Source organism: Amia ocellicauda, chromosome 12, assembly GCF_036373705.1.
Source record: "Amia ocellicauda isolate fAmiCal2 chromosome 12, fAmiCal2.hap1, whole genome shotgun sequence".
NCBI classification, from domain to species: domain Eukaryota; kingdom Metazoa; phylum Chordata; class Actinopteri; order Amiiformes; family Amiidae; genus Amia; species Amia ocellicauda.
In genome coordinates, this window is record NC_089861.1 from 9,970,877 (window position 1) to 10,115,000 (window position 144,124).

The following is a 144,124-nucleotide window of genomic DNA, read 5'->3' on the forward strand; positions in this document are numbered from 1 at the left end:
CCTGCTTTCATCAGCTGAGGTTTTGTCTGCATTTGTGAGGATGGGTTGTGTTCATGGTTTAGTGGTAAAACCACCACTGATTGCCTGAGAGTCTTTTGTTTTCTTAAATATCCAGTGACTCTTTTGTTTCATTATCTTAAAGCCAGTTTCAATTATTATGAATTTGAATGGTGAAACATGAAACTACATGTATTTTCACATATTGGCATGTTCTCATTTTTCTCTGTTAGTTCCTTATTTAAAAGTTGCAATAATAACAATAATATTTCAATTACAGTAATCTAGTCCGAGCGAATACTGTACTGACATTACATAGTGAGATACGGGGATTGACAGAGGACCTTTCCAGACTCCATAGCCAAGAAGTGCATTATTTACCCTGTTCCCAATCCGAAAGACTTTGTAAACATACACAGAAATACACTGTCTCTGTGTGGTGCTGACGTATTAGCATCAATAGTGAGAAGTGCACCAGATTTGAAAATAAGATTTAAAAATAAGAATCCAAGATGTTTAAAATGTGGATTCATCAACCAAAACACCCCCCTGCTCCAGGTGTACAGCATTCCTGGCAGACAGACACATTGGGGTGTTGTTACACTTCACAGACAGCTTGTTTCTACACTACATACATTGTATTTTGAACGAGAATTGGCATAGGTGACAATGCATGGATGAGGTTTGTTGCATTCCCTTTTAAAATGCTGAGCAAGTACTGACTTTTCTGCACTCACCATCAGGAGGGCAGCATGTTTTCACACAAGCCAAGACTGCTAGCACACTAGTGTTACACACAAACAAAGCAGGCCACTAATTTCTGCTCCCGAACTGCTGGGGAAATGTGCCAGAAACCAGACACTCACACAAAACATATACCATTCATAATAATAGTGCTTTGTTTTGTTTTTTGCTGAAAAGCTGAGAATGTGGGCCAAAAACAAGGATTATTCTGCCAAGACTAGAATTGTTGGCATCTTTGCTCCAGCCACCTATATTGGGAACTGTCCATAGGATCAGGGTGCTGAAACCTGCTGGCAAACTTTAAAACCCAACAAGAGTGAATTCATGTGTGTGTGTGTGTGTGTGTGTGTGTGTGTGTGTGTGTGTGTGTGTGTGTGTGTGTGTGTGTGTGTGTGTGTGTGTGTTTGACCTGAGAGGCCTGTTGTACTTGTGCAGTTGTGTAATTATTTGGCTGTGGAATAAGTAGTGTTCTTTGTTTAACGTCCGTATGCTCCTATGTGCTGCAATTTGTTCACTTTGTCACTGGAAGACTTCTTTCCCCTTGTACAGCCTTTCCACACAGGCACCAGCGCCAGAAGCCACCAACAAGAATAAAAGACAAGCAGAATCAGGATAAACCGCTAATCCACACTGTGGAGACTAATACACTAGGATCCTTTAGTGAACAGCTTGGCCAAGAAGCTCTGACAAACTCTTGCATTTTGAAACCTTCCTTATGTTCTTACGTATATATATATATATATATATATATATATATATATATATATATATATATATATATATATATATATATATATATATATACACTCACCTAAAGGATTATTAGGAACACCTGTTCAATTTCTCATTAATGCAATTATCTAACCAACCAATCACATGGCAGTTGCTTCAATGCATTTAGGGGTGTGGTCCTGGTCAAGACAATCTCCTGAACTCCAAACTGAATGTCTGAATGGGAAAGAAAGGTGATTTAAGCAATTTTGAGCGTGGCATGGTTGTTGGTGCCAGACGGGCCGGTCTGAGTATTTCACAATCTGCTCAGTTACTGGGATTTTCACGCACAACCATTTCTAGGGTTTACAAAGAATGGTGTGAAAAGGGAAAAACATCCAGTATGCGGCAGTCCTGTGGGCGAAAATGCCTTGTTGATGCTAGAGGTCAGAGGAGAATGGGCCGACTGATTCAAGCTGATAGAAGAGCAACTTTGACTGAAATAACCACTCGTTACAACCGAGGTATGCAGCAAAGCATTTGTGAAGCCACAACGCGTACAACCTTGAGGCGGATGGGCTACAACAGCAGAAGACCCCACCGGGTACCACTCATCTCCACTACAAATAGGAAAAAGAGGCTACAATTTGCACAAGCTCACCAAAATTGGACAGTTGAAGAGTGGAAAAATGTTGCCTGGTCTGATGAGTCTCGATTTCTGTTGAGACAGAGTCAGAATTTGGCGTAAACAGAATGAGAACATGGATCCATCATGCCTTGTTACCACTGTGCAGGCTGGTGGTGGTGGTGTAATGGTGTGGGGGATGTTTTCTTGGCACACTTTAGGCCCCTTAGTGCCAATTGGGCATCGTTTAAATGCCACGGCCTACCTGAGCATTGTTTCTGACTATGTCCATCCCTTTATGACCACCATGTACCCATCCTCTGATGGCTACTTCCAGCAGGATAATTCACCATGTCACAAAGGTCCAATCATTTCAAATTGGTTTCTTGAACATGACAATGAGTTCACTGTACTAAACTGGCCCCCACAGTCACCAGATCTCAACCCAATAGAGCATCTTTGGGATGTGGTGGAACGGGAGCTTCGTGCCCTGGATGTGCATCCCACAAATCTCCATCAACTGCAAGATGCTATCCTATCAATATGGGCCAACATTTCTAAAGAATGCTTTCAGCACCTTGTTGAATCAATGCCACGTAGAATTAAGGCAGTTCTGAAGGCGAAAGGGGGTCAAACACAGTATTAGTATGGTGTTCCTAATAATCCTTTAGGTGAGTGTATATATATATATATAATCTTGTGTTAAATGCATAATATATCTATTCTTCTGGCCTCTCTGCTCGTGTGCGGTGACAGTAGTCAGGCAACACTAAGCCATTGGGTCACCAGGCAAAGAAAGGGAAGACACTGCCAGATAGATAACCAGATCCAGCAGTGCTCCCTGACAGAACTTGGACTAGTTTTCCTGAAAAGGGCAGACCTTGAGCTGTACTGCACAATGTGACGGCTCTCTCTGATAGTGCCTCCATTTAGTGCTGTGATTATGTGTAAAAAAAGAAATATCAGATGCAAATATGATCCCCGAGCCTTTTTGCACAAACTGTATCTTCATCCTGAGGCCCGTACATAGAAGGTGTCGTGTTTCTTTGAGTGGCCTTCATTGCATATTTGAGGAAATCTCCTCTCAGGGAAGTTGGAAGGCTCCATTCTTCTGTTAGCTCGTTCTTTCCAGTAAAGGTTATATGTATTCATTCACTGGGAAAAGGCTAAGCAAAAAACCTTCCAGGCATACACACATTTTCTTTTGCTGTGCCTTGTTTTACAAATGTTTTTTGTTTTTTTACGGAGGCTCTGCAACTTCCATACAAACTGTAATAATCTCAAGTCATTCACTTTATTTACTGGAAAGCAGTTTAAAGCAGATGCTGTGAGGGCGGGGCACACAGTGCTTCGTTATATCTCTAGGCAGATGCTCCATCCAAACTGTAAATTATCTTGAATTATGTTAGAAGTGAGCTAGACTGGGTCAAAAACTGTGGGTGCAGTCGACTAATCAATGCCCTTTAATCCCTCTGTGGGCACGATCGCTGTCTCCGGGCAGCGGCTGTACATTCAGCTCCAACTTTCCATCAATGGATCAATACAGCAGAAGCCTTCAGTGAGTTTAATGAAACATTAGGATACAGTCTAGTAGTCAGAGCGTCAATATTGCAAGCGCATAAGACTTCTACGATCCAGTTTTATTTATTTACTCATTTATCGATTGGTATTTCTTCTGAAGTGAATGTAAGCTTTCGACAGGGAACATTCTGCCACTTCTGCAATAAGATTAGAAAAAAAATCTGTGTCTGGTGTATTTTTAAATACAATGACCCACCTCTGCTTTTATAAAAGGCAGTGTATTGTATTGATTGAGCTGCAGCTGGTCATTCACACCATTCAGCCTGTTCAGCCATCAGAACTGTGTCTTCGAAGACATTGCCCCAGCACAGTGCCACTCTCTTACCAATTCGACTAGCTCATCCCTGGCAATAGCTGCCAGCCCTGGTGTGTAACCATGTTCTCACTGCGAGGCAGTTCAATGTCCTGCAGGTGTCTCTCCAAAGCTAAGTGTGCAGTGAGCCTCTCTCTCACTCTCTCTCTCTCTCTCTCTCTCTCTCTCTCTCGCTTTCCGCAGCATTGCCTACTAAAGGTGTAAACAAGGCTGTCACTGTCAGCGCTCATCCCCATTAGCGCACTCACACAGACGGAGCACCATGAAAGGTCAATAGACTTCACATCCAGGACCTGACCAGCTTGTTTTACATCAATGTCTCAAGGTGCCTTGGCAGCTGGGGGTGGGGTTGGGTGGGGGCAGTTATTATTTCAAGTGGAATAAGAAAGGAAAAGCTCCCAGCACCCCCATCCATCCCCCATCCATTTCTCTTCCTCACAGCAGTAGCTGTCTGAGCTGCCTGGCACTACCACCGTGGTGCTCTGCTGGCAGCCGAACATGATGCCCTCACTCCCACAGACAGAGGGTGGATCCCGCACAGTGTACAATGCAGCTGGCTGTTCCCAACTGGACTGGACACTGTGTCTCTAAACAGGATGAAGCACAGCATATCTGATCTGTATCTTTTTACCTGGTATGCAGATGGGGATTGAAGTGGCTGTTTTTGTTCCCTGAACACACAACCAGCTGCTTTTGACTATAGAGAGACTAACAGTAAAGCTGTCTTTAGGCATCGCCTGTGATGTGCCATCCGTTTTCAAGGTGGCAGACTAGTTGTAATAGCAGTCTGGCCCAGGGCAAGACAATGAGATCCCACACACAAGCCTGCACTAATGAACTTGAACAAACCCGCCTGGGTTCGCTTTTGAAACATGGACTGGACATCCCAGCAGCACACACTGAATTAATCAAATGCACAAAGCAGTTATCTTGCATAGCTTGAGTCTGTAAGTTATACTGACCTCTTCGTCAGCATGATGGATGGATGGCCTTACAAAAAATTGCACTGTCTATAATTTCTTCATAAAGGGCTGAAGTACCTCACATAAGTTGTTTAAATTGTCTCATTATAGTGAATCGACAACACTCAGTCTTTCTCGATCATAAGATAGTTAATCTCTGGGTTTTGACTTTTCCCACATACTGTCTGGAAATTATGGATTATTTTTGGATGGTCGTGTGGACGATTGTTGGAGAGCTCTGATGCTCCCAGTGTGACAACAGGTTCAAATGCCTGCTCTCGTCACAACTATACAAATGCACTAGGCTGTTCTTACTTTGTTTACTGTGTTATCTATTGATTGATTTATTTAAATGTGTATTTATCTATCTGAGGCCTCAGTGTAGTCTGTTTCCCAGCTAATTGTACAACACATGTTGTGTGCCGTTTTACAGCTCAGCAGTATCTGGATTCAAAGTAATTTCTCTCGCCCTCGATGGATAATGCAGTGAGCGCCACCTACAGGTCACATCCATCAGCGCCCCCAGTCTTCACACCCGTGAGAGCAGAGACCGCCCTACGATTTCGGCGGGTTCTCGTTATTCTGCGACAAATGCAATACATAGCTTTATCGCCAGATCTAGAGGTATGTTAATTTAAATACAGCAATTTACATATTACAATTTACGTTTTTTCTAAAATAAATAGTCACATTTCTTTCAAAACTTTGTTTTACGTATTTTTAAAGATTCAAGTGAATAAAAAATAAATAAACAATTAATGTGTAATAAGCAGGAGGTGCATATGTTGTGTGAGTATTGTACCCATATAAACTATTAGGAGCGCATTAATAATCATGATTGGCGCGTTTTCATTGAAAAAAGGGGTTCAAACGGCTATGTATAATTTCAACATATTTAGGAGTTTATGTTATACAATATAATGTGGTATCTATTTTCATGTACGTGAAATGAAGAGTTATAGCCATCTGTTATTTACGTATTGATCTCTGATATAGCAATATATAACGAATTGAAGTAGAGACTAATGCTAGACCCCCAGAGGTATGTGAAACATTCAGGAATAAAATAAATACATATTATGAACAAATACAATTAATTTTAATGTATGTATGTATTTATTGTATAGATTTAAATGAAAATCGAAATCAAACTAAAGATTAGATTTGGAGCTTTTTTGCAAAACATTTGATTTGAGACTGAGGGGCTGAAGATGACAGAGACCTGGAGGCCAAACGACACCCAATTCTGGCAAAAACAGAGCCAACAACGACGGCATGAGGTCTCGTCCAAGAAGAGACATTTTGAAAAGGTCAAAACTGAGAGAGATCCTGAATTAATGTCTAAATATGATTACACGCGCATGTATATTTAGTCTAATGTATAGGATCGTTTATCCTCCCCCTCAGGTAAATGCATTTAAACGACCTTTCAAGATTTTAATGAGCATCACCTCCTTCATATACACGAGAATCGTCATTGCATTTGTCTGAAACTATCTCATCTGAGAAAAAATGAAAGAATGATAGCAAACAATGAACCGATCTGCGCTATCAAAACTACAGGATTGTTAGAAGAATATAAACAAATATTTAAGAAAAGATTACATAGATTTTAAACTAAATTCGTTTACCACATAAACACTGATCTCACACATTAAAAAGAATAAAAATAATTGTTTGTTTACCCTGAATGACCTCAGAAATCTGCGCTCTGAAATGAAGCCCTGACAAACTGCACACACTGCCCTTGTTACTCACATGAGAAAATACACTGAACATAACTGTGTTGTTTTTAACCCGTTTATTTTCAGTGTACTCTATAGAGTGATGTTATTATTGTTGTTGTTTGTAATATTATTATTGTAACATATTACATACATACGTACATCGAGTATCAATTATCAATACATTTTTATCCAAATGTGTATAAAGTGAAATCATTATGTGTGTATGTATGCATGCATGTGTATATATGCATGCATGCATTTATTTAATTGTATCCTTTATATTATTAACTTATATAGAGATTAATACCAGAAAACAAATGAGAAAGAGAACAGGCAATCAAAACTAAAATACATTGCTATTAGATACAATTAAATGACAATTTCAATTTTATTTGTATCCAATGTGTTCCTTTTATCATCTCTCACATCCTAGACTGCTGACTATAACACTATGTGGATTTAAGACACGAGAATCCGTTGTGATTTCTACAAAATCAGGCATATTTACTCCATAAACAGGTTTTTACGGTTACACTAAATATCATTACAATAGGCTATATTAAAACAAAATAAAGACTCAGCTTCTAATAGATACCTACAAATATCTACTTAGTTGCTGTATGTATTATGTATTTACTTTAATCAGATGCTTCCATATTCAACCCTTCATTAATATATTTGATATAAAGTAGCCTACATTTGATTGGTTGCTATTTACGGGGAGCCGAGGGTTGTGATTAAATTCGGCACCATATTATAATGCTATTCTATTATTATTATTAGTAGTAGTAGTAGTAGTCGAAGTAGTGGTAATAAACAACTAATTGGTTTTAAATAAAATACAATGATAAAGTTGTCGACGAGTATAGTAGAAAAGATACAGATGTCTATATTATGCATAAAACATACATGGCTTTAATTAATAATTAATGTGAATATTACTACTAAATAATAATAACAAGAAGAAAAAACGTTTGAATGTTACGATCAATATAAACAATACATTTTAAACAAAACACTTTAATTGTGTTTGTGAGTTTTTCCATTGAAACGATCAGATCCTTTAATGAGGGGATTTTATATATATAATATCAATATGTTGATTAAACCACAGCTGTGTCAAACTATCCACAAGTGAAAAAAGCAACAGAAAAACCTACATCATTTTACTTCTGATTTCCTGATTTTTTTACATTTTTAACTAGGCCTATACATAATTTGAGCAAGTGCATCAAATTATTATTATTATTATTATTATTATTATTATTATTATTATTATTATACTATTATGGATATTTTTCTTAGACCAATTATAAATTAATGCTACAATGGTTGCGGCCCACAACCTCCCAGTTTCAATTTATTTTTAATTATTATTATTAATAATAATAATAATAATAATAATAATAATAATAATAATAATAATAATAATAATAATAATAATAATAATTGAAAGGTAATTGTCATATTCACCTACAAATAAACATCAGGTCTAAAGCTATTGTGGTTTGTTGAAATAAAGTTCAATCAGTAGGCCTACGCTTTACCAAATGAAAAATGTGATCCACCCGCCATTATCACATATAGTAGTGTTGTAGTGGATTTCCATAGAAGGATGAATCCTACATAAATAAATAATAAGTATACTACCACTATAATAATTATAATAATAAAACAGAAAAACTGTATTCCGAGTTCGAGGATATAAGAAAAGAAATGCTTAGAGACACAACAACGTTCATTACTAATTGCTCATTTAAAGAGCTGATCTGATAAACCTTAAGCATTGTATTTACTTCAGTACTAAAAACATTTTAGTAAATTACTACAAGTAAATAACAACAACTTTTAAAATGTAGAACCAATACATATCATTTAACATAAATACCAACATTTTCCTTACTATTCGTTGAGTTGTTTTGTTTTTACTTTGTATATTAACGAAAGTTATACAAGTATTAAATATAGGTAATGTATGCTTATGCATTGTATATCACTACATCTCTGTGAAAGACACATGATCTGTGTAATTTTTTTTTTAATTAAAATTAAAAAGTAGACCGGAAAGAGACGCACGATATGTATTTGTTTGGTTTTACAACAAAAGAGGCGATTACAGATATAATAATAATAATACTAATAACAACAATAATCATAATTATTAACATAATTATAATCATAATAGTCATAATAATAATGACAACATTTAACAAAACACATGGAACAGGGATAGTGTTTTCAAATGACTTCAACGAATTGAAACCAGAATTTGTTCTTACACGCATTTGCGTTTGTTATTTTGTTGTTGTTGTGTTGGAAAATATTTTGGACTTCGATATTGTCTTTGATTCTCCCATAATAAATAAATAAAACACTTGCCACCAAACAAATCGTGCAAATGGAAACTAACAGGACTTTTACAGGCGGTTCCAAGACTTGGACTGACTACAAAGTCTACATTGCGATTGTATTTACAGTGAAAGATAAAACTGATATTGATCTGGAATGATTTCCAAACTATGACCTAGACCAAATGAAAACTTCGACTTACCCTAAATTTGAGACCTACATATAAGACTATTGCTTGAGAATAAACTATTATTCAGCCAATCAGACGTTGCAGAATATATTATTATACACTGTTACAAAGTGACGTTATCATTGTTTCTCTGTGAATTAAGACAGTTCCCGACTTCATAGTCTGAACAACATGGCTTGCCATACGAGATTTAATAGGAAGGCTATGAATTTAGTATGAATCTTCACATTTAAACCCTTTCACAAGCATTTCCCTCAACATCAGTCCAGGGTTTAAAGAGTTAACCCAAAGCCACACAAACCCTTCTGTCATAATACCTGGGGAGCTGTTTATTTACCTCGGCCACGTTGTCCTCTCTGAGTAGATGACTCTACTGCTAATAGCGATATGATTTCTGACAGAGACCAGCTCAATTCCCAGGGACTCTCTCGCTCACTGTGCGAAATACAAAGGGATGGTTACCCAGTAATGTGTTCATTGTGACCTGTTTAACACATGCAATACAATTATCAGATCACATTGTTGTACCTATATATATATATATATATATATATATATATATATATATATATATATATATATATAATTTGTGTGTGCACTGATGCTTACACTAAATAATAATACAGTGATAATGTAGAAGAGGGGGAAAAGAACAAAGGATGTGATGTCAGGGAATATTAACCTTGTCTGTCATTACAGAAGGTGGATGTGGAAGTCAGGTCTATAGTCTCATGATGTTTTTCCCAGCTTTCCACCAGCTTTTCCACTCTCCAGTCTCTGGGGGGATTACAGTGGCATAAGAAAAATCAGACATAACCAATCAACAGGATCGATAAAACCCTGTCATGTGACATTAGAGGTTCAAAATCAAGTTGAGAGTCAGTGTTGCCCTCAGCGACCATCAGTCCACATCATGAAATAACCAGAAAGCAGATCCGAAGCAGAGCATGGGTGTTCAAGGTGTCTTAGCTGAGTGGGCAGCCACCACAGAAAACGATCCGACCTCTTCTTCATTTCTTCTTCCTCTCCCGCCTCTGATCTTTCCATTTCTATTTCCCTGGACTCTGCCACCCTCTCCCCTTCTTCATCTGCCCAAAACATGCAGAGCTTCAGTACACTATCCCTCAAGATGTTGTGTGTGGTTGGTCAAGTGTATTTCCACAAATTTCTCCATCTCACAACTCTTTCAGCGTTGAGGGGAGTGGATTGCGTTTCTATGCATCATGGTCCACCATATCCCACAGATGCTTGTTTGGACTGAAACCTGCGGGTTGTGTTTGCCAGGGAAGATGTTGAAATACTGTGTCACATTCTTTGAACCACACACACACTTATTCAGCCTCCTGGACAGTAACAATGCCATCACTTTGGGAGTAACAGTGACGCATTGTTGGTGCTTTCGTCCTGATATCCAGCTCAGGTGTTCATGGACTCGTACCTCAAGCAGTATTACAGGGCCCAGGTCATACCCAGAGGAGCTTTCCTCATTACTGTGACAAGGCCGTGGCTCCATGCCTTTGGTGTGACTGGAGCACCGGTCCTCAGGATGTCCACAGTCACACTACAGTTATTCCACAAGAATAACAAGAATGGGCTGCAGGTGCCCGTATTTCTCAGTAGCTCATTACGTTATGAAACACTATAAACTCAATAAGAACAAAAGAACAGAAGAAATTATGCTCTTTTGGTGTGCATTAATAACAAAGTGATCCAAGGATCCTATCCAGTCTGTTTTTAAATATTCCCAAATTGTCTCTTCAACCACATCGCTGGGGAGTTTGTTCAGATTGTGACGACTCTCTGTGTGAAGAAGTGTCTCCTGTTTTCTGTCTTGAATGCCTTGAAGCCCAATTTCCATTTGTGTCCCGGGTCCATGTGTCCCTGCTGATCTGAAAAAGCTCCTCTGGTTTGATGTGGTCGATGCCTTTCATGATTTTGAAGACCTGAATCAAATCCCCAAATAGTCTCCTCTGTTCCAGGGTGAAAAGGTTCAGACTCTCTGAGTATGACATTCCCTTCAAACCTGGGATAAGTCTATGTAACTACGTAACTAGGCTACATAATGATTCAATCCCAATGTAATACACAGTCAGTAAGGTCAGCGTTTCTGCTTTTGGAAGAGACAAGTAGTTTCTAGAGTTGGGTAGGACATTGTGAATGGAGCTCCGTGTACAGTGTTTGCATGCCTTACTCCCAGCCTGGACGTGAGGCTGCTGATGATTCACTCATCACGTTTGCTTGATCTGTCGTTTGCTAACCAAGCTCATCAACCAGTGGCATCTCCTGGATTTGATTTTCTCTTTATCAAACTGTGTGTTCGGCACTTGCAAACCTACATTGTGTGTTGCTCAATTTACACTATCAAATATTTATTGTCCTTTTCGGAAAAGGAGGAAATGACACAAATATTGACAAAACGAGACATTCAATTTGTGAACTTCAAAGTGAACTAATATTTTCACTGATACTCAGCTTTTTAACAGATCAGTCAAGGTACTTCACTCTGACGAGCACTGGAAGGATTGAAAGAAAATCCACCTTGCACACATTTCCCACAGTAAAATGCAATCACGAATGTTTATTAACCCATTCTCTGCTTCAGTCTCAGAAATATTAAAAACATACGTCAGCCACAACAAATAGAAGCTCACTCTAAATACCAATACACCCACAGTCCGTTACATCACATACCCAAGCCCAAGCATGGTCACACACACCAAGTCCTCTGAACAACTCATAAACGAAAGGACCATGCACAAACAGACGCACAGGCATTAAAAGTCCACAAGCTCCCACACACTTTCCTACACACAATCCCCAGACCCCAGGTGTACACAGCTGCGGCCGGCCGCTCAGACACACAGTGGGGTGGAGGGGAGAGGCCGTGGTGCCTCCACCCTGCCTCCCCTTCCTCCGACTCTCTAATAGGATTAGGAAGCCGGGACAAGAGCGCCACAGCTGTAAGGAGTGAAACTGGGCTGCTCAGCAGCGGGGATACCAAGCAGGTCAACTGTGCAAGAGCCCCCATTTACAGATTGGACGCAAGGCGTGAAAGATTGTGTGTGTGGAGGAGTGGGAGGGAAGGAGAGAGAAGCGAGGAGAAGGGGGAGGTTATGACACAGGGAGGGAGAGCGAAGAGAAAGAGGAGAGGGAGGTGGAGAAATGCAAGTGTTACAACAGAGAAGAGATTGAAACAATTAAAAATAGGAAGTTGGGGAAGAAAGGATTGTGGCAGGACAAATAATACAACCACAAGGCTTCACTTTTGTTGTCCATAAGTATCCTTTTAACTAAAGATCAATAATGTACTATTTTGTAATACCTTAACACAATGAAAAAATAATATATATATTATTATTATATATATATAATATATATATTTAATAAAAGCACAAAGAGCAAACATCCCTTAAAATAAAGCACAACAGCATTCAATTCTGCTGCCAGGGAAATTCCCTAACTGAGGCCCAGGGTAATTGGAATAGCAGCAGCTGATTAGTGTAGCTGTGCGTTCGCTGCTGTCAGACACAAATCCACTCTCGTTAGTGTATCACCATATTGCAGCAATGCTTACTTACATGTTTTCCTCGGTACAGTTTACCCTGTGGTGCGGTCACCAAGTTGTGACTCCTAAGTGAGACAGAGACAGCATTGCTGCCTTTTCACCAACAACAGGTATCTAGTGATGGGTTAGAGAGGGCGTTGCCACACCCAATATGCAAAAAATAGTACCAGATAGGATGGACGATCACAGTCTAATAACTAATTTCCACTGGCCACATTTAGGTGTGAGAGAGAGAGAGAGTACAAGTTGGGTGAGTGCTGAAAAAAGCAGATATGTGATCAAGTTTAATGGTGCCATATAGACCACTATAGTACATAAGAACATAAGAACATAAGAAAGTTTACAAACGAGAGGAGGCCATTCACCTCATCATGCTCGTTTGGTGTCCATTAATAACTAAGTGATCCAAGGATCCTATCCAGTCTATTTTTAAATGTTCCCAAATTGTCTCTTCAACCACATTGCTGGGGAGTTTGTTCAGATTGTGACGCCTCTCTGTGTGAAGAAGTGTCTCCTGTTTTCAGTCTTGAATGTCTTGAAGCCCAATTTCCATTTGTGTCCCGGGTGCGTGTGTCCCTGCTGATCTGGAAAAGCTCCTCTGGTTTGATGTGGTCGATGCCTTTCATGATTTTGAAGACTTGGATCAAGTCCCCACGTAGTCTCCTCTGTTCCAGGGTGAAAAGGTTCAGTTCCTCAGTCTCTCAGTAGGACATTCCCTTCAGACCTGGAATAAGTCTGGTTGCTCCTCTGAACTGCCTCTAGAGCAGCGATATCTTTCTTGAACAACGCTTCATAGTTTGTGCCCAGTTGGTCTCTGCCATGTGTTTAGTGTGAATCTGCCAAGCTGGGACACTTCTCTATTTGGACTGTTACATCTGGATGAAGCACTTTTCCCAGGTAGCCTCTAGGTGGGGCTACATCCCTCCTCACCAACCTGTTGCAAAGGAGCTGAGCGTTCTGAAGAAGACTGTGTACTGGGACAGATATTCCAACTGTTTGAAGGTATTGACATTTACAAATTAAATATCAAGCACAGCTGTATTTCATATTTTTATTTATGTCCCACATCTGATTGAGAGGCAAAAAAATATGTTCAACTTCTGTTTATTATTAACATTCACGATAGACTAATTTTGATGTGTCCCAAGTCTGCCGAGAATGAAGTTTGCCTGCACAGTTTGACATGATAACAAAAATATTATGATTATTATTTACACCTTGACAAAGCCTTAAAATGATTTCTACCCTATCCTACTGTGCTTTTTTCTTCTGTGCTTAGTTTATATTTTGGTCCCTAACACTCCTCCTGTTTGTACACTTTCCTCTCCCTATAGCTTTTTTCTGGAAATCATGTCTTGCATTACCTGTTTTACAGTTAGTGTGATTGTGTGCCTGTGTGGGAGATCTCAGCTCAGGAAGCTGCTGCTGCAAGTAGTCTGTCAGCTCTCAAGTGGGTCCACACTTCACCCAAATTCCTAATGTCTATTGTCTCTGCCCTCATTCTCCACTAACCTCCCGGTCTCTCCTTTAAACCCAGGTGTAAGATTCAGAAGCTGTGTAGAGCTCAGAAGCCTGATAACTAATACCACACACCACTGTTGGCTTACCTTGATGTTGTCCAGGATGGCAAGTGACCCATTGAGAGTACACATGGTCCTGAGGGCAGTAGAGGAGAGAGAGGCATCTTAAAAACATTTCTGACACATCATAAACAACTGAAGCTAATTTCTAGAGGGATATTAGGGAGGTGTGCCAGCCCAAGGCAAGAATCAGCAATGAGACAACCACAGCTGGAAATTAGAAACATCTGGATGACTAGAATACAAAGAGCATATAAATTGCTGCAAAGGCAATGTTTGGGATGGAGAAGGGATGCCAAGCAACGAATGCTGGGAAAGTGCATTTGTCGCTGAATGCTAATGCTTGGGAAGGTGGAAATCAGGGTTGAGACTGGGATACAATTTAGAAAACTAAAGCTTGGGTGGACAGAATGGACTGTCATTCTCCAGCTGATAGCCTTTCTTATATCACTGGCAATATGATAGCAGATCTACAGATTTTACTGTAGGCGGTGACCCCTACAACTCCGTCTCAGCCTCAGTCAGGGATGGAGTTGGACTCCACATTAAAGTTTCAGCACATTTTATCCTCTCTCTGGAAACACTCCCAATCCCTCAAAATGCCTCGCTTGATTCCCCTGTGAAAATAAGCACCTTTCGCTGCTTTGTTTCCAGAGTTGCAGTTTACATGTCAAGTGTTTCTGAAAAGTGTGCAACATTAGTCGAACCTGGGGTCTCTGCTCTTGCTTTGCGCTTGAAAGCCCCTTTGAGTCGGCATTTAGTATTTACAGTAATGTTTCTTTTACCATACGGAAAGTCTTAGACCATTTAAAATAATACATATTTATAGTGGACGGCAGATAATTGCATATGTACAGAGAAGTGGCATCCTGAGCATCAGCTGAAACAGTCTCCCCAGGTGTAATTGAAGGTAAAGTGCTTCCCTGGGGATTCATTAATGTGTGCAATCTAAGTCAATCAGTACTTGTTCAATATGGCAGGAACAGCATCTCAGTCAATTTGCTGTGAAGACCTGGGCATTTAGGCAGGTGGAGATTGCTCATCAAGGATAGGTTTGCATATGATGTGCCTTAACCTAGTTTCTGTTAATGGATTCTCGGCTCCGTGCTTTGGGGAGAGCTCTGATTGCAGGAGCTGTGGAGTTTCCAGGCTGGGCCATCCACCAAATCACATTAATGGAAAACGACTAGTTGCATGTGGCAGACAAACCCGCGCTGGGCAAACAATTCTCCACACCTGGGCACAAACAACCAAACTGAAAGACACGAGTTCCCAGTGCCGTTCTGGTCAAGATCAAACCGGACAGTTCTGCTCTATTGCCTTTTTTCTCTGCAGCTCGAATAGGGCTGTCTCTTAAACCCCTCTCATGGTTACAGGGCAGTGGAGTTGTGCCAAGATGGTTTATTGGTCAGGTACAAGGAAGGATGGGCTAATGTATGCGTGTTCATGTGCTAGCATGTGCGCATCTGCGTCTGTGGCTATGTGTGAATGTGGGGTTTGGCCAAGGGGTCAGTAGTGGACTGGCCATCTGGAGCAGTGGTTCCCAATCCCAGTCCTGGGAACTCAGTTTCCTGCTGGTTTTTGATCCACCCTCAATGAACAAAAAAATCAATTGAACTAATAATTTGCTATAATTTGACTTTTGGAATTTTAATTAGTAAAAGTTGCACAATTAGGGTAACTAATATACTTTTATATTCACCCTGACGTCTCCAGTGGTTTAAAGGATTTGAAATACCAAAAAACAGCAGGACAAGCAAATAAAAATATATATACATATATATTATCTCCAGACACATGACGTTCAACAATATCCCACTGGATATTATAATGAGCCCATTACCAAGTCGGAATAGTACATTTTTATATCTCCTCATCCGGGGCTTTCCAATGACATACAACACGAACACGTCAGACTCCCTGAGCGAAGCAGCCCTTAGCCTCACCCCTCCCGTTACACAGAGACGTTGATTTAATTTAGTAAACAATGGTGGAAAAACAACAACACGAGAAAAAACGCACAAGTGGGGCTGAAAAGCTAAGGGAGAGAAAAAAGGAAAGTCCCTTGAGTCAGATAAAATATATGAAGCAAATGGACATATTCGGTAGTAGTGCTGCTCTGCCAGCAACAGCCAGCCGAGGAGCCGCAAAGCCCCGCAGCCGAAGCGGTAGGCAACGGGCAGCCAGAGCAGGGAGGGCCACACGACACATTTTCATATTTCTTGTCGTATGCAGCATGTTATTGTGTATGGCCATCTCATGATAAATAATTATTTTTAGACATGTCTATTTCGGAGGAAATCTGAATTTTTACATTACATTTAACTAATGACTATTTTGATAATCGATTATTCTGTGGATTATTCTGACGATTCATCGAGTTATTCGTATACAACATTTGCATAAACAGCCTTTTTAAATGCTTTATTGAAACATTCATCTTCTTTTTCAATATATAAGCAAAGTGTCAATGTGTGTGTGTCAATGTGCACACATTTTTGTGGTTTACTTTTTTTTTAACAATATCAAAGATGTTTGTTGTCAGTGTTAATCAAGAAAAAAGCTTCAACAAACAGTTTTTTTGTGTTAAAAAAATAAATAACCCATCATTCTTAGCAGATAAGAAAAATGGTGACGCGCTAAAAGTGCTCACTATACGAGAGCGTTTTTAATGGAGTCAAATGAGGGATGATTTGGACGTTTTACTGCTTCTGAGGCCGATACAACTTAATTAAGCATTTTGTTTTTGTATTAATTGGGCACATTGTTCAGTATTGTAGACAGTTGTGACAGCGATTTGGGGGTGGGGGATGGGGCAGAAGTTTATCACCACAATGTCGATGCGATGGGCCCAGCCCTGCTAACATAGCGTTGCGGTTGTGGCAACGTTGTGTGTTAGCTTGTGATTAAGATGTTTCTAGTTTATTTGAGCTGGTCAATCTGAATGTCAGAATATCCCTTTCAACCCAAAGTACAAAACTGACACACACACACAAATCGCTAAGATTAAGAAATACACAGAAGTAATAGTCCGAGATGTATTCAACACAACAAACCCGACCGGCTGATTTCCCAGCAAAGATGAAAGCACACATCTGCACCGAGACACATGCATTTACAATCAATGTGCAGTAAGCAATGTACCTCGAGGCAGTCAATTGTAATCGAGGATTTTGTGTGATCGAATTACTCAAGTTACTCAATGAATTGTGACAGCCCTACATTCAACAGGTTAATGTTAGTCTGATGCCCTGCTATTTACATGAGTCAGTCCTTGACATAGCCCAGCCTTGTATTAATTAAATTCATGATGATTCAGCCTGACTATAAGCTATTGTTTCCACTGTGTTGCTATATTTATAATCTGTAGCTGAAACTAAGGATTACAACTGAATTCTACTGCTACGCTACTTGTTCAGTCATGACAATTGCAGTGTGTGTTTTGTAGCACTCTGACAATAGTGCTGCATTCGTGTCCATCAATAGCTGTGATGCAGCTCGGTGGTGGTATTAGGGGCTGGTGGTTGTGGTGGGCCATTCTGGGTCAAAGTCCAGAGCCCTTTTTTAGTCCCAGTCCTTCCCTGTAAGGAGGTCATGGAAGAGGCAGGGGCAGAAATAAAAGATACTTATTTTTTACCCACCACCTCACTTCTCTCTAAACTAATTATAAACAGATAATAAATAAAGATAACTAGTCTGACGCAACTGTGAAGTTTCACAGAGGAAGGCAGGAAGTGAGTCACTGATCCCCCTGGTGGTTTTCCATATTGAAGTGTAGAGTTGACCCTCACTTTTCTCTGCTCGTCTGTCAATGCCGCTTTGCTTCACCCTTAGAGAAACGTGAAGCACACCTCTGCCCACTCCCATTCACAACTTCCTCATTTCATTGTCAGCTGCAGTGTGGGTTTTCATATCGCAGCGCAGGGTTTAGCCTTAGATTTCACCCGACATCTGTCACGGCTTTTCTGTTTTCTTTCCCCAGCCCAGTCTCACTCACTTCTCAAAGATGAGCTGCACCTCTTCCCTGCTGGTCAGTAGGAGCCATCGTGACACAACTAACCTAGACACAACAATCCCCGAAAAACACCATTTAGAGAATCTACGTTGTACATGTGGACTATTATATAAATAAACAGGAAAGGGGCAGGTTAACCCCTGGTGTGTTATAACACTTATTGTGGGGCGCACCATGAGTTTCGCCAACCTCTTGCCCTCACATGAAATGCAGCCGCCCCCTCTTGATCCCCCAGCAACAAACCCCTGGTCATTAGTTCAGGAAATCAAACAAAAGTGTCCCCGGTGACACTTTAAATACAGTCCTTGTCCTCTTACAGTGACAGAAAGTCAGGGCTGTGGCTGCATTTCTGCATTACTGCACTCCAAGTGACCTTTTGATCCATTATAAAATAAAAACCTACATCCAAAAAGGTGCATTATACTACAGAAATGTAACAGGATTAATGGATCAGTGCTAAATGGAGTTACAAGATCAAAATCTGTTCAATTCACTCCTTTCAGCTGGAAACAGAACAAAACTCACCAGTTCCTTCAGAGTCCTATCTCAGGAGGACTCTTTCAACCCCTTGGCCTTTTGCCTTCTTCTCGTGCTGCTGTCCTGTCTTTCCTCTGGTTCCCTTCTTTCTGTACCCATCCTCAGCCAGCTGTGTGAGCTTCACAACCCCCTCCTCTCCGTGCCCCTCGTAAGGGCCACAGCCTGAACCTGACCTCCATTAGTTCTGACATGCAGAAGCACCAATTCTGTAAAGGTCGCAACCCCCTCAGCAGGCCTTGGCAGGGCTGGGCCTAGAGCTGACACATCTGCGTGCCCCAAACTGGTGCTACCCGCTGTGCTGGAACAGCCCCCCCCGCACCCTCATTCAACTCACTGCACACACCCCCACTCGCCAACTGAGCAGCTACGAGGAACCCACAGAATTAAAGGGAGAGACTTTAAAGTGTAGCTGCTTTAATTGGGCTTGAGTTAGAAAGGACTCTTTTTTTCTTTCAAAATGTAAAAGGGAGTCGGCAGAGGGGAGTGGGGGGTGGGGGGAGATGTAAGAGACGGCAGCTTAAGGTTTGGAAACCGTGCTCGCTGTCCCTCCTGACGGCCAGCTCCCCCTGTGAACATCGTCACCCCGAGTTCTCGTCGACAAGCGCTTGCTTTGTTTGTTTGTCCTGCTTGGGAGCCACACACACACAAAGGGCGCATCAAGTGGCGCAGTGCGTGGCAGGCCTCCGCGCAAGCCAGAACGGACATGCTGTCCCTCTGCTTCTATCCCGGGGTGGGGGGGAGGGGAGCCGAAGAACAGAGCACTGCTGTTTGACTCTCACCCCGTCCCCCCGTCCCCCATCCCTTCAGCCACCTGCGCTCACTCGCTGCCAGATTCCCCCCGAATGTCACACTAGGGTCCCATGATCCTCCCGAAAAGAGAATGACCAATCGTGTGGACTGAGGCGAGGCGAGCAGGATGTTCGGTTGGGGGAAGTGGGTGTAGGATCGCTCATTGGCAGCGTCCAAAAACGCAAGATTGCGCTGCACGTCAGCGTGGCACGGAACTGGGTGAAACGCTGACGTCACCATCCAGATTCGGCCATTCAGTTGTTTTCCAGCAGGTAGTAATTAAAGCGCCTCAGTGTCTCGTCCTTGAGGGAGGGAGAGTTGGGAGGGGGTGGATTTTGATTACACACTTTAATTCAGAGTATTTAACTTTGAACTGTTTCCTTGTCTGCCTGACCTAGTAATTAGTGCCATTGCTGCCGTCTGTGTCATATCACACACAGCGGTCAGGGTCACATTTTCTTAAAAATGGCGGCAAATTCCGGCTCAATTAATATGGGACAACGGAAGTGTCAGTGGAACTGAATCGGTGTGTCTTAGTTATGTGCTCCGTGTGTATGCAAATATTTTGTTTCTAATTGAAATACAACTAGACTAATTACCATTCTGTTTAATAACTCCGTAGACAGAAATCAAGTATGTTGAAATGGGGAACCCCAGTTGTAAGTAAGCCGTCTACTGCTCAGGCAAGGAGCGATCACTGCGCTTCCCCTCCCCCTCCCACAATCCCTCTCCCTCCCCGAGCTCTGGCTGTAACCGCCTGGCTGCACTGCCTCCCTTAGTGTTGTACGGAGAAGCTAGTGCCCTCTCACAGGCTATGTTACAGTTTTGCCACATGAAGCAGACACTCTGGGGCAGCGGGGCTTTATGTGCTGTGACACTTCCGATTACTTCCACAGCCTTATCTGATCAGCACATCCAATTCAATTAGTCCCAATTAGTCCTGCTCTCGCTGCCACCACCGAGGCCCTTTCACAGCACAGTACACTCCACTGCCCATTCGCCACTCAGGGCTTTGTCCGCTCCCATCACCCTCACCCCGCGCGGCACACCTGGCCCTTTTCATTAGCGCCTCCAGATGCAGCAACAGCCAGGGAGGGCAGTCTTTCACATTCCGATGGGACAAAAAGTTAATGATGCCTCGAGAGGGGCAGGGGGGGAAAGGTTACAAAAAATGTGCATGCTGTAGCAATATGTGATTAACCTTTTGTCTAATTCATCTATGGACAGGGTGAAGCTGCAGTGATGCCCTACATTGTGTTCCTCCATATTGCAATTGTAATGCTTTTTCGCTAAATAAATGTTCAATGTTAGCTACCTTTCACAGATGTTTTATTACATTTGTTTCTATCACTTCTAGACAGTAGAAGTTTTGGAGGCGGAGCTTGTTATATTTCTATCTATATGATCGGGGCACAAAGTAAATCAAGATCAGCACGATCAGGTGTGGGGGAGCAATCGCCTTAATCTCTATCTCACACATTAGAAGAGCATGGCCCGTCAAAGGAACTTACATATTTTTTCACATTACTACACGAGAGAGAGCCCCGGAGGCCCCGCGTCAGAGCGAGGAAGACTAAAGGAGACAGAAAAGGACTGAAAGGGAAATGGATGGCAAACAAACCGGTTTACTGGGGGGTCTGAGGGGCAGGAAGTCAGCTTGTACCAAAGACAGCAGGTGCCTTTAAGGAAGTGCAGGAGAAAGAGTTTACAAAGCCCAGCTTGTCCTGGAGTTGAGTGACAATGATTAGAAAGACACCCCTACCCACACACACTCAGACAAACACACACACACACTCAAACACACAACCACCCCCCACCTTTCTCTCCTGCGCAAATGAAAGCCCCTCGCTCTCCCGCCTTCCCAGCAGTGCCATAATCATAACTGACAGCTTCCCTTTTAATTGCTCGTAACACCCAGATGGAAGGTCCTTAATTTGCTGCTACTAATAATCGCAGGCAGCTGACTGAGGGGAAGGAAAGAAGGGGGGGATAAGCCTCGATTTGTTGGTTATAGATACAGAAGCTGTAAACACCCCGGGCTTCGGACCAACAGTTCGAAGAGGCTTTTGTTCACACGTTCTCTCAAAACAATTCAGAGAAAGAGACGCCCTCCCCCGCTCTCCCTGCACAGCCAAGCCCCCCACCCAACCCCACCCCAGCGCCGCCTGCTCTCCACTCTGAATAAAGGATACAGTGGTCAGAGGTGTGGGGTGGGGGGAGGCGGAAGTGGGAATTAGCCTGTAATTAGGTTTTTCTTTTTCTTTTATAAAGGAAGGGGACGAGGAGTGCTTGGGTGGTTTCAGACCTGGTCAAACTATTCAAAGTGTGGTCCTGACCTCAGGAGATAGGAGACAGAGAGGTGAGCGCTCTCCTCCTCTTAATTGGGACAGTTCACTCGGACCCTGACGGGCCTCTGGGTTCTGTATTTGTATGTGTTTTGGAATTACTCCCGTGGCCTCCAAGGGCAGCAAAACCACAAACACTGATCTGGTAATGGCATATTTGCTCCAACGAGCTTTTGAACCTCTCCTTTAATCTTGGGAAGTGGAATTCACATTTGGAGCTGCTCCTGTCAGCGTGACCTCGCTTCTAAATACCGTTTTGGTCACCACACAACGAATCGAAGAACGTTGCTGCTCCGAAAAGCATCCACAGTAGAGCAAATCCAAACTGCACCGGTCTGAAAAGGCAGGTCGTTTTCGAAATCAATCGCACTCAATGGAAGGAAACTCTTACCTGCGATTCGTCCAAGGCAATTCAAATCCCGAACCGAGAGAAGCATCCCAAAAGTGCTCCTTCCCACGCAACGCACTGCAGCCAGGGCCAGAGGACACAGGCGGGGCGATGAAATGTGAGGACCTTCAAACTGGTGTGATCTCTATGCATAGAGGACTGTTTGTGTTTGGGACACACTGCCCAGCAATATTTTGAAAGGCCATTCACAGGTCACCTTCGAGAAACAGCTTGATGAGGTGTTTGGAACAATGTGACACTAGCAAACTGAATGATAGAGGTGGGCTGAATGGCTTCCACTGGTCTGTGACCTGTATTGTGTGCTGAAGTGCGCTCGCCATTGCGCAGAAATATAAGGAGGACAGAAGACGCCGTGTCGCTCAATTCCCCCAGCCTGCCCCGAGTCTTTCAATTCCAGGTGGCCTGCGAGGCCGAGCGTAGGCGTCCGTGTGTGAGTGTGGGTTCCCAGTGAGACATGTCATAGCTGACGGTGCTTTTGTGCGAAATAAATTCCTAATTTCTTTGAAGCAGACTTGCCGGGGCAGTGAAGAAATTTCACCCGCTCAGACCTCAGACGTCACGCAGGTTTTGCTAGAGAGGAAGATGTTGAACTTGTCTCCATTTTATTCATGTAGGAGAGGCCCCTGGTTAGAACATGAAAACGTTTTTGAGGAAATCTTATTATAGAAACAATTGGTTGAAAAAAATATAATTTAAGGAGAATTCTGTTTTCCGCCACCCTGATCTGTATTGAAGCACGTTCCCTGTATAATCTATAATTTACAAAGTCAGTGTGGCCCTGAGCAGACGTCTCTAATGAGGGTCACAGGGGTGCGGGTGCCAGGAGTAGCCTTGGGAGGTCAGTAACAGGACACTGAGTGTTAATAAAGGAGGCTGGGCATTCAATATGGTCCATGCAGAGGTTACTAATGGGGGATGGGGGGGGGGTGGTAGGGGGACAACTGTGACCTTTAAAGTGGCTGTTTTCTTTAAAAATCAATCAATATATAAAGCAGGCAGCACTGTAATGTTCATATTACACATTGCCGGTTAATATTTGTATTATTATTAACAACAGGTGCCTGCTTCAGGGCAATGGTGTGGCAACATCTCCATTCTTTCTTGATGTCCTCAGCGGCTCTGTAGCTTGCAGGGCTCTGGAGTTTCAGCCATGGGTTTGTTTGTTTTATTGTCAATCCTCCACGGCCTTGACAGAAGTTAATTGGCACCAGTTTGCCTTTCAAGACAAATCGGATATTGCTGCTCTGTTGTCACCTGTGCGGCTCTATTAGCAAACTAAATAGCTAATTATTTTTCCGCCTGTGCTCCGCTACATATCGCGGTCTCTGTGAATGACAGCAGAACTGTCACTCTCTGGATAATTGAATCTGGGTATTTAATCCATGCAGGATTGTACGGTTCAATAAAATACCTTCTAATTCAGGGGAATTGGGTCTGTGACCTACCGCTTGTTAATCAGTTCTGCTCCTAAATGTGAACAAGCCTATTATTAAACTTAGACAGGGTTCCTCTGAAACCTCAGACGAGTGTAGGATTAAAGATTTTCTGTCTTTAGACATTTTTATAAATTACTGGGGACTGATTAAACTCACTGCCAATATCACCAGAGGCTACAGACGTTAAACAGTTTGGGAAACACAATCAAATAAAAGAATACGCTGTGTGCGTAGGATTAACACCGCATTGTAAGCCAATTTATTTCCCGAGCAAAACACAGTCAAGCTGGCATGGAAATAAAACATAAATGCTAACTAATTTAATGAATCGGTGCTCCCCAAATAGGAAGAACACCACATTGTTCTGCCATCAAGTAAACCAGTGGACAAAAACTGTCTTAAAAAAATTACAAAAGGTGTCCTTCTAAAGAATCCCCTGAAAAATGTGCCCATTAAGGGCGCTGTGAACAAAACAAGACGGGCTGGCCTTGAACACAGGATGGCAATAGACAGGGACGCACACAGCAGGCTGGTAAATGGAGGCACTGTTGCTGTACGTGAAAGGAGGTTAAAAAAATTGCATCAGCCACACTATGCAAGCTACAGTTAATCCAGTGTATTGTGGGTAAGCAGTCAAGGGCACTCATCAAAAAAGGGGAGCAGAAAATATTCATGTCACATTGTGCTGGGCTTGCATGATTGGAAAAAGCTTTTGGATGATATTTCATACACACAGAAGACAGAGGTTATAATAGTGGGGGTTAATTGAGACAGCAGAGAGACGGCAGTAAGTGACAGATTCATTCGCAGGGAAATGGGTGCCCTTTCAGACCTCTGACCTGGTTACAATTCAAAGAGTATCCTTGGCTTCCAGAACGCAAACTATAATACAGAGAGAGTGGGACATGGAAGGGGGAGGACCACACATACCAAAGAAAGCTTCAGCTTGTATTCTTTTGCAAGAAATTTAATGTGGACCTTTAAAAGCTGCATGAAAGCTTGAAATGTAGGCATCCATACTCTAGGAATCGGGCTGTCTAGTGATCAGATGTGCTAAGATAATAATTTACCAATGCAATGCCAGTAGCGAAGTCTAAGCTTCCAGACCTTTGTCAAAATCAGCCTAATAGTGAATGGATTTGACTGGAGTCTGGGATTTATGGGATTTTTTGCAGAGAGCTGCCCCTGAACCCTGCAGTACTATAATTAATATGTGAGGAGAATGGAGACTGTCTGTCATTGGAACTAAAATATAATTTCCACAGCTGCCACAGTGTGTGTGTATGTATAAACACACACACATATGGAAATCAGTTGAGACTAAAGGAGATCTTGAGCACTATCTGTGGAAGAGCTGTAGCCTATTGGAGTCCAAGAAGCATGAATTGGTGGCTCCGATTCCCTCCTGTTAAATATTATCACATGTTCTGCCCATCGGTTATTTTTCTAGCAAATTCTTTCCGTTCTGTGTGCTGGAAAGGACAAGGCTACTACCTGAGCTTTGCCGACATGTCAGTATTATGACATCTGAGAGTGATTGCAGAGCACTACTATTATCTAAATCCAGGTGTTTACAGAGTGAGGTCTGCCATTAATCACAGCTCCCATTGGACAGACTGACAAGCACTGAGCCCAGGGACTGAGGACATGTCCTTCCACAGCCAACACACCTTCAGTAGATTAAAGAACTGCTGCACAGTCAGTCCTGTTTCTGAGAAGCAGTGGTTTTATAACATAAACATCTCAAATAAGCTTTAAACAGACCACACAGAGTTAGACAAACACTCTAGTCATAAGGTGTTCTTGTGAAGAAATGTTTCTCACCTCGAATTTCACTTAATTTACCCCAGTGTGGTGTTTGAAAACGATTACTGCTTTACATGAATGCTCGCCATAATTTTCTCCCCCATGCTTAAGCAATGCACAGAGGAGTGGAATAAAGTATTGCAGTAAGAACCGGCTATAATTAGAACATAAGAACAGTGATCCAAGGATCCTATCCAGTCTGATGTTCCCAAATTGTCTCTACAGCCACATCGCTGGGGAGTTTGTTCAGATTGTGACGCCTCTCTGTGTGAAGAAGTGTCTCCTGTTTTCTGTCTTGAATGAGCAATACCAGGGGTGAAATATATAAATTAATTCTCTGCTTAGGAAATACGCATCGGCCAACAGAGATTTTCAAGGCAAGACCAAGAACTAGACACATCTACACACATATCCCTATTCATACACAATATATATGCACATAGGCTACACTAAAGAGACTGAATGAACTGAAGAATCTTGATCACACATAATAAGTACACACCATAAAGTTAAAAGATAATGCTTATAAATCATAACATAAAAGTTTATTTTTATAATGAAGTTTTATTATATTTTCAGTTATTTTTGTATACATTTCGGAAACACAAAACATTGTATACTATGGCTTTAATGCCCAGTCTGAAATCGGATAATGTCATGCACGTTATGATGATGCCAAGTTAGGAAAAGCTTCTCTGGCAAATCCAGTTAATTAGCGATTCGTTGTTGTTATATTGATTATTATTATTATTAACATTATAAAACTACCAAAGTATTTAATTGCTAATTTTAACGTACAAAAACATAATAATGAGGTTTACAAAACACTTACCGAAGCTTATTTGCGAAAAAAACATAAATAAAAACAGATAATATCGAGTTATTTCGCAACAATGCACATGTATTGTCTCTGTTTTGGGTGGGACGGGGTCATAGCCTACTTGGTGCAGCGATATGGACTTTGAAATAAACACAATGAGATTTTTAGTTTTTGATAAATGGTTAAATATGCTTCAAACATAATTTGTATAATTATATTTGTAATCCTGACTGTACATGCCTACAATCTACTTACCACAAAAATACTAAGAAAACCTAAATATTATCTCGTATTAACGCAAACAGTATTGCGATATAATGCAACAATATCTCGTATTAACGCAATACTTTTTTCCCCCTCTGTGGCGCTAATAAGCTCCCATAAATACTAGCTGTCGTGTGACGAATACAGGTATAGAGCTTCTGTTTGTGGTCGGGACAGGACTGAGAGAGCAGGGCTAATAATGCAGTTTCAAACTCAAATCATGAACATAAATATGTCAGGAAGATGAAATTAGCTCAAAGCTGCTATTAGGACATTTTAGAACAAAGTATTTAGCTTTTTATATTTATATTTATATTGCTCGTTACTTTGTTGGCTTTTTCCTGCAAATCTGACAAATGCATGTAACAAACCAATGCCTATTTAAAAATATATAGATAAGCAGATGGCAAGTTAACTAAGTAACTTTTAATATAAAAGTTATTTACAATGCACGTATTGTTTCAATTCCTTTGCATAGTCATTTGTGTGTTTGTTTAATATAAATAAATACATGTTGTTTTTAGGAAAGCTAATTTGATATCATGCGGTGTTTCCTAATACATTGGCTATTGAATGTGATAAGAATTCATGTAGCGGCAGTTCACATGTTAAAATGGGAGAATGCATGTTTAAAGTTTAGAAACGTTGGCCAGTACTATACAATATTGAGGCATACAGTGATTGCGCTTAAGCAGCAACACCATCACAGAGACAGAGGCATACATGCCTAATTATTTTTCATATATATACTGAGAAAAAGACCCGTAGACCCTTTATAAAGCTCACGCTGCCACTCGGCCGAGTCAGTCGCTTGTTTTCTCTTGATAGGAGGCGCTTGTTAGTATCACTGTTATTGTTAGTGTTGCGAGTATGTTAATCACTTTGCAATTAATTCAACTGCAATTACTATTGACTTTAAATTGCTGTACAAAACAAGCTATTGTATAGGCGGGGGGAAATCGACAAAATACTATTTCGTTACATGGTCAACCTTCCATCCGATTCCTATACATGAAAAAGTTGTTTTGCAATATCAATCCCTTTTTTGTTTATTTTGAATGTCAGTTAATTTAAATGAACAGCTAAAGAAGGAAACCCCATCATGTCTCAGTGCGACATTATCAAGGAGAGCCAGCAGAGCAGTATCTGTTTCGTTTATCTTTCTCTGTCTCCCCAGAATTTATCGAATTGATAATTGAATTGTTTGAAGACAGCTCTGATACTTGATTTTTGCGTTTGTAAAAAAGGACCAATATCAGAAGTGGCCCTGTATTTCCCGAATCAATTCAATTTGCAGGAGTATTACAAGGTGAAGATTAATGTGGCTTCCATCAGATAGAAAAGAAATTCTAATATTTTACGAGGCCGGGTAATTCGTAGGTTTAAATGAAAAACGCAAGAGAAAGATTTAGTTTATAAGACTGGCATCTGTAATAGATCATTTGTGTGCACCTAAGCAATTCAAGTTGGAGGACATATCCTGCTGTATGGACTGCATTTGTAAGACACAATCTCTCAAATTATTTTTCCAGTGACAAAAGTGCTACACTTTTTTGTGCCAAAAAACAAACAAACAAATAACTCTGTAATTTATCTAAGTATTTTAGATATAATTATAATGTGGACATTTAATGCAAATCGTTGCATAGGCTATATAACGCATATTGTAGTATAAAGAGTACATAGTTATTCAATGATTAAAAAAAGACATATTTTATAGTTGAAATCCGTAATAAAAATATATTTTTTAAAGTTGACTACTTGGCTATAAAATACGATTTTTTTTTAATTATTATTATTATTATTATTATTATTATTATTATTATTATTATTATTATTATTATTATTAGGCCTATATGTGAATAAAACATATAGACAAGTTAACGGCTCACTAATGAAATATGATCCTACAGTATACCCGTTGAAAAAGTGTTTTTAGTATTATTTTGCTTGAATTACAATGAGGGAGTTTATAACGATAGAAAACAGATGTAGAACAGTAATTAAATGAAACTAAAATTAAATGTTACAGTCATCCAATGCCGAAGCACGATATCTTACTCGTGCATGTACCAATTTATATTCATATGCAATTTATAAAGCAGAATATGTTCACAAAATGTGCATTTGAATTATTAAATGAATTAATTAATATAGTGCTTGTGTTATATTGCCCAAATAAGACTCAAGATTGGCGTGAAAGTTTGTGTGGAAGCCAAGGGTTGAACAACCGGAGAGAGGAAACCCATTTGTACGCAGCTTCGGTATTTTGTTGTTCTGTATTTTTTAGTTTGGTTTCGTTTTGGTATTTGATTGTTTAAAAAGTATTAGTAATCCAAACAGTGATATAGAATACCAATTCAATTCATTTTAAAATGGTGAGGGGATTGTTATGAAGAGCTTCTTCTTCTTCTATTAGTGTTTTCACATTAACATAGACAGCCAAGCCTTGTGACACAACACCAACCACCAAAAGGAGCAGACACAAACACAGCAGTGTCTGTTTAGTGCTGAAACTCATCATTAAACATCAGATATTGTAATTTTGTGAGAAAATGCAACAATTCCACTCTGATTTTGGTGTTGTTTCTTTTCTTTGTTGTTTGTTTTGGTGTGTGTTGATTTGTTCCTTTATATTTCTGTTGGTGTAGGAGTGTTGAGATGATGGTCATTGTACACTGAGGTGTCCCTGACTTTGTGTTACTTTTCTTTACTGTGATTAAAACCATATTGAGCCCAGATAATATAATGTATATGTAGAGACTCGTAGGGCAGCACTGTGAAATTGTGAGAGTTTGATTCGACACAGTCAATCCCAGCATCAGTTAAGGAGAGTTATAACTGAGTCTCTTCAGATCAAAATGGAACAAGCTTTAATGTAATCCTTTTCGGTTCATTTTGAATGTTTTGGGTTCATTTTCATTAAGTAACACAAGCACAATTACCCTTGGCTAGGTTTTAGTTCACAAACAGCATTTGCCTGAATTATGCAGCCTGGTGCCCTGGGACAGATGTTTGTGGACTGTGTGTAACTGGAGCTGGAGGAGAAATCTCACTGGAAAGACTGGTACAGTCCAGCCAAGGAACAAACAGAGAGAAGAAAATCCCAGCATCTGAAGTAAACCTTAATTGCTTCTTGGTGGCAACACCATCTCCAGAAGAACAAAATTAAAGAATATGGAGACAAATGGATAAGTTTGTGCTCAGACATTAAATAACAATTAATGAGATTAGCATTTCACTAAAAAGCAGATAATCCCTATAATCACACTGGCCTTCTCTCTTTTGAAGCCTTTCTCACATTTTTGCAAAATGAACCGTGCACACTCAAGTGTTAATGCAAGTCAACTGTCCCCCGCACATGTATTTTTAAAAATTTGTTCAGAACACAGTCTTTAAGTTAGTCTCCCTAATGAGGTTCGTCAAACCCAGGCAGAAGAGGAACTGAAACAAGAGCGAGGAGTGCAGTCAGAGGAGCGCCCAGATCCCACTCCTAATTGCTGACATGGGCCTGGTCTTTGGAATGTGAAAAAAGGACTGGGGGGGAGTTTGGGAAGTCAGCCCATTGTGTGAAGTATGTCAAAACAACTGCCGCCTCGTCAGGAAATCGACTGAGTAGGAAGGTGAAGGCTTCTTAGGGTTGGGGGTCAGCGGTCAGTCTGCAATTAACCCCCGATTGACACCCCGACCCGGCCTGCCAGTCCCCTTTTCCCAAACTCTCCCCGGGCTCAGCAGTGCAGATCTGCCCTCCACCTCTCCTTTCTCGACCCCTGACCTGGTAGTGCACTCTCCCCATCACATGACCATGCAGGTGTGGCGAGGACCCCAGCCAAGCCGCCCCTAATTAGCTCCCCCGCAGAGCCATTGAGCAGCGCTGAGGAGGCGGGTGTGATAGCGGGCAGTGGGCTGGGGGGGGGGGCTCCGATGCTGACGCACAGCAGGGCGGCTGAGCCAGAGACACGTGTATCACAGAGACCCTCCCCCCAGAGGCCCCGAGACCAGCCAATGGGAGTCTGTCACGCCCTCTGCACTGCTCTGCACTCATTCCTGCAAAGTCCCTATCTGTTTCCTCTACAGTGAAGACTGCTGTATTTATTCACTGGTAAACTCAAAACATACATGCAGGTAAATCGATAGATAGATAGATAGATAGACAGAGAAAGAGAGACAGAGAGAGGTTTATTTAACACATCCTAGAAAGAATAATGTACTTAACTGCTCACTCTTAAAATGCCTTAACACTTAAACATACTTGGTGTAAGAACCCTCTGCAGCAGTTACAGCTGTGAGTTTGTTGGGTCTCTCCCAACTTTGCACTCCTAGATATGGCAATATTTGGCCATTCTTCTTTACAAAATGGTTCAAGCTCTGTAAGCTTCCTTGGGGAGTCATGCCACAAATGTTCTGATGGATTTAGGTTGGGGTTCTGACTGGGCCACTCAAGGACATTTACCCTTTTGTTAGTCACTCCAGTGTAGTTTTGGCTGTGTGCTTCAGGTCATTGTCCTGCTGAAAGGTGGTCTTCTATCTCAGTTTCAGTTTTCTTGCTGAGGGCAGCAGGTTTTCCTATACTTTCTAAGGACTTCTCTATACTCTGCTCTAGTCATATTCCCTTCTATCCTGACAAGTGTCCCAGTACCTGATGATGAGAAACATCCCCATAACATGATGCTGCCACCACCATGCTTCACAGCAGGTCTGAAATTCTTTGGGTTATTTGCTCTGTTGGGTTTGCGCTAAATATAAAACTTTGCTTTTAGGCCAAAATTTCATATTTTGTGTTGTCAGACCACAAGCTTTGGTCACATGCCTGCAGAAAAATCTTCTGATTTTTCAAGGTGGTCTTTCTTGAGTACCATACAGGCCAGATTAGCGGAGTGCTTGGGATATTGTTGTCACATTTACACTTTAACCAGTCTTGGCCATAAAAGCCTGCAGGTCTTTCAAAGTTGCCATTTGCCTCTTGGTAGCCTCTCTGATCAGTCTCCTTCTTGCTCAGTCATCAAGTTTGGAGGGACGGCCTGATCTAGGCAGGGCCTTGGTGGTGCTATATACCTTCCAGTATATTATTATTATTTATTTATTTATTTATTTATTTATTTATTAGCAGACGCCCTTGTGCAGGGCCACTTACTAAATATAAGCACAATACAAAATGCAATAATATAGAGCAATTCAAGGCATAATACATTTTACATTTTCACAATGTACACAAGTGTATATGAGATATACAGTAAGCAATATATAAGGTCTTACATCCTAGAGTGAAAAGCTGATCAGTGCAGACAAGATGTTATGTGAAAGTTAAGAGCTAAGGGAAAGGGAGCCTAGGGGAAATCAAAATAAACAATACAAGTGCTAGTAATGCAAAGGCAAGAGTATGACAAAACGTTGTATAAGTGCAATCTTACAGGAGAGTAAATGACTAAATTACAAGTAGAGTCTGAAAAGATGTGTCTTGAGTAATCGCTGGAAGGAGGTCAGGGACTCTGCTGTTTTGACTTCAGTGGGAAGGTCATGCCACCACTTCCAGTCATCCAGTTTTGTGCTTTTTAATCTGATTGCTTACACCTGGGCTAATTTAGGTTTGCTATTACTAGGGGGGTGAACACTTGTCCAACTAAACTATTTCATTTTTTACTTCTAATTAATTTTCTATACATTTCTAGAATATTGATTTCACTTGTGTTAAGATAAATGGGGGAACAAATTCTATATGAATGCATTTTAATTCCAGACTATAAGGTGTATATTTTGAAAGGGGCTGTAGACTTTCTATAAGCACTGTATATGTGTTATTTTCATAACCAGATATAAATGTATTTATATTTAAAGGCAATTAAGGTTTATAAGTACGCATTGTTTGTATTCACACAATACAATCTATAAATCAATCTGCATTAAAGATTGAATTCAGCAACAGTTCAGTGTTTGTGCTGGACAGGGCTTGACACAAGAGATCCCTTCTCTTGAGTGAAAGTTGTATAGATACTACACAATGACTAACTGGTTTACTGTCTTCCACAAACCTTTCCCAGTACAGCCTGCAGGTAGACTGCTGTTATAATACATCTAATGCTGCAGAACATATTGCATTGTAATAGTTTTAGAGAGACATTTGAATGTTTCCATTTAGGTTTTGTTAGCTTCAGGGGGGTCAGTTGTGTCCAGGGCGAGATAATCAGACCCCTGCTGCTGCTCCACAGCATTTTAAAGTTAAGCAGATGTGACAGGATGAGGGAGGGCCCCCTTTCTTTTCTCTATTTCAATCACCCCTTTCTCTCACTCTCTGCCCTGTTTGTTTCAGAAAAATGTGAAAGCCCTTTCTCCCAACACCTTATAATCACTCGTCTTCACTCGTTTCACAAAAGGCCACACAGTCAGTTTCTTCCCGCTGGGCATTGTCACCTGTCCTTTCTCGCACACCACCCAACTGAAACACTCAGTCGTCCTAATTGGTAGCCAAGCCCTTCCTCCCTCTGTCCCACAGCCAGGTGCTGCTCTCTCCCCACGTTCCCTTTCACCTGAGTGTCGGTCCGGGCAGATGGTTTGTTGTTCTGTCAGCCTGTGACTCCCTGACTGATACACATGGAATACTTACTAATGCAACAGACAGGGCACCTGCTGGGTTTATGGCACAATTTGACAGCTTTGAGTAATCTGAGGAAAACGCCTTTGGGTTCATGTCTCCTCTGAGTTCAAGCACAGACCTCTACAGAGCAAAGGAATGAATCTGCAACAGTCCTGCATGGTAGAAGATCTAAGGGCCCCATCTGGCATAGTGTAGCCCCCCTGGTATATTGAGCCAAACCAGTGGTTTGCATTTCAGGGAAAGGAGGATCATGTGTTATATGCATTCTAAAGTTAATGGAAAGTGACTGAAACCTCTGTCCATAATGATAATGTTTCAGATTTCAGCATGAATGCAATCGTAATTTAAAACAAAATGACTAAATTCATCTATATGAAACTGACTCCAGTTGTCTGTGACCCAGTGCTAAATTGTTTTGTACAGGAAATGACTATTGTCTTGTATTAGCCTCCATCAATGTGCAGATCACACGTGTGTATTCTTCTGCACCTGCCGAATCAGTGACAGTAATACTGTCAGGGCTGATGATGTGTTTGGGTTTCCAGGAGCGGACAGGCAGCAGAGAGGCAACACATCTGCAACTGTAATCCCCCCAGACCTCCCTACCCCCTGTTCAGAGACAGACCTGTCAATCCTACAACTTCACTGCTCATGGAGCTCAAAACGGCCCTCTTCACTGGGATAATTGACTCTCTCATGCCAAAGAAAAGAACAGACATTTCAGAGTGAATTAAAGTACACAATAGATATACAGTTTTATCTTGCTGGCAATATGCACTTCATCAGGGTTCTAGCGTGGAACTCTCAGCAAAGCACACAAACTAGGTTTCTACTTATGACCCATGTAAGATTCTCCAGCATCATTATTCTAGCCATCACTGTGCTGACAAAGTCTATTTAAAGAAAGGACCTGAAGCTCCGATCATTTCAGTATTCATCTTGAAACTGTAAAACATCACGTTCTAGACGCTGTGTCTTTTTATTGTGCTCCTGCAATGTTTATCTTCTGATAAATAATGGATCTGTGGTTGGATTGTGCTGTATAAGCAGAGGGCAGTGTGCTTACGGGACATTTCCTGGTATTTCCTGGTATTTGGGTTCAGAGTTAAAACGTAATAACACAGGCTGCTCTTTGGAGGATGGATGCACTTTTTCTGACCGAGGAAAGAGCTGAGAACATCTTTGTCTTTGACCCGTTCTTTACTCACCTGTTGCTGCTCTCTCAGGTTTACTCAAGGACCAGGAACTGCCAATGATAACAGCAAATATCCAAGTTTACCCTTAAACGGACTGTCATTTATGTATGCATGTATGTGTATGTTATATATAAAATATATAATAAATAGTAAATAGTAAATTAAATATATTTGAGCAAAAAATAAAACAGCAGACGATAATGCATATACATAGACATATAGATTTATATGCATATGAATAAAAATACATACATATTATATACAATATCTTGGTTTCCATGGCCCGAGTATGAAAACAGCTCTCTTTAGCCAGAACACAAAGAAACCCTCTTTCAACTGAATGTACAGAACATCATACAGCAAAAAAATAAGTGCAAATTGTTAATGGGACAAGGTATTGTAAAGCATATAGAAAGACTTTTCTTTTGATTTTTTTTTTTTTAAATCACATCATACAGACATTGAGGTACTGTGCAAAGACCGAGATATTTACAAAGCTGTAGTTTGTGAGTAGCTGGTGCCAATCAATGAATAAAGATCACTAGGTTAATGTCAATGGAATATGGCTCAACACACAGAACTTCCACTGTGTGCAAGAACACTGATGTAATTAAACCCAGAACAACACAATCTCATTGGGCTCAATCCATATTGAAAAAAAAAAGACAGTAGCACCTTATTGTAACAGAAATGGAAAAGGAATAAAGACTTTTAGAAATATGAAAGCCTCTTTATGATTTAAATGGTTTGCAATACTAGTGGAGGGAATGCCAATCGAAATTGTCTGAAAGTTTCACTTCAACCTGAGTCCAGCACAGAAAACATCAGCCGATGCTACTCTGGATGTGTCAGAGTGAGATATGACCATCTGTATAAATGTACATCTGTCCCCCATCTTATTCCACCTCAGCTGGTCCATGTAATTTGTAACAGGACAGAAAAGCAAATTCCAAGCCAAATGCGATCCCCAAAACTATTCACGGCAGCAATAAAGGAGCACAAAAGAGGGAATCACAGTTAAAATAGCTCATACATAAACACTGCTCTTGTGATGAAAACAAGAGCAGTGATTTAAGTAGATTCTGTTGGGTTTGTTTGTTTTTAAAACAGGGTTTCTACCTGTCAATATTTTATGGCTGAGCTCTGTTGAATTATGGATGATGTTTAAGGATAATGACTCGGAGTTCAGCACCAGAGTAGCGTGGCGATGGTGTTGGAAAATGAGAACATAGGACTCTTCGGTCACAGCGAGAGCAGGGTGGGGGGGTACGCTGAAACACAGCGCATCAATCAGGTCACAGCAGAGGGACGTGATTGTCAGGAACGAGGATGTCACAGTTCACTGGTCAGTCGGAGGATTTCTCTGGCATTGGGAACAACAGAGAAAGGGAGAGAAGTGTACAGAGAAATAGCGAGACAGAAAAGAAGAAAGAAACATCTCTGTCATCTAAAAGCTGCAGGAATGAACCTCAGTGAATAATTATGCCAAGAGAAAACTGCTTTAGTCAATGATTGTGTTTGACTGTAGTTGTGTCCCTCTGCTCTCCACCTCCAATTCTGCAGCGCAAACGAACTCTGTCCCTGTCCCTGTCCCAGCTGTCCCTCCCCGACTCTCATCAGGATTGCTTTGTTCACAATTGCTTAGACTGGTTCCCTAAAGAAATTGAATCCAGTATGACTATATATTTGGTATCTGCATCAATGGAGTCAATGGATTCAATCTTACTGGTGTTGGAGCAGTCGTTGGTAAAACCACCCAAACTTTCAAACCACTAGCAACAAATCTTAACAAAATGATATCAAATAAAGTGCATAAAAATACGTCAGTTGGGATGCAAGTCAGAGGGAGAGGGGAAGGCTTTTCTCTGGCTTTTGTTTAGAATGTATAGCGCACGCACACGCACACGCACACGCACTGCAGTGTCACTGCAGCCCTCACAGTCCACAGTGGATAGCTGCTCAGTCGCTTCCAGGGCAAAGGGAGTATTGTGTGTTGTTTGAATACCCAATTAAAGTTTTTCTATGTCCCCTGCTTGCTTATTTTTTATCCAGCACATCTGGCTGAGTGGACCTCCAAACCTTCAATGTCAAAGTCTTCTGTTTCTTGTTCCAGATTGAGTTCTCAGTCACTTAGGCCCAGATTAAATCAGACCTTCAACCCAACCACCAATGGATAAATTAAGAATTAATGATTACTTAATGCCCTAAAAGATTCACATTAAAAAATGAATCACATATAGTTATAGGCCCTATATATTTTATTTTGAGTTTGGGAGAGCTGGTCTTCAAATGTATTGGTGCTGTGGCTGTGGTACTTTAGGGACTGTGACAGTTCTGCAAAGCCATGTCCGCATTTAGTCCACCTGAACAGTGAAAGGGGGACTGCTTGCATCGCACATGAATACTGAGTTGTAATGAAGTTCCTGTGAAATACTGACACGCACACACACACACACACACAAACACTCACAATCGCGAATCTCTGGGCTGGACCTGTGCTGTTGTCGGGCATCAGTGAGAGTGATGATAAACAGAAGAAGAGTGGCAGCCAAAGAAAGGAGCTGAGAGAGAAGAGTGGGGTGGGGTGGGGGGGGGCTGATAAAAACACACCAAACCGTCTTCCATTAAACAGACACAGACACTTCAAAACACTTGGAGCAGTTTGTCATTTTCATCCCATCACCTCATCGCCACCCCCATCCCTGCCCCCCCCAACCTCCTGGTCTGTGAGAGTAACATTGAGCAGCACTGAGAGGAGGACAAGACAGAGGCAGGAGGAGGAAGAAGCGGAGAAGAGATGGACACAACCGAGGGGGTGGGGCACACAGGAGCAAAACGAAATTCTGCCTTCCTGTTCTCTCCTGTGGCTCAACAGTCCCACCCCAATACACCCTTGCCTCTTCCTCAGCGGCAGTGCTGGTTTCATGAACTGTTTTTCTTCCCACCTGGTTCGGCCTCTTTCCTCTCTATCCGCGTGTAGGGCTCGAAGGCCGAGGAGCCGCAGCTGTAGCCACTTGGCAGTTCATGGGGGCTGCCCAGCACCGGGAGGGAGAAGCAGAGCGGGGGAGCCCCTAGCCGGGGGGACGGCGGCGGTCCCAGCGAGGGCATGGGCAGCCCGTAGGTGCCCCCTGAGCTAGGTGGGGTGCTGCTGACCCCAGGGGAAGAGCTGCCCGAGCTGCCCAGCACGGAGCCGTTGCCCGTGGAGGGTGCCAGGGTGGGCGGGCTGAGGAGCGGGTTGGGGGGGATGGGGACGGACAGCAGGCGGCCCTGCTCCAGCAGACGCAGGATGTTGCAGGTGGCCAGAGACTCCGAGGAGGAGGCCGAGCGTTTGTCCGTGTCCTTGGTCTGGTCCTTCTTCTGCTTGGTGCGTCTATTCTGGAACCACACCTTCACCTGAGGGACAGCAAGAAGTGCAGCGTAAGCGTCTGCAAAGTGTCGTGTGTGTGGGGTACGCGGCCAGAAGCAATAGCCACAGACACATGTCCAGACACTCAACCTGCAGTCCTGTAATCTGAAACAACCTCATTAGTGAGCGCAATCTAAGTCTGTGAAAGTGATGACACCCTAGCATGTCATGCACACAAGCAGCCCTGCAGAATCTGTTTTAGGGAAGCTATGTACTTTGTTTTGCCCCTCAGTGATTGACTTTAATTTTCAGAATATTATAATTGTACCAATTCAACCTGTTTCTCAGTAAAGGTTTGTCAAGCGAGAGATATTTACTCCTACTGATAGCCAACAAATAAAAATGATACAGTGTGTTGGCTTTTCCAATTTTGTACTTAATCCTTCATACAGAATATTTAAAACAGTGGTGTCTCCCATATGAATAATACAAACAGAAATAGAAATTGCAAATTAAAAAAAATGGACACAAAAATACATTCAAATACATGTATATACAGCTCTGGAAAAAAGACCACTCCAAGTTCAGAAATCAATGTTAAGTGGTCTTTTCCAGAGCTGTATATTCCACCAAACTGACATTACATATATGAGTACAACTTGTTCCTATAATATATACATTAATATATTTAAAAATCCATCAATATGTGTCGATTTTTCCATCAAGTTTTGAATACTGCACTGCATTTAGGGCTGCCTGCTTTTGACAGTTGTGTTACTGTGGTGCGCCTTTAACGCTATCATTAGCATTGCTAACCCACGTATGTTTCTCAGATAAATTACAAAGATCTGTTGGCAAATCACATATTTAAAAATAACTGCCTTAATAATTGCATTAAAAGGACGCTCTTTAAATTGCAATCAGGTGATAGTAAGCAATTCCCCTGTGAGCCATTAACTAGTCAGTGTGCTGTCAGTTAATAAGACTTGCTTTCAACACAATTTCAACAATTATTTTCACTCTAAGAATGACATAAAAGGGAGACAGTCTGCCTTGGGCATCACTTACCCTTGTGCCAGCCCTGCAAACACCTACTGTTAGATATGTTAGACAGGCCTCTAGCCTCCTCCAGCTCAAGTGACTGTCCTATAGATTTACTGAGCCATTTTAAAATCAGATCTAGGTAAAGGGCATATAAAGCACAAAATGGAGCGCTCACAAACACACATTTTAGGTAGCTAGGCCTTGGGAATCATACAGTGAAAGTGGCCCAATAGCTCCCCACCAGTCACACGCAAAAAGAGGGGAAAACCAAGAGACGTCTCTACCCCATTCTGGTGTCTGCCAGCATGCTGAAGCAATGCGTTTGTGAACCGCTGCCCATGGCCAGCGTCACCGAGCGCTGGGACACGTGAGGAGAGCGAGAGGCGCTGAACCCTGCCACTGACCCCTCTCTTACCCCACTTGACATCTACATTAAATGCGTAAGCTCTGCTATAGAGCTGGTGGGGGAATCAAGCCCCGCCTGCCACGGAAAGATTTAATGCAAATGGTAAACGCAGTCGCTGCTGACCGACTTTCCACTTTCCCTCGAGGGGGGTTGTGTGTGGCTGTTCGCCTGACGAAACACGCATGGATAGCGGCCACATCTGTGCTGAACTCTCTGTGACATTTGTACAAGACGAAAAAACAGGCTAGTTTGGAGTGGGTCTTTATTGAGCAATTTTCTGCTATAAACTACACAACTGTTCCCTTACCTTAGGTTACATTTATATTATTGTACACTGCATTTTTAGTGTTTTTCCTTGCTGTTGCCCTTATTCTACCGTCATTTGTATTTACCCTATCCTCATTTTTTTCTTATTTTTTAAAATCTAATCAGCCATTTTATTTTGTAAACTGCACTTTTACTGATCTCATTTATTTACCTGCTCATGCACAAACACACAATCTGCTTCGTTTTAATCTCTCCACCAGATTAAGGGGGATCTCCGATACAAAAGCCGTAACATAAATTGCATATACATGTGAGTGTAATTATGCAAACATTTATTCTTCTTGCAATTGTTATTATATATAGTAAGTGTACTTTAATTAACAGTATGTATTACACAGAAGTGTGTGAATACATTGGAATAAAACTATACAAGGGCACACACACAGTAAACAAATATTTGTAATCTATAAGCCAAACAAAGTCCATAGCCTGCTCTGCTGGCAGTTGTGTTAGTCATGTGGGCACAGTGGATGGAAATTGGCAGTGCGGGGTCAGGGGATGTTCAGGAATGAGATCATGGTTTCAGCCGCAGAGTACAGAGATAATGAGATCTGGGCGACTTAGAGAGCATTGAAGTACACGTAGGCATCTTTTTAATAATGGAGTGGACTGTCCTATTTCGTACCCTCACAGACTCCTCCTGTTCCCCTCCCGCCACTAGCCACCCTGCCGTGATTGGCTCCTCTCTCTCCAGCCAATCCCAGCCTATCCCTGCCTCCTGTTCCTCTGGGTGCATGTTCAACAGCCATGTGTTCTCTCAGCACATCTGTGTGAGCCCGAGCTGATCTGATGAGAGTTGCCAGAGCCCTGCAATGGAGCTAACTGGATTGAAAGCAGACTGATAGCAACATGTTTCCCTTTCTTTTCTGCACTGTATGATACACATACACTTAATGTAAAAACAGTGGTTTCCCCAGAATAATTACAATAATCATAATCATAACAATAGTAAGTAATGTTTCTTCCTGCTTAATATACATGTCATAGTATTTCCTGTGGTTCTGGCCTGTATAGTGCCATGGGGTTCATAAAAAGCAGTAGACTCATTGCAGGGCCTCAGATCAGCCCTCTGTCCCCTTGCAATCCACAGACCAGGGTCGATCTGAGCACATTTATTTTTCATTCCCCAGCAGAGCGTGCATCCGGAGCAGTCTAGCACGTCACCGTGAAGACCTGCACCTTGCACAGCCAATCAGAACACACTAGCAAGATCTGATTCACTGAGGGTGGATGGGATTTCCAGGAAGAGAAGACTGGGAAGCTCAGCATAATCCAGGAAAGAGAAGCATGTGATCATGTGCCATCATTTGTTTTCCAGACGTGCTAGATGGGGTTTGGGGAGGGGGGCCTGCATGGCAAAGCATTTTGTGAAACTCAAAGCCAACCCATGAGGAGACTACAGTCATGACATTTCCATGCAAAAAGCACCAAGTTTAAATTATGTCTAACTGATCAAATAACAGCCATCATTATACAACCAAGAACTCAGAACGAAAAAAGCTACTTTATTAACATCATCATTGTGTGAGAGAAAGAAAAGCTGTTTCTGTGCATTCCATTGTCTGTCGTTCCTCCCATCCACAGACTACGGTCTGAAAGTCAATAGTCATTTTGTACTGGTGAACAAAAGCACAATAAACTAACAGACAGGGGGAAATGGGAGAGAGGCAATGGGCATAAATGTGTATGAATCTGCTTGGAATGCACGCTGGTCTTCCCAGTTTCAGCAACTAAAGTCCTTCATTACTCGCTAGCTTCAGAGATCCCCAGAGGCCCATGCCTTTCACAAAGCACTTATTCAGAAAGAGGAAAAAAAAAATACTGCAGCCCTACAAAGAAAAAAATCCTCCCGAACATCTATATTATTGGAAATAAATCTTCTTTAATGGGATCTTGGGTTCATATCTAGGGCAGATTAAAGGGAAATCTGTTTTTTTTTTCTCCCTTTGTCCAAGGATAACTTGACTTGCTTCCTTTCATGGAGTGTGTGGACCGCTATTTAGCTCACAAACACAGTAAAATTAGATGGACGAAGACGCAGCGCCTCATTAGAGAGAGACAAGGCAGGGTGGTCTTGCTTCACTCCACAGTTTACAGGGTTGCAAACCCCAAAGACGCACCTTCTCGCAGGCGTAGCACGTAGTCCGTGACAGTATGGAACATGTACAGTGATGGATAAACTCGATCCAGTAAAATCGATTAACGTGTGGTGTGATGTGGGCTGGCATTTTACACAATCGCTTGGCAGCACTGTCAGTCTTCACTCAAATCTTCATCAAGTTTCATCTTTATTCCCCCTGACTCATGTCTTTAAGGCAACAAAAACAATAAAGAGACAGATGCAAGGGAATGGCAGCACACTGTCTATTGCCAGCATGTCTTAGGTTCAATAAGGCTTTATTTCATCACTTTTATTTTTATTTTTCACCAAACCTACACCCCCGTCTCATATGTTCAGCTCACTCTGTGCCCTGATCCTTGCCTAGGTCTTTATATTATTGGAGCACAAGTCTACGAGAGTTCAGCCAACAGTCAACCCCGTCTTATCGAATCGCTGGTAATCCGCCTTAGTGGAAAGCATTTCGACTATTATTAGTTTCTGCTCTGTATCCTGTGATGTGGAGGTTTAGATTAGGCAATTAGGCTTATAGTGTCCACGGTGACTGATAAAGATTCCTCTATAGTGAAACTAGACCCCTGAGCAGCAGCGCCCCCTTCCATGGGTGAGAAGACACGAGCACACAATAAAACAGACGCATTACCCAAGCACACCACACAAGGGGAAGACTAGCTTACCACAGTACAGACACAACACACACAGACCAGTACAGAAGCATGCATAATAATAGCCAGGCTCTCTCTATATGCACATTCAGAAACATTTACCTGAGAAACTCAGAACTAAGGCAAGCCCGTGTACACAAAATGGCAAGGACTGGTCCTATTAACAATGTGGTCGTTAGAGGACTTACCCATTTAAATGTGTCACTTAATCCACATTTGGCACGACTACTGTCTGCAACAAAGAGTTCTTATCTGTTTCAACCACAAATGCAGCTGGTGCCTTCTGCAATACCAACGAAGTATCTACTACACAAGAATTAGGTAACACTTTTTAGTTTTGAGTGTCATGAACAAGTGTTTGATTTGATTGAATTTAATTGGTATTGTATGAAGCATGTAACATAGATAATGAATAGTACTTCTATGCTATGGAGATCAAATGGAAGAAAACAATTAAACTGGGCATGTATGTTATTTACAATTATTAGGGAAAATAGCTAAGCACCATTACAGCATGTCAACTGGCTTTTAATTTTGACGTTAGCTAATTATAAACGTATTCATATTCATTCACATATACAGTCAAAAAGTGTTTCTGTATTATGAGCTCGTGTTCACTGCATTCACATGGGCACAGTTTCAGTAATGTGTGTGCAGAAAGAGTGAAGTGAGAAGCACCTCCAGATCAAAATACTGATGCTGAGGTGAACAATGGGAAGAAAAAGACATCCATCCTGAAAGTCTTTGAGAAGAGCTGTGCATGCCTCAAGAAAACCTGCACCACAATAACCCTAGCCAACAGTCAGTGAAAAGGCAAAGAATCAAATACCCTTATTAAGATTTACTACAGTTTACCATGGTAAAACCAAAGTAAAATGCAGGAATGCATTGTGAAGTCATGGAGAGGTGTAGTAAACCATGATGCAAATCATGGAAAACCAAGGCAAAGCACAGTAAACACAAGAGAACATCATTGCAAAGCAGTGAAAAGAAAGAATAATACAATATGCTACCCAGCTGTAATGGCAACAGTTATTTCAGCTGTAATTTATTCAGGCAAAATGGATTCTACAACATCTCCTAAAATGTCCATAGCCCATGCATTTAAAATGCACCTTGGATTATGAAAATAATTAATAGTCAAAAGCCTTGGTTTCAGCCTGTAATTTGCAAGATGGGGGCCATAAAGGTGCTTTTTAAGGGTCTGTAAGTGTGCTTGCGTTAGTGCCTTTATATTTGAAATGGCAGCAGACTAAGTGAGTAAAAATATGTCAGAGACAAGTGGAAGGCAGGGGTATGATTCGTTACTTTAATAATCACCGTTGCAGGTTTTTCTTCAGGCACCTGGTTTTCTGCTTTCTCTGTGAGCCGCATCAAAAGGTGTGAGAGAGATAGAAACACGGACATAAAAATAATCATGAACCTCCACTGATGTAGCTGGGAGTTTCCTCCCTTTAAAAACAATGTTGGGGGAAAATTCTCTAATTAAGGACTCATGTATATTTATTTTACTTTGCTTGAAAATACCAAAGACCTTCTTTCAATCTGCTAATCCACTGATCCTGAATTGATTCTGTTCCACCCGTTTTGGGAAGGGGAAGCCTTGTTACTGCTGGGTGGCCATTGTGAAAAGAGGAGACACACAGCCAACACAGGGTAACCACCCAACTGAAAGGCTCTGCTGTCACTTGACCTGGGATAGCTTAGGCCAGAGCTTGCCATTTAAAAACAGCATCAGTGCAAACTAGCTGATACATAAGCCAGCACCAGGGGGCCAGGATAACTCATCCTTATTTCATAGCTTTGAATACATTTGCACAGATACATGGAATTACAGATATTTAAAAAGACAGATATTTAAACATTTCAACATAATCTGAAGCCATCTGTACAAGACCCTCCAGCTCCTGTTCCTGAACTCAGAGACACAGCACCAGTTTGTCAGGTGGGCTGGTCTATTTGGATCCAGGGCCCATTTGAGTGACCATAAGGTATGAATGAGAACAATTAAATGACAGAGTCTAGGGCAATCAGAGACATGAATAGTGATGCTTGTCTTGTTTAGGCAGAGAGCACAGGACAAACGGTGACACCCTGAAATCATAGGGAACCAAATATGTTCCCTATAAAGAGACTGTAAAACTGTAACCCAACATTCAGACTCACTGCGCTCAGTCCAAAGGATACATCCTAATAAAGACCATCGACCCCTTTTTCCTTACACTGTAAATGAAAAAGAAAACAGAAATGCCCATACCAGACAAACTGCCTGGGACCCATTGCCTCTACTTCCAAACAAACAGAGCCTTTAGTACTCCATGTAACTCTCCAATGTCTTAAGATCTTATGGTGTTAGCGCTGGGATTCAGGGTGTCGAAATGTGCTAAACAGAGCTCTGTGTTCTTTGAACTGAAGCTCAACGGCCAATTGTTCACCATTGTTGCGACTGTCCGCTTTTCTGAATGAATTCCCTAAATGAGGCTTGAGCTGCTAGGTTTGCATATGGCTGGTCCACTGCTCTCGATCCCCTGGCACAGCTAACACCCGGACGCACATCAAAAGGATACATGTGAGCAAGGCAATCGAGTTAATGATGGAGTGGATAGCTGGCCGGTGTGTAATGCAATTATCTCATTGGATTAGTGATTATGGACACCTGTATTAGGTCAGAGACATTCACAGAAATGTCTAAATCATTCTCTGCTGTTTAGATCTCTCCATTTGGAAACCAACACAAAGGGAGAATGGGTTTACGGTCTTTAAAGCAGCGCCTTTACACATCCAGCTGTACAGTACAGTTTCCAGGCACTTCTGTACCATTTGCACTGATCTGCATTCATTCTTTTCTAGTTTCTTTGTTTGTTTGTTTGTCTGTCTGTCTGTCGTAGCCAATTTTTTAGAACTCTCAGGTTAGTCATGTCTCTTAAGGATTTTATTCTCCCTTACATATGCAGAAATCCCTGCCTCTATAATAACAAAATGAAGGATGCTACTGCTAGTCACATGCCTATATCAATTTTCCCATAAGGCTTTATGGTCACAGAGGTCGTAAAAGGAGCAATCATTGAGCTGGTCTGCCACAATTCAATAACATGCAATCTGTGATAATTGTGCTGGAGTGTCTGGGCAGCTATCTATTTTATTGTAGTTGCTTATAAAGCCCTCTAACTTTAAAACCTGGATGCACCTTTGCTCTGTGCACGCCCCCTGCACTTTTCACCCAGGATTAAATCAAGGACAGGGCATTGGCCATGTGATTTGGGAGTCATGTATGAGTCAATGTTTGTCTCTCGCAGCACTGACTGTCAGGAGTTTGCCTTAGCTGGCTCTGGCCTTTGCGTGACCCTCAACACATGATGACACCTCCCCTAATGCAAATACGAGGATTACAATATTCCTAATCTCAAAAAGTATTGACAAAGATTACTTCGGGATTAACCAGGAAACAAGCACCCCTGTCTCTGAGCTTCGGCACACTTCACAGGACTAACACTGGAGATGAACAGGATATCAACTACAGAGAATTGTTTGGGGAAATAAAAATATAAACTGTAATTAACAACACCACTAAATAAGATTATAGCTGGGGTTGGACATAGTTTAAATGTCCTTTTCATCCTTGCTATTTTATTTTAAGCATAGGAATTTTTAAACCAAACAAATAATCCATTGCAATAATCCCTGCACTGTCACTGTTTGTAATTTTTCTTCAAATCAGTCTATCAAATGCTAACTTTGACCCTCACCTACCGCTGTCTCGACCACACTGCACCAAGCTACCTTCAGTCACTCGTCTCTCCATACATCCCCTCCAGACCACTGCGCTCCTCCAGCGCCAGAAGACTAACTCTGCCTCCTCTCCACTCTCCTTCCTCCAGAGCCGCTGCTTCTCATCCCTGGCCCCTAAGTGGTGGAACGACCTGCCCACCGAAGTCAAAACAGCAGAGTCCCTGACCACCTTCCGGCGCTTACTCAAGACACATCTTTTCCGTCAGTACTTGTAATATTAGTCCTCTATCCCTGCTAGATAGCACTTCACAGTTTTTATTATTATGCTTCTCATGTTCTTGATTGTTTTCCTACTTGCTCCGTTTCCCGTAGCCCTTGTCTGTGACCCTACATCTTGACAGCACTTAGCTTTCACTGTCCAGGATGTAGGACCTCACTTATTGTACTTGTGTAAATTGTAAATTGGAATTTGTAAATGTATTATTTTGAATTGCCGTTTTAGCTAAATTGAATTTGTAATGATTGATGCCTTGTACTTCACTGTATTTCTGCACTTTGTTTGCACTTATGTTGTAATTCACCCTGGATAAGGGCGTCTGCCAAGAAATAAAAAAAATAATAATAATAATAACTGTGTATCCGAAGAGGATATGGTGACAAAACCATTTAACATACCTTATGTCAAGATTTATTTGAAATATAAATTAAAGTTTCAAGGTATACATATCAGGACTATGAGCCACTACAGGACAACCACAAGACTGAAAAACTCCAGAGTTTAGCCATTATAAATCACATGAGAGAACAGCCAATGATAGAGCAGCATTTCCAAATATTCTTATACCCAATATCTTGTGTATTATTATTATTATTATTAATATTATTATTAATATTATTATTATTATTATTATTATTATTTCTTGGCAGACGCCCTTATCCAGGGCGACTTACAACATAAGTGCAATACAAAGTGTCATAACGTGCAGAGAAATATCAGTACTTACAAATTCCTCAGTTACCAATGATTTCAGGACACTTAAATGCTAATAGTGCAAAGATATACATACATAGTAAATAGATGTTACATTTAATAGTATGAAAACGCAATATAGATAAGCTACTGTAGGTCACTTACAGCTGATCCTGGATGGAGAGAAGGAGGGTTTATTGTTATATTTAATGAAAATAAACCATTTTGTCACTGCAAAGATAGTTGCGTGTCAAACCCTTACATGTGTGATTTTTAATAAATTAATGTTGTATTCTTCAATTGATCAATTCCTTCCTAGATTACAATTCCTGCAAAACTACACATTGTCAAAGAGCAACACATTTTCCATCAAAGAGCATTTGCACTGAGACGAACAGCTGGGGAGTAGTAGGATGAGCGTGTTTTAAAAGGATATCTACTGCAAATATTTTTGCAATCTAATGAGATTATCACTCTGGTGTTAGGTAGAGCAGGTTGCAGCAGACAACTTAAGGAGATACTTATTGTGTAATCAGAGCTACGGCTGGGGACAATCAAGCCCCTCTTCCGTGCAGATGTAACTTGTGTGGTCAAACCCCTGTCCGGATTAGAAACACCATCTCAGGCACAACTCCAAGCACCTGACCCATTCAGCCCCTACAGAGCGACAAACTTGCCATGTCAACAGAGCAGGCCCCTACTGCTAGAACACTAGCAAGCTCTGAAGGATGACGTCACAGTACAAATGCGGTGAGCCTCTGTTACAGACACTTTTATAACATTATGAGAAGAATACATTGTTTAGACTGTGGATAGACATTTGTCAGTGATAAAAAAAAAGAACTGAATCCAAGCAGGCAATCAAATATACAAGTTAATATCTTGAAGTCTCTTAATACTGGCAACTATCTAGTACTTAATAATTTACTATAAAGATTTAAATATCAGATTAAACATTTGTGCTGTAGAGCCAGTGACTGTTTTATTAGTGTGGTCCCATAGTAATCTGCTCTACAGTCCCACAGTGCACCCTGCACAATCATATGCTGCTGTCTGCTGCTCTTTCCTTCACTCTGGCTCTCTGTTTTCATTGCCTCGCTGTGACGTGAGCCTTTTGTGCTTCGCCGAGCACATGTACTATATTACCTCATGTGCCCTGTGCTTTAGGTCTCTTTTATGCGTATCTTGTTGTACTCAGGCTGGATCAGAGCTGTTGCTATTGATTTGCCTCTTGAGGGTTTGGCAAATGGCACCTCATACTTCAGACAAATTAAGTACTGGTATATACAGGAGGTGGGATGTGCCCTAAACTTCACACTGGTGAGGGAGAGGTTGGCAGAAAGATGGGGGCAAACCAGTGACATTATTACTATATAACTGTATTTCTTGTAATGACCTATAATGGGGTGATCCTCAGAAGAAGACAAAATGGGGGATGGTAATTATATTCTACCCTTGAGCGTCAGGCAAACAACCACATGGCTTTCAGATCACTAACCGCATATGTCGGAATGAATAACATGCTCTCTTTTTCCAAATGAAACAGGACAAGCCGCGCAGTGATGCGATCCTAACAAGCACTTTTCAAACTCAAACGAGTAATTAGGCAGTTGTAGATTTCCAAATAAACTAATATTACTCTATACCAGGTCCCATCCATCAGCCACAGAGATGAGCATGTGAACTACAAAGCAGGCTGGTTTGGGGATTGGGTGTTTGGGTGGAAACTCCTGATAATTCCCTAAAAGCAGTTTCCATAAACAATTGGAAAGACATGGGCAGCAGTGTGGAGTAAAAACTCCAGTAAAACCAAAGCTGTATAAATGGGTAATTGTATGTAAAGAATGTGATATATTGTAACAATTGTAAGTCACCCTGGATAAGGGAGTCTGCTAAGAAAAGTAATAATAAATAACTGAATAATATTGTCTCTGTATGTCTTTCAATGGATGTCTCGAGTTTAAACATTCAAATGGAGTGTGACTGGTTCCAGTGTGCCAATAATGGGTATAGTGTTGTGTCCAATCTGAGATCTGGACACCTGCAATGCATTTTCAAGAACCTTCAAGATTTTATTCACGTCATTGAGCAGGTAAGACCTTCTAATCAGAGGACTACCAATTATCATCCAATCAACACAATCCCTACTGCCAGTTCAAAGTGGTTGCTTTCAAAGGGAGTTTGGTTGAATTGAATGGTTAGAGGTGTGATGAGAAGGTCTGCTCTTGAGAAGAAGGGGTGAATATGATCTGAAAAGATTGCAATTCAAACCCTGCCTTATGCCACATGCCTCAGAGAGAAACAGACAGGGTGGAGTTAAGTCATCGAGATGTCCTGCGGAGTATTGTTAAGGTAGGCGAATGTGTGGAGAGTCAGAACCCCCCCACACCCACACACACAGTGCCTTGGAGGAGCCTTATTTATTTACTTTGTCTTAGATCTCCAATGGCATGTTTTTTAACTGCTTCTGAACTGAAATGCATGAAGGGCAATCCCAAGGAAAATCAGATTTTAAAAAACAAAGCAGACAGTGGGAATAGACTCAAACCTTGCAGACTCTTTTAATAGAAGAGCACTGATAGATTTATTTACTTGCATGGTTCCCCTGCCTCATATTCATAAAGCAGCCTGGCCAGAAATGAATGCTTGCTTCCACACATAGCGTCAGAATACACAAATGGGACTTATATGGTATATGTTTCACCCATTGACAGTTGTTTGGTCTAAACTGGAGTTTAAGCCCGGTATTCTCAATATTCGTTACTGAGGCTTCTTTGGATATCTTACAATGACCAAGGCCGAAGCCCAGATTCCAGTAAGGAAAGCAGAAATAATTTGGGCAGCACCAGATTTCCTCAGGACACTCAATGAAGAGTTGGCGATTTTTGGTATTCATGCCCTCCCTCTCTTCTTATTATTATTTATTTATTAGCAGACACCCTTGTCCAGGTCCACCAGAGACACTGACCAGTCTGTGTCTATCCACCTACTTGTGCCATCCCAGTCCTGGGTGTTAAGAGCATATGTGTTCAAGACTCAGAATCGGAGGGACATTCTCTTTTTATTTCCCCATGAAGAGTCATGCACATGAAGAAGCAACCAATGTCAAGCGACTTGCTTCAATGGGATCATTAAAAAAAAGCTATATAGGGCTCCTGGGTCGAAAAATAAACTAACAGCCAAAAGGGCAAGATGGGCCATATGGCATCCTCTTACTTATAGCCTTTCTTTTGCATTGATAATAGGAATCATCCTCCTTTTAATCATCATCTCAAAACTGAAACTCACCCATGTATAACTATTAGGAGCACAATTTTATCTCACGTACGCAGCTAAGACCACTATGCTACAATCTCTATTACAGTCATAAGGTACCATATTATGAACATTTTAATAAAATTGCAATGCAGAAATGTCAGCCAAAGACCCAAGCCAATTGTATTTAGCTCCTCAGGGCATAAAATATTACAAAAAAAAAAAAAAAATTAAGAAAAAAAAAAAACGAATACAATTGCAGGCCACCATCAAGGAGCAATTCTATCAGCACTAAGAGGCTTTCACTCACCATGAAGCTTCACTGTGAAATAATTTGTCATTTTCAGTTAATAGCTATGGAGCATTGCAGAAGCTGAGCCCAAATCTCTCTGACTGTCTGTAGGGTTGTTACTCTTCAAAGACAAACCAAATGCTCAGGGTATATCTGGATCTGCGCTGCACGGAACGTACTTTCATTGCCTTTTACGTGCCCTATAGCCAGGGTCAGTCCAGCTCAAATCACCTCTCCAGATCAGAGATTTCTTTCTCCTTGCTCTGATTTCATCACAAATGTCCGTTTACCGAGACAGCGTGTCTCATCTCATAGGCAAATTCCAAAGTACATCACTCAAGGGCATCTTACTCCACCTACCCATTGGAATGGTGGCATCAGTCAATGACATGCAGTTTACCAGGAAGCAAAGTGCGGCACAGCAGGCTTTTAAGATACGTTCTTAGGTTTGCAAATAAATCAAACCCAACACTGTAACTAAATGGAGGAGCATTCCAGCTTTTTCCAGAGGGGTCCTGAGACAGAGCCTTGAGGCACCCCGACACTCCAAATGAACTCAATGAGAGAATTTGTTCTGCAAGATATTATTTACGTATTAAACGGAACCTCGACTAATATGTTTACTATGTGGGCTGAGATGTAGAATGTTGTGGCCTTCATTTCCAATAGCTGAATTCATTTTAAGGAATGAAATTGAGCAGCTCTGTTCTAATGGCCACATTTTAAATGTACTAGTCACTGCAGAAAGTAAAGCAGCAAAATCACCTACCAGGTCTGCAGTAATTAATAGCCTGTTTCTCATCATTGCTGTTCACTGTGCGGTGTTCACAAACTATGTCCAACATACTGCTGATTGTTTTGATACAACTTCTGTGAATTAGAAATCAGAAATCAGATCTCAAAAAGAGATCAGGGTTCCAAGTTTGCTTCTCTGGGTCCAGGATTTGTGGATACACAGCCAGGACTTCATTCAACTGGATTTCTGTTCCCTGTGGCCACTGCAGCACAGGGGACTGTAGCGATTTAATAAAGACAGAACGTCAAACTGATCCGTTGAGATCACAATTATAATGCCACTTAAAAAATGTGCAATGTACTACATATCATTTATCTCCGACTGTGATTAAAGGGGACTATGGCAACACAGTGTTGGATGAAAACCCTCACAGATACTGAGAACACTGATTTTCTGGCCAAGCTGATTATTAAAATCATGGTAAACCAAGATCTAAGGGAATTGTTATCTATGCAGTATTGTTTTAGTTTCTGCTGAATACTAAACTTCTCTCAGAATCCAGAGGTTTCACATCTTTATTTATCTTAACGCCTGTCAATACATGCATATCAGTCTATGCATATTATTCTGCAGATTAAGCCACTGAAGCTCTTCCGTCTTCTGATTCTTGCAGCTAAATTGATTTTAGAGAGACAGGTGACAGTCATTTCTGGATACATTTCCATGTTTGTGTAATGTTTAAAACTTCAATACAGATACACAGTGATATCAGTCTATGCCTTGACATCTTTTGAATACGAACCAGACAAGACGATATACAAATTGTGTTTAACTGGTTTAACAAGAAACAACTTCTTTCCCCCCGATATCACGGCGGTATGGGCAGCACAACTGGAGGCGGCACTCTGTGTCCCCCCACTGCATCTCTAAAATGTATCCATCTTTTCAATTTTCGTTATAGAAGAAATCACACCGTTATGAAAACAGGTTTTTCAAATAAGAAACCTAGGACATTACATTAAGCAAGATTTGAACTATGTTCGCTTTTCGTGTAACGCAGAACTTTTGGAACAAGAAAAATACTACTATGCTACTACTACTATTATTAATAATAAATGGTACTATTACTAATAATAATTACTCTTACAGGCGCACCGTTTCCCGTCTCTAGAATCGCCATGGGCCGAGACTGGGAGCTGTGGTCGGCAGTGGGAGGAGAGTCGGCGGCGCTTCTGCGGCTGTTGGCTGGAGCCGAGAGCCACCTGCTGGGAGTGCAGCGACTCGGACCTCTTAACCCCAACACACCCACAGTGAGTCAAATCTAAGAAATGATGAAGGACACATCCACGGATGCCTTTATTTGTTTGTGTTTTCAGTCCCAGTGCACTTTGTTAATGACGAGGAAATCATTAGGTTTGCATGAGGGCAATGTCTGACGCATCAGTGTTACGTTTAAATATCAACACTATCCCCAGTCTGGACAGTAACGATGAATGCCTCTGAGATGAGCGCAGATCATGCAGCTGGGGCTGAGCTCCAGTTAGAGCCCGTGTCCAGGCTCTGTAATCCGGGTTGAAACCTCTGATCCAGGGTCACTGCTGCTGCATCTCTGTGCGACCGGCGGGCAGAGCAGCTCCGAGGTGCTGGATCGGAATAAATCCACTTCACAAATGCACTACTGTGATCTCATTACATTCAGTTGTTAACAAACCCGACAGCTTTAATGGCACAGGTTATGTTTTTTGGTCTTTCGTTAACTACTTTAAATGGCTTTCACATTCCTAATAAAGTTTGATCAATACATCCACCAGGTGAATATCTCCAGCAACGGTACATGAAGATGAAGACACGCCTTCTGAGCACCACACACACACACCGTGCAAAAGAGCGTTTAGTGTTAAATATTATATATGGGATTATTATGCTAGAGGGAAAATTGTGGTTGTAGTTCATGAGGTTCATATACCTACATTTGCATCTCAGAGTCCGTATGAGGCATATTGAACACCTAAAGTTTAGTAAGTATGTCACTGAGGGCTCACTTCCCACAAAAAAACAGATTACACAATGTCATAACACTGGGGCCCCTGCAGCAGCTAAATCAAGAATTGATAAAAACACAAGAGGTGCATTTGATTTTGTTGTATAATGTTGTTTAATAGATTTTACTTCCATGTTCCTTATTTATCGTTGTTAAATTAATTGTAAAACACTTCTATTATAACGCAGGCAGCATGGGTGGTCTATGTAGGTATGCGACTGTGAAGAACTGTCTTTCCACAGCATGTTGCCACTCTGCCAGCAATGAGGTTCAAGGGTTTTAAAATAATAATTAGGCCTACAACGGTTTATGTAAAAGATGTTGTGTGTTTTAAAGTCGATGTTCATTAATTTGAAGACTTGCGTGGCTGTTGTCTGTATTCAGAATAAAAAGGAGGGAGCCCAAATCTCCTGCAAATCGATCATTTATCCCGCAGCTCCCCGCTAAATATTCTGTACCAGTCTAACCAACATTGCAAAGTGCTTGTGCAACAGACGATTTTATTCACCATTTCAAATAGTTTAATTACCAAAATGTTCATTCAATTAAGAGCTTATCGTACATATTCATTCGTTCTTCCATTCGTTATTTTGAGTTTTCAAATAATTGTTCTGCTTGATGTCCAACCGATAAATGAAACCATCCTCTAGTGTCGGTATTAATATCTGTTGGTCTTTTACATGGTTTTTGGGGATTGAAATGTGTTAATAGGGGTTGTTTCTCTCACTCATTTAACCTTTCCGTCGTTTAAGCATTTAACTAGGTTTGAGTCAAATTAAACTGTTTATCACGTTGTTGTTATTAGTGTTAATATAATTATACTAATAGTGGTGATCGTTAAAATCTGCGTAGACAGAATAAATTATTAGCTACAATTAGTTAATTGGCTAAAAAGGCCTTACCTTTGTTTAATTGTCATTGATTGGTTAATGATTCAATTGACAAATCATTTCTAAACAGTGTGGGATCAGCAGATCAGTATTATACTGGTTGTGGGTTTCAGTCTCTGATGCTTCACAAATCGTGGATTTCATAAAGTGTCGGTGTGCACGTATTTTTTTCATAGATCATTCACATTCAATTAATCAAAATCTTTTGAAAACAAACCTTTCAAACCAGTCAATGAATTTCAATTAACTATGCTGAGTTGAGTGGATGTATAATACGATGGTGGTGTAACTTATTTCTAATGGTTTCTCTGGAAAAAGGCAATGTACTTTTACCAGCTGCTTTACATAGATTCAATAAAATGTTAGTTTACTCCCTTCACTGATGGGTCCATTGTATAAGGGGCCGTTCAATTAAAAAATAACAGAAAAAATGAATCATATACCAAAGTGGATATATTATATAGCCGAAAAAAACATGCCAAAGTGGATATATCATATACCAAAGTGGATATTTCATATAGCAGAGAAAACAAAAACATACACCAAAGTGAATATGTCATATACCAGAAAAAATATGTCACGTTGCACAAAAAAATATATACCAAAGTCCCGTGATGGAGATGTTGGGTTGGACATGCGCAGTGTGCCCAGGTGGTTAGAGATGAGAGGATCCTTCACAGGGTCCCAGACATTGGAAAAAAAGATTTTACACTGTGTTATCGATAACTGTACATATACATTAATATACACATATTACAATTATACGTTTTTAAATTACTGGTACTGTATTTGCTATTTATGATTTATTAATAGCTCTACTTGTTTTTTAATGTAATTTGGTGGTGAATTGTTGTTTATGACCAATGTGATGCTGTTCAAGTTTATAACAAACGGAGGCAGCATCACATTGTTACACAAAACATATAATCAAATAATAATCACATCAAGGCAAGCCAATTTAATTAGTGAAACCAATCTAGTTTCATCACTGTACAGTACTGCCCTCGCATAGTTATTGTGATCAAACTGTCAATTAAGTGTCTGCGGCACCATTTGTGCAATATACAGTATGTTAATGTTATTTTTCGTTTTTTAATTATATGAACTATATCACCCAGCAGTGGATCACACAAAGATGTTTCCACTTACCCAGCTGACACACAACGTTGCTGCTACATGAATTACGTTGCTACACTGTTGTGGCATCATTGTGTGTTAGCCGGGTAGTTACTCCAAGCTAGACTATAGCTGTGTATACAGTGCATACACATATATGCAGGCTATATAAGTATGTACACACGCTGTTGCTTTTTCTGAATTAATGCATTCATTGGAGATTCCAATAATTCAATATCCAGCTAATCAGGACCCCTGTCTGCGGGGCTGTACACTTGAGTCTGTGCGCGGCGGTGAACAGCGCTGTGAGTGCAGTGTTGCGGGTCCGGTCCCGATGTGTGGATGCTATTTTTAATATATTTCCCTGTGTTTAACGGTATCAGAGTAGAAGGAACAATTATAATGGCATTAATAGCGTTGACACAGTTGGTCTGCATTAGAATGGCGTGTCTGTATCATGACTCAGGGACCACAGAAATGAACACATTGATGCACTAGATGTCCTATCATCCATCTTTAATTCGCTGCGAGTGAGATGTTGAGTCCACCACCTTGGGTAATATTGACCCTTCTTCTGAAAACACCAACATGATAAAAGCATAGCCTATTAATAATAAAGTACAGCATACAATAAAACATAGCGAGCAACTTATACACTAGCCTCAGAGTGTACACCTGTAAACTTTAATTTAGGCTTCATGAGTGGTATATTGATTAGCGCCTGCGCATGAATGTCCGCATCGATGTGTCCCTCATTCGGCTCTAATGCCTGGGACCCTGTGAAGGATCCTCTCATCTCACCAACTGGGCGCACTGCGCATGTCCACCCCAACATCGCCACCACGGGACTTTGGTATATATATATTTTTTGCAGTGATATTTTTTCTGCTATATGATATATCCACTTTGGTATATTAATTATTTTTTCTGCTATATGATATATCCACTTTGGTATATGATTTATATGTTTGTGCCATGTGATATATATATTTTGGTATATGATTTTTTGTTTTTCTGCTATATGATATATCCACATTGGTATATGATTTACAACGCAACCCACATGGATAAGCGGTTTCGGAAATGGATGGATGGATGGATGGATGGTATACGATTTATTTTTTCTCTTATTTTTTAATTGAACGGCCCCTCATACCATTGCTCTTGGAGATCCATTTAGTTTAACATGTTTTAATCACATTTGACTGGTTACTTGGCATTCTGTTTGCTTCCAACCAATTTAACTCTGACCTACAAATCAGTAGCAGTAATCAGGAGCTATTAGACCATTTGAATGGTACATTATTTGTCCATAAGCTTCACATGGGGGTATCATCATACCATTCCATGTGACCAAATTGCATTTGTCCACAAATTGCTATATTCTACACAAGTATACAGTAAAACGACCGGACCCATTTTTATTCACAGGGTAAAAGTGCTAGCTGTATTTTGAATCTCAAATTTGGGGAAAAGTATTTTTTTTGTGAAGCCGTTTTGATGATAGCACAAAGTTGGCACAGAGTCTTATACTTCTGAGCATTGAATAAGCCAACTACATTTTGAATTTGAAATAGTGGAGTATCATAAATTGAGGAATTTGGATTGATGGGTTTTACACTAGTTTACCCCGAGCAACCTTTTACTGGATATTATGGAGTATAATATAACCTGATACTCAAAAGATTCAGTCATGTTTAAGAACACTGTTTTTCTTCCCAGTTTTATTAACAGGTCTTATCTCCCCTAAAGGCAAAAAACTAGAGTTCACCATAGGAACTGGCACCTGGGAATAGCACAAATGTTTTATAGTTTATGTGAGAAATGCTGCCACTGTTCTTGGTATTACTGGGAACATTGCCACAGTGAATTAGCATAATGTTCACCCTCTGCAGCCTGAAAGACATCAAAACAGTGAACAACAGCAAAGTAACAGACGCATAAGAGCAGCGAGAAAATACAGGGAACATAACAATTATTAGATTATTCAGAGGAGGAAATCCAATGATGTTTAACAATAGATTGGACATCAGTATGGGTCCAGAAGCCATGCATTACCAGATTATATCAATGTATACATAAAATTGAAATTTATGCAATAGGGTCTTTTCAAGGAGCCCAGTAAACAGATTTGGGATCACCCAGCCGAACATGACCAGACTGCTGCAACAGGTTACATATAATTTAGTTGGATTTTTCCACATTTAATGAAATCAGAATGGATTTAGGTTTAGGTTTTGCCACTGATCAACACAGAAAATGTCCATAATGTAAAAGTAAAAAATATAAATCTCCAAATTATTCTAAATTAATTACAAATAAAAAACAGAAAATAAGTGAATGCATAAGTAATCACCCCCTTTGCTATGACACACCTGATTGTGATGTGGTGCAACCAACTGTCTTTAGAAGTCACGTAATTAGTTTAATGGAGTCCACCACTGTGAAATTAAGGTGTGTCACATGATTTCAGGGTAAATACACCTGTCTCTGGGAGGTCCCACAATTGGTTAGTACAATTCCAAACAAAAACTACATCATGAAGATGAAGGAACATTCAAAGCAAATCCGGAATAAGGTTTTTCAAAAGCACCAATGAGGGGTAGGATATAACATATATAGAACATATATATATATATATATAGATATAGAACATTTCCAAGGCATTGAATATCCCCCGGAGAAGGGCACTAGTCAGGGAGGCTACTAAGAGGCCTATGACAACTCTAAAGGAGTTACAGTCTTCCACAGCTGAGCCAGGACACACTGTGCAGACTGCAACAACAGCCCGGGTGCTTCACAAAAGTGGCCTTTATGGAAGAGTGGCAAAACGAAAGCCATTGTTGAAAAAAACTCACATCAAATCTCGGCTAGAGTTTTCCAGAAGTCATGTGGGAGACTCTGAGACCAAGTGGCGGAAGATTCTATGGTCTGAAGAGACCAAAATAGAGCTTTTTGGCTTCAACACTAAGCGCTACGTTTGGCGCAAGCCTAACACTGCACATCATCCTGAGAACACCATCTGTACCGTGAAGCATGGAGGTGGCGACATCATGCTATGGGGATGCTTCTCTGCATCAGAGCCTGGAAACCTTGTAAAGACAGAGGCAAAATGGATGCAGCAAAGTACAGAGACATCCTGGAAGAAAACCTGCGATGTTTGCAAGAGACCTGGGACTTGGGAGAAGATTGATCTTCCAGCAGGACAATGAACCCAAACATACAGCCAAAGCCACATTGGAGTGGCTTAAAAACGAAAAGGTCAATGTCCTGGAGTGGCCCACTCAAAGCCTGGACCTCAATCCAATTGAGAATATTTGGAAAAAGTTGAAAATTGCTGTTCACCAAAGGTCCCCATCCAACTTGACAGAGCTTCAGCAATGGGCAGAAATTGCTGTGCAAAGCTGGTAGAGACTTATCCACAGAGTGTAATTGCTGCCAAAGGTGCCTCTACCAAATATTGACTGAAGGAGGTGATTACTTATGCACTCAAGTATTTTCTGTTTTGTATTTGCAATTAATTTAGAACAATTTGCAGATTATATTTTTCACTTTTACATTATGGACATTTTCTGTGTTGATCAGTGGCAAAACTCCTGATTAAATCCATTCTGATCTCATAGGGGGTGAATACTTGGGAGAGCCACTGTATATACATTTCCCCACTGATCATGGAGACTAGAGTTTGTGTCTTTTAATTTGTTTTACGGTAAACCGACTGCTCTCATGTGGTATTGGGCACACATCTTCATTGGGCTGTGAGACACCTTTATAGAGGCCAATTTCCCTTTGCAAATGGCCTTAGCCCTTGCATTGGCAAAATGCAAAGGTGTTATTGTAATTTAGATTTTTTTAAATCTTTGAAAACTGTTTAATATCTCTCAATCTCAGTATATTTTGTTGTGTTGCACATATTCAAAGTGTATGTTTATGAACATTATAGTGTAATGTTACAGTAACACAGTCCTTACGTAAAACTTGTAACAGGTCTATGTAGTCTAAGCTTTAAAAAAGGAATTGATCTTCAGGAATGTCCCTCTGTTTTTGAAGGGATTGTTCTTCAGCCAATACATGCGTGTGCTGAGATTTCTGAAAAGGAGATTAGGGCAACATCTTCCATAAGAACACTGCCCTCTTGGGACAGATGACCATTGGATCGGTCAGTCCTGGAGTACCTTTCAGATCTCACTGTGGGTGTCCAGCACTAAACATAATAACTGGTGACTACAGTTTAGCATGACTGGCTATCAGTCAAAACAGGATGAAGCATCTCATTGCCTACTGCAGCCCAAGCATGACTTTATATGCAAAGTGATTCCCATCCCTCCCATGGCGCTCCATGCTATATAGAAAATGTTCTCCTGGATACCAGCCCATGTTCTGTTATACATGCACCCTATTGTCTGCAATTCAGCCTAACAGATCTTCTCTTTTGACATTGATCAGCAACAGCCTTGCAGATTTCCCTCTGTATTCTACCAAAGTCACATTGCCACATTCAGATTCCATCAGTTCTGACTAACCTGATGGCTCATGTCATGTGATTGTTGATAGGCAATCTAATAGGAATGGCTAATTAAATTCTGTATAATACTGTATATATGTTCTTTACATAAATTACTATCTCAATACTTGTCAACATCCAGCAAGGATGGTGGCAGTTACGGTAAATGTCATACTCCACCTGGCTACCATACATAATTATTTAATTAAAACGCTCAGTCTCCCTGAATGGTCGTCTGCGTACTGGAAGTCCTTCATGTCTGCAGTCACTCCATGTCAGTTAAGCAGTGTGGTCACCACTTTCCTCAGTTGTGGGAATATCAATGCACAGTAGTGACTGACCTTCAATGAGATGTGTGACAGTGAGTCATTATCAGTGAGTCACTCATTTTCATTTTTTTCTCTTCAGTTTTCTCAACAGTAGTTTGTTGTTGTTGTGAATTGCATCTCGCTAAACAGCAATGTCCAGCACCATACGTGAATACACCCCCAAGTCTTACAAAGATAATAAGAATGAAACCGAGTTGCCTCTGAAACCATTTACAATCGGGTAAACATGAAGTTGTGGGCTATATAGGTTGCTATCCTCTCTCCCAAGTTTTCATTTAATAATACATTTAAAAAGCTTACATTTTACTTGTACTACTTGTGTAAGTGATCATGTATTTGCTGACAATTAATTGTGCAAAGCTTTAAAACAATGGTGACATATTCCTTAGGAATTCCACACACAACCTGAGCGGTCTGTGCAATGCAGTGTGTGACTGGAGCAGCAGGGAAGAGAGTGTTTGTTCAAACACATTTGATTTTTAAAAATGCTAATATTTTTAATTGCCAGTCTATTATCTCACATTAAAAATCTTCAAATGAATGGAAATTTTATGCATGAGGTCCTTAGTGTTATCAAGAGGGAGATCTCCAGTTTGTTGGTAAATACAAGCATTGACAGATTTGAGTTCTAATTTGGAGTCAGTAAATGTATAATTGCTGGATTAAAAGGACAAAGCTATCAAATAACATGGTGGTGTGGTGGTTAGCACTGCTGCCTCACAGCTCTGGGGTCTTGGGTTCAAGTCCTGGCTTGGGGGGGCCTGTCTGTGTCTCTTCCCACTTCAAAGATATGTGGGTTAGGCTGATTTCTGTGCCCAGCAATGGACTGGTGTGTTCTTGCTTTGTGCCCTATGCCTGCTGGGATTGGCTCTGGCTTCCCTGTGACCTTCACCAGGATAAGTGGTTTTGAAGATGAATGGCTATCATGGTATACATTATGTTAAGTGAGTTGAAGAACACAGAAGAAAAAATAGTGTAAAGAGGAAGTTATTTTTTTGTTCTGTTGTTGTAACTGTTGTTGTTCTGTGTATGGAACATGAAACATTGCATATTCGGCTTAGGTTATGAAGAGGCACAGGTCAATCCAAGGTCTATGCCTTCAATGTAATGTAGGTCAAGGTAAGTTTTATGTGGCCAGGTATTTGTGGTTTGCTTCTTACACGATGGCTTTCATACAGAATATAAAACGAACTCAAGGCATCTTAATACCATTATAATTCAATTTGCATAAAATGCTGCACAATGGGCAATGTACAATACAATAGTTGATCAGCCATTTGCAGAAACGAGGCTTAAATCTTGAGTCAAATTTGACCTTCTGTACACAGAGCTGTCACTTGAGCACTTAGGCCTGGACCAAATCCAAATTGAAACCTACCCACAAATCGCAAATTACAAACATGTAGCCCATATCGCTTTGTTATTAATGAGTAGCAGAAATTGGCTTCTGACAAAACATTAATATGCTTCTTGCTATAAGGTTGTAATTTGTGATTTGTGGGTAGGTTCAAATTTGTATGTCCTCAAGGCCTGATCGTCTCTTTTTTGTGTTTTATTGTGACAGCTGTGCAATTGAAAAGTGGTGCCATCATTATAAAAAATATCTAAAAAACAGACCTACCCCAATAACCAATGTTGCTGCCTGGACATTCAAGTAATTCAGTGGGAGGAATTATTTCCCATTAATTCTTACTCTATCAACTTGAAATGAAGAGCAGAGTACATTCATAGATTCATTTACTTCAATCACACATTACGGTAAATGTACTGTGATGGCCGTCTTCACTAATGTGGCAGACAAAATAAATTAATCTTCTTTGCAAAGTATATCAAAGCAAAAGGAACACCCACATGTCATCTTACTGATACCTAGGTTTAGGCTGTTGCTCAGCTGTCATTCATACAGATCCACTCAAACACTATTAGGGTGGCTAACCTTCTGGGAGATCCACACGAAGAATTATCAAGGGCTATTTATAATATTCATCCCTCTGTAAACTAGGAACCTGTAAGAAGCATGGGGAAAAAAGATAAATGTTCAAATATTTTTGCCTATCAAGGTATTCTGGTCACAGATTATGCATCCATGTTAGGAACATATTTGTTTTCTGCTCTATCTAAGGTAGGTCAGGGTAAGTTTTATGTGGCCAGGCATTTGTGGTTTGCTTCTTTCACGATGGCTTTCATACAGAATATAAAACAAACTCAAGGCTACATCGTGATACCATTATAATTACTCAAGACGCATCTTTTCCGACAGTACTTGTAATATTAGTCCTCTATCCCTGCTAGATAGCACTTCACAGTTCTTATTATGCTTCTCGCGTTCTTGATTGTTTTCCTCCTTGCTCCCTTTCCCGTAGCGCTTGACTGTGACCCTACATCTTGACAGCACTTAGCTTTCACCGTCCAGGATGTAGGACCTCACTTACTGTACTTGCCTGTGTAAATTGTAAATTGGAATTTGTAAAATGTATTTTGAATTGCTGTTTTAGCCAAATTGAATTTGTAATGATTGCCTTGTACTTCTCTGTATTTTTGCACTTTGTTTGCACTTATGTTGTAAGTCGACCCTGGATAAGGGTGTCTGTCAAGAAAAAAAAAATAATAATAATAATAATTCAATTTGCTTAAAATGCTGCACAATGGGCAATGTACAATACAAGACAGACCCTTGCAAATCCAAATTCCTGTGTCAAACCCACTGGTTGCAATTACCTGCCCATGCTTTTCTTCGTTTTTTGCACTTGAATAGAACTGAGCTCCAGAAAAGATTTCAGGTTGACTTGACACAATTTCAGTGGCTGTGCATATAATGGTGATCTGAAAAGATTAAATGCATTTACAAAAGGAAGAAGGACTATAAAAACCTTTGTTTTCAGTGTGTTTGTGCTCTTTAAAAATACAGCAATAAAGTAAGTGTTCAACAGGTTCTAAACATGAAAGAAAAAACTAAATAATCTTGTTCAAGAGGTGTAAAATCATTCCAGCCTTTTTCAGGATTATTGTTTCTAAGAGGTTTTTTGTTTTTCATTATTTTAACTTATTCTGTAGTATGACAGTCAGTCTACATCAACCATTACTCCCTATTGTATCATTGTTTTGCAGAATTTAGTCCGAGATAGGAGCATTGAAGACAAATATGAATGGATTAGTTCATTTTGAAATGTACAGAACAATACTATAGATACCTTGTTCATTTGATGCATTTCATTTCAAGCAAAACATGTTTTTTCAAAGCAGGGAAAGCGATCAAAGTACACATGCATGCACACTCAGAGCTTACATAGAAGCTGAAACAAAAGACAAGACCAGTGGGAGATCATTGGAGGTGGAAAAAAAACAATAAAAACAAAGACACCAAACAGAATATACATATATCAATCAGCATCTACAGATTACACCCCAGGTTTTGCTCACTTGAATACATTAAAAGCCCCACATGATGGTGATGTAACTATTGCAAACTGATTTTATCTCTGGTGTGCTCCCAGTTCAATGCAGAGTTTCTTGCAAGCATACCAAACCATGACTACTAGGCACAGTAGGGGTCAAGGAAAGGAGAAAATCGGTCTCAGTCTTGTTCCTCTTACTTGAACACAATCCTTCTATGAGTCTCAGTACACTTTCTACTTCTGTCATTTGACTGCAAGGCTGAATCAATGAGGATTCTGGACCTGACACCCATGCTGTCCTTTGACTTGCTTGTAAACAGAATAATTTGCTGACATAATGCAGGTTTCTGACAGGGAATCTTCTTTCATCCTCATAAATACACACACGTTAAAGAGCATGTCACTATTTCACACAACTGCTTTTCCGTCAGGTAGCACAGAGGTACAGTTAAAACATCTCTCACCGATGGGATTTCTGCTAAGGAAAGCTGTCCAGCCCCTGTCCTGTGCTCACATGATGCCCCTTCATGATATTCAGAGAACATCTGAGGACTTGTTGATTTTATATAAGCTGTCATGATATGATGAACATTCAATAAAATACGATAAAATGACACCTGTTCTCCAAATCCTGCCTTTGATAACTAATGGCTTTTCCCCCCTGAATGCTTCGTGGAGGATTTAATTCACATGGTGCTTGTCAGTTTATAGTTGCTCAGCCATTTGCAGAAACGAGGCTTAAATCTTGAGTCAAATTTGACCTTCTGTACACAGAGCTGTCACTTGAGCACTTAGGCCTGGACCAAATCCAAATTGAAACCTACCCACAAATCGCAAATTACAAACATGTAGCCCATATCGCTTTGTTATTAACAAGTAGCGGAAAGTGGCTTCTGACAAAACATTAAAACACTTTTTGCTATAAGTTGTAATTTGTGGGTAGGTTCAAATTTGTATGTGGTCAAGGCCTGGTTGTCTCTTTTTGTGTTTTATTGTGACAGCTGTACAATTGAAAAGTGGTGCCATCATTATAAAAAATATTTAAAAAACAGACCTACCCCAATAACCAATGTTAATATTTTTGCCTATCAAGGTATTCTGGTCACAGATTATGCATCCATGTTAGGACCATATTTGCTTTCTGCTCTATGTAAGATTTAAACCAAGAAATAGAATGAAGAAAAACAGGGAACACCATTACATGTATTATATATAAAATATTATATGCATTACAAGGATGCATTTCTTATTTCAAATTTCCCGTAGGAGAGCATTGCCCCATATTGATATTCTGTCTTAAAAGAAAAAACATTTAATGATGTTATTTAGATGAGCAACAACCAATAGAGGTTTTAAAATTTGAACCGAATATTCTGCTTTGGCTGATTGGTATAATCTTGAAAACTTAAAACTCTAAAATGTTTAATAGTTGGTTAAAAATATACAGTACTGTACAGAAGTTTTAGGCAGGTGTGAAAAAATGCTGTAAAGTAAGAATGCTTTCAAAAATAGACATGCTAATAGATTATATTTATCAATTAACTAAATGCAAAGTGAGTGAACACTGAAGATATTTCTTAATGACTTTCAATGTATGTTCAGGGTCATTGTCATGCTGCTGAATAAATATGGGGTCAATCAGATACCTCCCTGATGGAATTGCATGATGGATAAGTATCTGCCTGTATCTGCCCTTGGCCTTGTTGCCACGTCAGAGGTATGGCTTTTTGGCCCCAAGTCTTCCATGAAGACCACTTCTGACCAGACTTCACCAGTAGATGGGTGTACCAGGGTCCCACTGTTTTCTGCCATTTCTGAGCTGATGGCACTGCTGGACATCTTCCGATTGTGAAGGGATGCAAGTATGATGTGTCTTTCATCTGCTGCAGTGAGTTTCCTTGGCCGACCACTGCATCTACGGTCCTCAACGTTGCCCGTTTCTTTGTGCTTCTTCAAAAGAGCTTGGAAAGCACATCTGGAAACCCCTGTCTGCCTGGGAGAGACCTTGCCGATGCAGTATAACTACCTTGTGTCTTGTTGCTGTGCTTGGTCTTGCCATGGTGTATGACTTTTGACAGTAAACTGTCTTCAGCAACCTCACCTTGTTATCTGAGTTTGGCTGTTCCTCACCCAGTTTTATTCCTCCTACACAGCGGTTTCTGTTTCAGTTAATGATTGTGTTTCAACCTACATATTGAATTGATGATCATTAGCACCTGTTTGGTATAATTGTTTAATTATACACCTGACTATATGCCTACAAAATCCCTGACTTTGTGCAAGTGTACCTAGAAGAATTGATGCTGTCATGAAGGCAAAGGGTGGTCACACCAAATATGGATTTGATGTAGATTTGCATTTAGTTAATTTATAAATATAATCTATGAACATGTCTATTTTTGAAAGCATTCTTACTGTACAGCATTTTTTCACTCCTGCCTAACATTTTTGCACAGTACTGTATATTTGTTATCAAATGTTAAAACAGGAGGGCTTGTATCTTTAACCTTTATCTGTCAAATGGTAACATCAAGACCATCAAACACACAAATTCATACTACAGCACATCTGTATATTGGCTCGCAGAACACTTCAGACAATTAACTTCATGTTAAGTTTACCACCCCTTTTTAAAAGATGAAACACAAATGCATATTGGTATAAAATAAACCTGGAAACATTTAATTTGCTTTAGTTATCTCTTAGATAAGTACTCTAAAGCATTTATGTAACAAGTACCCATTTCTTTGCATTATCTTCTTCATTAGAACAGGCAATAATCTGTCACGATGGGGAATGTTTTACGGGTATGGCTGAAAGTGTTGGCCATGAAAACCAAACAGGATCAAATTTGGGAGACTCTTGTTCTGGTTCGTGTGGACGTGTGGTTCTGGTTCTAGGTATGTACTGGATAATTAAGATGAGCATAATCAGGACAAAAATAAAATGGAAATAAAAAGACTTACAATTGTTTACTCAGAGACACAAGTATGAGAATTTAAACTGCATCATGCCAGGCATTCTTTGTCACCCAGTTTCCATTCAAGGTCCCTGCATTACTTGCTGTAAAGTGTATACAACAGTGAGGGAAGTGACTAAAATCAATCCCTGAAACTCATACTCGCTAGCCAACCAACTTAATGACAAGAACTTGCTGCTTAGTATTCAATGTTATGAAAATTAATCAATAGACTTGGTAGCATATGACAACTGTTCCTTGTATGACAGATAAATGCCTAGTCTGTGCTGAATATGAGCGTTTGATTTCTTCGATAAATCCCTATTTGTATAGTCTTGGTGTCTGAAGTGCTTTGACCTCAGCTCCCTCAGGGTAAAGAAATGCAAACTATGTTAACTCAAAATGGACACTGTATGTACACAAACAGCATGCATATCATTTTCAGATTAGTTACATAATAGTAAAACCAAAGGCTCCTTTTCCATTTTGTTCATTATTATTTATTGTTATTCTCAGTCATATTAGTAAAGTGGTCAGGGACATCTCAAATCAATCGGCATAAACAATGCATTTCATTTACAGTACAGTAGATCTGGCTGTGACTCATTAAGGCACAGAAACCAAATCAAATCCAGCGTTAAATTCCAATGGAGTAACGTAGGGAAATTAGCCCCTTCCACTGTCCTCTCATTAGGGTTATGAGTGATGATAAATGCAAACCTACTGACTTCCTGCCCCCAGTACAGGCCTGTAATGCAATTTATTAGGATAGAATTGTCAAGTTTCTGCATCATGTTGGACATTCAGGAGAAATACACACAGTGGAGGGCTTGGAAGCTTGGAAGTCATCATATAAAGTTTGAATCCTATTTTCCTCACTGGAGTGCCTTCAGAGATTAGCTATTAGCTGGACCATATAAATTGTAATCATAGTATTATTTTTATTTTTTTAGGAAATCTGACAGACAGCTAAGAGGTATAGGACTATGAATCAAAAGGAAATATAATGATAATAATATTTTATTTTATTGGGGGGTGGGGAAGTTGTTCCTTTTCCCACAGGTAAACAGAAACTAGCTCACCTGATCACTCAGTTACTTTTCCCACTTTAATTTCAGTGACTAAAGGCCGGATTAAATCAAAACTTTGACCCACATGTTAATAGCAAACTACAAACTACATCATAGCGGTTACATTTATGATTAGAAGAAAGTGGGATCTTAATACAAATGAAGCCGCAACTGAGTACAGTTCTGTAGTTTTCCATTAGCGGGTGGGTCAAAGTTTTGATTTAATCCGGCCTTAAGTATTTATTGTAAATTACGTTTTTGTTAGTTTGGATATTGATTTTGTGTTTCTCAAAAACAAACAAAAAAATATATAAAGAAGGCTAATTGCTCACAGCTAAAAAGACTATCTGATTATTCTGTAAAATATATTGTAATGTATATTTCTATTAATATTCCCAAAAATAACGATGGCAGACTCGATTGCAGTTAGTTCACAGACAGCAGTTTAAAGCATTCATGCACTTTGTTGGTCTGTGCAGATGAAGAAAACATCACCTGAAGCGAGCTAATTAATTGATTGAATGCAAATTGCGACCCACTCGCAAACAGCAAAATCTACACCCAACGGAATGTACTTAATGAGCAATTACCACAACTTTCGTTTCCAGAATGAGATACTCATTCGGCGCAGCCGCAGTTCAGCTCCAGTGTGGAAACCGATGAACAAATAAACATGTCGGTCCAGCCGATCCCAAGAAACACTGGCTAAAAAGCGGACGTGCGCTTTTAAAACATACCGTGCAATGGCGCTATATAGCTGACCCACAAAAGATCAAGAAATGTACAACGATGTTTGAGATCCTCCCTCTTTAAACAGTTCTTGCAATATTTGTTTCCCAAGCGAAGCCGCGTAGTAAACACTGCGCAATGTCCGAGTAGCTACTCTGCCTGCGTGTCTCTTTGTCTTTAATGCGCCGCTTGCATCGATACCCAGTTTTCCAAATGTTCAAAATCACAAACTACTGGAAGGTCTATCTGTACTATTTATACACCAAACAAGTTTTCCTTCGAAATACACAAGTAATACAACTAGGAAACGTGTCGATGTTAAATGGAAAATCTTACTCCAAACGTCTTACTCGCCTTACGCCATAGTAAATTGCGTATGAACACAATGCAGCCCCCCGCGGTTGACTTTACGGTGGGTGGATCAATTTCTGACCACATTAGAAACAACAAACATGTAAATACTGATTCAGGTCATTTAACCACATTTTAAAATGATCTTAATTCATCTAAGGAACTATTAGTCACGTATCGCTATTCAAAAGCATTTGATCACTTAGGAACAGCTTTTGGATGATGCCCGTATTACAGCTGCAGTTGTATTTCTATGTGTCGAGTCATACACAGCATCATGGATTGTGTTTACCTTGTTTTCTGCACTGTTATGCTAATCCTAAACAGGGTTATACTAATCTTAATGAGGGAGGATACATGATACAATCTCAAAATGTTTTGAGAGTGATCTGTGGGTCAGTCTGCTTCTCATTGTTGTACACTGGAGCATCATACTTACAAAATATCGATTATAAATTGCATTCATTTATTTTCTTCTTCGTATTTTTTTTAGCCACGACGACAGTTTGAACCTGGCGCACATTTGGGTATTTGGGCAGCAAAACAATTTTCCTTACATCCTTTATTCGTGTGAAATGTTTAATTACGAATGCAGATAATGCTTTATTTGTAATTGTAATTCGACAAAATTGATTGCAATGTTTTGCTTTAAACCTTTTGATACCTTACGGGGTTTTCGGGATTCTACACTTTGTGCTGTACATGTACCTTTCAAAATAAAATGAGAGACTTTAAGATTAATAGCTCAGAAATACGAGACTAGATGTGCAGGGGATGGTATACATTGAATTATCTTAATACATAAGACAAATACATACAGTAATTCGTTCATATGTGGTAAAATTAGATTTTTCAATAATGTGTTTACTGGGGTGGAACTGGGGGGCTGATACATATTTTAGCAAACGACTACACTAACCGCTACACAGACAGTACGTGAACAGTAGTTTTCAGTGTCATCTTTAGCAGAAATAAATCTCTAGGATCATTTCCAAATGTTCGGTTTATTGAACGCATCCTAGCTGCACTTTATAATACAAATGCTGATCTAGGTAGGCTGTGGCTATAGAATAAATATCAATATTAATAATTAATACAGCCTACCTAACCTAAATAATTCATAATTGTTGAGGATTGTTTTTGTTGTTGTCGTTTTTTTACCAATAGTAGACTGTGCCATAAACCAAACTGCTACACCCTGAGATGGGATAAGATACAGTCATTTCGTTTGGGAATAGAAAACACAGACTCGGGAACGGGTCTCGGCCACTCAGGTCCCTTACAAAATATTATTCTAGTTTATAAGCCCTGCCTAAAAATAAACTCACCCACTCGTTCAAAGAAAGTTCTGTTTTGATAAGATTAGGCTTATTCTTTCTTATTTAAATATATGCAATGTAAATGATGGGTAAATAAACTAAACAAAATAGATTTAGAGTTTGCGGGATATATTTTTTAAGTTGCTTACTTTTAGCTTCCCATTATATTCCGCTGCAAGGGCATGGGGGGGGACACTTTGTATGCTGACTGCAGACCAACAACTGTAACTGTACATTTGCAACAAATTGTTCAATATAATCACAGCCTAGAACCGAAACAGATGCAACGGACATGACGAAGATTATTATTATGATCACTGACCATGCTTCCATTTCACCGACCATTCTGTGTCATTGCGTCGAGGGCACAATAACAGTACATTATTATACATGTGTATTCATTAATGACTGTATATACACAACACCTGATTTGAACATTCACCAGCCTCGAGTTGTTTTTTTTAAAGAACGCCCACAACACGTTTAGAACACATAACAAGTGAAATAAAACCAACAGAGATAAATACACCGTGTTGGAGCAGAAAATATGGATCTTGTTTTGCACTTCACGTACTCATTCGGTTTGGGCATGAGGCTTAAGGAACCATTCGAATGTTTTGCAAATGTACACTCTTAGAATGTCGCATTCCGCGTTCTAATGGACCAAATCGCAACACAATGTATCTTTTTGTAACACAAAGCACAGAAAACACAGGCTGCAATGTGCGTGATAATTATCATTATGGTTCACATATAAACATGCACCCCCCCCCTCCTACCTGCGTCTCGGACAGGTGCAGCTGCCGCGCCAGCTCCGTGCGCTCGCGCCCCACCACGTACTGCCCGCGCTGGAACTCGAGCTCGAGCCGGTACAGCTGCTCGGCCGTGAACGACGTGCGCGTGCGCTTGGGCCGGTCCAGGTCCAGCCCGCGGGGCAGCACGATCTCGCGGATGGTGCCCTTGGCGTCTGCGGAGGAGAAAACACGGGGTCAACCGGGGGAGATCGGGGGCTGCTGCACGACACCTGCGCCGGGCATGCACTTCAGGTGGCATCTACAGGCCGTGCAGGCCAAGCAAACCATCAAGAAACAAGCATGCAAACAAACGAACAATCGTACAGGCTAGATATTGCACTACGCGGTTGATGTGTGTGTTTCTGTTTCTTTCTTGTTGTGGTCGTTAGTGTTCTTAAGTCATGTATTATTTGGGGGGCATCTGGATATAGTCTTACTAAAATAAGAGGCATCCTCGGTAGTGATCAACAATTGTATGCATTAGTCCCAAACTGGTCATATGACGAGTTTGGGATTAATGCATGCAATTGTTGATCACTACCGAGGATGCCTCTTATTTCGACCTATTAGTCCAGTGTTTCGTGGTAAAAGTAATTTAAGATTTCACGAATGGAAGTATAAAATCAGATAGACTAGTCTTCTAAGAGTTATTTTTTAAATATATTTTTTAAATAAAGTAAACAATCCAAAGTTAATCAATCCACTTTAAATAATGCTCGTTTTCGCATTATAAATCATCACAAGGCAGACTTAACATAGTGCCGTAATACATTTAAGCTTTTTTGTTGTTGTTTGCAGAGAAACATATTGAGTGCAAACCTACTTTAATTTAATTAAAATTCAGTTAAATTCACTTGTATGATTTAGTGGCGTATGCATTAACTTGAGAAAGTTCTAGAAAGATTAAACTAAACTATTAGTATTTGTAGCAGTAGTATATATACTGCAGTTGTTTTCTCCAGAATTAATTTATTTATGTCACCATGATCCCAATAATAACATTCATTCAATGCACAGGTTACAGTTAACTCGGCTGCTTTTGATTATTATCAAAGGCCATACAGAATGGAAACTGCAATCATTTTTGATTCCTCTAGAAAGTCAAACGTTATTTTAGATATTGAAATGAATAGACGAGATTTTGTAATATATTTTACGAGATTGTGTGTGTGTGTGTGTGTGTATATATATATATATATATATATATATATATATATATATATATATATATATATACACACACACACACACACACACACACACACACACACACACACTCGTCTATTCATATATATATATATATATATATATATATATAGTGCTGGTATGGTCCGGGGACGGGCGGAGGGGATGCCGGCGAGCTGCGGTCCGGAAATCCACACAGTCTAGCGGCCCAACACACTACAGGAGGGTCCGGCCTTCGATCATTTGCCAGAATTGCACGATGGCAAATCCGCCTATGAATATATGTAATCTAGAGCAATCCCTCTCCCGGCGTTCAAGTGGAAGTAGCGAGAAAAAAAGGCTCGCAAATAATAAAGATATTAAGCTATGCTTTCTAACTTCAATAGGAAGTCAACAATCAAGGCCATGAATATCATAATCTCGGCATTGTTCGTCCCAAACTTGTTATTTTTGGAGCAGTATTATTATTGCTATTGTTGTTATTATTGTATAGTCTATTAATGTTTGTTATACGATACGAGAATGAATAAGAAAATTAAAATACATAAATGACAGCACATTAAAATGTGAAACCTTGTTGAAATACATTGGAACATTGTGCATGGAAATGTGCACAGGAATTAAACCATAACCATCCACCAGCCATTTATCAACAAGCGGGGACTGCCCTTAAACATAAAATTACAAATACAGAAAAAAATACAGGGGATCGAGCTAAATGCCAGTTAAGTACAGGCTGCTATGCATCACACAGACTAGGTGCCGGCTCACTGTTTCCACTGTGCTGAAGCAGCCTGGATCCTGCTATTATTATTATTATTATTATTATTATTATTATTATTATTATTATTATTATTATTATTTTAATGACTCCAATTCAGCCCATACTATATTTAAGTGACATTTTTTAGTACATTAATTTACATATCGAACGCATCTAAAATGATGTTATGCTTTACCACAGTAATGTTCATTTTGAAATGGTAAGTTATTGAACGTTGTAATTTATAACAGACCCTTTTCCAGTAAATGGTCATTTCTTCTGTGAAGCAACCATTTCGTTTTTAGATTTACATTAGCCCTTCATGGTTTTAGTAATTTCTTTACACAGTAAATTGATGTCTACATCAAAGATATAACTTTACACAAAAGGAACATTCGACTAATTTGTAGTAGGCCTATTTATAATAATTAGTATTATTTTAGTACTAGTAGTATTTATGATATTATGTGTATTATTATAACATCTTTCTTTCGCCCAGTATTAGAGTTCTCTGTGTGCCATTTTCCTTTGCTGTATAGGTTTCGATGTATATGGTGGAGTATATTAGCCTTCCAGAGGGTCGCACATTACACTGCCATGCGTATAAGCATTGGGAAGGGGCTCTGGTAATACAAATAACCGCGATGCTTTACCGGACTGTGATGCACAGTTGGCGGTGGGTGGAAGTTTTGAATCGCTAGGCCGAGTCGCGACGAGAAAACAGCCGCATAAGAGCACAGTCCTTCCTCCGTCCATTGCAAACATGACTGACAGAAAGTGCGTCTGTGCAAACGTATTCACAGGGCAGCTGCGTGCACTGTAAAGTCATTGTATAGCAATGAGCGACACCTCGTCCGTTCAACGGCTGCTTCCATATGAACCGGGCCGCAGCCAGACTTGCTGACCTCTCCGTGACCCCCAGTTTTCCCGACACCGGGACAGCCCAGCCTCTTGTCTCACTATCTCTCCTAAACACCCGGCTGTGTGCAATTCTTTCGTTGGCATTGCATTTCAATAAATACATCAAAATGCTTCATTGCATGCACACACTTCGAACCACCATGCACGGATATATAACTAAGCTACATACGCCACACATAGACAAGACATGCATCAATTATTTAACGCCATGTATATGCAAGTGGAAATCCCCCTATAGACTCCGAAAGGGCTTGTTTAGATAAGCCCATGGTCAAAAATAATATACAGGTGCACAAACACAGAAACATGCCGACACAGAAACGCATACACAACAACAACAATATATCAGGTAAGACAGGGTTCCTCACACACTTTTATAATACGGACAATAATCATAGCCTACTGTCGAGACACCTATGTGAATGCGCCAAATGGAGCTCTGAACCAGGAATAACTAATAATGTCATTATTTAAATATCTGAAGAACACACAAGTAAAATGCGAGATGTGAAACATGTATTAAATAAAGGCACGTCATTGCGTGGATAGAATAGTCAATGAACACATGGCAATGTTGCATAGGCAATGAAGTAAGTAAATCATGTTCAATTCAACGATAGTGGGATTGTATTGATACATGGATTAATATTTACAGTGTATTCAAATGTTCCCTTACTTCACTACAAATTTTATATTGTAGCCTACTTGTCTGAAATCCTTAAAATAATAATAATAATAATAATAATAATAATAATAATAATAATAATAATAAAACTATACTGTATCTATGTTTAACCGAAACATAAAGATGAAGGATTAATAATAAAAACTGATTCAAAATTACACTGGCATACACGATGGCAGTGTATAATAATGTCTGTTGCTTTTATAGACGTACCAGTAGGTTAGTGGAGGTGATTATTATTCTCATCACGATAATAATATAGGTTACTGTTTGAACACACCAATATGCTTTGGGGAGCAAATATAATATCATGTTTGCCAGTAAAACACTCCTATGAAATGATCTATTACTGTGGAGTGACCTTTCGTAGCTGCATTTGCAATCTTACACACACTTCATCTTCGACCTTTTGTTAAAGATGTTAAATATATCAGATGTACTGTTTCATTCGTTTTAACGAAGTCTAAGTGATTGTGTATGTGTGCGTATGTTAATTTACACTTCTTTTTGTGATATGGTGTAAATAAGCATTGTTTCGCCTGTAATTCACCCAGATTGTAAAACAATATCAACTATTTAGACTTGAATTCAGTAAAGATATAGTGATTTCTGTTTCCTTCGATATATTATTTTACAAAACAAGACCTGAATTGAATGGTACTACCCACTTGGCAAAAATAGAAAATATGAATTGGGGAAATACTATGACAGGTCTGTGGTTTGAAATTCGTGGGTGGCTTGTGTATCTTCCGCCCCGAGTTTTTTGCTTTTGTTTTTTTTAACAAATACTATTAATGACGATTTATTTATGCGACCAAATTGAAACGTGCTCTACATTTTATTCTGTCCATCTTTGGGGACAAGGGAGATACACAAGTTGCCCATACAGAATTGACACTGTATTGTTGTGTTATTTATTTACATTGTTTTAATTGTAATTTGACTTACCAAATACTTGTTTTGGCTGGCTCCAAATTGAGTCTTAAATAGATCAGCTGTTTTGCTAGTAAGGGGGTTCCAGTTTCAGTCCCTTGAGTTTATTGAATTTATTTTTGAAGATGTAGGTTTACTACACACCCCAGTGCTGAAGCTGCAAACCACGTGATTGATACATAATAGTAATAATAATAATAATAATAATAATAATAATAATAATAACGCGTTCATTTCCATTAATTACTTATTTTAATGGAAACTACTGTATTGCTTGGATTAGCGCTAATAAGTTCAAAAAGTTTCAATAAAACAGGAAGACGACAGTTTTATGAATTGTGGTACAGAAGAGTGTACAGTTTTGGGTACTCGAAGTGCACAGTGTTAAAATAGCAAAAGTGTAAAACAGTAAGTTAATTACACTTTACTATAAACTGATAATACATCAAATGCAGCTGGTTTCTAAGTATCCCGACCCGTGTGACGCTTTTCTGCAGTATCTGGTTTTGCTGCACTCACCCCTCACCAGGATCCGCCTGCAGTAGTCGGGGTCCACGGCGGAAAGTTTGTCGTGCCCGTCCTCGCTGGAGGAGGTCGGCGTGGAGGCGGAGGTCCCCGGGGTGTCTGTGCCTCCCTGCCCCGGCGAGCGGCTCTCCACCTCGGGGCGGCCCTTCTCGTCCCTGGCTCGGTCGGGGCACATCGCGGTGGATCCAGAGAGGCGGGTTCGCTCCTCGGCGACCCCATCGCCCATGCCCGTGGCTTGATCAAACATGGGCTTCAGCGCAGTCTCTGTGATATCGCCCCCCTGGCACCTCAGCTCCTGAGATCTCCCTCCTCCTCCTCTTCTTCTTCTTCTTCTTCTTCTTCTTCTTCTTCAGATGAAGACCAACCCCACGACCCCTTCCCCCCCACCCCCCCAGTCTCCGAGGACAGCCGCACGTCCAGTCCAGTCCCGCCTGGGCTGGGATTAAGTGTGCTGCTTTAACACCCAACACAGTGCGGGGAAATAAATAAATAAATACATAAATAAATAAATACAATAAATAGACATGGGCTGCCACAAGCGGGCCCCTACGGAGCGCCAGGGAGGGAGACTGGGCTCGGACTGTCCCACATCGCAAAATGGTTTTCGCCCAACAAGAAACCCGGCAAAAGACCCGCACCAAGACTAATGACTCCAGAAAACAAGTAGCAGGGGGCATTTTTAAATTGACTGTCAGCAGACACGTCAGATCCGGCCGTGGCTGCTGCCCGCTGATTGGCAAACCGAGGCGGCCGGGCTGTGCGGGGCGACGCACGCAAGCTGGCAGAGGGGCCGCCGCGACTGCAGGTGCGGGTCTGGGAGCGCGGGATCGCGGGCGGAGGGACCCCTAATGATGGGGGTGTGGGGCGAGCAGAGCAGAGCTGGCACCACCTTGGGCCTCCTTAAGGTGAGGGCTGTGTGTGTGTGTGGGGGGGGGGGTCTGATTTTCTCGTTTATATTGATTTATTTTCTTGAACAGCAGACTATGCATTGCATTAGACACAGGCCTGTGCTTATCTTTGAAAACACTGCTGGCTGCGCCGTTCATGTGCTGCAGGTTGCGTTGAATGCCGCATGCACGCAGACTGGATGCAGTGTCGTGTTCAGGGAAATACTAACCTTAAAACATAGTGCTTTCCCACTGATATTCATGGTGCAATTGTGTTAATAGAACTGCAGTTTCTGTCAGTGTACGTGTGTTATGCATGCTGCTCTGTATCAGTATATGATTTCATGCTATTTTCTGCTGTCTTCACGGATTATCCTAGTAGTTGAGCAAATACTGCATATTTATAGTTCCTGGGAGTTGAGAAAAGAAAAAAAGACCTGTCGACTAACATATGTGATCAGATGTGTGATAGATTCACAAACAATTGTGAAAACGCCCTTTTTTTATACGTCGATTTTAATTCACAAAAATGTTCCACTTTGAACAACAAATGGCGCACATCTGTAGACAAGACTATCAATTCTCATTTTTATAATATTTCTGTACATATTAAGTATGTGAACCTTGTGGCTAAATAAACAAAGGATTATCATTTAGTATGTTTTCCCTTGTGCAGTTGCTAATGACTTGGGAGAAGTTTTGTTTTGGGGGAAGTTTTTATAATTGTTAATAGAATAAAAGCTACAATAAAGAAATTGAGGCCTAGATCAAACCAGCTTTTTATGTTATAGCAGAGGTAAAGTTTCACTCTAAGAGCGGAACTGGGGAAAAGGAGGGAAATCTAAGCTGGTTATTTAGAATACGTTATTATAGTTTAGTATTCATTTGTTTTTGTTATATATATATATATATATATATATATATATATATATATATATATATATATATATAACGCTTCAAATGTTATATATGTGCTTCATATCGATATGCTTCATGTGATACGCTTTTATGAATATGCAGTTAGGTGTTACTTATATCTTGTGTTATGTAGACAACTGTTCACCTTGGAAGTTTTTGTGTGATTTTTATTTTAACATACACTGTCGTTTATATTGTCATTAAGTCCCTACTTTTACTTCCAACTATTTTAGAAGCAGTTAACCTATAGTTTATTCTAACGAAGATGTTCAATTATATTTTCCTGGAGAACTTTGTGGGGAATGAAAGTTTAACGTGGTTGATTAAACCCGTCCTGTATACAGTAATACAATATAAAGGGAATACATTTGACAGAATGGTCAGTTTGCAAACCAAGAGACTGCTTTAGAAATACAGAAATTGTATTTTATTGTGGAATGGTAATACTTCTTGTTTGACATGTATATTGTTTATCCCTCTCTCTATTTCAGATTTTTTTTTTTCCTTTTGGTGGTTTCATGATGTGTGGGAACGTTGCCATTTTTAACAATATCAAATTAAATATATGATTTCTAACGCGTGTTTTATGTATTGATTGATTCATTCATTCATATCTTGCATGGTTTAGGGTCTTTTTGGGGGCGCTAGACAAGTACTGAAGGTCCACAGTGCTGTGGGTTTAATTTCACTGCCCCTTGGTTCACACACCTCTATGTACTAGTGTTAGACTAGCCATACCAGACATACATATAACAGCAGCAGCCCCCCCACTACAGGTTTTCAAACTAGACTTCCGGTACTGGACTTTATTTTTGTTTAATGGAGGATTGTTCCCGATGTCCCGCCATTAAGTGGCCTAATTGTTTATTAGTGATTAGCGGATGGCGTCATAAACTGCATTTGATCCGGGTCATAACAGCTAGTTTTAACATGTTTGTGGTATGATCACATATTGCTGATTTTGGTAGACATAGGATATATATGCTTTCATCTCATGAAAACCAGTTAAACAGGATAAAAACACAAAATACAATCTCAAATTGTGCTGATGCCCCCCCCCCCCCCCACACACACACACCACAGCGATTCTATAGGAGTGTAAAGGGGGCCTCTACTGCCTAACATCTGCAATAATAAACCATTTATTATTATATTTTGAATATACACATAATTAACGTCTTAACACACGAACCAGGCGCAGTAGGAAATGCATGTGCAGAACTGGAAGATACTCCATCCCGGGCGGCCTATGGAAACATCATTATAAGACAATCACGACACTCACAGCCCGTAGCCAATCAGAAGCATGCATTTTATACCCAAAACATTAGCCTGGGTGTACGAGCTGCTGCAGAGGAAGCGGGGCTTAAATGTTCCCTATATTTAGTTACAACTTTAAATACAATTAATACATGCGTCTATAGTAACATTTTTGGGAAACGACCATGAGCAGCCAAATGACAAGAACAAAGAATAACCAACTGCTGTCGCTGTAAATCGGAAAATGACACACGGGCTACATAAGGTGAGCGAACTATTTTACTATTTTACTGTTTTCGACAGTTGACTACTATGGGGCAGTATTTTTAATACTATATTTTTTTACATTGTATTTGTTTCCTGAAAAAAAAAAATATATATATATATATATATATATATATATATATATATTACTGCATACTTTTTACATTGAGGGGTGGTTTTATGATTAACCTAGTTTAATCTGGACAGACGTTTTCAAGCTTTTTCAGACAATATATCGTACATAATATTAGATATACGCTTTGAATGCACATGCAATAATAACGAATACACCCTCCAAAGCGCCTGCATATCCATTTGGTCCCCTCGTCGGAAAAGCAGGTGTTTTCGGGGGCAGATTGTCTGGTAAGAGAAGTGTGAGTTATTTGTGTTATTTTAAAGTTGCATCCAGTCTTAGGACAAAGTATTCAAACCATTAGAGTGATTAAGGGCAGTATAGTCTGTGTTCATCATAATGGAAATTGTATATAAACTACACATATATAAATAAAAACAAGAAATTACAAAACGAGAAAACCTGCATCAGCCCAAAACAAGGTCCACTTACTTTAGAAAGACGCTGCTGTAGTTTGACGGGGATTTGTGTCAATCATTTCCCAGTTTTATCTGGAAAAATACATAGTTACACGTACATTTGAAGGGTTTCTTCTGTATAAGCAGCTCTAAACTAAGCAGTCAATTACACGCTGGTCAGATCATCTAAAAATAAAACATACAGCACATTACTGTTATTTGAGAATTTTATAACAATTGTATTCTTTTCTTGTTTGTTTGTACGTATCGGTACGTTCTGTGTCCTTCCTTTCTTTTCTTTCTATCTTCTGTTTCTCTTATGTATCAGGTCCTCTCTGCCACAGGATTCAAGACGTGTTCCCAGCTTTCACTCAGAGAAACCCCAATGGTCGTTAGGCTGCGGTGTGTTTTGTGTTGTTTGTAAACGGAAATATAAATGAGTGCATAAACGTTTCAAAAATGCATAATTTCTCCAAACGCCTGTGTCAAAAGCCCTCTCTTATTGCACCGAGAGCCAGCTAATGTGTCTCTCTTGTTGTTGCTTCCTCTTCAGTTTCGGGTTTGGACCCCTGACCCAGATTCTGCACCGTGATATACACAGCAAAGACCAGTATATATATATATATATATATATATATATATATATATATATATATATATAATTGACCAAAATAAAGATGAACTCCCACACTTTGAGAGGTGTCCTTTTTATGAATCATCAGATGCCGCGGATTCTGGGATGGCGCTGGACGGGCTGGTGCCGCGGATGGAGGGACCAGGCGCTATTAAACATAGTGGGACTGTGTGTCGTTTTATGTGTAGTTTGTGTCCTGTGTGTCTGTCCAGCCTGCGTCTCAGGTCCGGCTGTAGCGTCGTTTTTAAGGATAATTGTAACTTACAAGTACATGAATACAGAATAAAAGAGCAATTTGTGTTGCGAGACGTCGAGGGCAACAGCGAGATGGTCCTGTTCGTCCGATGGCAAAGCAATGGCCACCTTTGACCGTTTGCGTCCCCTTTGTCGCTGTATTTGTATGCGCTTACATTGAATGGACACACTGCGCACGGTTTGCACACTGCATTGCAGCCTTTACACCGCAGCTACTCCACCGGGACAACTCCGCCGTTCATGTTACAAATGCCAAAAAACCGGAAATATGTCAAATATACATTGTTTGCTCTTTTGGATGTCGATATCTGGAAGTAATGTTTGATGTGCCCCCACCCAGCCGCCCCGAGGACACTATAGCAGCCCCCGATTCCGGCAACAGAAAACACCACTGTCACAACGAATGTGTTACATTTAACACATCCTGTGTTTGTTCAAGGACAACACAGTTCATGTTCAAATTCATCAAACAAAACACACTAATGTGTCTTTCACACAACTATTAATTTGGTCAATGTTAACACAAAAGTGTGTTGCTCTTGAACAACCAAAGAATGTGTCACATTTAACACATTAGAGTGTAATTGAAGGGCAGCTTTTCTGTTTTTGGCTCTAACAGGTGGCTTACACAACACAGACTGGTGATAGGCATCAATTTTACATTGTCATGTTGTATTAACAACACTAACATATTTATATTATTATTTTTGTAGTTTTAATGCAAATTTAGGCTGCTTGGATGTCATTAAATAACAAACAGATGGCAACATGGTGTCATAAATGAGTTACAACATTGCTGTTATGGTTTACTTTCTTTTTGAAATGGCAAATGTTTACGTTTCCTGTATAACCTAAAACAGTTAATGTGCTGAAAATGAAAAACGTTTTACTGCTACTGTTTTATCAAATAGCCTATGCCTTGAGTGGAATTGTATTGCATCAGAGTGACAGCTCACTTAAGAAAGACTGATACTCTGGTTAAATACAGAATGAAGAAGTGCATCTTTGTTGCTGAGACTCTTTAGAGATCATCCCATATGAAATGTCACAGTCATTCAGTCATTCAGTCAGGCAGGACAACACAGATTATTCTTGTAAAAATACAGTCAGTGTGAAAAAGTCAGTGTCCTTGAGTTAAGGATACAACAATAATCATATCATTTTTAGACATTTCCCAGCATTTTTCACTATTCAGCGTTATGTTTTGGGTGACTAATTTAAAAAATGCACCAGTGTCAACTGTGAGATAAATTGTGAGATGTATTTGTTCCTTGGGCTGAATCTGTAGTGTTGAAATCCCAGTTCGAGTGTTAATACTGTGACCTGTGTCGAGTATACACTGTACTGGGGTAAAGCCAAACTTACCATACCCGCAATGCATTGGGGTAGTTTCCTGAATAAGTGTTGTTCTATGGTTTTATTGTTTCTCAGTAATGGTATACATGTTAATTATTGTAAATATGCCTGACCAGTTTGCGTGTTTGACTGGGTCCGGATATTTATTTATTTATTAAATTGTAAATATAAACTCTCTCAAATTCAAACTCAAAACAAGCTTTATTGGCGTGAGATGTTTACATGCCAAAGCAATTGGGTTCATTGAAATTAAATACAATAACATACAATAAAATAAACTTTACAAACATAAACTGAAATATCGGGTTATTTACATAGGACGTACATTTGACACGGTCCGTGTGCTGTGTCGGTGAGGAGGCAGGGCTGCGCCGCGGGCCGGGTGGCGGGTCTGGGAAGAGGCGACTCCGCCCGTGTGGATGTGTAGTGAGTCGGTCTCTGCCTCCCCGGACCCACACTGTCCGCACAGGCGTGTCTCTGGGGGTCCCGGGGGTCCCGGTGGTCCCGGTGGTCGCTCAGTCTGGCCCGGGGCAGAGCGCTCTCTCTCTCTCTCTCTCAGGACTGCTAGATTTTAATACACAGTATCAGTTATGCACATGCACATCCACAGTGTATAGAAGCACATGTTGTGGTAACACTGGTGAGAGCAGTGCAGTGTTAAATTAAATACATTACAAACACTCAGAACACTGAGAGCAGAACTTTCATCTCTGAGGCAGAGAAAAAATGCCAACTCTGTTGAAAGTGTTAATTTTACTCTGGGGAGTGTGGATTATATAAACACTTTTTAGAGTTAAAATGAACACTTGGAGTGAATTCAACACTGGTGAATTTACCGTGTATGAATACTTATAACCCACTCGATGCCGACAAAACACTGAAGTCCAATAATTTGCAAATCTATCAGTTATCCGTTATGACATTTTTGATACTAGAAATAATGTGGTTTATAATAAAAGTAAAAATGATTATTTTCAGGAATAAAACTTTTGGAAATATATACATAATATTCTTATGAAGGTAGAAAGAGCTTTGATTTGTATTTTAAACTTCTTCTTTTTTTTAACCATTTTAAAATCCTTATTCGTCATTAACCCATGTGCTAAAAAGACACACTATTGTGTTGTTCTTGGGTGGATTTTAACACAAAACTGTGTTGTCCTCGAACAAACTAACTCTAAACTAACACTAACGAGTGTAATTCATTCCTACTGTGTATTTTGCAAGTATTTTTTTGTTTGTTTGTTTTAGTTGTTGAGCTGTTTTTAGTGTCAGCAACCATTTATGGCATTAGTATATTACAATGACGTAGTAGTCGAGTAATCAGTTTGAAACGGGACTATGTAATGATAACGACAACTTCAAATATGTTTTCTGGCCAATGAAATCACACCGCGGCGTGTACAACGCAAGAGGAATTTCTAGAAATGGAAGGTTCTTCGGCGTTCCATTTAGAACCTTTGGGCTCTTTGTGAGTTTATTTCCATTAAGAGTTCGTTTTAAGAACCGGGAGATCCGTTATAAACACAAGGGACCATGTAGGAACCCTTTTTCATCATGATCTAGGTTGATACAGCAGGAAATATAAATCATATACCAAAGTGGATACATCATATATATAGCAATTTGTTGCATAAACTTTGTTATATGATTTATATTTTATAATAATTATAATACATTTTGGTACATATTTTCTGCTATATGATATTTACACTTTGGTACACAATACATTTAATAATATACATAATAGAGACTCAAAAGCCTCGATGACCAAATCTAATGCATCTGTAACACAAGATCTACAGATGTTTCTATTCCCCTAAAACTGAGCGCAGTTGTCCAAGATGCCGAAGATGGACCCAACTCCGACTGTGTGCCGGTTATCTTCTCCCATTTTCTCATCGTTATCATAAGTCGAAGTGATACTCAAGTTTAGGTAATGTGTTAGCAGATGTGTTTACTGGTAAACATTGACCCTGAAATCGACAGTCAAAGCTACTTGTCCAAATGAACACATGGATGGCATTGGCCAGGCGTTCAAAAGGAGACAGTTAAGCAATATCAATTTCCAACCTCAGCAAAACCAACACATTCATCTGATATGTGGCTTTTTTGGGGAAAACGCAGTGCAGTGTGACTGATGGAGCCGGACTTGAAGAGAGTGACACTCCTGCAGAACTGCATGGGTATTATGTGATGCCAACGTCCGCAGATCCTGTGCGCTGACGCCCAAGATCTCTCACACAACAAACCGAATGAATCTCACTGTGTAATCTTTACATGTGAGCAGCATTTTACTTGTTTTAGCTCCGATGTACTAGGACATGTGCTCATCGCATTGTATTTTGCACTCATTGTATTTATTGTACCGTGTATTGCTTTGAAAAATGTGACAAGTATAAGTCGCATTGGGTAAGGGCGTCTTCTAATAAATAAGTACATTATTATGAACATGTATCTGTGTAGCTATTTGTGTGTATATATATATTTTTCTTCCATTTATTCTTTGTTTATTAATTAATTTCCAATTTAAACTAGTTAATTAGTTCAAGAAAATGTAGCCAACATAAACTTAGTACTGTCCCTTATTGCACTGCTGGGGAAAGGCTTACACAATCAACAGGAATCAATGACAACATTTTGAAATAGGTGTTTTTCACCAGGTTTCTGGTGCTGTCACAGATAAATACTATAGGCAGATATTCTGTTTGGAAACTGGAAATTCTTCCCTTCATTGATATTTATGGATCGATGTTTTTATCCTGCAAATAGCATTCAACCTGTTACTCCCTGGCAATTGGATTTAATTATTAGATGACACAAGGGAAGATCAATATATATATATATATATATATATAGCATATATATATATACCAGCAACCCCTCCAGCGTTGACTTCCCGGACTTCTTGCTCCCTCTTAACTGTTTGGGGGCCTGAAAGCCAAGCCGACCAACATGCACTGAACATTCAAAGCTCAACTTTTCTTCTCCCGGTATTTAAATCAGATGCTGCTAACGTTGAAGGTTAAAATAACGATATTTCACACGTAATTATTTCCCGCTTGGATCGGTTTTGAAATGTATATCGGTTGGACTTTTGTACACCTTCATCGCACAAATATATAATTGACTGGAAAAGCTTCTTCAGCCTTTTGATTGAATGAAAAAATGTATCCCACTTCATCTAAATCAAAAATCAAAACTGCCTGCTCGTAAATTGAAAATTAAAATGTCAAATCTCGTTTAAGTTTGTGAAAGGCTACTTTCTACTACAAATTCATACATACATACAGATACATACATAATGTATGGAAGTTACCGCTTTCATCCCATTACCCTGCGACACAATATGCATAGCTATGCTTCAGGGATATCATTTTCACTGGTGTACCTAAATCAAGTTGAATATATAAACTAGGTTTTATTTTCTAGGGAAATTAAACAATTAAAGAGTATTCTGTGCTGACGCTGTGTTTTTAAAGGATTTCGAAAATGCATTTTTGTCCTTTGGAAACGTAGGTAGGCTATAGAAGTAGTCGTGGTATTAAAGACATGGTTTTGTTCCGAGAAACATTTGTATGATAACATCTGTACATGCGCTGTTTTCCAATGTATTATATGGCTGAATAAAATAACCCAATTCACCGGGCTGTATATATATATGTGGTGAATATAGTGGTGCCCTCGTATCTCCAAACTTAAATGATTGTCTTTCAGTGATACCTGTGCAATCAAAAGAGAATATCGGTGATTAGTCTTAACATTACTGTTAACTTCTACTCTTTCAAATTGAAGAATTGGTTTCCATATAATATAGAGGTCAGTCCAGGGTTTTACACCACTGACAGATACTGGCACTACGAATAATACACGGGCAAAGCAATACAATTAATGACAAGTTACCCACGGATACACAGCATATTTAAATATGATTTGAAAACTATAATGTGTTATATTAAATCAAGGAGTTGACGCCAATTCGTTCATACCGACACCTTTTCGAAACTGAATGAATTACAAAATTGAAGTTAAAATAGTCAGTTTGATCTAATGGTGCTGTGGGTTATTAAATCAAAATGTCATGTCGCCTTACCTGTACGATTATTATTTTTCACAAACAGTGTTGCCATTTTTAATTGGTGTAAACCCCTTTTATGACAAGGGGCTCATTTCTTTAAATCAAAGTACACAGTTGGGGAGCATTTTCTCTTCAAATGTCGTTAAAAACAGCCAAATCAGAAGAAAAGGTGAACGGATACGAATTAGGGATACAAATTAGCATAATCAAGTGCAATTGGGTGTCGCCATAGATTACTGATTATGGGGATATTCACAGAACTGTAAAAAATAATTATTAATATTTCACCCGATGTTTAGATTAATTGTTTTCTTGTGTCTTGTGTGAATTATTTTCGTTTTAAACTGTTAATACTTTAAAGTATTATTTTATTTTTCCAGCCGTATTTGTTGTACTGTTTTATAAAATATAATTGATATTGGTAATCTACCAAGTTACAATACCAGCCAACTGATTTTCTCTTTCTTAAACCTAAACTGTTCTTAAGCGTAATTTACTAAAGGTATTAAGTTTTATAAATATTGCTATAAATGCGGTCTTGGCAAATGCTAGTCAAATTAATGAATTAACTGACTCAATATTTATGACTTGTAAAAATAAAGGCAAAAACAAACCAGACAGACTGAAATTACGCACGAAAGCGTAATTGAGGAAACGGATATACCCTCGATTTAATGCATCTATTTGATACATAACTATAATTTATTGTGGTTAATTATTATTGGTTAACAGTATGTCACACATATGTTGGTTGTCTATTGTCAAGCTCCTCCCGATGTGCATAGACACATTTGTTCACGTCTTTAATTGCCCTAAAGGTGTCTTAATATTTCGGGTTTAATTGGTCTTACTGCAGAACAGTTGACATTTGCTCTTAAAACAGACTGATAAAAGACACCAACAGTTTGTGATGATTCGAACATATATAATATCCATATCAGAAAATTGACGATTCTTTTTGTATTTTCTTGTTGGTATGGTATCATTTAGTTGTACCTTTCAATCCTTTTCCTCCATGAACCCATGTCTTTTTAATATCAAATATCAAAACGTCACCCTTGATTTGTCCAAAATAAAGGCATTGATTTGACTAAACATTGTAAATAGTTAAACGTTGCAAGCGGTGGAGTGATTTCACCAAACTCTAGTTAAAACTTTATGGAACAAAATCGAAAGTGTTACGTTGGCAGAAGCTGGTACTTGTATAATTGCTGTTTTAGTGCACGGTTTTCTGACAGGTGTCTCAGAGCTCCGAATAATTAAGGTACATTTATTGACAGATTACATACCCAGACATCACCCTGTCTTAAGACGTCTTAAGGCGCATAGCTCTTCTATGAACTGTCTCTTAAAGACCTGTCTACAGGCGTCTTAAGATTTCTTAGAATAGTCAATTACATTAACACTGCTCAAGACATTACTGATATATGTCTCAGGACGTCTTAAGACATAGTGTGATGCCTGGGTATGTACACATTACAATATTTTTCAACTTTTGAATAAGGATAGCCTTAAATACTGTTTCGGAAGTTTGCTGCATCATCTGTGCAATGTATTTTCAGAGGTTATTATTATTATTATTATTAAGAATAATATAATGGGAGTACGTAATTATATATTGAAGTATGCAGTTCCTTTTTTCACTATAGGGTCAAAAAGCAGCATTATTTCTATTGTCTACAGAAGACAAAGCGTAAATAGGGAGCACAGCAGTCTTGAACTTTATGGAAAAATGGTTCAATAACGTATACTCAATATGCCCTAACAAATACAACAGCAATTCCCTCACATCAGCTCATAATATTGTGCAAGGTTTTTTTTTTAAACTCTAAACTTTTTTCATCTTCAATAATCAGCAAGTTTTTTTGATTTTTGAATACCTAAAGTAGTCTCCAATATATATGTATTGTCTTTGTCCCTGAAGGCTGCTGCACAAACGGTCTGGGTGATTGGAACAAACTAGTTAACTCGCTCTGGAAACAGATTCACTGCCGTCCTTCTACATGCTTCTCTATGGGTGCTTTGGCTAAACAAGCGTCCAGCAGCCATTTGGTTTTGGAAACCTTTTCTACTTCTGTAGTTCATCACAAAGCTGTAACACAGCCAATCCAAAACAAACTCCAAGACAGCAGCACCCATCTTTCAACAGGCCCGTTCTCTCACCGTCACAGCACCCTGGACAACACCTCCACAAAACATGAATGGATCCATCCACAAAAATGTTATTTTATCTTTTAAAATATTCAAAAACAACACAATGCACTTGATGTAGCATACAGGAAACCCCTCATCAAGTTCTTCCATTGAGCCAGGACTTAAAGCTGCACTCTTCCCAGGCACACAGCCAAAGACCAATTAAAACATTACAAAGTTTAATTGTGCACCAGTAAGGTTAACACCAGTAACTATATAATATCATAAATCACCGGCGGATAAAGATAAATAAGATATCAAATGTGTAAGCAGTCAAATATTGGATAAAACAAAGCAGTGCAAAACTAAATCCAAAATTTTAAAAGGCCTACATATCAAGTAATGAACCATCATTAAGCGCCCGGTACTTTACACTCTTGGATTAAGTGAATAACTGAATGAGAGCAGGTGAGGTCAGGCGTGTTCAGTGCACCTCCTGCTCCCTCTTCACAATGTGTTTGCCAGTTTTACTTTCATGAAGATATTCACCCCTAATTCTGTCTACAACTTCAAACTGATTATTTTGAATGCAGATGATTTAAGGTGAAAAAGCAGTAACGGCTCATGAAAGTATGAAGATTATATATGAAGTATGGAGAGTGTGTATGTAGTATGCAGAGTACATGTGAGCATCTCTCCATGCTGCCAGCAGGACAGTTCTCCAGAGCGCCACCTACCAGACTCGCACTTCAAATCTCCGAAAGCTGCAGCCCGACCCCAAGGGAATGCAAACCTTGATTACCCTGCCATTACATTTCCTCTTTGGATTTTATATTCTTCACATCAAAAGCCTTGAAGAACTGGAAAATGCAGGATCTGGGGGAGCTTAGACTCCCACGATGGGACCGCAGCTCCGGGAAGGGTACTCCCCCTGCTGGAGCCTGAGCCCAAGTGTTTTTATCTTTTTATTGATATGGTTGTTTTTAAGGAAATTAATTGTTTTAAAAGGCACTTGTTTTACAGGCGATTTGAATGTTTGATGGTTTTGGTTATTACTTGTCTAATGCATTGACTTATTCTTTTAAATGAATGAGATTGTTTTGATTGTTTTTTTTTTAATGTATCTGATGCATTCTGTTAATTTCCAATGCATTTGTTAAATTTTGTTGGTTTGGCAGTTATTCATGAATTTAATTGCTTTGATTGCTTTAATGCACTTGTTTATTAAGTTTATTTGGTATTTTGGTTAAAACACTAGGATTTTAAGTTTTACATTTTATGATTGGATTTTTAATCATAAGTATTACAATTTGGAATGTTTTCATTTTGATACTTAACATAATAAACAGTATTTTACTTCACATCAACATTTAACAAACTATTACTTTATTGAACCTTTCGCCTTTTGCATGATCTGTTAAAACCTCTCCATTCTATACAGTTCCAGAAGGGGGCAACATTAGAACAGCATCTTTACAACACTGCGGCTGTGTTACATCCTTGCACGGACAGGTTTATCTTCGATTACACTTCGGGGTTGCATGGTTTACGCAGTATACGTATAGTAGAGGTATAAAATCTGAAAAGATCTAAGTGCTGAATATATCCTGGCACAAATAATAACTATAGCTTGTAGAAAAACAGAAGTGTGCGTGTCTGTGGACAGCGCCCTCTGGTGGTGAACTCTCACTCATCCTCGGCAGGGACTGAAATAACCCAGGACTGCTCTCACAGACCCACGTTAGCACCAGTCTTGACTGCCCAATGCTATTTTAGGGAGAGTAATCCTAGACTAGAGCTATTCGAGGTCAGTGAAACCAGCCAATCTATGTCATCAGTAAACCTCGGACAATCTTGCAGGTGTTCCCGTTTCCTTGGAAGATATCCTTTTGAAGAACAAACCAAATGAAGACAAGCCTGTGACAGTCTGGCAATCGCGACAGGATCCTTTAACAACCCAAACTGACAAAGCTCAGCCATAGGGATCATCATGCCATTAAACCTCAAAAACAAAAACGGGTAAAACAGCCCCCAACCAACCTCCTCACCCCCTTTCTATAATAGTGGTGAAGGAGGTTTGTACGCTTTTCTTTTGATCAGGGCTGGATATATTAGAATTAGATCTCTTTACACGGGTCACACCACTCTCTCATGCATGTATGCTTCATTATTCTGAAAGGGTTGAAGTATAAGACAAAGAACCGAGAACTGAGCTCATACACTGAACCGATACAGGCCTACTACACTGTCCGAGTCTCACAATCGAATACATGAAGTCCTTGTGCTGCAATGACATGTATAACTTTGGATGAACACACGACACAAGGAAACTAGTATATGAGCTATTATAACCTTATCGTCTTAAATAAAGTAAGTGTATAAATGTTAAGTTAGGTTAAATGTTAAAATGATGGAAGACAAACCTGGGAGAAAAGATACATGTTGCTGCTTGAAAATATCCGTGGCCTCACTGAGGCGACCGGCTACACAAGCTCATGCAATACATTTAGGCTAATTAGAAATAAAGCGCGTCTCCTTAATTCTTTGGTCTTAGACATACATTTAAGCCGGAAATAAATAGGCCTGTTGCGCACACACAAAATAATCAGTTTGGTCTTTATTTAAGTCATTGTTTAATCTGCTGCTATAGGAACTGACACGGCAGCACAGATGCCAGTTAAATTAGCATTTTTAATGAAAGTGCAATTCATCTAGAGAGGATCTTTGAGGACAGACAAATAAATAATTCAGAAAACACACAGAATGACAAAGCTCTAAAAAAGTGTTTCAATAATTAACTACATACACAAGATACAAAGTAAATGGAAGTTTGACTAATAATAGCTGCAACTAAACTGACACTGACACTAATAAAAACTTACATCTAGGTGAACTATTAACATACAATACAATTAGAAAACACATGATTTAGATCGGTTAGAATTACAAATATATTAACAACCAACTACTCTTAATAATTACTTTTCCTTCCCCCTTTAACTCTAATTGTCAAATTAACTGTGCATTGTACAGTCTGAACATTACTGCCCTTGCTCTAAATTCTTGCCTTTTTTATTGCTTCCCCACACTGTTTGGATGGAGAAAGTGAGGAGTCCACATAGACTCCTAGGTCTTTCTCATGCGATACTTCATCTAGTTCTGTTCCTCCCATAGTGTAATTATAGTGGACATTTGTGTTACATGCATGTAATACCTTGCACTTGTCCACATTGAATTTCATCTGCCAGGTGTCGCCCACAACTGAATATTATCTAAGTCCCTTTGAATATTTTAGTATCATCTGCAAATCTATTGCAAGTCTTCTGTAAACCAAACTCCACCCCCAGGACGTCTGCTTTGATTCAGTCACTCCATTTTCACCCAGGATGTCAGGGGAGAGCGAACGCAGTCCCCCCCACTACCAGAAATGACACAGTCGAGATTCCCACACATAGGGAGTTCGCAGGGGTCAGCGCAGCCACAGTGCAATGGCCGAGCCTCGCCCTGGGTGAACAACCTGCAAGGGTCATGGCGTCTCCCCTGCCAGGTAAGTATGTGTTGTACATGACCACTGTGTTTTAAAGCAACGGGGAGAACATTATGTACGTATAAGTTAAATTATATTGTACACATGTGTAACGGACACATGTGATGAAATAACTGGAATCATAGATTTCACATCAGCCAGAGATATTTTAGTTTTCCCATGATGCTTTAACATTTGCATACTGGCCAATCATTGGTCCACATACAACAATCTGCGCCGCTCCACAAATGGGATCAGTGGGATTGCGCAGATCTGCAGAATCCCACTGATACCATTGGTGGAGCAGCGCAGACCCACGCAGAACTGCAGCCAGCTGCGCCACATGAACGCAACAAGTGTCTGCAAATGTGGCCAGCAGTCAATCTGCAATGTCTGGAAAAATAAGTTTATACATATACTTTTCTAAACTTCACAACCTGCAGTTTTGCGAATATTCTCCCTGCCATCTGTTTTATCATGACGTTGTCCAAATGAAAGCCTGTAACAAAGGGGTGATCACTGTAATTATGCATGGCTGCATGATTCCTCATGCCCGATTCAGGGATTTCACACATTGCATCATCACTTATATTGAAATAACGTGTTTAACAGAATCATTTTAGTGTGTTATTCAGAACAGAATTAGAAAATGGCCCGCTTAAACAAAATGTCAAGTAAATTAAACCTTTTAAGTTCAATCAGACAAATGGGCTTTCTACAAGGTTGGATCAAGTGGGTTAAATGCACACGTATGATGTCTACATGTGTGTATTCAAAATGATCAATTTTTGTGTTCCACCAGTGAGATCAAACATGTATATTAAATAATTTGATAAATGAAACTAAGGAGGCAGCTGGGAAACATGAAGCACAGAGCTTTATACCACTCTACTGCATGGTCCGAGTTTATGAAATTAGAATCTGTGCAAGAAGTGATTGATTTATTCAACTGAGGAATAATACAATTAAGGGAATGAGGAGAGGAGGTTTGGGGTCCTGGGGTAGAACCCCCAGATACCATCCATCCCCTCATGGGTCTCATACCTCAGCAAAAAACAAACAAATGTTTTCCATTTTATCTTGAACAACTCCAACCCTTCTTTCAGCATTGAGGAAAAAGGAAAACTTAAAAAAGTTGCTTAAATCTGTGGACTTGAACAATCTCCAAAATGGAAAATCCATTCAGAGCCATAAAAAAAAAAAAACTTTTGTCCCTTTTTGGACATGCCACTAAATGAAGAAAACTCATTACTGGTTAATACTAATAGTATACTATTGTGGTCAGCAAAACCCAACACGAATTGATTGCCTCTGATAATCTAGTTTATTTCTACAGTTGGCAAACAACACACAGCTGTTGGACTAAATTAATATACAGAAACCAAACAATCGTGCATTCCCACTGTATTCCGGTCTTTGGAAGGTGTGTAGTGGGGTGTGGTTGCCCTGAGGAGACTGGGGAAGTTTGATCTTGTGCCAGCTCTTAATCTTTTATTCCCCATGGAGGTTTAGAAACATCACTTACCCCGTCCTCTTGTCTTTGTTCACTCAGAATGGAAACACCCAATCAACCGGGCCCACACTGTGCTCCTCTACCGACCACAGCCTCGGCACGAGTCACTCGCTCTGAAACCCAGCCATGAAGAGACGTACAGAAAGTGCACAGCTTCCTTTAATCATAACACACTGGAAACAAAGCGTGAACTGCCAAGATTAACGCGCGGTGAATAGAAGTGGTACATTGTCTGTTAAAATTAGGGGCCTTGCAGGAACGAAGGACATCCAGAACCGCCCTTCACCTTGAGAGAGGTGTGCTCTTCACAACGGGTGAGCGTCCGGTCATTCGGCAATAAGAGACTCCGCCCATCCCCTTCTCCCCGGAAAGAACAAAATAACTAATTTAAACTTTTACATTTTATCAATATTAACTTAATATTCAACAGTATGTACAAAGTAATATATACATTTTACAGAGAGGTACGGGTAACGCAACACAAGAAAAGCTCTACTGATAATCCCCTCCACAAGGGGAGGCAGTTCGCTGCAGCACACAAGATCTCATAAGGTTTCAGGATTAATCACAGAGCTGGGATCATCTTGTCTGTATTCTTGCAGATCATTCAAAACACAACTTACTGTTCTTCTGGGGCCGTGAGCTCCAGAAGAATTTCCTGAGCATTTAAAACCAATTTTTATTCATCCCTTGCTAGCAGGTATCTTTTGGATGAGGTACCCTAAATGCAAAAATAAAAACAAAAAAACAAACATTATCTGAGCACATTGTAAAGACTTACTCAAGGATCGAGAACTCTAGGGTCTCGGATTCAAACTAGAGCAGCTGTACCCATGGTTGAGTGTCCAGTTTTAGCCAACACAGATAAGATGGGAAGAAAAAAAAAAAAAACAGCCAAGGAAAAAAAGCAGCTGTTGCAGGCGAACTACACAAAGACAGGCCCACAATGTGGAGTATCCCTATACGAGACTGCTCTCTGGGGTCCTTACACCAGTGGAATTGCATAGATCCTCCAAACCGCGCCGGCGTCGAGCCCAGATGAGCATGGAGGCGTGTTATTCCAAGAAGAGTGTAAATACAGACAAGTGAATCAAACAGAGGTCCTTGAAAAAGCGTTCTACGGCTCCCAAAAGTCCGGTCTACACAGCCGCCATCCTTCTTCCTTTTTTGTACAGCTAGAAAAGCGCGCACACACACACAGACAGACAGACACACACACACACACACACACACACACACACACACACAGACGAGTGAGCGACCACAGGAGGGGCGCGGGTCAGATGTAAATGGGGTGGTACTGTTTGTGGTTGAGTTTCTTCCTGCAGGCGGGACAAGTGGCGGATTTTTTGAGGGCGTCACGGATGCACTGGCTGCAGAAGAGGTGTCCGCATTTGGTCGAGACTATTAGCCGCCCACTTTCGATGATCTACAAAAGGATGCACAAAAATGATTAAAAATCAAATAAATACACAAGCACAGAAGGGACACAAATGGAAATTGGGCTTCAAGGCAATCAAGACGGAAAACAGGAAACACTTCTTCACACAGAGAGTCGTGATAAATCTGAAACAAACTCCCCAGCGATGTGGTTGAAGCGACAATTTGGGAACACTTAGTTATTAATGGACACCAAACAAGCACGATGGGGCGAATGGCCTCTTCTCATTTGTACACTTTCTTATTTACTTATGACTGAAGCACACAGTAGCATGAAAATATGTCTTATAAGAAATCCAGATTGTACCTTTTGGGTTGTAGGGGTGGCAACAGATATTAGGCATTGCAATGAAGGATACAACCTCAAAACATTTTGAGATGCACGTCATTACAGATTCTTACCTCTCCATAAGTGTCCATGCAGATTGGACAGCTAATTGTCCCAGGTGTGGCTCTGTGAAAATGAGAGTGTCAGTTTAAACGCTTCCCTGTCTACTAAAAATGTTTTCGACCAGATTCCGTGTGTGAGAACTTATAATTTACAGCAAGTTACAGACTATTCAAATCCCAATGCTTTCACTTTAAAAACGGAATGATACTGATGCATTATTGTGGCAAACTGTTCCCTCTGTCTGCGCAGCATACCTAGTCCTGCTGTTGCTCTCCAGGGAGGCGAGGAAGGCCGGCATGGTGGCACCACTGATGTCCTCCTCCTCATCGCTGCTCAGGACGTAGCTCTCGCCGCCCGCTCCACGGCGCCCCCGCGGACCTGCAACAGCAAGACGACGGTTAACTATAGAGCACAGGCTGGCACTGCAAAACAGCCACACTACACTCACAACTGAAGCACAGACAACCGAGTATCTTGCACACCTGGCGATACATACACACAAACATACAACAGCCTTCGTGTCATGATGTACAGAGATAAAGACAGCATTTCATATTCTTAGAAAAGGGGAAATGATGCTTTTGGAATTGGAATTGCAATTGCAATGGAAATAGAGAATGCTTAAAAAACACAGGCTTTTTCATGATATCTCAGAAGATAAGAACTACTACTATTTGATAAAGAAATATACAAGACAGAACATGTACTTACCTTCATCTACAATCTGGATGTTGAATACAGGGGAGAGAATGGGGAAAAAAGGGAATACAATATAAAAAAACGATACGAAATCATACATCTAAATTCTTTTTACAATTATTTCACTAGCAGGGACAATATTTTGCAACTACACTGTCTTCGGTCTTATTCAAACATTTGTACACCCTAGAATCATAACAAAACAAAAACTCAAAAGTATAAAATAATTAAAACACATACAGGTACACATCCCATTTTGGAAAAGGAAAAACATCATTGAACTGCGTGTGAATTTTGAGTTTCTGTATGTAACAATGGATTGATAAAACAGTACGTGCAGTTTTAAATGTTTTCCCAGTTTTGTAATGAAAAAAAAAAAAAAAAAAAAAAGCCTTGGAAACACATGCTACTGAATGCCAACTAGTGTGGGTATGTATTCAAACCATATAAAGAGTAAATGCTGAATTGTTAATGGGATTTTGGCTGTGTTAGTTACATTAGTTTAAAAAAAAAAAAAAAATCAGAGTGCCAACACTGAAGCATAGATGCAATTCAAAACTCATTTCAAGAGCAGGGACTGACTGTACGGGAAAGCTCTGTGTTCTACGCTGGGGGGCTCAAAAAAAAAAAAAGCTTCAGTCACTTACCACAACAGAATCTGTATTAGTGAGGTCAACCACAGCTGGTTCCGAGCCTTCACAAGTCAGATCCACAACCTCCTCGCCTGCACACACAAACAGTGAAGAAAAGCAAACCATTTCTCAAACTAAACTGGAAACAGGAACGAAAAAAAAAAAAAAAAAGTGTGCTCCGCGGGGAATCCCCGAGGTCAAGCCGGCCCTGCCACTTACTGGACAACATGCTGTCCGCCAGCACTTCTATGGTTTCCGTCTCCATTTCAGGAGGCGCGCTCATCTCTCTGGTCCTCTTACTCGACCTTCTGGAACTCGAGGAACCGCCACTGCGCCGCTTTCTTTGGGTCTGTCAGTGGGAACACAGCGTCTTGTGTTGAAGCTTTACGAATATGTAGCACTAATAGATCCTGAAACACTAGATCTGTTTTACACAGTATTAAACCAGGTGTAACTTTCTACCATTCTCTGTCAATATACATTTACACACAAACACATATATACATAAATATATGTACAAATACATAAAAAACAAACCTATACATGTAAAGGCAAAAATGGTCCTCAAATTTACACTGTCATCAAAAGAATCTTGGCATTTCACAAGCATTAGTATGTCAAAGAATATACTAGAGCTAATATAACATGCTTTTCTTAAACAACAGGCATGCCAAACAGATATTGGCCGGTCCCTGGACGGGGAAAACTATAGTTGTTCCAGACTTTTAAGAAGCACTCTGCTGTAAGAGCATGTCAAGGAGGAACAGCCAGTTAATGGATTACAGTTTTTCCCATACAGTAACCATTTCACAGAGCACAAGGAGTGGGTGGCAACTGTGAAAGCCACACAACGGAGGAGAAACTTTCAACCACACTGCGGTTTTAGAACTTCAGTAGCGAGCAATTAGGTGAGAGTGGAAAGATCTAGATGCAAAAACCACACGAACATTATATTTAACCCAAAGGAGAAGAAAGAATTGGAGTGTCTCAGAAGTTCTTATTTTCAGACAACAACATGGGCATTTAAGACGCACAAATACATTATAAATTATTGTTGCACCCTTCCTTTTGCACTGTTTCCTGTGAGATTTGTATGGACAGCAACAGGATAACATTTCTGAATTCCATCAATTAACACTTCTCAGTTGAAGTTCCCAAAGTCATTGTTAAAATATTACTTAGTTTCTCCTATGTTACATCTTAATCACAATTTATACAAAAATAAAAAGGGGGGGCAATAACGTGCAGAAAACATTAAAAGAACATGGGAAGAAAAGGGCACTTTTCAATCATCACGCATGCGGATGAGCACAGGAGGGCGAGGGGGTTGTATGATGTTTAAACATTTACTCATTTAATTAAAATTTAACATCCCTAGTGTGTGTGTGTGTCAGGGTACTATAATGTGATATAGGAATGCCTTTGGGCTGCAAATATTACATGTTGATTCCAGCTCCAAGACTTTCTAAAGTACACAAAAGTTTAAAACATTCATTTTGGATTCCACCCAAATTTGAGTCTGTCAAAGCCCATAATATCATTGTAAAAAATAAAAGTTGTTGACATCAAGGGTTCCTTTGGTTGTCTCAGCGGAGACTAGCATCTTTGCTGCACTGATTGAAAACTTAGCCCTATAACAAAAATGAGTAAAAGTACACCCTCAAAATGACAGACATGAATAGGTTAACACTGGGAACAACCACAGACAGTCATTATAGTCAAACAGTCATAGGATTCCTTCACAATGTAAAAAAAAAAAAAGAAAAGAAAGATAGTCTGTCTGAGATCAATCAGGGTAGTAAAATGATATAATATATGAATGTAGCCTTATTCAAAACAAAACTATTTCGAATATCTTTCAGAAATGCAATAGCAGACTTCAAAGGCTACAGGTCTATTTTAACGAGAATCTGATGTGAAAGAACTGTTTCTTGGGCACCAGACCAATAACCAATAAGTTTGAATTCCCCTCTGAATCTGGCAAGGAGATGTGAATGACACATTCTGCCACGGTGTCATATAGCTGAACATGCTCAATCAGTGTCACATGGGAAAGGACAGGTGTGTAATTCATAACCACAATTAAAGCACATCTGCTTGAAATATCAGGAACCGGTCTATATCACTAGGGGTTGTCCTATAATCCTATTATTTTCACCCTCTTGCAGCTCAAATCTTGTCCATGTTCCAACACAAATGAATGAGTACTTTCATTTTTTAACAATAATTATATAGAGAACCTTCTGCACAAATGATACACAGCACGCACCACAAGTTGTACTGTAGTCATACTGACCCTCAAATAAATGGTTTATTTATGGCAGTGGGGAAACAACTTAGAAATTCATGAAATAAGTTGCTTAAAACTAAATAAGCTGGGATGATATTTTCAATGTCAAATGCTGCAGGCCTCATTCATGGCCATACAAAGTAGGCTCTTATCACTGAAAAAGCTTTGCCTATGATGTCAGAAGGTGCCGCCCATTTCTACACCTGCGTGATCAGTGATTATCTTATTGGCGGGACTATCAAACACTAACTTTCAGACAGTGTTTTAGCAGAAACCTGAACTGGAAATGGAAGTGACGGATCAACAGCAAGAGCAAACTTATTGCTCCTTCTCCTGGCCGACTCTCAGACTGTCAAACCCTGCATGACATCTGGGTGGGTGTCCAATATATCCAATGCTGTTACTATGCTACCAAATTAGCACTCATGTTATTAAAACATTTGTGATAAGGAAAATGCATGTGCCTCACAGTACCTCTGATTGGAGAAATAGGATTGAGTCGCTAAGTGCATTCATCACAATGCTAGAAAAACATGGGCCCTTTTTCTTTTTGGGTTTAGTCAGCAAACAGCTGGATAAACAGCTGGATAAACGCTGCAAAGAGATGCACGAGGAAAGAAGCGCTCCGCACAACCCTGGTCTGAACACTGAATGATCAAACACCTGTAGATTGGGAATACCTTAATTTATGCTAAAACTTACCCCAGCTGCGGCAGAGTGTGAGGAAGAGAGCAGAGAGTAAACAGGAGACAGTACGCCGAAAAATGGGATCGATTCTCTACATCATTTCACATCAAGCTACAGGAGAGTATGGAAGAAGGTACTTACTGTGCTCATGGTTTCTGAAAAGGGTATTACTGAAAACTGATCTTGTACAAGTATCATTAAAGCTGTGCCGCCTGAAAACAAACATCCAACTCTAGTGTGTCCTGGAGTACATAGTTCTATGTAGAAAAAAGGTAAAGTCCAGGTTTAAACCTGCAAAACACGGAACAAAAAACAAAAAACAATTTCCTTTCAGTACTACATGAATCACTTCTGTAGAGTAACATTCAACAGGCGTCAGATTGGTGTGGAGAAGTGGTGACTAAGTTATGAAAAAGTCAGCACTCAAACATCCAGCTTGCATGAGAGGAAAGAAAGACATTTGAGTAAAGGGGTGTGCAGCCAGAAATATGTTAAAAGAAAACTCAAATAAACAGTAGATATGAAATCACTCTGATCTTTTAACATTAAGAGCGTAAATTGTTAATTTTGTGATAGCATTTTATAATATATATTACTTGTAGGTAAACCTAGATTGTACATGATGGGTGTGTGGGGATGTGTGGTGTTAATATTTAATAGTTTAATGGTTGGTTATTAAAAAATGTTCATTTTGCAGGTGCAAGCTGGAGCAATATTACCTAGGGGTATCCATGGCAACCAGACTGCATGGAGTTCACACAATTATAATAAAACCCAACAAATGCATAACCCCAATAACTGTACAACCTGAAATCAGAGCTTACCACCCCCAACAGACACAAGTGTAACATATTAAAAGTACAATGTGAATGAAACGTTAAATACCATTGTTACTAGTATACAAGCAAACGTATTATACTTGTTACGTGTTATTATTCCTCCTGCTTTGATGATTATCTTGATACATTATGACACAAGAGTCTGAAAACAAAGCAGAATGTGTGCACAAATTCCTTTTCCCTACATAATAGGGTACAGTATCCAATAAGGATATTTATTTACAGGAACACCTAAAACATCCCCATTTGACTTAATCACAGCGTCATGCCGATCCCATAATTTCACTTTCACTTTTCCAGTCAGCACAGTACATAATGAGCTGATCAAACATGAGAAAAACAATATCCCTTCGTAACTGATGAGGGTGAATGGCTAAATACAGCACGAAATGCATCCCGTGTGAAACTGTGCTGAATTGCGAGTTTGGAACTACAAGATGTGCTGTGATTGAAAAACTCTTATCATGACAAGGTCGACACTGACAGTGTTGGTTAGGATAGAACATACTGAATACAGAATTATTGTTCTTGGTTTTCTTAAATGTCTCATGACCATGACTCCTCGCATGGGGGGGGGGGGGGGATATAATGCACATATTCTGAGTGTTGCTGTTCAAGCATAAATACATATCAAAACCATGATGATTTAAAACGGTGCCGGATAACAGATTGTACAGCGTGAGCTTCCCTTGTGCACACTGAATATAAAACGTATCCCTGACTTCTCAAACACACACAGAGAAAAGTAACAAGCTCAATCACGAACAATTCCTCTGAAAAACAGCCACGGGAACAATGAAAGAGCTGGCTTGAGAATCGCGAAAGACACTCAATACAAAGACAGAGACCGATACAAACTTTGGTATATTTAAACAAAAGCAATGGAAATCTTGATCTTATCTGCCCTCTGCACATGCCTTCGTGATCAGGATGTGACAGACTACCCACAATTAACAAGCTGTGTAGACTGCACAGGAAAATGAATACAAAAATACAGCTGAAGCCATGCAGTGTATGGTGGTAGCAACTGTAGAGGAAATGCAACTAAATCACTACAAACTGAGCAAGTAAATCCCTGAACAAAACTATAAAAACCTGGATTATGTCATTATTCATTGATTTTTTACACAAGGCGGCGTAGATGCTTGTGTCAAAGTAACCCTAGAGAACAGTGGTGTCCGACCCTGGTCCTGGAGAGCCCCTATCCAGCAGTTTTCAGACCTCACCCTTGTATAACCAATGAACCAACACCTGGAAGCATTTCACTCTGAATAATGAAGCAGGTGGTGGTAAATTAGGATGTGGATTGGGCCTCTCCAGGACCAGGGTTGGACATCCCTGCTATAGAAGAAGCCATTTCACTGGGATGCTTTACAACACTTGTAGAAAGGCTTTGGCTCAACCAGTTCACAAGGATTGCCTGTCACTTGTAACATTGAAAATCTCGCTCTTTAAAGGTCATATCTGGAAAAAGGGACACCACTCTCCCTAGTGCTGAACCCACAGCCCATGATCCACAAGAAAGGTGTCTGAAACCAAGAAATTACACACACTGAAACTGACAGACTGCATTGCTCAATGAAACAACTGGGTATAACAATCTCGTACAAGACTACTACTATTATTGTGGATTGTTTCTTTTGTACGTTTCTGCCGTTTTCAGTTATACTTCTAAGGAACCAAGCATTTGCTCAATTAAGCAATTAAGCAAAGTAACGTTTTCTTTCCAATTATTGTGACTCCAGTGCCATTGAAGTGGCGTTGATTGATACGGTGACGGCGGATATGGGAGTCAGCATTTCTAGACGACCGACATTTGACCCACAAAGGTACAACTTTTCAGATGTTTAACAGGTTTTATTTGCGTTAGATGCTAAATTGCATGACTCAAACCCAATGATTCACAGAGAATGAAGGGAGGCAGCGAGTAATAAGAATGAGGATATAAACAGAAAAATATGAATTAAAAAATGAGCAATACTGGGCTGGATCATTAATAAGACTGAGGTCCCTTTCAAACCCATCTTCCCGTAACCAGGCGGTGCTGGAGAGGTATTACCATGTTCACAATGTAAACAGGTAGTAACATTAGTCGGTGTTCATTATTTAAAAATACCCCCAACATATACACAATACACACATGAGGTGCTCTCACGCCTAAGAGTTGGATTATTGTTACACGACCACTTTCTAGATCCGAGGTATTTTGTCATCAACAAAGAGATGTCAAAGAACAAAAAAAGCTCCTAAAGCCAGCGAGCCTAAACCGCGACCCGACCCCAATCCCAGCACTTTGCAGAAGCCAGGATGGACCCGCAGACACCTACACTGTTTCCCGGCCTGTTTCTGTGTTTCAGTGTCGCCTGCGATAGTCGAATTAAAAGTTAAAATAAGAATAATCATAAACATTTGACAGAAATACCTTTCAATTTCGCTTCTCTGCGACCTCGGCTCTGTTTCTCTGAGGGGAAGTCTTAACAGTAGCACATCCGCTGCATTCAGACTGGGCGAGGATTATGATTGGTTGAGAGAAAAATACCGGAAATGCGTCACTAAACATGACGTAATCATGCCCATGCACTTGGGAATTGTAGTTTTTACAAGACGAAGGCCGCAGTCTATTCTAGTGCAGATTATTGCTTTGGGGATTATACATTCATAGCTAGGGCTGGGGGAATTAACGGGTTAATCTTTGCGATTAATTTGAAATGTTTAACGCATTAAGACACAATAACGCAATTGACACAAAACTTTTTTGCCTCTGTTTTAATGAATTTAATGACACAATGTCCAGAAAAAGAGAGCAGCTTTGTCCCCTGATAATGTAAACCGACTTGTCTGTCTCAGTTGCTGGCTTAATGTAAAAGAGTAGACAAAATTTCTGATATCTGTCTTTAACCAAGTAATAAACCCTGTCAGAGCTCAGTGGAGAAGAAACTTGTTTTGCTTTGAAACCAGCAGCCAATGTTTCTATCGATCCAGGAAAAATGAACAACTCCACTTTAGCCCACTTTATGAAAAATATATACATTTATATATATTATTCTACACTCACTACACTTAGCCCTAGTTCAAATCAGTACTGTGCCCTACCCACTAATCACAATTTGCAATCCTGTACATTATTGTGTTTTGGTTTATAACTTGTGTAGTGGCTTTAAACCATACATTAAACTGTGTTACTTGTCTGTAGGTCAAAGTTTGGATTTGGTCCAGTCCGTAGTGTATAAAGGTTTCTATTATTCTGGGTATATTCTCTTTACTGAAGACGTCTGTAAGATTTCAAAACTAATTAGGAATATGTATGTCTCAGAAATAAGAAGTCTGCTTATTATCGTACCAGATGTGGCAGGGTGCTTCTGAGAAAGCCTGTTAATGAATAAAGCTGACTTGCTACGAAGAAGCAACAAGGACAAACTCACAGTTAAGCAACATCAAAGGGCCTGCACACGATAAGAAGCGCTGAAGTCATGCTATGTGCTTAGAAATAGAAATAACGAACTGAAACAAAATATGCAGATGCTGATTTATTACTTCATTGGGATTGGCAAAGAACAGGAAAAGGCATACAATCCTTACTGGGAATGTGGAGGCCCAGTTTATCTTCTTTCTTAACCCATGTTGGTCTAGTTGTCGGTTTCTTTCCAGCCCTGTGTGTCAAGATGTTCTCATATTTATGTTGGTGATCTGCAAGCTCACAATACATTGTACACCTGCTGGGTTACTTTATATACCAGGGGTCTCAAATTCAATAACCATTGACTGACACAGATAATGAGAACAAAACAACAACAGTTTCACCATTTCTTATGTACGTGGTTACAGAAATAAACAGTAGTAAAAAAACAAAAGCCCAACCTGTTTTGTTTCATGTTTATTTTATTCTTCAGAAGCACTACTTTGTTTTTGAAATAAATAAAGTACCTCATGAAGTTGGTGTGTGTGTACTGGCCAGGGCCTGGGGCTAGTGTGAGTGTGGGGGGGCATTATGTGAACCCACTGAGCGAGCCAGTGAGGCAGGCAGTGGAGGCCCGATGCGCTGGGCCTGGTAAGAGGCCAGTCGGAGCTCCGTCTCTCTGGACACCGGGCCGGGCTGTGTCAGCAGAACCTGCCGCTCCAAACTGCGCTCCAGCTCTGTCCAGTCCACCTCCTCTAAGGACTGCTACCCTTGCAACAGGGGAAAACAGTTACTGGCAGGACCCATTGTCTGCATCATCACATTTTATTATAGAAAAAAAGCAACAAAACAACAATATGAATACAACCTATTCAAAACCTTTATTAGTATTAAGATACTGTGTGGTTTGAGTGCTATATCAGGTTCTGCTGGGCCTATATTTCGTAATGACTGGCCTATGAATCAGAAATTCTTCAAAGGTGAGCCTGTGTGACATCACAGCTCACACCACCCCCCCTGAAACTACTTTCACTGCCTTCCTCTGCCTGCACTGCCTCTCTCCCTGCACTAGGGGAGTTAACATTGGGTGTGGCATCTCCATACAGTCTCCTTGCATAGACAACTAGAAACAACTGAAAGAAACTTAGCATTAGATATTTTTCACTCTAAAATGATCTCAGGAATGTGATAAAGCAGTGAAACAACGCACAGTGCTAAATATGAATAAGGAAAACAGTGGTCATTGTTCTTATTTTTAGGCACTAGGTGGAAGCATTGTACAGTGTATGAAACATGCTTTCCTACCGGTCTTTGCCAGTACTGTGTGTTCCTATCAACAAGTGTAATCGAGTCCTCACTGAAATGCAAGGAACTCCTAATTGTTCTAGCCTGTCATCAGCCCTGTCAATTTGTATTCTTGTTCGGGTTGAAGTTGTAGATTGTGTGTTAGGAACAGGTATTGTACTGTGCTCTAGGCCGGGTGTGCACTTTACCTTCCTGTCTTTCCAGGGTCGGTGAGACTGTGCTGTGCCCTTGCCCGTCTTCATCTTCAGGCTCTCCTCCTGCCTCCGTCTCTCCTGGCGCTTCTCCTCCAGCTTCCTCTGCAGCTCGACCACACGCTCGTCCTTTATAGTGCCTTTCTGGGCCAGAGACTTGGCCTTCTTCTCCTTCCTGTTGATGTTTTTACACGTGCAGAGGGGTTATGTGGCAGAAATATATCTGTCCTGAAAATGCCTTAGTCCCATGCCGAGGTCAACAAATGATTTGTTTAGCAATAATGCCTTTAACTTAAAAAGGTGTAGGTTACTAATGCCCTTACACAGATCTCCATACAAAACTGTAGGAAAGTCGCCAGAAGATACTGTACTGTATCATATTCTACACAGTGATTTCATACAGTGTTTTGGTGGCCCTATATTATGATCTTTAACTAACTTTCAATTCCTGTATGAAGAACAGATTGGGTCAATGTTACAGAGTCAATAGAGTGCCCCATCCAAATTGACTACAGTCTGGAGGGTGGTCTCCTGAGCGAGATCTAATTGGCTGATTCACCAGCCAATGAAAACCCAGTATGTAACCTCATTCTCATGCTGGCCAATCAGCCAGCCAGACCTGGTCCAGGGGACAACACTCCAGTCTGGAGGTCAGCCTTTCTGCCCCGTCACGTGGTGTGATTATGCAGTCAGAGCGTGTCTCTCTGGGTTATGACCTGAGGGTGGCAGCCCGGGCCAGGGCAGCCCTGTGCAGGGCGATGTGGTCCAGTTGGTCCAGCAGTAGCTGCTCCTTGGTGCGTTTTTCCTCCAGGATCTTGTCCCTCCTCTCCTCCTCCTCCTGCTGCTCTGCCTCCCTCAGCCGAGCCAGCCTCTCACGTAGCTCCAGCAAAGACATCTCCCCCAGCAGAGCATAGCCCCCGGTCTGCAGAGCAAACACACACACACACTTCCAGATTTAACCCAAGTCTGGACCGAATCCATAGCATGCTGAAACGCTATCTTTGATTGATCTGTTTAAATGTGATCCATCTTTCTCTGCAATAATTCAGACTCCACCTTCTGAGATTAATCACAACGGTGTCGACTCAGGAATGAAAATAGGAGTGCCGGTGAGTAACAGGTGATGTTTAAGGGAACAGAAATATAAATCCTTGATCCAATGATCTTAATCTGACGTTATTGTAAGATGTTTCATTGTATGAAAGTGACTGCATTTACGAATAAAAACGTATACTAACCTAGACTATATGAGTCAAAGTGCTGCTTCCACACATTCAGTCTAGGACTCCCAATTTTTTTTTAAGTAGAGTAGTTGTATGTTGTTTAATGCACCAAAGAGTACAAAAATAATCCTTAAATGTAGTTTGCATTCATTTACACAGCCCCTGTGAGGAAGCACTGGTGACCCACCGGCGGAAAGATGTGCACTTGCCTCGGTCAGGTCCACAAACTTGTGTCGGATAGGTGGCACGGCCTCGAGCGCGCGGATCTCGCGGATCAGCTCGAACTTCCTGCTGAGCTCAGCCTGGGCCTCCTCCAGGGCCTGGCGCAGCATCTCATGACTCTGCTCCGACACCTCCTGCACTGAGACACACACGACCGCCCCGCGTTACCTCACAAACCACACTTGCCTGGCCACAAAGCAGCACAATCAAACCGCCAAAGCGTCCTGTGCAGTTTCAAGGATGTGTGGAGTCCTTTAAATGTTCCTTATTGGTTTTAGGGATCACCTACCATGTGCTTGAGTGCCTGAGACATGCAAAGCCTGTAGGTCACTGTTCAATTATTACTTTATACATTATTTCATACATTTAGTGAAGCAGGTGTTTGGATTCAGAGATCATTTGGAATTAACAACTGAAAACCCTTCAGCTTTCGGGGACCAGAGTTCCCATTTTTCAACGAGCCTCCTTGCTTAATTGGTCCATAAAAAACAATTTAGGAAAAACAAACTGCTTTGGGCTCACTATTACCTGGGTCAATAGGGGTCAGATTTTCTCTGTGGGCAAACTGTGGATTCATCTCCAGTGTCATTTGTTTAGTAAGAGGTGAGCACTTACTTATGTCTCTATATGTATTGGCATTCTGAAGCCCCACTTTTAATGATTAATACAGAAAGTCTGTCCCTATTGAAGTGTCACTGATGTTACTCCACTTACCACTTTGCATGTTTTCCTTTTTAAAAATCTGACTATGTTAAAACTCCCCCCTTTAAGAAGATCAAGCCTAAATGTCAGGTTGTGATGTGTTTAGCTCCCTGCTGTTAAACCCCCTGTAGCTGTAATCTAAATGAGGCCTGTCATTATTACTGCAGCTTCAGAGCACGCTTGCCAGCACGCTTGCCAGCCCCCTGTGCCTGCTGTGTGAGGCTTTGTGAGGCTGTGCTCGACAGGGGGGAGCCTGCCAGTCTGCCCACTGCCTGGCTGGGACTGGCTCCATTCACTTCCCATACTGATAATAACAGATTACTAAATATGCCATCAGAGGCTGCTGACAGTTTTGGAAATCAGTCTCCCATCCCTGTGGGTTTGTGCATTCAGTCAAGCAAAAACATATTTTTCCCCATCAAAGCCAAATGCAGATACACCTTTCAATTACTACAAATAATAAAGAGATGCCTTATAGGAATCTCAGTTCCATATTAGTCTATGGGAGGTATAAAATAGTCCATTAACATTCTGTGTACTGTCCTTCAGAAAAGACTGCCACTGGATAGCAGAGAAAGCTGGGACATAGTTCAGTTTTGACAGCTTCACTAACAAGCTGTTGTAACTGACATCAGTAGAAATATTTGTTCTGAAGAGTGGAACAGCAAAAACTCACTGTCCCTCATCTGAGACATGACAAGTCCCATTTTCAGTGACGACAATGTTGAATTCATTTAGTCTGTATTGCACTATGCTTACAAACTGTGGTGGCTCAGGAAAATAGCTTTAAATGGCAGCTCTACATTTTGGTTACACAAGAAATACATTTTGATGTCAAACTGTCAATGTTGTTCTTCACTGTGGGAGGAGAGCATTGGTGAAGCATAACCAAAACGTGGATGGTCTTGTTTTGATCAGTAGACTGCCTGGTTCCAGAATACGTCAATTGTCAATATTTTCTGAGATTTTATATTCCTATTCAGACCAAGTATCCCCCCACCCCCATTTCAGAATGCATACAGCATCAATTTTTCACATCAGAGAATGCTTCACATCGTTAGAAAGCTGAGTCTCAGCTTTCATGAGATACCAAACACTTGGTAAACAACACAACAGTGAAGAGTGCACATGGGATTAAAGAGAAGTACACAGACCTGGTGCCCTTTTAAGGGTACCAGAGGGATTTGTCAGTTTAACGGGTTAAATTTTGTTAAACCAAATGCTTCCATGATTTATTTTTATCTCCAATTGTTTATTTGTGCTATGCTTTAATTTCAGAGTACACTGAGATATTAAACTGTGTAAATTTCAATAAAAATTTGAAAAATTGAGGCGTTCTAAAACTTTTGATTGATAGTGTATATAAAGCTGTGATTAATTCACACTCTTCATTTCAATCTATGTATCAATCCAGACACAGAACGGATCTAATCAGTCGCTGGATGAAAAAATAATTTAAAAGGCTACGCTATAGATCCAATAGTAAAATAAGTTAAAAAGAAATGTTAAACTTTACTTATTATTCCTTAAAACTATGAATGCTCCAATCTTAAACACAAAAGACATTGTCATATTTGACATTTAGCAGCATATTTGTATGCCTCAATTTCTGATGTGCAATTTTATTTGAAAATGGGGATTGTATCCAGTGGCAGAGATGAGACTTTCAAGTCAGAGAGTTGTTGTGGATCATAGAATCAAACAACTTTGTACAGATATAAGGGTCAATAAGTAACAACTGCAACACTCACACCAAAGATTCTCTGCCCCAAACTATGAAAAACATTAAATAAACAGGGAAAGTTTATAAATGATGCAAGATATTATAACCAAACTCACAGGAAGCAGTTAAATTCATGATTTGCGTAAAATCCATAAAATCTGTAAAATCGAGATGGTAAATGCTTAGACTGTACCTCATGAAGTATATATTACAGCTCTGCAAATCACGGCTTTGATGTGGAGCGTCCTTTGATATCTCCAGGATAGAGACTGACGCGTTACCTGCTGTGCTGAAAACAGCCACATATTTTATTTAAAAGCCTTATTGGTGCTTATGTTAAATAATCCCCATTTCACCTCATTTGATGCTACTCTGGACACAGCTCCGGCGAGGGAGAGCTCTGTCCCTGACGGCTCAGATAAGAGCAGTGCGTGCGTCAGAGCAGGGCAGCTCAGCAAGGAGAGTGAACAACAAGCTGGCTATCAGGAACCCTGTCCTAGAAAATAACCTCCTGTAAATGACAGATGCAGACGGGTAACCGATTTTATCACTGGTGCCAAACTGGTGGCACTGAGCTAATACACACTAATAGGAATACACAGAGGTCTGCTGCAGTTTGCAAGTTCGTTACTGACTGTTATACAGTCCTGCAGTCTGAGTATTGCTCATGGTGCGTCTTGATCGCACTTTCACATCTGAATGGAAGTGCAGCAGGACATTCATCTGTTATTACTGCACCAATCGATACTGAGGAGTTTCTAACATGGCCTAATAGCTGAAAAGGAGTAAGGATTGCATTTATTATACTAGGCCTAAATAAGAAGTATGTAGCCGAGCTCTTTTGGTGGACAGAGAACTGGTACAGCCCTGAATAGGTACACCACTGACTCGCAGGCACCTAGCCAGGGAGAGGGGAGATGTTTATATACTATTCTAGCAAACTCACTTCTTAATTCTTCAGTGCCTGCTATTGGTTTCTTAGGGATTGACAGTTAGCCTTGTGGTTTAGGCAGGGGGGGCACAACTTCAGTCCTAGATGGTCACTATCCATTAAAGGAAAACACACACAGTAACCAAAAATGTGACTTTATGTGTTGCTATAGTGTATTAGTACGATGTATAACACTTTTCCAGATCAATTCTATCATACAAGCAACTTTTAAAACTTTAAAATGTAAAACTTATTAAGACAACCAAGTGAAAGTATTACTTAATCCTTGATATTAATTATAGTTTTCATAGACATGAAGAACTGTTGCTGTGTTCATTGGGGGAATAGTAAAGACTCCATTCCAACAACAAGGGAAAATATCAGCAATCTGCAGCGATCACTTTGACCCTAGTGCCTTCCAACATTGACATCTCTAGACTCATGCCACTCACCTATGCTAGTTTGTATCAATAGGACATTCACTGTAAAGTATGTTACAGCATGTGATTTTCGATATCATATGTCTTTGAAAGGTGAATAGTAACTTGTCTTTTGTATAAAAGGGATCGTTTAAAAATAAATGCCATCACAAATCTCCAACCTGAGGTGACTGCAATACCTACTAAAATCTATAATGATCATACTTTTTGATTTCGTAACAATGACTCAAGTTGCCGCAGGGATTACAAATCTGGTGATTTTGTCATTTCTCCGCTATCCAGGAAGTTATGACACAACAACCTGAAAATAATGTAGGGAAAGAGCCAGGTGTGAAAGGGTTGTGAAATGGGTCAACAGCGAGTTGAACTAGGGACGTTTAGATTTCTGGTGGAATGAAAACCTGAAAACTTGTACAGCTCTGGATTAAAACTTAAAAATGGTTAAACACTGAGGAATTTCCTTGGTGTTATTTCCTGTCATGAAAGTTTGGGTCCTATATATATATCTTGATTCTACTTACATAGTTCATTAGCTTGGCAAATAGCTTGAAATGAAGCAACCATAACAACAACAACAGCAAAATATATATCACCCAACATAAATGACTTTAAAGGGGACTTGGAAAGAAATTGAAGCAGGGAAAAAACAGTAACTGTAAAAGACACCTTAACACTTGCCCTGGTGTTCAGCCTTGAGCTGCACAGACATGGATATTGAGTACAGTGAGCGGGGGAAGCATGGGGCAGCAGAGGAGTGTGGCTGTTACCTATGCGCTGTTTGTACTCCTGCAACCGCATCTTGGCCACCTTGGTGTTCTTATGTCCCTCCACCACCTGCTCCACCAGCTCCCTCATCTCCTTCTCCTCCTCCAGGCGTTGTTCTGCATAGCGGCGCATCAGCTCGGCAGTCTGTGGGAGTAAACACAGCCCGAGAGGGTCAGTATCGGAGCCGCCAGGCCGCCAGACATGCCCAAACAAAGCCGTTCGCCGTGCCCGTCCCTGGCCTCCTGCCTTTCTTTTTTCCAAATCAAAGTTCTGTCGCTTCCCCCTGTTTCATGCTCTTCACGTTTGTACACTTTTCAAGTCAGCACCCACACTGGTGGTGCAAATCCTACGATGCTCTTCTAATGGGGCTAAGCGCAGAGTCTCAAATCTCAAATCAAGCTACGTACATTCAGATTAGGATATTGTAAAGAAATCTGCTTGAGGTTAAGACAAGTGCAGTGTATACACTGGCTCTCAAAAGTATTCACCCCCCATGTGTGGCTTTGGCTGTATGTTTGGGGTCACTGTCCTGCTGGAAGAGAAATCTTCTCCCAAGTCCCAGGTCTCTTGCAGACTTCAGCAGGTTTTCTTCCAGGATGTCTCTGTACTTTGCTGCATCCATTTTGCCCTCTGTCTTTACAAGGTTTCCAGGCCCTGACACAGAGAAGCATCCCCACAGCATGACGTTGCCATTCAATTATTTTCTGTTTTGTATTTGTAATTAATTTAGAACAATTTGCAGATTATATTTTTCACTTTGACATTATGGATATGTTCTGTGTTGATCAGTGGCAAAAACTCCTGATGAAATCCATTCTGATTTCATGTTGTAACACAATGAAATGTGGAAAAGTCCAAGGGGGGTGAACGGGGAGTGCTGTTGGGGTCTTGGATTATGATTTTGGTAAGAAATGATACTGAAACTTTATTTAGTCTTGAAATTGAAAGGAGAACAAGAAACTGAACAGTAGAAAATCTGGACTTAATAACAAAGTGGAAGCTGCGAGTGTCTCTGCCCCATACTGGCAGCACTGGGATTGCTGGAACACTGAGTATCTTATCTGTGCAGGTGGAGGAAGATTTCATTTTAAAGAGGTGCTCCTTTACTCATTGAAATCAGCCTGGCTCTGTCACCCTGCAGTTCCACTTAGAGCTCTCAGCTATCTGCAGTTATTTTCCATGATTGGCACATCTGAAGACACTAAAGCGATGAGGAAAAATGAGAATACAGGCCTTTAAACACTATTTTTATTCTTAATGGGACAGGTAATATGAGGGAACAATGTAATATATGGACAAAATAAACTCTTTGGTGTTTGAGATTTTACAGACTTTAGAAGTTTTTAGCACAAGTAAACATTTCCAATTAATTTTTTATGAACACATTTTACTGTCAATTTGTCCTTGAATTCCTTTTTTTCTATTCTGCAGAGGAAAAGGATTCACAATAATCTAAACATCAATAGATGTTTGAAGGGATGACAGAAGAATATTGTAGATATTCAGATTTTGTATTCTGTAGGATTAACACAGAAGAGGATACATTGTTTAGATTCTTTTGATTCTATGAGGGAACGCAAACCAAATTGAATTAAAAAAGGAGAAGAAAAAAACAGCTAGTAACAAGTTTTGAATCACACAAAAATTGAAATGCTTATCAATTATACAGCCTGTTGGATTTCCAGAGCTTTAATGATGCCATGCTTAAAGATAAGGACTCAATTTTGCAGCGACCTGAGGCTCACAGATTAAGCAGAGGGAGCACAGTATGTAGCGTGTTTCTAGTGATGGTGAAGTTCTGTACAGTGTGTCTGTGTGAGAGGCTGGAGCTGCGGCCCTTACCTCCTGCTTCTTGAGGTGAGCCCTGGCCTGGTTGCGCTGCATGATCCTGTGTCGGGCCAGCACGGCCTCCTCGTGGCTGATCCTGCCCGCCAAACGCCGTCGCTCCAGCTCTGCCAGCTCCTGCTGCAGGTCCCGCTCCCTCATCTCCTGTTGCCACCGCAGGAAGCGCCCCGAATCCCCGGCACCCTCGGTCAACTGCTCCATCCTGGTCACAGTGAGGAAACATCTCAGCATCGTGGCACACACCCTCTCACAGCGAGGGAGAGAGAAAGTGCCACCCTACTTCGAGCTAGGTCTATGAGAGTGGCTCTCCAATGATGAAGGGGCTCATGCCACCCCCTATCACCCAGGTGGGAACGCCCCTGTGAATAGAGTGATCACACTCTCAGTTACTCCAAGACCTGTCCTTGACCACATCCCAGCATGCCTTTGGGTTTTCCTTCTACTGCACTATATCCTTGATGAGAGCTTTTATTTTAAGACTAATTCCAGCTCTTAAGAAGATAATTTAGCATTGCCAGAAAAAATAATATATGATTAACCCTGCAGCAAGAGCTGAGTTTCAAAACTTCTCTTATTTAGATGAGTCGAAGCAGTGTCCACATCAAAAGTTTATTTCTGAAGGACAGACTGAGCAGAATTTTGCCTGATCATTGTCTTGGCATCAAGCAAGGACTGGGGTTTCAAGAACAGATACACAAAACAACAAAAGCTAATTCAGCAAATAGTTCAATTACATCCCAGAAAGTGAGGCTGGAACAAATCTGAAAACATTGGACCAGAATTGGAAAACACTGCACTGAAAGAAGCCCCCCTATACCCTTGCCATGCAAAAAAAAGAAAAAGATATGCGTTCTCTGTGAATTTTCTTTAATCCTACTTCTCCCACAGGCATGGGGACAATTCATGTGCAAATTGCTTTGCTGATTCCTGAGATTAGTATGCAATCCTATTTCGTTTTAATTCTGCAATAAATGACTAGAAATGCGTAGCCCACAGAAAATGTATATGAGCATAATTGAAATGATTTAATGGAGTTTGATCGAGTGCATGTGTGATCTGCTGCCTAAGAAAACATTTAATAAGCAAAGACATACCTGCGCAGCTCCTCCTCCACTTTGCGGCTGTAGAGGGCGCCCTCTCTCAGGATGGTTGTGTTGTTCAGCCTGATTGGCACATGGTCTGTCTGTCCAACACACAGGGACCAACGTCACTCACACTTCCTGAATGCTAAACATTGCTAGAAAAATACAGTAGAGGAGGAATAGGTGCAAATCCTCCTTCAACTCCCAGATGACCCCCGGCTGGTGTTAATTGAATGCATCGCTTCACACTCAGCTAGAAACCTTCTTCACAAATTCATGATTTCAAAGTCGAGTTAATTAGAAAGGCCGATCTCGGGGGATGGCTGCTGAGATTAGGGTGCCACACTCGAGAACCCAATCAACGTTATTGTAGATTTCGCATCTACAGAGAGGCAAAGAAAGGCTGTTTGGGGTTGTTTTGTTTCAGGAGTCAGCTCTGAAATCTCTCTCTGATCTGTTGGACTACAGCTGTAGGAAAACAAATGTGATGAATTTAAAAATAATGTCAGTCCTCCGGTCTGAGAATCCCTGCAGCCCCCAAAGACCCCTGAGACTTTGACACCATCCTCACAGCCCCCTGGGACCAGTGATCTGCTCTTCTTGTGTGGGGTGCAATGGGAACAGTGTGGGTCTCTGTCTCAGATATAAGGACATGACAGCAGCTTGGGTAAAGGTCATCAAAGAGAAACAGAATTGATTGCAAGGGCAGCACTCAGTAATCTGTAGAGGACTTGTATGTGCATCTGCCAGGCTCTTAGGTCAGTTTTTGGGAGTGGTGGGAAATCTAAACCAAGGAATAAAGTACAAAATACTTGGGAGTTTCTGAAGAGACATAACATTAATAAACAAACAAACAAATTAATAAATGTTCCCTTGAAACAGTCAGCAGAGAGAGTAGGAGAATCACTTTGGCAGGAGACTCGGGGCCTTTGGTTATCAAGCACATCAACAAGAGGTAAAGTGAGGCAAAGAGATGGATCTGACAGAGACAACAGTAAAGGGCAATCAGGGAGGATCACCGAGATTGACAGCTGCCAAATGAAGGAGCACCTCGCCCCAGAAGGGGAATAATCCAGTTTTGGAACAGAATGCACGTACAATCCGCTTCAAGCTCTGTCTGAGGCCAATTTACTATGTACGGGTGTTTTTGTGACCACACCATTTTGTGCTTAGTGTTGTATCACTGTTTGGCATCACACCTGGCTGCTTATTGCAAATCTCTCTTATATGACCCCTCTGTACTGAAAACTGTCCCAAATCAACTCTCACTTTAGTGGTCAGTCCAGTTTACAGACAAAGATAGACAAATCAAAATAGACTTCAATAATAAACCTTCAAGGACAGCAGACAGCTGGTGTTTTCTTACTTCTGAGCGAAGCGCAATGAAAACAGTGAAGCAATGCTCCCAGAGTCCTTCACAGCCTTCTACAGAGTTTAAAATTGACAAATATTGTGAAGGTTAATCTTGAGAGTGGGGCCTGGAGACATAAAACAAGAGGAATACCTCGTGTCACAGTCCATTTGACATGGCAGGTTAAAAACTCGACCTTTCATAAGCTGCGCAACGACTTCACAGGTTAGTGCACAAATCGCTCCGACCACAGCAGACCTCATCCTTGGGAAAGGGCATTTCTGCACTCTCATCCTCTCAGACACCCGAACACATCTTTTCCTTTTTTACGATTCCTCTCTCTCAAATAATCTAACACCAAGACGCAAAGCAGTTACAGTGTCAGTTCTCGCGGGAGACGGCTGTGCAAGACGCGAAGGCCTTCGAGCAGCGAAATCTGCTCAGGCACCTGATTAGGACTGTCCCGAGTGAGACGGGATGAGACGGGAGGGCACTTCAGCACAGGGGGAGAGGCGGGGGGGGAGAGGAGCCCAGAGCGGGGTTACGAGGGCGATAGCGGCGTCCCAGAAACAGCTCTGAGGGAGAGGGAGAGATAGATGGCCAGGCTGGGCACGGTGTAATGAAATGTAATGTCTTTATCTGGAGAATTGATTACTGTGTGTTTTTTTAACAGGACGCTGTTAATAAACATAATATGGGCAAAATGTATCAGAATCATGGTAACCCAGGGTGAGAAAGTGCTACAGAAGCTCAAAGAAGGGTGTGATGAAGCTGCACAGTGCATACAATCCTAAGATGATCGTTCTTCTGCTTGATATTGTTTCTTCTTCTTATTTCTTGTGATATTTCTTGTTATTATAGTCTTTCATGGCTTACCGTGGACGTTGCTGGAATCCCGGAGGAGTACTTTGCATCAAATTTCAGCATCGCCTCTCTCTCTTCAATGATCTGAGAGACCACTTGCTGTAAGACACCACAATCATCGGATGAGTCTCAGCTGTGAAAAGTCGTAACGGGCACAGAGAAGTCACAGAAGAAATTAAACGGTAAACAGAAGCACGATTAATTGGTTGGAGTTTTAATTAGGCAGAAAACGCGTGGCACCGTAAAATATGTACGGAGCGAAAAAGACAACTCTTTGCAGCTGAATAAATCCAAAACAAACCCCAGCAAAAAAACCGAACATATTTTTTGTTAAAATAATGGAAACTTAAAGTTCCCTTCATATTATTATTCATTAAAATAAATCATGTGCCTCAATAAAAACAATATTCTAGAGCTGTTTCTACATTAAGTGTTTTTGAAAAGAGAAGCCAATTCTGCTAATAGTGCAATTCGGGCAGTTCAGGATGGTAAATACTGTGGTTATGGCATCAATCTTACTGATATTTAATTGCTTTGGATGGTTTTAATGGTGGTGCCATTTACAGAATGCAGCTTTGTAGTTTTCCTGTACGTGAGGGACAGTATCGCTGCCAGAGTAGAGCGCTACAGTCCGATACTAATCCACTGTTTCAGATTCATCATAGCTGTCGTGTGCTACTGGTTTGTTAAGGGAGATTTGGCACACGTCAATGAAACATCATTTTGACAGATGTCTCTAAAGCAGGGGCGTCGATGCAATAATACATTATAGCAATAAAAACACAACTGGTCTGAACTGTAAGTGCATCCATTATTTCTTATATCCACCTCCTAATGTGTCCTTTCAACAGGAACATAAATTGTTCCTACTTTAGTGAAAAAAAAATTAAAAAGAACAAAAGAAAACCAATAATAAGTTGTATCTTACCTTGGTATGCCCTGATTTCTCTGGATTGGCACATCTGAGCTGCCCAGTGTTTGCTTCTAACAAAACTGTCTGGGAAAATAAATAAATACACACACACATATACAAAATATAAAGTGCATGCCTGACAGGGGTTAAACATTTTGTAAAGCACTATCATTATGTTGTGATAGGCAGGGTATTTCAACAGAGACATTATAAACACTACAAACAAAAAGGCACATTTCCAACCAACTCTGATGCACTTGCATGTTGCATGGTGCATGTTGCTGTAAATCCAGTTTCCCCATCACCATTGACAATGCTGGGGGGTTTCCATAGCGAGACATGAATGTTTTTACTTCCCTCTTCCTTATTGCCTGTCCCCTGGTCTTTCAAAGGCCCGGTAAAAGAGCAGTGTGAGTCAATGTACACTTTCATAGAATGGTACTTAAAGTTCAGCAACATGAATGAAGTTCCCCGAGGTGTGTTTACACTACAACACCATTCAGGCCCAGAGCCGCTTTGACATTCAGAGTTCACAGCTCATTACTGTAAACAGGGCTTCGGAATCACAGAAGAGGAACTTTACACCTGCATGATTATGCAATTTGCCAACAAGACACAACAAGCCTATAAAATACAGCACAGTAACTGGGATTTTACGTTCAAATCAAAACATTCGGATTTGTGCTTTATTGAAATGTATATGCTAAAACTTAATCTGTTCCTTCTCTAAATACCAAACTGTGCTGCAGGAGAACTTTTCACCTAAACTAGTGAGAGTTTTTAAAAAAATACTTATTTCATCATCATTTTTGTGCAATATGTTACTGATCCTACTTTGTTTCTCGACTGTGTCACTACCGCTGCTTAAGCAAAAACTGTATGATTTCTTTCAATAGTGAACATCCTCAAATCCAAGGAAAAATCCCTAGCCCAAAATAAAAGAAAAAAGAACATCTTTTACATTTTTATCTGGTGCGTTGAACTCCTCTAGTTACTTCAACAGACCTTTACACAGCGCCCACACACTCAGAAGCAACCATAACCCCGGCAATATTTACACAAATTTAAAAGTTTGTTATAAAGAGCAAGACAAAAGGAGCTGACACCAGAGATATGTTTGTGCATTCTCACACATCTCAGATACAGTGAGGGAAAAAAGTATTTGATCCCCTGCTGATTTTGTATGTTTTCCCACTGACAAAGAAATGATCAGTCTATAATTTTAATGGTAGGTGTATTTTAACAGTGAGAGACAGAATAACAGCAAACAAATCCAGAAAAACGCATTTCAAAAAAGTTATAAATTGATTTGCATGTTAATGAGGAAAATAAGTATTTGATCCCTTATCAATCAGCAAGATTTCTGGCTCCCAGGTGTCTTTTATACAGGTAACGAGCTGAGATTAGGAGCACTCTCTTAAAGGGAGTGCTCCTAATCTCAGCTCGTTACCTGTATAAAAGACACCTGTCCACAGAAGCAATCAATCAATCAGATTCCAAACTCTCCACCATGGCCAAGACCAAAGAGCTGTCCAAGGATGTCAGGGACAAGATTGTAGACCCACACAAGGCTGGAATGGGCTACAAGACCATCGCCAAGCAGCTTGGTGAGAAGGTGACAACAGTTGGTGCAATTATTCGCAAATGGAAGAAACACAAAATAACTGTCAGTCTCCCTCGGTCTGGGGCTCCATGCAAGATCTCACCTCGTGGAGTTTCAATGATCATGAGAACGGAACTACACGGGAGGATCTTGTTAATGATCTCAAGGCAGCTGGGACCATAGTCACCAAGAAAACAATTGGTAACACACTACGCCGTGAAGGACTGAAATCCTGCAGCGCCCGCAAGGTCCCCCTGCTCAAGAAAGCACAGTACAGGCCCGTCTGAAGTTTGCCAATGAACATCTGAATGATTCAGAGGAGAACTGGGTGAAAGTGTTGTGGTCAGATGAGACCAAAATCGAGCTCTTTGGCATCAACTCAACTCGCCGTGTTTGGAGGAAGAGGAATGACCCCAAGAACACCATCCCCACCGTCAAACATGGAGGTGGAAACATTATGCTTTGGGGGTGTTTTTCTGCTAAGGGGACAGGACAACTGCACCGCATCAAAGGGACGATGGACGGGGCCATGTACTGTCAAATCTTGGGTGAGAACCTCCTTCCCTCAGCCAGGGCATTGAAAATGGGTCGTGGATGGGTTTTCCAGCATGACAATGACCCAAAACACACAGCCAAGGCAACAAAGGAGTGGCTCAAGAAGAAGCACATTAAGGTCCTGGAGTGGCCTAGCCAGTCTCCAGACCTTAATCCCATAGACAATCTGTGGAGGGAGCTGAAGGTTCGAGTTGCCAAACGTCAGCCTCGAAACCTTAATGACTTGGAGAGGATCTGCAAAGAGGAGTGGGACAAAATCCCTCCTGAGATGTGTGCAAACCTGGTGGCCAACTACAAGAAACGTCTGACCTCTGTGATTGCCAACAAGGGTTGTGCCACCAAGTACTAAGTTGAAGGAGTCAAATACTTATTTACCTCATTAACATGCAAATCAATTGATAACTTTTTTGAAATGCATTTTTCTGGATTTTTTTGTTGTTATTCTGTCTCTCACTGTTAAAATACACCTACCATTAAAATTATAGACTGATCATTTCTTTGTCAGTGGGCAAACGTACAAAATCAGCAGGGGATCAAATACATTTTTCACTGTAAGCGATCATCTTGGTGTCTTTTATTTCCCTCTCCCTCCTGCTGTGAGGTTATTTACTGGCAGCCCGAGTGACTAATTTGCCGGTGTAAACATGCCACCACAGTGTAGGAGCAGCAGCAGCCTCCGCCACAGAAAGGGACCGCGAGACACGCTTCTATTCAGACACTGATTGGGTCGCCCAATGCACTGCCTCGTTTTCCATGCAGATGAGACTGATTTTTAAAAAGGGCTCAATCGGATTCAGGAAAGGTTACGTTTCAGCTGCATGAAGCACCAGCAGGGGTCTATGACAAACACTAGAGATTCAGTTAAGTGGGAGACTTGAAATCCTGGTAGTCTGACTGGGGTAAACAAACAATACCCAACCCCTGAATAAATAAAGACCAAAAATGCACACAGTTAAAAATCCATGACAAACCATCACTCCCACCTCCCACACACTGCACTCACCTCAGCCTTCTGCCGGTTCTTCAGTTTCACCTCGTCCAGGAGCTGCTTCTCTTTGGGAGGCCTGTAGGTGCTGGCGGGAACCTGAAACCGAGGAAAGCAAGCTCAGCTCTGATCTGGCCTTAAAAAACCTAAAGCAGGGTGAATGGTACAGCCAGGAAGAACCAAGATGCTTCCTAAGAGTTGGTCTTGAACCCTGAGCATTGGTCACCAGGGCGTGGTGAATAGACAGCATGAGTGTATAACGATCATTGATGGCATCAACCGGACACATTTAGGATGAACCATCTATGTGAAATTGTGGGGATAAGACAAACCCATGACTTCACCTAGACAGCATTTCCATGAGGGGGCTAGAGTAAGGCATGTATGGTAAGTATTAGAGAGGTGACAGGCATGGTGTTGACTTCTGAAAAGAAGCCATTCATTTCACAGAAGGGATTACATTTAAGGGACAGCAGATAAGAACATAAGAAAGTTTACAAATGAGAGGAGGCCATTCGACCCATCGTGCTCGTTTGGTGTCCATTAATAACTAAGTGATCCAAGGATCCTATCCAGTCTATTTTTAAATGTTCCCAAATTTTCAGCTTCAACCACATCACTGGGGAGTTTGTTCCAGATTGTGACGCCTCTCTGTGTGAAGAAGTGTCTCCTGTTTTCTGTCTTGAATGCCTTGAAGCCCAATTTCCATTTGTGTCCCCGGGTGCGTGTGTCCCTGCTGATCTGGAAAAGCTCCTCTGGTTTGATGTGGTCGATATCTTTCATGATTTTGAAGACTTGGATCAAGTCCCCACGTAGTCTCCTCTGTTCCAGGGTGAAAAGGTTCAGTTCATCAGTCTCTCAGTAGGACATTCCCTTCAGACCTGGAATAAGTCTGGTTGCTCTCCTCTGAACTGCCTCTAGAGCAGCGATATCTTTCTTGAAGTGTGGAGCCCAGACCTGCACACAGTATCCAGATGAGCTCTAACTAGTGCATTGTACAGTCTGAACATCACTGCCCTTGTTCTCAATTCTACACTTTTGACAATATACCCTAACATTGTGTTTGCCTTTTTTATTGGGAACCGGGACAGAGCTGCTGGGAACATTCTTCCAAAATATGGGATGGTGTTGCCTGTTGGAAGGAACGTTGTTTGATGGAGAGAAACTGCTTGGTGTGGCCTCATTTGACATGATGGGGGATCTAATTATGTAGTGCTGTACGATAAAGGAATTAGTCATGGACTGACATTTAAACAAATGGTGAAAAAAACTTTCTGGTTGAGAAAGTGCAACAATGGGATGTCTTTGTGGCAACTGACAATTGAATGAACAAAGACGAACATGAAAAGAAACTTGTTCCAGAGGTAGGAGCAGACAGCTGACGCACACTCACAAACACACATGACTGAGCTGTGCTTGCTGTTTTGGGCTAAGGCGAAAGGCTTGCATGACGTCTCCTCTACCACATGCCGGATGTGTTTAACGAGTGCTGACCACGGTGCAGATATTCCTCCCTGATCCAGATTTACAGCTTAAACTCTCCAGGTTTCAGCACTATTTCACCTAATGAACTGCAGTTCATCTCTCTAAAGCTGTTCCTTTTAGACAAGCTGTCAGAGGAGATGTCTGCTAATACAGTGCAAAGCCACAGTTTATTTAAAGGACTTGACTTTGGGCCCCATTCCAGCTCATGGGGAACTGGATTGTCTGTTTATACCTCACCAATCAGGAATACTAATTAAGGGTTTCTATTTTCACATTTGGTTTAGGACCTTTTCCCTTTTTTTTTCCCCTTTTCCTTTTTATTAACAGTTCATTTGTAATTTGTAATCTGGTGTTTGGAAAGGGAAGCTGGTCTCTTATACCTATTTCTTTCTGAAGTTTAATCTCATGTCCAAACACACACACACACAGAGCTAGATGAACAAACAGAGATTTACGAGTGGTCTTCACATCTTCTGCTAATAAAGTTGGACATAATTTCTAATTTCTTTTTGGAGGGAAATAATTGCAAAGGTGACCTACCATACTTGACTATTTATGCAGCTTGGGGAAAAACTGACACTCAGGAGAGCAGCCCTTGTAATGTCTGAAGATGGCTGCGGTTAATGATATGCAGATGTGCCCCATTATACAGGTCAAAGGCCATCCGAATGAGAAACTTATATGGTCAACATTAAAAATAAGGGGCGGTAAAGACACATTTATGTCAAGGGCATGTTTTAATATGGATTAGGGAGAAAAACATTTGGAATAATTCATTTTTATAATACAATATACATTCCAGGCACACAAGTCATTTAAAATAAATAAATAATATATATATATATATATATATATATATATATATATATATATATTGACTCGTACACACACCAGGGGTATTAAATCAAAGGAGAAAGAAAATAATTTCAGAAGCTAGTTAATAATTAGTTGGCACTTCAATTAAGCGTCTGAAAGGGTAATTTATTAAAATCATTACATTAAACATGCCTTAAAAAATTAATTAAACATGAATAATAAATGCTGTAATGACTGTCCAGTAATAAACTGCAAATGGGAATTCTAGACACACATCGTGAAAGGAAAAAAAAGGAAATTTGCAAAAGCATTTATATGATCACTTAGTCTGAGTAGCTCCTCGGTCAGTGCTCAACCTCTTTAATTTTGCTTTGGATGTGAGTAGAGTCTATAGCCAGTTAAAGAATTGGCAGCATTTCACATTGTATTTCTTCTGACTGTTGTAGGAATCCCAATTTCTTTCATAATGACTCAGAGAAGCCAATTTCAGGGCAGATGCTTTTGGTGTGAGATTTAAAAATAATAGCGCTTGAATAACTCACTGCTGCTTCAAAGACACATCTTCCCCCAGTCTGGATGAGCGCTGCCACTCAAAGCAAAAGTGCAAAAGATGCCGGGCTCTGATTGACAGCTCAAGTGTCTGGACCCAGGAATAACAGCAAGGCCTTCTGCTGCAGAGAGGTGTCAGAGAACCTGAGCAGGGACAGCACTGCAGCATTTTAAAGATGACTTTACATGACACAAAAATGATATTGGATAGCAAGAACACTTAGCAAGTACAATACTTTTATTGAGTCACTATAAAGTAGGCCACATTATATCTATTAAACTAGGGGTGGCCAACTCCAGCCCTCAAGGGCTACAGTACTGCTGGTTGTATAGGTCTCTATAAATCATTGTCTGCTTGAGACCCAAAGAAAGGGCTAAATAGACCTATTGCAGCAAATAATTAGTCCCAAAATTTGAAAAGAAAACTAGAAAAGCTATGGCCCTGGAGAGATGAAGTTGTCTACTCTGGCACTAGGAAATTGATTTATTTGTTGTTGAGTTTGTCTCACTGCACTTTGCAGTATAAAACGGTTTTAAAATGGCAAGGGTTGCGTTTTCAATTAAGAAACGCCCTGTCTCGGATAAAACACTGAAATGTTGGGGACTTGCCACACGCAGTGGGAGAAACAGGCCTTTCAGAGCTCCACTTGTCTTGTACAGGGGGGCCCAACTCCCATCCTTGAGGGCTGTATGATCTTAGTTGAGTGGAGACTTACATAGTGTAATTAATTATTTTCTTAAGCGAGACAAACTTTACCTCCCTCCCAGGGCATAAGCAGTTCAAGATTGAAAGTGCGAAATAAAACCAACTGGACTGAGGTCTTGAAGGAACGCACAGAAGGAACTGCAGTGAAATGACAAGTTGTTTAGCATAGACACGGTGCAGAGAATAAACAACTGCAATCATAAGCAACTGTCTATGTAGAAGGTAGATTTTGAGACATGCTATACTACATTTCCCTTGAAATGAATAAGTAAAAAAAAATTAAAAAATGCAATTTGCTCTTCCTTATTGCACAATCTCTGCTGCTGGAAAATGATAGAGGGTAATTAATCAAATCTGGACAGCAAAGCTCTTAGGGAACAGTCTGCAGGTGCTTCGTCAATCAGAGATCTCCGAAAGAGCACTTCTCCGATCGCAGTTACGCTAGCGATGCTTAGACATCCTCTCCGTTTTAACTCCTTGGTATGCCCAATTTCCTGCTGCAGCCCTAACTGCCATCCTGGACGCTCTCTCACCTCCTCAAACTTGACTTCTCCAAATCTGGTGTCCTCTTCTTCTACCCCCTTCCAATGACTGATCGACCTCCGTTTGCCGACTCCATCACCCAGCTAATCACCAAAAGCAGAACTGCATCTTCTCCAACAAGCCTGTATTGCCTCCTCTACATCCGCTCAGACTGTACGTCCTACAGTTATCTCCTGCCTCCTGGTGTTTTACTGCTCTCCACTACTACACTTGTACTACTTCTGCTACACTACACACATTTGTGGTACTACTTAGACATGACTTCACAATCATTTTCCATTCTATATATGACCCTGAAAGTAATCTTGGAGGCAGACAGTTCAGAAAATAAATAAATATGTAACAATCATTTTCCTTTTGGTTGTTTTTAAGTTTTAAAACACTCCAACAAACAGCAGGGAAGTGCACCTCATAAAACAACAGGATCCTTGGATTGTCTCCAAGAACAACACAGAGGCAGGCAAGCCCAGAAGAAAAGATAATCAGCTGTTTTTAAAATGAATTACTTTAGACTGCCAGTTATAGGAATGGGATTATTAAAATCTTTAGGGTTAACATATATATATATACACTCACCTAAAGGATTATTAGGAACACCTGTTCAATTTCTCATTAATGCAATTATCTAACCAACCAATCACATGGCAGTTGCTTCAATGCATTTAGGGGTGTGGTCCTGGTCAAGACAATCTCCTGAACTCCAAACTGAATGTCTGAATGGGAAAGAAAGGTGATTTAAGCAATTTTGAGCGTGGCATGGTTGTTGGTGCCAGACGGGCCGGTCTGAGTATTTCACAATCTGCTCAGTTACTGGGATTTTCACGCACAACCATTTCTAGGGTTTACAAAGAATGGTGTGAAAAGGGAAAAACATCCAGTATGCGGCAGTCCTGTGGGCGAAAATGCCTTGTTGATGCTAGAGGTCAGAGGAGAATAGGCCGACTGATTCAAGCTGATAGAAGAGCAACTTTGACTGAAATAAGCACTCGTTACAACCGAGGTATGCAGCAAAGCATTTGTGAAGCCACAACACATACAACCTTGAGGCGGATGGGCTACAACAGCAGAAGACCCCACCGGGTACCACTCATCTCCACTACAAATAGGAAAAAGAGGCTACAATTTGCACAAGCTCACCAAAATTGGACAGTTGAAGACTGGAAAAATGTTGCCTGGTCTGATGAGTCTCGATTTCTGTTGAGACATTCAGATGGTAGAGTCAGAATTTGGCGTAAACAGAATGAGAACATGGATCCATCATGCCTTGTTACCACTGTGCAGGCTGGTGGTGGTGGTGTAATGGTGTGGGGGATGTTTTCTTGGCACACTTTAGGCCCCTTAGTGCCAATTGGGCATCGTTTAAATGCCACGGCCTACCTGAGCATTGTTTCTGACCATGTCCATCCCTTTATGACCACCATGTACCCATCCTCTGATGGCTACTTCCAGCAGGATAATGCACCATGTCACAAAGGTCGAATCATTTCAAATTGGTTTCTTGAACATGACAATGAGTTCACTGTACTAAACTGGCCCCCACAGTCACCAGATCTCAACCCAATAGAGCATCTTTGGGATGTGGTGGAATGGGAGCTTCATGCCCTGGATGTGCATCCCACAAATCTCCATCAACTGCAAGATGCTATCCTATCAATATGGGCCAACATTTCTAAAGAATGCTTTCAGCACCTTGTTGAATCAATGCCACGTAGAATTAAGGCAGTTCTGAAGGCGAAAGGGGGTCAAACACAGTATTAGTATGGTGTTCCTAATAATCCTTTAGGTGAGTGTATATATATAATACATATTTATGCAACATTCTTCATTTTCTTCCCACCCCACCAAAAATTGAATTTGGAGAATAAAAAGCGGTCTGAACGAGTTTGATAAGAATTCACTATTGTACAGCTATCTGCACTAGCTCAGGGGATTTCGCAGAGTAAAAAAAGTACAGTTTTCAGAATGCTGAGCCTGCAAATTAAGTTACTCTCTAAAATTCTCTATGTTCTTACACAGTGCTGAACAACCGAAATCCAAACACATCGTTCTTAAGGGCTGGGTCTGAGTCGCACTGTAAAAATACATTAAATATACAAATTAAAATAAAGTCAGTAAAGTCAGCCCATTAACTGCAAGTTCATTTCTTTCTTCTCTCCAAGTTCTACAACAATCTGCGCTCTCAACGATAACCTTCAGACTAGAATGCAGTTCAAGGAGCACAGGAGACCTACAGAGCATCAACCAAGGACAAGCATTGCATCTTTAGGAGAAGTCAACTAGTGCACAGCTTTAGGAAGACTGAGTGTGGAAGAGTATGCTGGGTAATTATTATCTATGCTGATACAACGATGCATGCAACTAATGGCTAAGTGCTAATTAGATTGCCCTCCCCTTTAGCATCTGCTATTTGTTTAATAAAGTGTGAAATCCTATTACTGTGCCTGACTGCAAGGGGAAGGAAACACCCATGATGAGCTAGAGTAATGCAGAGGTCACTTCACAACTCCCAATTTGAATTGCACGTTCAGTCCTACCAGCGCTGCTACAAACGTGGTTTTATTACGAATTCAAGTGAAAGGACTTTTAAGGCCATGATACACTATGAAATTTCAGAGTGCATCATGGCTTTTACGATGACAAAAGTCAGCAGATAATGATTCAGAAGATTCTGTTTACAATGTGAGACCCCTCCCTCAACAACTCCAAGTTTAAATCCTTCCTTACTAGTGCCCCACTTTCTTATAACTTGTATTACTTATGCAATCTGTCCATATCAAATGCAATCATGCATATACATCTTCTAGAACATAAAACACCACTAAGATACTTACTTAACCATGAGGAATTGGCCATGAGATTGTTAGGGGAAAAAGTTCAATGGAAGCATGACACAATGTCCAATGTTATCAGCTGGACAAAATACTATGTGAGACGAAGTGCCAGTCTTGTACAGATCATACTAGCAATGTGACCATCCCCAGCTGCCTGACCTTAACCTCATTGAAATGCTGTCATATGATATATTCATGTGAAAAGACTGCTGTAAAATGCCAGCAAAAGATTATCAGCGTACAGAAGTCAAAATGACACAATGGCCAGCACAGAACAGAAAGTACAGATTGGAAAACAGATGTCGCTGTTGTAATAGATTGTCATCAGCATTGTGGGAATGCCAAGAATCAATGAACAAAAGGAGCACCCTTAGATACTTAGCAAAAAGTGCAGAACACAAATCCAGAAGTTCACCAGACACCACGCGGGGACACGAGTGGAGGCTGATAAAAAACAAAAACTAGAAAACCCCTTATCGGACAGAGAGAATTATTCATGCATGAAATACATTCGCTTGTTGGGCGGAGTTCTCCTCGTCAGAGTTTCTCATGTGGTTTCAAACACAGCTGTGAAAGTCCATAGTGATGACTCCCATTCATCCACACTGCTTTTGTACACCACAGATGTTAACTCATACTTTTGTACCCTTGTTATACACTCACCTAAAGGATTATTAGGAACACCATACTAATACTGTGTTTGACCCCCTTTCGCCTTCAGAACTGCCTTAATTCTACGTGGCATTGATTCAACAAGGTGCCGAAAGCATTCTTTAGAAATGTTGGCACATATTGATAGGATAGCATCTTGCAGTTGATGGAGATTTGTGGGATGCACATCCAGGGCACGAAGCTCCCGTTCCACCACATCCCAAAGATGCTCTATTGGGTTGAGATCTGGTGACTGTGGGGGCCAGTTTAGTACAGTGAACTCATTGTCATGTTCAAGAAACCAATTTGAAATGATTCGACCTTTGTGACATGGTGCATTATCCTGCAGCAGAGGATGGGTACATGGTGGTCATAAAGGGAAGGACCTTGGCTTTTAAACGATGCCCAATTGGCACTAAGGGTGTGCCAAGAAAACATCCCCCACACCATTACACCACCACCACCAGCCTGCACAGTGGTAACAAGGCATGATGGATCCATGTTCTCATTCTGTTTATGCCAAATTCTCACTCTACCATCTGAATGTCTCAACAGAAATCGAGACTCATCAGACCAGGCAACATTTTTCCAGTCTTCAACTGTCCAATTTTGGTGAGCTTGTGCAAATTGTAGCCTCTTTTTCCTATTTGTAGTGGAGATGAGTGGTACCCGGTGGGGTCTTCTGCTGTTGTAGCCCATCCGCCTCAAGGTTGTATGTGTTGTGGCTTCACAAATGCTTTGCTGCATACCTCGGTTGTAACGAGTGGTTATTTCAGTCAAAGTTGCTCTTCTATCAGCTTGAATCAGTCGGCCCATTCTCCTCTGACCTCTAGCATCAACAAGGCATTTTCGCCCACAGGACTGCCGCACACTGGATGTTTTTCCCTTTTCACACCATTCTTTGTAAACCCTAGAAATGGTTGTGCGTGAAAATCCCAGTAACTGAGCAGATTGTGAAATACTTAGACCGGCCCGTCTGGCACCAACAACCATGCCACGCTCAAAATTGCTTAAATCACCTTTCTTTCCCATTCAGACATTCAGTTTGGAGTTCAGGAGATTGTCTTGACCAGGACCACACCCCAAATGCATTGAAGCAACTGCCATGTGATTGGTTGGTTAGATAATTGCATTCATGAGAAATTGAACAGGTGTTCCTAATAATCCTTTAGGTGAGTGTATATATATATACAGTGAGGGAAAAAAGTATTTGATCCCCTGCTGATTTTGTACGTTTGCCCACTGACAAAGAAATTATCAGTCTATAATTTTAATGGTAGGTGTATTTTAACAGTGAAAGACAGAATAACAACAAAAAAATCCAGAAAAACGCATTTCAAAAAAGTTATGAATTGATTTGCATGTTAATGAGGGAAATAAGTATTTGATCCTTGTATAAAAGACACCTGTCCACAGAAGCAATCAATCAATCAGATTCCAAACTCTCCACCATGGCCAAGACCAAAGAGCTGTCCAAGGATGTCAGGGACAAGATTTGTCACTGTATATATTATGTTAGCCAGATTCTGTTTTTTTCCCCTCCTGTCCTCTGCTGGCTGCACATATTGAGACAGGATTGTGGGAGTACTCAGGGCTCGGTTGTACATACGCTTGGGCTAATCTGACCCAGCTGGAGCTCAGTGTTAACGTGCTCTACTGCATCTCTGGCTTGCGTGGAGAGTGATGCCGCTGGTGTGCTTTTATCTAACTTACAGCTGGGCACCACCCAGCCTGCCTGCCAGCCCCCCTGTAGATACTGGAGAGCTGGCAGAGCACACTGTACCCGCCTGCAGGCCACTCAGCACGACGAGATGGAAAACTCTGACTGAATGAGGAGTGTGAAATTAAGCACAGGTCATTTCCCAAGCACTCTTCCCTCTTTGCGCTTGTTTGGAGTGTGCTCTACCCCAACCCCTGGTGCACTAGTAAAGCAAAACATTGCCACATGGGGTGATGCACATCAGAGTCTGACAGCGCATTGAGCTGAGGCAGCACTCTCACTCCCTTAGTGTCTGTTTAACAATACATAAATGAATACAAACATGAATACAAACATAATTAAAAGTTACATGCTTGAATCTGGTGCCCAGTTGCAAGACATTTCATAAGGGAAACATCATAGTTGGGTAGGAAAAACAGGTCTTTCCACTTTTTAAACTCCTCTGCATTGCAAATGACAAAACAGGTGACAGTTCAATAGTGCCAAACAAAACAATCTGCAGAAAGCATTAGCAGATGGTTGATTTTTCTTTCTTTGTAGCCAATTTAATAGAAGCCCTTTCAGTCCTCCCTATTTTCTCTGCAGTGCTGTACCCCCACTGCGTGCTTAGCAGTAAAATACCCCAGTTTAAGGACACCTCTAAGGACAATGGGATTTCCCCCCTCACCATTCACCACAATGGTTACCAAGCCACAGCATAGCACTTTGTAAACACAGGGAGCAGAAAGGCTCATTCAGAAACGGTCGAGTCCCGAGGTGAAATCCATTCCACAGGTTCTGTTCTCAGACATTTCATTTTTTAGGAGGATTCTTTCTGTGCAATACATAATTGCAATGGAGTCTGCTGCACGGATTCTGATGGCGGTACTCAAATTAAGTCTCCATTCAAGTACTCATCGTCCATATTATTCAAAATCACACTTAGTCTGACACAGTAACACCTTGCTGTTTTTAGGCAGGCTGACAGATCCCGAGGAGATAAATAAAATATATCAACAGACCGAGCAGCATTTGACCTGATGAACACGGGAGAAAAATCTGAAGTAACAGCGAGAGATTTGAAGAAGGCATGTATTGGTCTTTAAACAAAGTATCCAAGATTCAAGGGTATTCTCTGAGAGGAATTTCAAAGGGAAACAGCTCTGTAAGAATAACTTTGATATATTCTTGTCATATCTCAAATACTCACAGTGCTTCTTGATTACCTTCTTGAGAATCACTAACAGGCGAATATATTAATTGCAGATGGCCCTGTCAAATGTTTGGGAATACAAGCCCACAAGACCCAGCTGTTTTCTGACGGCGTGATTCAGTATGACAGAACTCCCTCCAATACCTACATAAATACTTGCAATGCAGGGTAAACCTCACTGATGGTTTGTGAGATTTTGAAATAATCCAAAGGCATCCTGTGTGTCATCTGAGAAATTCTTAATGGAGTGTTGAAGAGTATCCAAGTAAACACATTTTTCCATAAGCTCATTATCTAGTCACTAGATCATTGTTGTACTATTTTAATTACAGTGCGTCTTTAATCGGTTTGGAGCAGCAGGGTGCCCACCACAGGCAGACAGTCTAAGCGAGCTTACTTTCCCACCGAGAATGCGTAACTACGGCTGAGCATTTCTATTACATCTGTCCCTGACAAATCTGCTCGCCTTCAGATGTCTTTTGTGCCGACGCCGTTTTTATAAATTAAACCGGAAAAATCCCATTAACCACCTAACACTGGCTTTCACTCCAGGACTAGAAAGAGCCTTTGTTGCGCTCCACAGAAGACGCGCTGAAGCCCTGACTATTAAAAGAAATTCACAAATGCATGCCTCCACTTTATTAATTTGTTTGGCAAGTGTTTCGATATCAGTTTTCAGGCTGTCCTTTCCACATTCAAAAGATGTTTAGGGTTGTTTTAAAGGCTGCTGGCAGCAACACACGTGGGAGCTTGTTTTGTCATTTCATTACCCGTGCCTTCGCGAAGAGATGAAGCATGGCTCCTGGCAAATTACAGCTTTAAACGAAGGAGGTGTAATAAAGAAAAAAAAAGTTTAAAAATGATTAGATGATTTTGGAGATAATTATTCACTTGTGCTGACTGTGTTTATGTTCACAGTGTCTGACTGAGACACTGAATGAAGACTGGAGAGTCCCATAAACCTTCTTAACACACAGAGACTCATGCATGATCTGCAAACATGCGGTCTAAATTCATGTTATAGCGATAACTGAGCCAGGAGCATTAGAGTTGGAAAACATACGCACACACAAATACAGAGTTGGAGATTAAAGTATTTGCACCTTTCTTTTGAAATTCTGTTAATCACTATATTTTGGGAGCATACTGAACACTTTTGTATTCTAGCAAGTACTGGTAAAAGTTATGGGTAAACAGCTAGAAGAAGTTGAAAGGATTCCAGTGGATTTAGAAGAGTTAAGACTGGAAATGCCAAAACATATGTACAACTTCAAGAAACTCTAGGATAATTTAGTGATCAGTAAACTTTCAAAAAATGTAATTGTTCAAAAAGTATAGTTTTAAAAATACATATTTCACTAAATGATTTTGTGAATGACAGGGTTTCAAATTGAAGGGAAAGTGTTTGAAACTGTAAATATATAGCACTTCAAGTATATTTCATGGATCAAGTCAACCCGTTTTAAAATACTTTTTAATGGCACACATTCCAATGTCAGCCACATGAAACAAGTTGTGCTCATTGTAATTCCTGGCTGTGCTCCCTGCTCTCCCCACTCGGCTCAATGTGGCTCCTGGGCTGTTCCACCCACACCAGAGCAGCACCTTCAAAAGGTTGCCTCGCTTTTGATCTGTATCATTCTGCTCACAACTATGCACAGTGTACACATGCACATGCAAACACACACGACCCAGAAGAGAGGTGCTCTTTGCAGGACTTCCATCCTCTGAAGACTGAAACAACACACACACACACACACACACAACCTCAATGTCACTTGTAGCACAGTGCTACATTTGCACACACTCTAAACCAACAATCCTGGTTTTCTGAAAATGATCAAGAATGTGACAAACTGGGGCATTTACACATTCCCTGACATGGGCCTACACCACCTTGAAGCCTAATCTTACCAACTTTCAGAAGCAAGCAAGGCTGGGTCTGGTCAGTACATGCATGGCAGACATCCAAGGAGAACCAGATTGCTGCTGGAAGAACTGTTGATGGATCGACAGGTGTCACTCTTCCCTCTGGAGGAGAAACTCCAAAGCAATGTCTGAGATAAATAGGGATGGGACACTGTGTTGTAAAGCAGTGGATCTCAACCCCTAGCCCCTGAAGATCCATTGTCCTGCTGGTTTCTTTTCCAACTAAGCTCTGAATTGCTTAATTGAACTAATTTGCCATTCGTGTTCTGACCCTGGTGCACTATTTGACTGAGTAGGGGACGTCAACCTATGTGTTCTGGCCAAACTCCAGTTCAGACTATTTCCATTCTAAATTGATCTAGCTTAATTGGCCAAATCCTGCCTCACATCTCCATGTTATCTGCTGGCAAAAAATGATTATTTGGCACAGAAAGGGCTGCTGAACAAGAAGAGCTACGTAAATGAAAGACATTATTTTATCCATCCATCCATCTATCTATCTATCTTTAAGTCTCTCTCTTTGTAAATAGCACACACATTCATTTGCTTTTGTTATTTAATCTATAAAATATGGAAATTCGAAGACTGCCATGCTGAGGAGTCAAAGCCCAGTGCTGTAATTAGATATAATTGTTTGGAGGCACACAGAGGCCTTTGGCCCATATCCTATAAATTATACAAAACTGCTGAACAGTAATAAAATCACAGCAGGATAAGAAGAAGCACATTAACCCATTATGAATCTGACAAAATGCCTTCAACCAATGAGATCCCCCCCCTGACAGCAGACAGGAAGGCCACAGCAAGGTGATGAGACTCGTTGGCAAGAGACACCCCCGCCACCGAGCAGCAACCGTCAGGAAACTGCTGAATAATAGATCTCCCATGAGCCCAACCCGGTTCACACAGCCCCATCCCCAGCCTTCATTTCCGCAAGAGGAGTAAACTGAGAAGGTCTCGGCGTTCATTTACAGCAATGAGACTTTCTGTGTGTATAATACAAACAGCACAGGGGGAGTGTGCCCAAGGGCAGGCATTACTGACCCGTGCGTGAGAGCCTCCAGCAAACAACCCAGCGCTGGAATAATCAACCCTTTCCTTTCTGACAAGTAAAGTAAAACGTTACTCAGAACTACTGATGATCTGTTCCTGCAGCAGGGATTCTGATCACAGCCAATTATGCATTTCTGGCGTTCCTGAAGTTCATCTCTCCAAATCTTTTCGATAAAGTACTAAGAAGAGCATAGTGAATTAATTTGCCCCAGCTTGAATATCCAGGATACCAAACAAAGCCGACTTGAGCTGGAGGAAAGATACCTTCCTTAGGGAACAAACACGACTTACACCATCTTTGTATTTTCTACTGCCTTATTCTTCTACTCTCAGACACCTAAAGGTTTGTATCCTGACTATTGCCGTGGAGTGCAATGCCTTCTTCACATGAATGACTGCTCTCCGCTTCTGAGTTTGAATGACCTGCTTTTGAAATCCCCAAACAATCTGAAAATACAGGTACAGGTACGTATTATCAAATTGGGTCCAGTTCAATTTCAGTACATTCCTGGTGGGGTTCTTTGTGTGATACAGCAAACCTCTTTTTAAAAACAAAACAAACAAAAAAAAACAAATAGGATCAGAACAGAGTATTCATGCAGAATGGTTTTTATCGACCAGATAACTGGTGTCCACACCTTTTTGGGGTGTGTTCAGCAATGTGGTTGGGTAACATTTTACAAGACTCAAAATATGTACATATCAACAAGCTGTCTGCATGAATGCCACATGGAAAAATACTTTCTGGAAAACTTTTCCAGAAACAAACACACACAGCTGACACTTGAAGTAGTTGAGGCTGCACAATGAGCAGAACCAGTTCACAGCTTCCGTTTCACAGGGGGCTGCACTCACAAAGAGAGGAGACTGCATTTTTCACCATTGGCCGGCTGAAACAAGTTGCTTATGACTTCTGGAAAGAGGCTAAACAGTTAAAGCTCAAAAGGAGCTAGAGGAGGGGTTTCTGTGAGGTTTTGTGGTGAAAGAATTGCACGCTGTGTTTGACTCAGTGCTGCTGTGAAAAACTAAATACGTTGCGACTTGATCCTAGTGAGCCGAGACAGGGGCGACGCAGAGATGGGAGTTTACCGGTTGCAGCTTCTCCTGGAGTGGGATCTTGTCTGGCAGTGGGACGGCACGTGGTTTGGGCTTGGTGAGATTGAACTCCCTGGGCTGCGTTTGCTTCTGGGCGGTTCTCTTCGGGGAACTCCCAAGAGCCACTCTGTTCGACAGCTGTGCCGTCAGCACCTCCATCTCGGGCTGCCACCTGAGGGAGCAATGCATTCCTGTCACCCAACCAGAAAAGAGTTACTCTCCTGCTATTTTCTATTTTCCCCTTAGCTTGTTTTGACTTTAATGTGTTAAATTACCTGTTATAACACCCTTAAACTCAGGTAACATGTCACGGGAAACATTAATAAAGTTGTTTTATACAGAGGTTGATGCCGTTTCTGTTAAAATTTTTATTCTAAACTGCAGGATGAATTCCCCTTCAAGCACCAAGAACAACTTCACACAGGATTCAAAGGAGTGACAAACATAGGCGATGACAAGTTTTTCCTAAAATATCCCATCCTTCCACATAATGGTACCGTTACATAGTGACTGCATGGTCAGAGACCCAGACTCATGGGAAATTACACAAGGGATTTTCGGCCCCATTCTTTGCAATCATAGAAACCCTTTAATGTGATACAGAAATCTGAAGCAGGAAAATGAAAGTAATAGAAGGGGTTTCAGGATTATTTAAAAGCGTTTTTAATATAATAATTAGAGAGGATTTTCACGACAGCGTTTGCGTGTAAATCTAGTTAAGAGCTCTGCAGGACCAGTTGTTTAAACAAAGAGGTATTGTTCATTACAATGGGTGGCAACTATTGTTTGCAAAGCATAGACTCCTGTAAAATGTTTTTTTTTTAATAATTCAAGAGAAGGGAACCAAAAGGATGATTGTTAGAGTGTTATAGTCAGTGTTGTTGTAGTTAAAAAGGTAAGAACTGATGAATAAGGACTATCTGGGCTGTGAACTTATCACCACTATTTCTCTACCTGCCTACAATACTGTTATCAGAATTGTGAAACCCCATCCATTTCTCAACTCTGCCCATGGTTATTATCTGAGGAGACAAACCCAGCTCAAATATTACCTAGATTTGTAATCATTAAAAGGAAAAAGGTTGCGTCACTCTGTCTCGAATACCGTGACTATTTGCTGGTTGCTTGAATAGAGGAACAATAATCTGTGTGGACACCTTTTGTAAACACGTCTGATACCAACAATGCCGAAACTCAAAGCAGTAATTAAGTGGACTAATTCAGCATTAGCATTTAAAAGAATGGATTTCACTTACAGGCCCTTCTGAACAGTAACACAATTTAAGTCTCATTTAAACTGCATTGCGATTTGTCAGCAAAACAAGAATCGTAAAAGCAGGTTGTTTTGTTGGGAATAAAAGGTGAAAGCTGGTTGCTCTATCATCCATTTCCAATAACTGCCTCTGTGGTTATCAGGGAGAAGAGAAAGAAAACAACAGGATTATGTTCGTTAATGGCATTCGTCGGTACCTCAGCAGAGGTGCGATCCAGTTGTTTTCCACATAGGGGGCGTCGTAAATCTGAATCCATTCATCCTTAATCCAGGTGTTTAGGTTCGTGACATCGAAAAAGAAGCCCAGGAACTGTGGATAATGGAGACACCATTTTACCTGGGAGACCGACAGGAGGGAGCTCTCCAGGGTTACACACGAGCTCCTGTTAAAATAACCAACTTTGATAATAGTAACAAACTATTACCACATCAAAATCTGAGAAAGGGGGTCTAAGGATCCAACAATGATAATGTCATTGTAAGGCTAAAGAATTAGAAGTTGTGTGTGTCCAAAATCAATGCAGTAAAGCAAAGACAATACTTGATACTTGAAAACACATGCACACAGACACAGACACACATGTATGTTATAGAGGGACTCAAACAGATTTTCAATGTTCATGTGGCATAGTTCACTGCCTGAAATAGGTGGATGTTATGAACACGTTTCCCTAATAAGGTGCACAATACCTAATCATTGGAGTTTACCTTCTCCTTTCAAGCCTATTTAACATTGCACACAGGCTGCAAACGAGAAACTTCAAAATGCCTAATTATAGAGAAACCCATTCTTAAATTAAAGGCTTTGTATTATCAAGGAGATTTCAAATGTAATAAAGCGACTGCCTAGAAAATGTCCATCTGTATGCCCTTGGGTCTTTAACTTTCCTGTTCGCATCTCCCTCGTTCTCTTCAACCTTTTTCATATTCACTTGGAAACGAGACGTGAACCTGAGAACTCAGATTCATCAACACCCGCCACTCCCAGGAAAAACAAATGGCACAAAAGCCACGCTCGGAACAATTCAACATAATGAACCATTTCATAAGCGGCACTTTTCACACCAAGAGATTGCATTCTCTCACAGAGGTCACTCAGCCCTTACCTTATGCATCTTATTTACATCCTGAGATTTGACGATCTTGCTGAAGTTTTGTAGACCAAGCTCCTCCAGGAGAAATGTGGCCAGGTAACATATGACTGAGGACAAGGAAAGACACTAGAGTACATACGCTCTACACATGGGACACAACAAATAATGTCTCGTATTTATTATACCTTTCCAAGCACTGACATTCATTCTATGAGAAGAAAACACATCGCCAATTCCTGAAGAATCACAGACCTCAGCTCAGCTTTTTGTCGATGAAAAAAAAAAAGTCTCTGGTAAAAAAAAAAAAAAGATGGTTCATAGATTATCTGATGTGCTGGGAAGGCACACTGTTGAGTAGACTTTCTGCCCAACATCACTATCGTGTGTTAAAACTGGGGGAGGAGTGATACAGGAATGTCAAGATAAATAAATAAATAAATAAATAAATAAAACCTGGACTGATATCAAACTGAACATATGCTGCCTGCATTGAGAAGAAGACACATGGAAACGAATGCAAATGAAACAGAGGGAGAGAAAGAAAGATGGATGGACAAAATCCCTTCACATGCTACTTAATAACCATAAAAAAACAGAATGAGTCCCTTATGCCTTCGCCGTTTCCCACATCCATTCAGATCTCTACTGTAATGTTTTCCTTTTCCATAATATACTACACATATGGAGTATTTTCTTTCCCTCAAACTTGGGCCAAAGGCAGGGTTTCAATATTGAACAGTGTATAAGAGCAAGTAAACAAAGGGGGCTTAGTTCACAATAGCGAAACATGCCGTTTCTCATATTAGTGTTAGTATATTAATGGTTTCTAATGGTCTCCTGTTTGCCTCAGCTTCCAGAGAGCAATAATTGTCACAGCTTAGTAAACTCAATTTTTCTTTAACAACAAACTCCCTTCTGTTCACCATTAAAAGGCAATTACACCGAGCACTTTTATATTAGAATGGATGCAGTACAATCTTCCTTTTACTTACTTTCTCCTTTTCATTGTTCCCCCCCCATCTCAGAAATCTGTAGTTCAGCCTCATTAATTTTCTTCCCCTGTAGTGTACATCTTAAACAGTCACTTTCTTACTCTGGCACCCATCGAGCTTTTTAAATTGCCCCTCTGCGTAGTGCCAGACGACCAGAGGAGAGCCCAATCGCACGTCTGTATTAGGTCTCTCCGAAACAGTTCATTTTCATTTCGCTTCACGTCTTTGTTAACAGAGATAAACATTTATGCAGAGCACTGGCAGCTCCAGTTAGTGTCATCATAATCGCACTCGCTGGTACGAGGCAGATGTTCATAAAAAAGATATTAAAGTGCAATTCACAGTAGTGGAAAGCCTGGAGGTGCAGGAACCAAATCCAGTTGAGTGCAAGAAATGAGAACATTACCAGATATATTATCACACGGTCCAGACTGCTGTCCTAATCAACACTCCAAGCTCACTTCGAAGTCCTTTCGCTCATTTCAATGGGCCCTGAGCTCTCCTAATCCATATTCAGACACCCTCACACTTACTTCAATTCCAGATTTTGAGCTTCCTTATAAATAAGTGTGGTAACGGATGCAGTCCTGCCTTCTAATGTTTTCCCACTCCTTACTTTCACTGAGCTGCCCTCTCGGAGACACATTAGTCAGAGCTCCAACAGTGAGTGGTCTGGTTGAGTTAAAACGGGCATCTGCTCTTTATTATCTGACCGTAAATGAAAAGAGAGACCCTGCTGAGCCAAAACTATCCTAACAACTCATGAGATCTTCATTGGTGCTGGGGTGGGTCCTTTGTTGTGGGGCAGGTGAAAGAGCCCCTGTTCTGTAACACACACTCAGAACATCGCTTCTGCCCAATTGGCCAGCATCACGCTCCCGTGCACAGGCAGCCCGGGCCCAGGCCTGCTCAACTGGAGTAAAGCTGTAATGTGCTGGCTTGTGTAATGCACACCAGGCGCAGCATGGCGCAGGGAGTGCTGACTCAGGCGGCCCTGCTGGCGCGGTGACCGAGCAGAAGATGCTCTGAGGCAGTTCAATGCAGGGAGAGCTCAGCTGAGAACTAGGAGCAGAATACGGCAGCAGTCGGAGCCTCCCTGCACTTTAACGAGATGTTTTAGCCTCCAGTCTTTTGCCCTTATTTGGGTTCCTACTTGTTGTTCATACAGTCATGGCGATATGTGCATCGTTGGTCCTGCATGAATGGATTTGCCTTGCTAATGACCTGTTATTGGAAAAAATACAGTTTGTGTTGAAATGTGCAGAGGAAGTAACTGCTGAGAAGTACTGTTGAGTTATGAATGTGTAAATCCGAAATCTGCTGGGAATCGAGTCCCGATCTGCCATGGAAAAGCAGTATATCGGTATTAATAGCGAGATGGAGACTCTGGCAGCTGTTCTGGCTGCAGCAGAGGGTGGTGGGGGTGCATGTTGAGGTGTAATGCACAGGGCTTAGAAGTATGTCCATCAAGGATGAAGCTGCTGATTACTACCTGGCTAGGCAGGCTGAATATTTTGGTAAAGCACTGATATGCTTGGCTGAGGTGTTGGAGCTTGATTCCAGGTGCCCATGTCTGTTCCTTCTGCTATAATGGATTGACTATTCTCTCTATTCCTGGCAATGGGACATTTAGGGAAGTTTCACTGCTCAACTGATGGGCACAGGACTGAATTTGCCCAACATGTGTTAAAAAATAAAGCATCTGAGGGAGAGGCACAAACAAAATGAGGCAATGTAAACACCATGGTTTACAATGGGCCAGAAAACACATTCCAAAGCTGCATCTTGAGTAGCATTTGAAGGTTAGATGAGCTGAGCAGCAGGGCTAAACTCACTGCAGTCAGTCCATAATACAGATGAATGAAAGTTAATAAAGTTCAAGGGTCTTGTCAGGTTAAATGAATGAATGCACACCATGTAAAAAACATCCAGTTAATAAACTCATCTGCTGTACAGGAGAGCTGTCTGTGGCGTTACTGCAGTCCACAATATCCTCTGCCTGCAGCATAACGCAGTGATAAATCTCCCTCTCTCTCCTCGCCAGTCCTGTACGAAACATTTCTATTAATGTCTCTGTGTTTTCGAGATGGGGGGGGGAGGGTGTTCAACTGTCATTTCCTGAGAGCGGGTTGCAGGACACCTCCCAGGGAGCTGCGGAGCTGAATAGCGGCAATCAAGGGAATGGCGAGGACGAACAGGAGAGAGACAGGTAATTCGCCGACTGTCAGCATCCTTCCAAAGACATGTACAGTGTAAAGCAAACATTCTGGCAAAGCTCCAGTTCCAAACCTCTGGACCAAGAATGCAATGTTCTGCTGCCACCACTCAGTCACACTCTCAACAATTTAATGTACTGTTTTGTACTGTGGAGATGACATTGAGCATCAATTGTGAATTCAATATATTGTTATTGGCGTGAACTATCTTTAAGGAGGGAATTTCACTTTAAGGAGTTTGCCACTGTGTTCTCATGGCTCTCTGTATGAGCTTCTTTTACTATTGGCCTGCGAGTTGATTGTTTTCCACAGCGGGGGCATGTTATTGTTCCAGAGCCAGTGTAGTGCAGCTGTAGAGTGCTGAAACAGCACAGACAGAGCAGCCCCACTGCCCCCCAGCATGCCATACACACACCCTGCACACCAGGCCAATGCACCCAATATTAGCAGTGCAGTGCGGTGACAGGAGCCTGCAGGGAAGTGCAGCACATGTCACACCTGTCTGCACTGCCACTGGAGGGAGAAACTTCATGCAGTCATTGGGCAAAACACAAACATCCATCCGTTTTCATTCACCGCTGCTTCCAGGGATGCCAGTCCATTGCAGGAAAAAAAACAACAGCAAAAGACATGATTTGGATATTTTTATTGTCTTTTGTTTTGCATATCTGATTTGATCTTTTTACTGATATTTATGGTTTGCTTTTTGCCAAGTGTTTACAAACATTGGGCTGGGACTGATTTCATGCACACATATGTTTGCATTTATAGGGAACTAAATCAATAAAGATCAAGTTTGAAATCATTTGAATTGAACCACTGCTAAGTCTCACAGGAAGAGAGCTAGGTACATTGAAGTGCAAGACTGGACTGAACTGGATTTGTAAATTGCCTATGGATTACATTAAAAATGCAACTATTTCCTGTGAATTATCTAGTGTAAACAACAACAGCAAGAATTAATTGAGTGTAAGTACTGGGAAACCAAGGACAGACTGACCTGTGGCCAAAGTAGAGAGTACAACCTCATGATGATGAATGTGTGGACGGATGAGGAGTAATTCCCAAGATAAAATCGCAATATTTCACACTCAGGGCTCAATGCTAGGGAGATAGATATATTCCGCAGAGCTATATAAAAAGTGCTGGTGTCTCTTTACTAAACAATCTGTGCTGCCAATGTTCATTCTTTCAGGATCCTTCAGGAAACAGCATGAAGATGCTCTTAGATCAACACAAAAACTCAAAACCAAACAAACACACAACACTGCAAACGGCCCCTTCTCATTCCTGACCTTTTCTTACATTCTCTGGTAATTGGTTTTTTAAAATCCCCTTCCCTCTCTCCACTTACCAGAGCAGCGGGATACCTGAAATCGAGGCCCTGAACCCAACAATAGCAGGGACAAAATGATGGATGGCTGAGAAAATGAAAATAATCACAGAGTGCAACCATATCATAAACTCTGCCAAAATCGAGGGGGTTTGTATCATGTCCCGGACTGCTGAGATTGAATTACCGGACTCTGTTGTGTTTCGAACATTTGTGATGGTTTATATTTAGGCACTTGGTTGGGCTTTTCACGATCTATCATTCCAGTTTTCCTTTGAGTCTGTCACGTTGAGGTTCGGAGTACAGAAAGGCCATCTGAAAACTTACACTCCGAGCGGCAGGTGAGGGAGAGTTCTGTACAGTTCTAGGCAAAGAGCAGCTTCATGCGAGCAAAGAAAACCCGAACGTCATCTTGCTTTGCTGCAGGTTACTGGAAAACAACTAGGCAAGCATGTGGTAGAATGTGAGCTGGAGTGGAGTAATGACCGCTTTCACGCCTGCATTGCTCAATGCCCTGCAGCAGCATGATTAATTTCCCTGAGCATCAATAACCCTACTTGCTCCGCTATTAGACTCTGAAAGGTGTTATCATCATTTACTGCAGGAATTCCAGTGGTAACATGCAACAGAGCCCGACTGAATCCTAATGCTGAGGTGACTTTGCCAAACCTTGTGACACGATTCTGAAATCAGCTGTTAATGACAAACAACTGCTGCTGTAGGAATCTCAGGTTGTTCTTTTAATGAATATTTGTAATCTAGGCAGAACCTTAGTTCTCCACAAACAACAAGGTAACAAGCCCCAGGGTGACTGCAGAAATGAAACTGTTCTATAAGCAGCACATCCACAAAGAACAATCATTAAAATAACAATCATAACATAAGCGAAATAATAATCATATTATTCCCACTTACCAGCGAATAGGTTGCGCTGGGAGTGAAGGATGTTTTTTCCACATCGGACATAAAATGCATCAACAACAATATCCAGCAGCTTCTTATACTCGATGCAACCAGAGAAAACATCCAGCACAAACATTTCTTCAGAAACATCCACATTCTGAGAGAAAGATAGAGAGAAAGAGATGATGGTGACTTTGCATTAGCTGCTATCTGCAGGGAAAAACTGCTGAATTTACCTGAATTTTAAAAGCCTATTCTTCTGTGGAGATTATCTTGAATATGTATTTATTTCTTCTCTCGTTGTTCCTTATTTATTTATTCATCCTATGTGTGAAACAGACCTGAAAGAGCACACATTTGTCCCTGAGCTAATTTGCTGAGATGTACTCTGTGAATATTGCTAAAAAGGACTGCAGTGATTTGTAGCTATTACTACCAAGCAATTACTTTGGCAGGAGAAATCACATTCGTGCTGTTGTGTATCTGGCCTAACTAAAAAAACATGTTTGAGGTGTGGTGAAGTGCATTTTTCAATTTACTGGCCAATTAAATTAAGCTAATCTGACTTTGTGTTTTGGGTTACTTTGGATGTTAGTCAGTGATACACAATCAAAGGGTTTCTTCTAGTGTGTGGAGAGAAGACTTTAAAACAATATTATAAAACTCATAACACCTCCCATCTTTTCAGAGATACTCAGATTAAAATAAATAACATTTGTACAGTATTTGCATCATATCTACTTTCATTGACACAAAATCTAAATGGGCAGTCTGAACTACACTGGGGTATTTATGCCATATAAATAAATAATACAATGCATGCATATGTTTTTAGTCAATCTTCAGTCTCCGCTTTCTGGTACCACTCCAGTGTTTGCAGTGCATTTCAGACCTCCACATATATTGCACTACCTGCAGAGTCTTTGAAGCATCACCTAGGAAGGTTTCAACACACTGGCTTTCAGGATCAAACTTGTCAAGCAGCCGAAGCACTTCTCTGACAAGCTTCACGTAACTTGTCATCTTCAATGTTCAAGCCTGAGGAGACACAACACGGGTGAGCCGCAGACACACACGCATGCACACGGACACACACACACACACACACAGACACACATAGACACACACACAGACACGCACACAGACACACAGACACACGCACACACACAGACACACGCACACACACAGACAAACGCACACACACACACACGCACACGCACAGACACGCACACACAGACACACACACGCACACACACACAGACACACGCACACAGACACACACACGCACACACACACGCACACACACACAGACACAGACACGCACACACGCACACACACAGACACGCACACACACAGACAGAC

General features: G+C 40.7%; 3 protein-coding genes and 1 non-coding gene across 5 annotated transcripts in view; all 4 read right to left on the reverse strand.

Annotated features, from left to right (window-relative positions):
* Positions 1–34,811: 34,811 nt before the first annotated feature.
* Positions 34,812–76,287, reverse strand: vax2 (ventral anterior homeobox 2). Its single transcript, XM_066718302.1, has 3 exons — positions 75,946–76,287; positions 70,925–71,112; positions 34,812–37,946 (listed from the first exon to the last, which is right to left on the reverse strand). Exons 1-3 carry the CDS (start codon positions 76,196–76,198, stop codon positions 37,476–37,478), a joined length of 912 nt encoding a protein of 303 aa, XP_066574399.1. The 5' UTR covers positions 76,199–76,287; the 3' UTR covers positions 34,812–37,475.
* A 15,370-nt stretch (positions 76,288–91,657) lies between these two features.
* Positions 91,658–91,822, reverse strand: LOC136765312 (U1 spliceosomal RNA). The gene has a single exon (XR_010821509.1). It is a non-coding gene; the product is annotated as a U1 spliceosomal RNA (small nuclear RNA).
* A 1,625-nt stretch (positions 91,823–93,447) lies between these two features.
* rnf4 (ring finger protein 4) lies at positions 93,448–102,773 on the reverse strand. Its single transcript, XM_066718303.1, has 8 exons — positions 102,707–102,773; positions 99,587–99,736; positions 96,688–96,817; positions 96,484–96,560; positions 95,849–95,861; positions 95,392–95,515; positions 95,149–95,200; positions 93,448–94,735 (listed from the first exon to the last, which is right to left on the reverse strand). Exons 2-8 carry the CDS (start codon positions 99,641–99,643, stop codon positions 94,586–94,588), a joined length of 603 nt encoding a protein of 200 aa, XP_066574400.1. The 5' UTR covers positions 99,644–99,736; positions 102,707–102,773; the 3' UTR covers positions 93,448–94,585.
* A 1,023-nt stretch (positions 102,774–103,796) lies between these two features.
* Positions 103,797–144,124, reverse strand: part of cfap99 (cilia and flagella associated protein 99) — a 43,578-nt gene continuing 3,250 nt past the window's right edge. For both annotated transcript variants that reach the window (XM_066718304.1, XM_066718305.1), the window contains 15 exons: positions 143,675–143,800; positions 142,775–142,919; positions 137,331–137,425; positions 136,422–136,534; positions 134,946–135,123; positions 120,400–120,480; positions 117,254–117,322; positions 116,338–116,424; positions 114,123–114,211; positions 113,026–113,230; positions 111,186–111,327; positions 106,610–106,761; positions 105,894–106,099; positions 105,175–105,352; positions 103,797–104,446 (listed from right to left, as the gene is read on the reverse strand). In XM_066718304.1, the coding sequence (XP_066574401.1) occupies positions 104,249–104,446; positions 105,175–105,352; positions 105,894–106,099; positions 106,610–106,761; positions 111,186–111,327; positions 113,026–113,230; positions 114,123–114,211; positions 116,338–116,424; positions 117,254–117,322; positions 120,400–120,480; positions 134,946–135,123; positions 136,422–136,534; positions 137,331–137,425; positions 142,775–142,919; positions 143,675–143,785 (2,049 nt within the window). In that variant the 5' untranslated portion in view covers positions 143,786–143,800 and the 3' untranslated portion in view covers positions 103,797–104,248. The remainder of the gene's footprint in view (positions 104,447–105,174; positions 105,353–105,893; positions 106,100–106,609; positions 106,762–111,185; positions 111,328–113,025; positions 113,231–114,122; positions 114,212–116,337; positions 116,425–117,253; positions 117,323–120,399; positions 120,481–134,945; positions 135,124–136,421; positions 136,535–137,330; positions 137,426–142,774; positions 142,920–143,674; positions 143,801–144,124) is intronic.

Coding starts and splice junctions, on each gene's coding strand:
- vax2 (XM_066718302.1), bottom strand. CDS start 76,198: ATGTTTGATCAAGCCACGGGCATGGGCGATGGGGTCGCCGAGGAGCGA. Junction 71,113..75,945: donor CAGGCGGATCCTGGTGAGGG/GTGAGTGCAGCA, acceptor TCTCCTCCGCAG/ACGCCAAGGGCACCATCCGC. Junction 37,947..70,924: donor TGCACCTGTCCGAGACGCAG/GTAGGAGGGGGG, acceptor GCTGTCCCTCAG/GTGAAGGTGTGGTTCCAGAA.
- rnf4 (XM_066718303.1), bottom strand. CDS start 99,643: ATGATACTTGTACAAGATCAGTTTTCAGTAATACCCTTTTCAGAAACC. Junction 96,818..99,586: donor TTTCAGAAACCATGAGCACA/GTAAGTACCTTC, acceptor TCCCACTGACAG/ACCCAAAGAAAGCGGCGCAG. Junction 94,736..95,148: donor GCATGGACACTTATGGAGAG/GTAAGAATCTGT, acceptor ATCCTTTTGTAG/ATCATCGAAAGTGGGCGGCT.